The following is a 144179-nucleotide window of genomic DNA, read 5'->3' as shown; positions in this document are numbered from 1 at the left end:
ATTCCAATTTTCTGTACAGGCTCCGGAACCCTCGGAACCGAGGTGATGCAATCCTTTTTTTGATATGAGTACATTTCTAACCTGTTAAATTTATCCATGGGTGTTTCTTGTGTTCTTATCTTATTTGTGTTATGTTCTCTGACTTGTATCCTATTTGGAGTCCCTATTTCTGTAATATGTTGCCTATTCTGAGAACATTCTTGTTGTTGTAGGTGAGTATTTGCCATTTCGTTTTGTGTGTGTGTTGTTGCTCTGTTGTGTCTTGTGTGTGGTGATTGTTTGTGTTTTGTGTTGTTCTGTTTTGGGTGAGGATTTGTGTGTGTGTGTGTGAGTGTGTGTGTGTGTGTGGTATGTTAATTTTTGTACAGCTTACACCTTTTGATTCAAACTTGTCTACCATCTGGGTATCATCACCATTTTCTACTGCTATTTGTTTTATTGCGTTTAGTTCTTGTGTGTAGTTCTGTTTGTTGATGGGTGTTCTGTTTAATCTATGGAGCACGAGTCTGAAGTTTGTTTGCTTATGTGTCAGCGGGTGGTTTTATAGGTTGTGAATGCTGGTTCTTGAGGTTCTCAGTTTCCTGAATATTGTGAAGTTGTGTGTGTGTTTTATTTTATGTATGGTGAGATGTAGAATATGTAGTGTGTTGTTAGTTTCTGTTTCTAATGTGAAGTTAATTTTTGGGTGTAAGTGGTTTATTTCATTGTGTAGCTGTTCTACACTCCTGGAAATGGAAAAAAGAACACATTGACACGGGTGTGTCAGACCCACCATACTTGCTCCGGACACTGCGAGAGGGCTGTACAAGCAATGATCACACGCACGGCACAGCGGACACACCAGGAACCGCGGTGTTGGCCGTCGAATGGCGCTAGCTGCGCAGCATTTGTGCACCGCCGCCGTCAGTGTCAGCCAGTTTGCCGTGGCATACGGAGCTCCATCGCAGTCTTTAACACTGGTAGCATGCCGCGACAGCGTGGACGTGAACCGTATGTGCAGTTGACGGACTTTGAACGAGGGCGTATAGTGGGCATGCGGGAGGCCGGGTGGACGTACCGCCGAATTGCTCAACACGTGGGGCGTGAGGTCTCCACAGTACATCGATGTTGTCGCCAGTGGTCGGCGGAAGGTGCACGTGCCCGTCGACCTGGGACCGGACCGCAGCGACGCACGGATGCACGCCAAGACCGTAGGATCCTACGCAGTGCCGTAGGGGACCGCACCGCCACTTCCCAGCAAATTAGCGACACTGTTGCTCCTGGGGTATCGGCGAGGACCATTCGCAACCGCCTCCATGAAGCTGGGCTACGGTCTCGCACACCGTTAGGCCGTCTTCCGCTCACGCCCCAACATCGTGCAGCCCGCCTCCAGTGGTGTCGCGACAGGCGTGAATGGAGGGACGAATGGAGACGTGTCGTCTTCAGCGATGAGAGTCGCTTCTGCCTTGGTGCCAATGATGTTCGTATGCGTGTTTGGCGCCGTGCAGGTGAGCGCCACAATCAGGACTGCATACGACCGAGGCACACAGGGCCAACACCCGGCATCATGGTGTGGGGAGCGATCTCCTACACTGGCCGTACACCACTGGTGATCGTCGAGGGGACACTGAATAGTGCACGGTACATCCAAACCGTCATCGAACCCATCGTTCTACCATTCCTAGACCGGCAAGGGAACTTGCTGTTCCAACAGGACAGTGCACGTCCGCATGAATCCCGTGCCACCCAACGTGCTCTAGAAGGTGTAAGTCAACTACCCTGGCCTGCAAGATCTCCGGATCTGTCCCCCATTGAGCATGTTTGGGACTGGATGAAGCGTCGTCTCACGCGGTCTGCACGTCCAGCACGAACGCTGGTCCAACTGAGGCGCCAGGTGGAAATGGCATGGCAAGCCGTTCCACAGGACTACATCCAGCATCTCTACGATCGTCTCCATGGGAGAATAGCAGCCTGCATTGCTGCGAAAGGTGGATATACACTGTACTAGTGCCGACATTGTGCATGCTCTGTTGCCTGTGTCTATGTGCCTGTGGTTCTGTCAGTGTGATCATGTGATGTATCTGACCCCAGGAATGTGTCAATAAAGTTTCCCCTTCCTGGGACAATGAATTCACGGTGTTCTTATTTCAATTTCCAGGAGTGTACTTATCATATATCTGTTTAATCTATGGAGCACGAATCTGAAGTTTGTTTGCTTATGTGTCAGCAGGTGGTTTTATAGATTGCGAATGCTGGTTCTTGAGGTTGTCAGTTTCCTGAATATATACATATATATATATATATATATATATATATATATATATATATATATATATATATATATATATATATATATGAAGGTGACAAAAGTAATGTGATAGCGATATGCAAGTTTACAGATGGTGGTAGTACCGTCTACATAAGGTAAAAAAATGACAGTGCATTTGTGGAGCTGTCATTCGTCATCAGGTGACTCATACTACCATATCCGTGAGTCACCAGTACCGGTGCACACGTCAGACAAAAGGCGAAAAACGATGACGACTCAAAGTTGGAAGATGGCCTGCGGTCGGGACTCAAACTCAACAAGACACAACAAGAGAAGGCAGTGCAATCTAGGCTACAATGAGGTGCGACAAACTTTCGGCGCAACGTGTCAACAGATCAAGTACGAGCCACAACCCAAATCGAGACCAGAGATGAGAACCAGTATGAAGCGAAGTTGTCAGCGAGCAGTCAGGAGCAGGGTTGAGATAGTAACGAACGCTATCAGACCAAGTACATGACTGACAGGGCAAAGTTTGTTTGTCCTTTATTGTAAATCCCTATGATGCAAGGGGAAGGGAGCGGCAGCGGCTTACAGACGCCGTTCTTTGGCCAATAGCATAACAGAAATCGTACAGGAAGACATATATACGGATAGACATGAATGTCAAAAACAGTTGGTATCCATATTCAATGTGATAAAGACGTTCGGTGGAAGGCACATGATACATAAAAAAGGCCGACAGAGCACACAAACGAAGGCAGTCAGTTGTCCACTGAACGAAGGAGCACACCGAAGAGAACACAGACGCATAGTAACGACGAAAAACACTTGCACAAAACACTGCCGACGGTCTTCGGCGCTAAGAACACTGGACACAAGGGGAGGGGGGGTGTCACTGGGGGAGGGGACAGGCAGGAGGGGAAGGAGGGGGGCATGAAGACAATAGGAGAAAGGGAGGGTGAGGGGAGGGGAGAGGGTAGGGTTGGGTGTGGAAGTCGGAAGTCCAGGGATGGAGGAGGGGTAGGGAGTGGGCAAATGGGTGAGGGGAGGGAGAAAGGAAGGTGAGGAAGGAGAGAGGGAGCCCTGGATGAAACGGGGAAGAAAGAGAAGGGGAGGATTAGATCTGATAGGAGGGGTATATCGAGGGATCAAGGACATCATCAGGAAGGGAGAGTTGGCCGAAGCCACCTTGGGCAAGGGTGTGGAGATTGTGAAGATGGAGAGAAGGTGGGACGCAAGAGTGCAGGCATGGCAGCAGTTGGGGTGGGAAAGGATGGGAGAGACAAGTAGGTGGGGAGGATCAAGTTTGTGGGAGGTTTAAAGGATCTGTATTTGTTCAAGGAAAACGAGGAGATGCAGGAAAGGAATTAAGTCATAAAGGATCTGCTTGGGGGATAGGAGATAGGCGAGGCGGAACGCATGTCGATCAAGAATTTGAAGGGACTTATAGTAGGTGGGAGAGGTGGATTTCCAGGCAGGGTGGGCATAACAAAACATGGGGTTGATGCGGGACATATAAGTGTGGAGGATAGTGGACGGTCCAAACCCCATGTTCGGCCAGAGAGGAGTTTGAGGAGGTGGAGACAGGTTCGTGCCTTGGCTTGGACTGTGCAGAGATGGGGGGTCCAGGAAAGGTGGCAGTCGAGGGTGATGCCAAGGTACTTGAGGGTGGGAGTGAAGGCAGTGGGATGGCCGCAGATGGTGATGTAAAAATCCAGAAGACAGAAGGAAGGGGTGATGTTGCCTACATTGATTGCCTGGGTTTTGTAAGGATTGACCTTGAGCAGCCAAAGGTTGCACCATGTGGTGAACAGGTCAAGATGGGATTGAAGAAGGCGTTGGGAACCTTGAAGGGTGGAGGTGAGGGCAAGAAAGGTGGTGTCATTGGCATACTGGAGGAGGTGGATGGAGAGTTGGGGCTACAGCATGTCCACCATAGAGAAGGTACAGAAGAGTGGAGAGGATGGAACCTTGGGGCACACTGCCGGAGGGGTGGAAAGTAAAGGAATCGATATTGTGGACGGTAACATACGAAGGTGATGAGAGAGGAAGAAGGCGATCAGATGGACGTAATTGATAGGAAGGGTGAAGGTTTGGAGCTTGAAGCGGAGACTGGAATGCCATACACAGTCGTAAGCACGCTCGAGGTCGAGAGAGAGGAAGATGGTGGAGTGACGGGAATTGAGTTGGGCAGAGAAGAGGTGAGTGAGATGAATGAGACGGTCATCAGCAGAGAAGGAGGGTCGGAAGCCACATTGGGTGAGAGGGAGGAAGCGGTGCAGGTGAAGGTGAAGTGTTGGCAGAAGAGCCAACACCGTGTTGCCAGAGGAGGCCGAAATGCACGCTTTTAAGCTCACGCAGATTGGCGTGAGGTCTGGAACATTACAAGGAAATGAGAACTTAGAAAAACGAACGCAGTTGCTGTAATACTTAACTTTATTCCATAATTGTAGAACATCTCTCTTGACTGTACATGCTTCAAGATAAATATCAATGGAATACGGCGCCTTGCTAGGTCGTAGCAAATGACGTAGCTGAAAGCTAAGCTAACTATCGTCTCGGCAAATGAGAGCGTAGTTGTCCGTGTAGCTTCGCTAGCAAAGTCTGCTGTACAACTGGGGCGAGTGCCAGGACGTCTCTCTAGACCTGCCGTGTGGTGGCGCTCGGTCTGCAATCACTGACAGTGGCGACACGCGGGTCCGACGTATACTAGCGGACCGCGGCCGATTTAAAGGCTACCACCTAGCAAGTGTGGTGTCAGGCGGTGACACCACAGAAGGTGGTGGGAGATTCGTCGGGTGAGGATGGACTCCAAGACCTTGGTGAAGACCGAGGTGACGCTGATAGGACGGTAGGAGGAGACGCCAGAGGGTGCTGGCCAGTGGAGGCGCGAGGGATACTATTGGCCGATGAATTCAGGTGGCAAGACGGTGGCGCACTCATAGGCGACTATGCCGCTGCGGCGACACTCTATCGGGCATTTGTTCCGGTGTCATTCAACTTCGGCGGTACTCGATACCACTCATTTTAAAAGATTTCCGACGTGATCATGGCCACACGGCGGGAATTAACAGACTCATAACGCAGAGTGATGCAACTAGACGCCTGGGATACTCCATTTCGGAAATCGTTAGGGAATTTAGTGTTCAGAGATCCACGGCGTCAAGAGTGTGCCTTGGCAACATTGCGATAAGGGACGAACGATGGACGCATCCATTAGGAGAGACCGGTAAAAATTGGCATTAATGGGCTATGGCAGCTGAAGAACGATGCGAGTGCCTTTGATAACAGTATGGCATCGCCTGCAGTGGCTCTCCCGGGCTCGTGATCATATCGGTTGGACCCTAGACGACTGGAATACCTTGACGTGATCAGATGATTTCCGATTTCTGTTACTAAGAGATAACGGTAGGGATCCAATGTAGATAGACCACACAAATCCATGGATCCAGTTGTCAAATGTACAAATGTGTGTGAAACCTTATGGGCCTTAACTGCTAAGGTCATCAGTCCCTAAGCTTACACACTATTTAACCTCAATTATCCTAAGGACAAACACACACACCCATGCCCGAGGGAGGACTCGAACCTCCACCGGGACCACCTGCATAGTCCATGACTGCAGCGCCTTAGAGCGATCGTCTAATCCCGCGCGGCTCCAGATTATCAACAAGAGACTGTGCTAGCTGTGGTGTGTCTATAATGGTGTGGGCTGTGTTTCCACGGAACTGATCATTGACTGGAAATGCTTGTTTTCCGCCACTTGGAGACCCCTTGCAGCGGTTCATGGTTTTTTCATGTACCCAAACAACAATGTAATTACTGCATGTCACTGGGCCACAATTGTTTCCGATTGGTTCGAAGAATATTTTGGATAGTTTGAGCGAATGATTTTTCCACCAGATTCAATGATTTGTCCACAAGATCCGACATGAATCCTATCGAACATTACGGAACGTAATCGAGAAGTCAGTTCGTGCTCAACATGCTGCGTATACAACACTTTCTGCAGGGAAATTGCAACGGCTTGTTGAGGTCCGACGTCGTATTAGGTTGTCTCCCATGACTTCTGATATATATATAAAATAATAGGCTTATTTAGTCCACTCACCTGAAATAGTTACATACATAGCGCCAACCTCTTGAAAATATTACTTCTTCAGTGCTCGCCATCAAAAGATCACGATTTGGGGGAAACATAAATGTTGCAATCTTGTAGTAGAACATAAGTTTCACCGTATCATTTCTTCTGCCGTGTAACTTTCGATATTCAGATATTACCGTAGCAGCATTGCTGCACCCAGAAGTTTACAACTACAGAGAAGAAATGGTATGTGGGATGGTTTTCTCGTCACAGATTATTAGTAGTTTCTTTGAATAGCTTGAGGAACATGATAAGCTCGTTTAGGGTGTGCTCATCCATATTGTCAAGTCTACTCAACTACTTAAACTCGATCAGAGTATCGTGTAATGAAACCAGCGTGACTAGCAAACTGTTCCGTCGGACTTTGACCTCTTGTCTGCGTGATTTCGTAGGTCTCTTTGGCAGATCAACTCTCTTAGAATATGACGTTAGTGTTTTAACGAGTTAATTGTCACTTGTACCCGAGATAGTTTTGGCTGTGATACGTGTCTGAGCAAAGTGTTAACACAACGACATGCGCAAGGAAATACAATGAAGTCTTTCAGAGCTGCCACTGTGTTAGAGCCTTGATCTGTTACGAAAGGTGCTGACTTCATTAAATTCACAGAAATATACAAGGTCTCGAAATGGCGAACAAGTTCCGATAAAATGTATTTTAGTGTTTTATCCTCCTCGGGAAATGGGACAAGAATTGCTACTCTGTTCTCCATATACCTCGTTTCACTGACAGTGGATGCAGTCACTTTAGTGTCGGTTATTTTAAGTGCACCATCCATCTACTCGTCAGTTTGCGATGAAGTTCTTTTATCGTTAACAGTAGCAGTAGCTCGTGAAACCAGCAACTTTTTAAGAGCATCTGCAATGAATTTTACTCGATTTTTGACCTTAGTCGGATGAATGATATACAGTATTAGAACCTCCACATTAACTTCACAGCCCCAACAGATGTGAGTACTTGGGCTACCCCTTAGAACCCTGAGAGATGTACCACGCTGAATAGCCTGAGCTCTTCGTAACACATGAGTGTCACACAATGACGAACAACATACATTTAATAAGTGATACTTGTATGTACCGCAGTATTCAACTAAATACAGGATTTTTTTCAGTGGAATACAGGAATTTTTAAGGGCCGCCAATATTGAAAAACAAATCGGTATGAGTTTTCAACAACATAAGTAAAGAAATTGCGCTTTCATTTTTATCGTAAGAATGAGCTTTATCATAAGCTATTGACCTGTCATGTCCTCTGTTGCTTATTTAACAAAAAACTATTCGAGGATTCCATCACAGTTGCAACTGTTTCAGTATGTTACTGAGATAAATTTTGTAAACTGTACTAAGCTTCGACAAAAGGCACAATTTTCAACATGATAACAAGAGAAGTGTATAACTTACTCTAAAATTCTCACTGATAGCATTCCTGCATGTTTTAGCAACGAAACGAGTCGACGAGTAGGCAGCGACCGCAGCGCCATCATTCTCAGATTCGTCATACTCGTGGAACTACAGGGTGTTACAAAAAGGTACAGCCAAACTTTCAGGAAACATTCCCCACACACAAATAAAGAAAAGATGATATGTGGACATGTGTCCGGAAACGCTTAATTTCCATGTTACAGCTCATTTTAGTTGCGTCAGTATGTACTGTACTTCCTCGATTCACCGCCAGTTGGCCCAAATGAAGGAAGGTGCAATCTACGTCTACATCTACATCTACATTCATACTCCGCAAGCCACCTGACGGTGTGTGGCGGAGGGTACCCTGAGTACCTCTATCGGTTCCCCCTTCTATTCCAGTATCGTATTGTTCGTGGAAAGAACGATTGTCGGTATGCTTCTGTGTGGGATCTAATCTCTCTGATTTTATCCTCATGGTCTCTTCGCGAGATATACGTAGGAGGAAGCAATATACTGCTTGAGTCTTCGGTGAAGGTATGTTCTCGAAACCTTAACAAAAGCTCGTACCGAGCTACTGAGCGTCTCTCCTGCAGAGTCTTCCACTGGACTTTATCTACCATATCCGTAACGCTTTCACAATTACTAAATGGTCCTGTAACGAAGCGCGCTGCTCTTCGTTGGATCTTCTCTATCTCTTCTGTCAACCCTATCTGGTACGGATCCCACACTGCTGAGCAGTATTCAAGCAGTGGGCGAACAAACGTACTGTAACCTACTTCCTTTGTTTTCGGATTGCATTTCCTTAGGATTCTTCCATTGAATCTCAGTCTGGCATCTGCTTTACCAACGATCAACCTTATATGATCATTCCATTTTAAATCACTCCTAATGCGTACTCCCAGATAATTTATGGAATTAACTGCTTCCAGTTGCTGACCTGCTATTTTGTAGCTAAATGATAAGGGATCTATCTTTCTATGTATTCGCAGCACATTACACTTGTCTACATTGAGATTCAGTTGCCATTCCCTGCACCATGCGTCAATTTGCTGCAGATCCTCCCGCATTTCAGTACAATTTTCCATTGTTACAACCTCTCGATACACCACACCATCATCTGCAAAAAGCCTCAGTGAACTTCCGATATCATCCACAAGGTCATTTATGTATACTTTGAATAGCAACGGTCCTATGACACTCCCCTGCGGCACACCTGAAATCACTCTTACTTCGGAAGACTTCTCTCCATTGAGAATGACATGCTGCGTTCTTAAAATGCGGTCTTGAGTCTACAGGTACACACAGGAGTCAATTAGTGTTACACTTTCTGGTAGAAATTCTGTCAGCGTTTTGGAATCAAGTCTATCTATTCAACCACAGCAACAGAACGTACCACAGCAATGACGTCATCAACACAGATTTCCTGTGAACGTTTGGGCAGGCATTGTTGGTGATGTCTTGATTGGGTCCCATGTTCTTCCACCTACGCTCAATGGAGCACGTTATCATGATTTCATACGGGATACTCTACCTGTGCTGCTAGAACATGTGCCTTTACAAGTACGACACAACATGTGGTTCATGCACGATAGAGCTCCTGCATATTTCAGTCGAAGTGTTCGTACGCTTCTCAACAACAGATTCGGTGACCGATGGATTGGTAGAGGCGGACCAATTCCATGGCCTCCACGCTCTCCTGACCTCAACCCTCTTGACTCTCATTTATGGGGGCATTTGAGAGCTCTTGTCTACGCACCCCGGTACCAAATGTAGAGACTCTTCGTGCTCGTATCGTGGACGGCTGTGATACAACACGCCATTCTCAAGGGCTGCATCAGCGCATCAGGGATTCCATGCGACGGAGGGTGGATGCATGTATCCTCGCTAACGGAGGACATTTTGGACATTTCCTGTAACAAAGTGTTTTAAGTCAAGCTGGTACGTTCTGTTGCTGTGTGTTTCCATTCCATGATTAATGTGATTTGAAGAGAAGTAATAAAATGAGCTCTAACATGGAAAGTAAGCGTTTCCGGACACATGTCCACATAACACATTTTCTTTCTTTGTGCGTGAGGGATGTTTCCTGAAAGTTTGGCCGTACCTTTTTGTAAGACCCTGTATAACGGGTATGAGGCCTACGAGAAAGACAGATCGAGGGGCGCACGTCACGAAGGCATCCCGAGCTCGCTCGGCTCAGCAGAAAATCTGAGTTTCTACACCTGTTAACTCGTAACTGGGTGTATATGTACAAACGAGAATTCCATCTCCTACTGGATTCCATAATTAAGTAATCTTACTCTTATTAGTCCTACAATGACAGAAAGTACATACACCTAGTAATAATTTCTTATGGCTGTACTAGGGTACAATAAAATTAAAATCATGTCAAAATGATTATCAGTTGCATAAGGCGTCTCATCTTGTATGAAATGTGGACTGTTGCGCAGAAGAGACTAAATGCTAGGAAGAAGCCGTTATACCACTTACTTCGAGAATTGATCTTGTTGTACGAATAGTAATCAGTAAGACTCCATGATACCACAGTCCAGCAGAAGACGGAATTCTCGTTAGTACGAACACGCCCAGTTGCGGGTTAGCAGGTTTAGAAACTCACTTCGTCTGCTGAGATAAGCGAGCGAGCTCAGGCCTACCTTCGTGACGTACGCGCCGCTGCCTGTCTTTATCGTGGGCCTCGCCCATATAGCACTGACGTAAGGGCGGCGACGTAACCTCTACGGTATGCAACCCTCAACACTGGTCGCGCTCTCTCTCCGTTTCTAATCTCCATAAGACTGAAGTGCAATCCACAAGGGGCCAATTCGGGAAGATAATTATGATTACATTCATTCATAATATCATTAATCACAATGTGGTTCATACGCTGCTTGCAGATTTCGCTTGGGGCCTGAAAATGACACTTTTTGGTGTCGAAACTGGTAGCATGTTTTGAATAAATGATGTTGAATTACAATATAGCTGTTGGTTTCAATTATCATTATTCGAGTACTCCATGTCCTCGATGGATTATTAGAGTCCCATCATTAACATCTGTTGGCTCATGAGGAAACTGGCTAGGCTCAATGCTAGATGGGGAAGGCATGCAGTCGTAAATCTATTCTAGTCATTGATAGAACTAATGGTGCACTTCCAGATATAACTCAGCATTTTCCACTGTCCAGACAGCAGAATACTGCCACCACATCCAGAATAATGACATTACCGATAGGTTGTTTTAAAAAATTACTTCACAATATTTTGTGTAAGGCATTGGAACAATGAAATTTAGCAGCTTAGCGACATTAAACGTGTACATACAGACCTACGAAACGAAACAACACGAAGCGGCAGTGTGTAATTTCATAATTGTGCTGTCGGGAAGTTTCGTATATTTCATTAAAAACCAAATCGTTTTTTTATTGTTATTAGACAAGTTCATAGAACTACCAGAAAGAGTCCCTACGCCTTCAATAATTATTTCTATTTGATCAAGTGATTTCTAAGGATCTCCCATCCATATAACAGACACCAAGTGTCTCTCAGATGTCTTCACATTGCAGCGACCACGTATGGTCTACAGAGTTTGACACTGCTCATTATTTTGACGCCTGTATACTTCTCTGCGTAACATTTCCGTGGAGAGAGCCTGTGATGAATCGAGTGACAAACCAGTATTTGAATCCTGTAGCTTCTTCATGAAAGACCTGGACGTTCAATTTTCTTTTTTTTTTCAGTATATCTATAAAGACTAACGACGTAAGTTTTGTACTTAGCTGTTATTCACTGTTGCGATGATAATAATAGCGTATTTCATTTGCAGAAAGGTATTGTCTTGTAATAGGTCTTGAATACTGACAGAACCAGTCTCCTGTAATGTTTGAAATAATATTTCGTCTTCTGTGTGTTCCTAAAACTGAATGGAAAAACCGATAAACTGTATTTCATTCTAGACATAACCGTTCAGATCTTCATTTCCGACTACATTTCTAGCTACCTGTATTTTGTACTGATAAGTGTACCTGCATGGATGATTGTATAACACGTCCGCTGATATGCAGAGAAAGACATTATCTTATTTACGATTTTACCGACAACCTTCGCACTTGATTCAGTCGACCAGAAATGCTCCCTTTGCATTCTTTACAATTTTGCTGATAGCCTTCGCAGAAATGACGTACATTCTAAAAAATTTCCTTCACAAATAACGATCTTTATTTGAAACCAGTTGATTCAATTGATCAGAAATGCTCCCTTTGTCTGCGTTAGTTGCCTTTTTTTATTCTTGCTCGTCCAGTATGTGTTAATTTGCATTCAAGGTAGCAGAATTACTTCACTTCGTCTGCTACATGGTTCTCAATTTTGTTGTTAAGTTTGTCGATAACTATTCCACAATAATTTCGCCTTTCTTTGTTTTACCCTCAGTCTGTATTCTGTGCTCGCTAGACACACTCAACAGGTCCTATAATTTGTCCCCACTCTCACAGTGGACAGCAATGTCATCAGTGAATCTTATCATTGGTATCCTTTCATCCTGAATTTTAATCTCAGTACTGAACCTTCTTTGTACTACCTCCATCGCTTCTCCAATACACAGTTTTAACAGTAAGGAGAGTGTCTGGACCCTGTTTCACACCTTTTGCGTCTCAGCCCATCTTGTTTGGCCATTCTTCTCTTCGTTCTTGTACATAGTGTATGTTACCCCTCTTTCACCATAATGAACACTTACTTTTCTTAGGATTTCCAACATTCGTATCTCTTCACGTTTTTAACTTTTTCTGTGTCGGCATACGTCATAAAATTATTTAAATTTATTTTTAAAGTTTTGCTCTCATTGCCAAGCATAACTCTGCTTTCGCCCAACTCAGTTTTCTTTCCCACTTTACTGTGAAATGTTCTTATGAGGAACTTGGATGTCTAGATGTTCAAGCTGAAAGCACGACAGTTCTTGTATTTATCTACCCTTGCTTTTATCGGGATTTTGTGGTTGATATTCTTCCAAAAGTTCGATATTATGTTTTCGGTCTCTTAAGGTGTACACAAAGCATAATTTATTTAGTAACAAATTCTTCACATAACATTTTAATTTCTTTGGAATTTTATCTATCCCCTCTGCGTTCTTTGATCAAAAGACTTCCAAAGCTTTGTCGAACTCCTGCTGTAACACTGGGTGCTCTGTATCGTCCAAAACCGACCCCTATTTTCTTTTCTATCACGCTGGTAAAAGGTTCCGGGTTTTCGTGGAACCTATGATTGTACCCTTTCAGCTGTATTTTCCACTACGTCATTTCTTTTGCACTCGTGATGCTGTCCGCTTTGCTCTGAAATCGTAAAAAAGATATTCTATCTTTCTGACGCTTATTTCCTTTTCAGTTTTCTCATATTTTTGCCTGCGTTCATTTCGATTTAGCTTTCTTGCACCTCTAACTGATTTTATTTGTAAGTGGCTTACAATGATATGTTTCTTCCGTTTTCTGAACATTTTCTACAGAATTTAGTCTGTCCATAATATCTCTGCAGAACATATGGGCTATTTATTGGGCAAACAGGTACTTACGCTAGAAAATCGAGGTCAGTCAGTAATTTAAAAGCATGTACTGGAGAGGGTTCTATGCTATTTTCATACGTAATTAAGCATACGGTTGCATCACGACACTGTTCCTTTGCCAGACGTTCATTCGCTGTTTGAGGCCGCTTCTTTCAAACAAGTTCAACTTGCCAATCAGAAACCGCGTAAGCAAATAAATGCACTGCAGTGGCACCTTAAGAATTCCCAGGTCGTGAAACGCAGGCGTGTGTGGCGCTCACAATTCATCTCCAACAGTCGCCGAGAGTTCTGTTTTGTTTGAAGTGAGCTGCTCCAAATTATGATCGCCTGTAAAGATACCAAATGAAAGAATGCAAAGTGAACACATTCGACTACATCACTGCTGCAGATTGTGACCTCTTCTCTGACGACCAAGATAGCTTCTGTTGAAAGATTCTGAATATATGCTTTCTTCAAGAGTTTACCATTTGCTATAATCCTGGTAGTGTGGTATCCTTAATCATGCCGCAATTATAAGAGAGTTAAAAGTCAGCTCGAGCATAATTGTGTGCTAGAAAATGGATGTATACTGCGTTGTTGCAATTAGGAGCTAAGCTAATTGTTGTGGGATCAGAGACGCAGAGAGATTGTCTGGGATCGATTTGGGAGGGGGGGGGGGGGGAGGCTACCTGGAAACTCCTCAGCCACCACTAAGGGCTCTCCTCAGGAGTGCCATCAACTGCCAGCAGAGATCACGAGACAGCAGGCCACGTGGCTGCCAAACATTTCCGGCACCTTATGGTACCCAGAATCTCTATTCATTTTAAATATTAATCTTAAACAGTTAGTGTGGAAGAGATTTAATGCTTTGTCACATTTTCTTTTTTTTTTTGTAATAATTCATTTTGTTTAAGATCTTTCTCATTAGACGTCCAGGGTATTGTTGTCCATAATTTAGACACTAACGCGACTCGCTTTGATGGCTGCGATTGTTATAAGAACATGGAAAATAAGTTTCTTATCTGAATAAATCTCCAAAACGTCGACAGATTTTGTAGCTGCCAATTTGCGGATCCCTAAGTTGGCGGGTAGATTTCGCACTGAAGAGTGTTCTAGTCCAGACACAAACGTATGATTTTCTTAAAAATCTGAGTAGCTGCAGCTGTGCTCAAAAGTTTCTACCGTATTTGCACATCAGCTTATTTGGAAGTCGACCCCGACGTCCGCAAAACAGTTATTATTAATCAGACTATTTCATCATTTCTGTGGCATCGTTAGTGGGTATATTTTTACCCCTTATTCTGAAATTAACATTCAGATTAGTTCCAACTTCTGAACTAGTTTATTCACAGTTCTCATTTTTTGTAACTGTATTTACTTGCTGCAACAACATTGTAAGGTGTGGTGGGAGCATCATACAGTTTTTAGTTTTTATCTACAGTACGCCAAATTATATGAACACGTGTATCAAATATATGTAATTTTTGCTGCCATGAAAAGTATCATATACTAATAAAGATTTAATTAAAGGTATATTAGCGTGTACAATGTGCCTACATCACTGGACTGAACAGTATTTTAGCTATTACCGTAAGAGACTCGTCAAACTTCCGGATCCCTGAAACGTACTCTTGATAAATTTAATTTCGTCTTATAGAACTAGGTATTCTACCTACTTAACATCTACTCGACAAATAACAAAGTAGGTAATGAAAATAACTTTGAGATTCGGTCATCGTATAGTGTAAAAGATTTTTACTGCGATATCACAAACGCAAGTGTGCCTGATAAACCGCGTACATGTCTTATACGTGAAATGCTGTAAACAACTACATCTTTCTTTTTCACCATAATTTGATCCACCGTTGGGTAGTCCGTGGTTGGTGGACAGTCCGCAGTCATTGATATAGCATTTGTTTCATTTTAATTCTGGAAGTGGGTACTCAACTTGCCACTGTAATCGTCATCGACCTTAAACGACACTAGCCGTCTGTCTTTGAACCGTGTAAAGTTCGTTCTGCATTCGTTGAACTACTTGACTTTCGCATTTCTCATGTGGACTCGGAAGCAGGTCTGCGCTGACACAGTTGAATCTGAATAGGTACCTGCAAACCAATTCCAGGCTGGCTAATGAAGCAGACTAACAGTTTTAATTGAAACATGCGTTTGATATGTATATACCTCACTTACTTTCCTGACTTGCACGGTAGCGATATGAGAAGGCTGCAGCGAACATAACGTGGAATGTGGAACGTGCTCATTCTACAATGACGTTGTTGTTGTGGTCTTCAGTCCTGAGACTGGTTTGATGCAGCTCTCCATTCTACTCCATACTATGCAAGCTTCTTCATTTCCCAGTACCTACTACAGCCTACATCCTTCTGAATCTGCTTAGTGCATCCATCTCTTGGTCTCCCTCTACGATTTTTACCCTCCATGCTGCCCTCCAATATTAAATCGGTGATCCCTCCTTGTCTCAGAACATGTCCTACCAACTGATCCCTTCTTCTAGTCAAGTTGTGCGACAAACTACTCTTCTCCCCAATTCTATTCAATACCTCCTCATTAGTTATGTGATCTACCTATCTAATCTTCAGCATTCTTCTGCAGCACCACATTTCGAAAGCTTCTATTCTCTTCTTGTCTAAACTATTTATCGTCCACGTTTCACTTCCATACATGGTTACACTCCATACAAATACTTTCACAAAAGACTTCCTGACATTTAAATCTATACTCGATGTTGACAAATTTTTCTTCTTCAGAAACGTTTCCTTGCCATCGCCAGTGTACAATTTAAATCCTCTCTACATCGACCATCATCAGATATTTTGCTCCCCAAATAGCAAAACTCCTTTACTACCTTAAGTCTCCCATTTCCTAATCTAATTCCCTCAGCATCACCCGACTTAATTCGACTACATCCCATTATCCTCGTTTTGCTTTTGTTGATGTTCATCTTATACCCTCCTTTCAAGACACTGTCCATTCCGTTCAACTGCTCTTGCAAGTCCATTGCTGTCTCTGACAGAATTACAATGTCATCGGTGAACCTCAAATTTTTTATTTCTTCTCCATGGATTTTAATACCTACTCCGAACTTTTCTTTTGTTTCCTTTATTGCTTGCTCAATATACAGATTGAATAGCACCGGGGAGAGGCTACAACCCTGTCTCACTCCCTTCCCAACCACTGCTTCCCTTTCATACCCCTCGACACTTATAACTGCCATCTGCTTTCTGTACAAATTGTAAATAGCCTTTCGCTCCCTGTATTTTATCGCTGCCACCTTCAGAATTTGAAAGAAAGTATTCCAATCAACATTGTCAAAAGCTTTCTCTAAGTCCACAAATGCTAGAAACGTAGGTTTGCCTTTCCTTAATCTATTTTCTAAGATAAGTCGTAGGGTCAGTATTGCCTCACGTGGTCCAACATTTCTACGAAATCCAAACTGATCTTCCCCGAGGTCAGCTTCTATCAGTTTTTGCATTCGTGTGTAAATAATTTGCGTTAATATTTTGCAGCTGTGACTTATTAAACTGATAGTTCGGTAATTTTCACATCTGTCAACACCTGCTTTCTTTGGGATTGGAATTATTATATTCTTCTTGAAGTCTGAGGGTATTTTGCCTGTCTCATACATCTTGCTCACCGGATGGTAGAGTTTTGGCAGGACTGGCTCTCCCAAGGCTGTCAGTAGTTCTAATGGAATGTTGTCTACTCCGGGGGCCTTGTTTCGGCTTAGGTCTTTCAGTGTTCTGTCAAACTCTTCACACAGTATCATATCCCCCATTTCATCTTCATCTACATCCTCTTCCATTTCTACAATATTGTCCTCAACTACATCGCCCTTGTATAGACCCTCTATATACTCCTTCCACCTTTCTGCTTTCCCTTCTTTGCTTAGAACTGGGTTTCCATGAAAGCTCTTGATATTCATGCAAGTGGTTCTCCTTTCTCCAAAGGTTTCTTTAATTTTCCTGTAGGCGGTATCTATCTTACCCCTAGTGAGATAAGCCTCTACATCCTTACATTTGTCCTCTGGCCATCCCTGGTTATCCATTTTGCACTTCCTGTCGATATCATTTTTGAGACGTTTGTATTCCATTTTTCCTACTTCATTTACTGCATTTTTATATTTTCTCCTTTCATCAATTAAATTCAATATTTCTTCTGTTACCCAAGGGTTTCTACTAGCCCTCGTCTTTTTACCTATTTGATCCTCTGCTGCCTTCACTATTTCATCCCTCAAAGCTACCCATTCTTCTTCTACTGTATTTCTTTCCCCCATTCCTGTCAATTGTTCCCTTATGCTCTCCCTGAAACTCTAAACAACCTCTGGTTCTTTCAGTTTATCTAGATCCCAACTCCTTAAACTCCCACCTTTTTGCAGTCTCTTCAGTTTTAATCTACAGTTCATAACCAACAGATTGTGGTCAGAGTCCACATCTGCCCTGGAAATGTATTACAATTTAAAACCTGGTTCCTAAATCTCTGTCTTACCATTATATAATCTACCTGAAACTTGTCAGTATCTCCAGGCTTCTTCCATGTGTACAAACTTCTTTTGTGATACTTGAACCAGGTGTTAGCTATGATTAAGTTATGCTCCGTGCAAAATTCTACTACGCGGCTTCCTCTTTCATTTCTTCCCCTCAATCCATAGCCACCTACTACGTTTCCTTCTCTTCCTTTTCCTACTACCGAAGTCCAGTCACCCATGACTATTAAATTTTCGTCTCCCTTCACTATTTGAATAATTTCTTTTATCTCCTCATACATTTCTTCAATTTCTTCGTCATCTGCAGAGCTAGTTGGCATATAAACTTGTACTACTGTAGTAGGCGTGGGCTTCGTGTCTATCTTAGCCACAATAATGCGTTCACTTTGCTGTTTGTAGTAGCTTACCGCTCCTATTTTTTATTAATTATTAAACCTACTCCAGCATTACCCCTATTTGATTTTTTATTTATAACCCTGTATTCGCCTGACCAAAAGTCGTGTTCCTCCTCCCACCGAACTTCACTAATTCCCACTATATCTAACTTTAACCTATCCGTTTCCCTTTATAAATTTTCTAACCTACCTGCCCGATAAAGGGATCTGACATTCCACGCTCTGATCCGTAGAACGCCAGTTTTCTTTCTCCTGGTAACGACGTCCTCCTGAGTAGTCCCCGCCCGGAGATCCGAATGGGTGACTATTTTACCTCCGGAATATTTTACCCAAGAGGACGCCATCATCATTTAATCATACAGTAAAGCTGCATGCCCTCAGGAAAAATTACGGCTGTAGTTTCCCCTTGCTTTCAGCCGTTCGCAGTACCAGAACAGCAAGGCCATTTTGGTCAGTGTTACAAGGCCAGATCAGTCAATCATCCAGACAGTTGCCCCTGCAACTACTGAAAAGGCTGCTGCCCCTCTTCAGGAACCACACGTTTGTCTGGCCTCTCAACAGATACCCTTCCGTTGTGGTTGCACCTACGGTACGGCTATCTGTATCGTTGAGGCACCCAAGCCCCCCCACCAACGGCAAGGTCCATGGTTCACGATAGACTGAAATGATAAAAGTCATGAAATAGCTTTAGGCACATCTACAGATGGCTGTAGTATAACTTGCGCAAGGTATAAGAAGACAGTACATTGCCGGAGCTGTCATTTGTACTCAGTTTATTCATGTGAAATGGTTTCCGACGTGATAATGGCCGCACGACGGAAACTAACAGACTGTGAACGTGAATTTGGTAGTTGGAGCTACACGCATGGGACATTTTATTTCTGAAATCGTTAAGGAATTCAGTATTTCGAGATCCGCTGTGCCAAGATATGCCGAGAATACCAAATTTCAAACATTATCTCGCACCAAGGATAGCGCATTGGACTACGGCCTTCAGTTGATGATCTAGAGCAGCGGTGTCTGCATAGAGTTTTCAGTGCTAACAGACAGGCAATACCTCGTGAAATAACCGCAAAAATCGTTGTGGGTCATACGACGAATGAATCCGCTGGGACATTGCGGCGAAATCTGTTATTAATGCGCTATGGTGGCAGACAACCGACGTGAGGGCCTTCGCTAACAGCACGACATCACTTGCAGCGCCTCTCCTGCGCTCGTGACCACATCAGTTTCATCCTAGACGCCTGAAAAACCGTAACCTCATCAGACACTTTCCGATTTCAGTTGGTAAGAGCTGACAGTAGGATTCGAGTGTGGCGCACACCTCACGAAGCCATGGACTCAAGTTGTCAACAAGGCACCGTACTAGCCGATGATGGTTCCATAAATGCTGTGGGCTGTATTTACATTTAATGGACTGGGTCCTCTGGTCCGACTGAACCGATCATTGAGTGGAAATGGTTAAGTTCCGCTACTTAAAAACTATTTGCAGCCATTCATAGACATCATGCTCCCAAACAATAATGGAATTTTTGTGGATGACAATGCACTATGTCACCGGGTCACAGTTGTTCGCGACTGGTTTGAAGAAGATTCTGGACGGTTCAAGCAAGTGATTGACCGCCCCGATCACCCGACATGATTCCTATCGAATATTTATGGGACATAATCGAGGGGAAGTTCGTGTACAAAATCCTGCACCGGCAGCACTTTCGACATTATGGTCGGCTGTAGAAGCAGCGTGCAAGGGACTTCCATTCCACGTCGAGTTGTTGCAATACGCCGGACAAAAGGAAGTCTGACGCTATATTATGAGGTATTCCATGACTTTAGCCACCTTAGTGTCAAGCCTGTTTTATGCTGTATATACCAAGGGTCTCTGCTAAGAATTGTAAGGCGCATATTCTCGGGTTTGGCAGATATTTCTCAAGAAAATCTACCTTGCAGTTTTCCGAGTGTTGTAAATGACCTAAACTATGGTCGACTTTTTCACAGGCAACGTGGTCGTCTGACAAAATGCTAATCTGCCACATGGAGGGCCCGGTTTCTATTCATGGTTGATGCCAACTTTTTAAAAAAGGTGCATGAAACAAGCATTTCTGCGAAGCATAATGTACTTCAAAACGAAAACATTTCATTTTTTATGTTTTTTGTGTAATTTAAACGATCTTTATTGCGAATCTTTTATAAAATATCGATAATTAAGAAATTATATTTGCAGCGACAACTGGATTTTAATACGTGCATTTTTCCTGGAAATTACTTTTAAATACACACTTAAACGCCGAAGAAACTGGTACAGTATTAATATTCAAATACAGAGATATGTAAACAGGTAAAATACGGCGCTGCTGTCGTCAATGCCTGTATAAGACAAGTGTCTGGCTCAGTTGTTAGATTGGTTAATGCTGCTTCAATGGAAGGTTATCAAGATTAAAGTGAGCTTCAACGTGATGTTATAGTCGACGCACGGGCGATGGGATATAGCTTCTCCGAGGCAGCGATGAAGTGGGGATATTCCCGTACGACCGTTTGACAAGTGTACCGTGAATATCAAGAATCTGGTAAAGCATCAAATCTCTGACATCGCTGCGGCAGGAGAAAGATGCTGGATGAACGGGATAAACGAGGACTGAAGAGAATCTTCCAATGTGGCAGAAGTGCAACCCAATGATCCCTTCAGTGCGCACCAATCTCGAAATATTGCGAGAAACAGCGAGATGCCGCTTGTAATGATGGTAACGAGCAGGGGCACTACATTAGTAGTGTGTGGTGTAAGTTGAGAACTTGGGTATAATTGGAGAAGTGCTAGGGTAGTCCGTTTCGTTATAGAGACTACTGTGTCCGGATGGTATTGTGGTCAACGCATCAGCCTAATAGGCAAGAGAACTGGGTTCGAATACCATTCTGGCAAAAATTTCTAACTTACCCACTGGCAGCCGATGTCTTTAATTTCTTTGTCACTCGACATTTGAAATGATTGCTGTATTCAGCTCCCGCAACCAATGTTGATCTTCGAAGGGAGCGTATGCAGAATGGATTCGACTAAAATGTGTAGTTTTTCAGAACGCACGGGAAAGTGTGGAATGTGCAGGACCTGGGAAAACATGAGAGCAGGCAGTGGTCACTTCGAGCAGTTTATGTAAATGTTTTTCGTAAATGTATCATTTTTGTGCGATGAATAATAAGTCTTTCATACACGTAAATTATTTGTTAAATGTATCTCCTTTGTAGTATGAATGATAAATTTTTTCATAAGTCCCTAACAAAGTATTTTCAGACCCATATTCATTTTTGTACTGATTTGATATTGTAAGTAGGCTGTTTAGGTTTTTATGTTGGTAACGCGACGTAGCGCTCTATATGAAAATCACTGACTGTACTGTGTGAAGTCTGTGGCTGTTTTGCATTGTTGGAATATTTGCTATTGTAGTGTTGGACAGTTGGATGTGAACAGTGCGTAGTGTTGCGCAGTTGGAGGTGAGCCGCCAGCAGTAGTGGATGTGGGGAGAGATATGGCAGAATTTTGAGAGCGGACGATCTGGACGTGTGTCCGTCAGAGAGAGTAAATTTGTAATATTGGATATCATGAACTGATATATATATATATATATATATATATATATATATATATATATATATATATATATATGACGACTTTTGAACACTGTTAAGGTAAATACATTGTTTGCTCTCTATCAAAATCTTCCATTTGCTAACTATGCCTCTCAGTAGTTAGAATCTTTTATTTAGCTGGCTGTATTGGCGCCCGCTGTATTGCAGTAGTTCGAGTAACGAAGATTTTTGTGAGATAAGTGATTCATGAAAGGAATAGATTATTGTTAGTTCAAAAATGGTTCAAATGGCTTTGCGCGCTATGGGACTTAACTTCTGAGTTCATCAGTCCCCTAGAACTTAGAACTACTTAAACCTAACTAACCTAAGGACATCACATACATCCATGCCCGAGACAGGATTCGAACCTGCGGCCGTAGCGGTCGCGCGGTTCCAGACTGCAGCACCTAGAACCGCTCGGCCACCCTGGCCGGCCTATTGTTAGTCAGGGCCATTCTTTTGTAGGGACTATGGAAAGTCAGATAGCTTTGCGCTATAAATATTATTGTCAGTTTAATGTTGATGAGAATAAGTAAAGAGAGAAATGTCAGTACGTTCAGTTCTGCTCAACTGTTTGAAAATCAAATAACGTAAGGCGTTTACCATCACAGTAATTGATGAATTTTTCTAAGGGGATGTTTCAATATGATGAATAAATCACTGAAGTTCCTGACACATGTTTGTGTGCACCATGTAGAAGTAGAGTTTTATCTGCTAGGAAGTTCTGCATTCTGTCTGGCCTGTTACAAGGAAACCTCGTATTCCGTCGGTAGGCAAGGTACCTCCGTCTGCTGCCGTCAAGAAGTGAACGTTGCGCTCTGTGTCACAGGGCGGGTTGGCGGAGGGGGGGGGGGGGGGGGGCGGCGCGCCCAGTGACTGTGATTATCGCCCCCTCAGAGCCCTAGAGGCGGCACTGTCGCTCCCTACCCCCATTGCCGCCCCCTGCCTCACCCACGCGGAGGATCACGGCGGGGCGGCGCAATTGAAACCTGCCTGCCTGGCGCCGACACACAGGACGGCGTGGGCGGCTGGCAGAGGCAACGGTAGCGGCAGTAGCAGTAGGTTCGTCTGGGCTGCTCTGCCCTGTGAGGCCCGCGAGGAACCTTTGCGTTTGCGAGCGAGCGGTTAACTTTGAAGGCTCCGCCCGGGGAATCCGCCCACTCGCACTCAGATGTGGCGGCGCGCAGCAATTAAGGCGCCTGCGAGGGGCGGTCGCGCCGTTTGGGGCTGCAGACGGGCTTCGCCTCTGCAACGTCACATCCGGCTGTCTTTCACCTTCCTCCAAGTTCAAAAGTTATCCTCCGCACGAACAAGATGCTATTTAATGCCAGAAGAGTTGCTGCGTGATAGAGGCGCTGGGACGATCACGAATGGCGGATAGGTTTTGTTACGTTGGTGCCATTTGTTACGTTATATATAAAAAATTTATATATACAGGGTGTTACAAAAAGGTACTGTCAAACGTTCAGGAAACATTCCTCACACACAAAGAAAGAAAATGTTATGTGGACATGTGTCCGGAAACGCTTACTTTCCATGTTAGAGCTCATTTTATTACTTATCTTCAAATCACATTAATTATGGAATCGAAACACACAGCAATAGAACGTACCAGTGTGACTTGAAACACTTTGTTACAGGAAATGTTCAAAATGTCCTCCGTTAGCGAGGATACATGCATCCACCCTCCGTCGCATGGAATCCCTGATGCGCTGATGCAGCCCTGGAGAATGGCATATTGTATCACAGCCGTCCACAATACGAGCACGAAGAGTCTCTACATTTGGTACCGGGGTTGCGTAGATAAGAGCTTTCAAATGCCCCCATAAATGTAAGTCAAAAGGGTTGAGGCCAGGAGAGCGTGGAGGCCATGGAATTGGTCCGCCTCTACCAATCCATCGGTCACCGAATCTGCTGTTGAGAAGCGTACGAACACTTCTACTGAAATGTGCAGGAGCTCCATCGTGCATGAACCACATGTTCTAAAAAATGGTTCAAATGGCTATGAGCACTATGCGACTTAACTTCTGAGGTCATCAGTCGCCTAGAACTTAGAACTAATTAAACCTAACTAACCTAAGGACATCACACACATCCATGCCCGTGGCAGGATTCAAACCTGCGACCGCAGCGGTCGCTCGGTTCCAGACTGTAGCGCCTAGAACCGCACGGCCACTCCGGCCGGCCACATGTCCTAGCAGCCAGGTAGAGTGTCCCCTATGAAATCATGATAACGTGCTCCATTAAGCCTAGGTGAAAGAACATGGGGCCCAATCAAGACATCACGTACTGATGTGCTTGATGCTAGTACTGTAGAGCAATGAGTCGCATGCCAACACAAGCACCGAAGTCAACATTAGCTTCCTTCAATTGGGCCAACTGGTGGTGAATCGAGGAAGTACAGTACATACTGACGAAATTAAAATTAGCTCTAACATGGAAATTATGCGTTTCCGGACACATGTCCACACAACACATTTTCTTTATTTGTGTGTGAGGAATGTTTCCTGAAAGTTTGGCCGTACCTTTTTGTACCACCCTATATATTCTTATCACTTTTACTTACGTGCATAAGTAGATACGAGACGGGTTATTCAAGGGCCGCTATTATTCATGTACCAACTTTAGATTTTGAACGTGATGACTAAAATTTAGTTGCCGTTAACTGAATTGAATGTAATTTTGTTAATTTCTATTTATTGACTGCAAAGCAAGGCTCGAGAGAATTTCGATTGTTGCCGTGGAGCGACCAAGATAAAACATACTGAACTCAGGGAAACTGTATAATTTAAAAAATCAACTTTAACGTAAATTAATTATCTGTTGCAATTTAGAAAGGTTCTCACAACGAAATCTCTCGCATTTACAGTTACTGTTAACTCTTTAAAAAAAATAAATCAATAGTTCGGCGCGTAATGGCCGACCAGAGGCTGCATCAAAAGATGAGATTCCCACAGCACAAATTACTTAAAAAATGCTTATTAAAATTAATTAGCCATTGCGAGCATTTGAGGTGACATCTATTACAAGGAAATTCATTTTGTGTTAAAAATAATTAGTTTATTGTAACAGAATACAGAATAACTTACATAAAATATGTGTAGCCGTTCAATGGCTGCCTTCCGCATCGCAAAACAAAAGTGTGTGTACCATAAAGTACGTCCTTCCTCCTCGGTTGTACAATCGCGTCTCTTTACAATCCTTTTTCATTTTCATAGACATCTTTTAAATAAAGTTGTTACTCTTAAATTAACGCTGCATATCAGTTGTTTCATGAACACTAACTGTATCTTTCATACTAATTATATTCATAAAATACGTTGTAAGGTGTCAGGCAAATCCAACACCTTCCATGAAAACCCTGACATGATAAGCAAATCCAGTAGTATGTCACATAGATCCGAATAAATCGTGACATTAAATGAACCAAAGTAATACGAGTAACGAGTTAGCAAATGGAATACCACAGCCTAACACAAGAATGCCTAAATGCATGTCATACCTTCCCACCGTGAGACAGACGCAGTTCCGAGGGGAGAAACGAGAACAGAAGCCGAGAGCAGAACCGTCTTAAGCTGGAAGGCCCTACGATAAGGGACGGACACCCACGTCGCCAGTTAACTTCTAGGACCACCCCCCAGCTCTTGTTAAAAGCTAGAGCGCTCCAGAAGAACGGTATAGATCTTATGATAACACAAAAAGGGCCACCCCAGCCGCAAGTTTTAGCGTGAGACTTTTCCGCGTGCCTGTTACGTCAGGACCACCCCCCAGCCCATGTTAAAAGATAGACCCCTCTAGAAGAACAGTACAGATCTTGCGATAACACTAAAAGGACCACACCAGCTGCAAGTTTTAGCGTGAGACTTTTTCGCGTTTCTGTTACGTTGCAAACTTTAAAAACATTGCCCCACCACGAAAAGTATAACTTTTCTCATTGGATGGACAGAGTTTTTGTAGGCAGAGCTTAAGGGTAACATTGAGACCCTGATTGGTCAGATGAAAACACAGCCAGATAGTTTTTTAAACAAACTTCCGTAAATTGTGGTAAGGAGAAGTTAGGAGAGAGTTGCTTCCGAGACGGCGAGGTGAGCAGGGCCGTGCTGCCCGCCGCCCCCTGACGAACACTGACAAGGTAATGAACGCACGCGATACTGCATAACAGCGCATAAAGCTTCACTCAGAACTGCAGAAGTCTCATCTGTCACACGCCCTTTTTGTATAATACTAATGTTGACCGTCAATTAAAGCTCATGGTGTTCACATTTACCACTTGAAGTAAAAATCTGAAACGCGATGATTTTTCTGTTATATAGTTATTCAGAAGCCACATCAGCCACTGTAATTTACGACAAGTTAGATAAGTAATTAAAGATAATTGAGGGTCACTGTAGACCATTTTGATAGTTTTCTCTCTTGTGAAACTCAATTTAATCCTAGAATATTGATGTGATATGGCACAGGTCATCCTTCGATCCATTGTAGAACTTGGAAACCCACTCAGGGATTATTCGTTCACATTTTTGTTGAACGCAGTTGGTTTTTATCATCCTGTATTAAAACTTTTCCTTTTATCAATAGTGCAATTTATAAACAATGTTTTGTCAGTAGAATAAAATTTCCAATGGTAAACTTAACTGCTTTTTCGACATTATTTTACCAGCTAAGTAAAAATAGGAAAGCCTTGAACGCCTTCCACTAAATTTAGTTAGTATTAAGATTCTTTTACAGGGAGTGCAGTGGAGCTGACGCTGAAATAATTAAGTATTTGGTTATATCATCGCTAGTCTCACTGAACTCTTCTGAACTCTACATGTCATGTGTGGTCTGGCGTCTCCCTACCAGCAACAGGTCCCAGGTTCAAACTAGTCAATTCCCTAAAAAACACGCTCAGAGCGTTGTTGCGTGAAAGTGGTAGGGAGACACAATTGAGAACATCCAGACACCACGCAGAATGTTATTAAATTGCGACCCTGCCAGGATGGTAAAATACCATGACTGAAGCTCGACCACATGCCTAACTAGGTCAGAAAAATATCCTGTTCAAAATTTTTTATAAAAATAAATTTTTTTTTGGAAGGCATAAATAGTTGAAAACAGTAGCTGCAGCGATAGATAGTGAAACATTCTAGCAGAGACAATAGCATAATTGAGTTATGAATTTTAAAAATTGTTAGAATTAAGTTTTCTCCTCAATGCAAGCGCACAGGTGGCGGATACATCGTTGACAAGTTGGTTGTGACCCAACAAGTAAGTGAATGGATTGTCAGTCTTGAGTATAATAAGTGTCAAGTCGTGTGAACAAAAAGTTTATGAAACGCGTGAGATCGTATGAGCGCATGTTGACTCGAAGTAGGGCGCGTGAATTGCTTTTAAAACAGAAAATAAGGGATTCAGAAAGATTAGCAATGGGAAATCGAGACCTTGACCGAATTTAGGTAGAGACCCAGCATGAAAATGGACAGAGAATAGAGGACAGTACAACAGACGATGCAGTATCGCGAGAAATAGGACATATAACGCACCATAACGAGGATAATGTTCGTCAAGGCATAGAAAACGTAAGTCAGCATACGACAGAGGAGCAGGAAGGTAGAGAGACAGTCAATGAGGATTCTAACTTGCGTCTTGAATACGTAGAACCCATAGTACAAGTAATCCGAGCTCCCTCGCCACAGAGTACAAGGAATGCGAGCAGAAACGTGTCACAGCACAGTTCAATGCAATCGGTTGCGAACCAACACTTGGGCGAAAACAGAGACCGTAGGACGTCGGAAGAAAACGCAATAGGACCCACCAATCTGGCAGAATTATTACAACAAATTACGGAAACCATGACAAGGCAAAATGAAGACATAGCGAACCAAATTGAAATTCAGAATGCAGAAACCACGAGACAAATGCGTGAGATTAAAGAACAAAACAAAAAAATTCAGTTACACCTAAGTCATATTGAAGACGAGGCAAAAGAATCTCGAGAAGTGATAGGAAACTTAATAACAGGTCACAATCAATTGAGAACAGACATTGACAAGGTACAAGTGGACGTACAAACATTGCGTAATGACATTCAGGACGAGATCGAAACATTACGTAACATCACCCAGGGAGAAGTCAAGAAACTAGAGAAACAGATAAACGAAATTACTAGACAAGCAGCAGGTACAGCGCGTGAAATTGTTGAAAACACTGCCTTACACAAACGTATCACAAAAGCAGCGCTGAAAAGATAAGATAACCGCATAGTCAAAATAGAAGCGCAAACGAAGCGACAATTTCAGAAATTGCGAACAGAGTTGTTGCAAACCATATAAGAGCGTAGTGAACAGGACCGAAGAAGCACAGAGTCTGCAACCACATCCGCACCTGTAACAGCACCGGAAAAACAAACAATTAACGAAGATATCATGCATTTTCGATTCCAATCACAGGCGCAAAATAACACACCTGAAATCAGACAGCCTGCACCGCAACAAACACGTTTCGAAATTCTTGATGAACAAACGGCACCACAAACACATGCAGAACCCCATATGTATGTGTCAAGACAGTTTGGATCGTGCAATGAAGCGGCAAGGTTAGCCAGACAAGATACCGAACAAATACTTGACAAGTGTACAGAGTACAGTGCAATGCATTCAGCTACACGTTCACAACCGATGGAAGAAAATTATTGTGTACCACTCCAGCGATACTACGCAAGGGTAGGCGAAAGTTACAGTGGACAATATCCAATGGATCTACCACAACCGAAAAGAACGACGGGAGAAATGATCAGAAACAAAAGTGGGGCAGAATCGCGAATTTCATATGGAACTATGACGAAGTACGACAACGATCATTTCCTCACAGTCAGAAAATTTCAACACTTTCGAGAAGGAAAGTCATTACATCCACGAAGTTTTATTGATCAATTCCGAGTAGGATTACCAGAACACTGGACACTAGCACACAAATTAGACTTTATATGTGCACACGTGTCAGGAACAGTCGCAGAAACCATGCAAAATGTTGCAGCGACATGCCGATCGTACGAAGATTTCAGAGAGAAGTTTCTCTCATGATATTGGTCCAGCGAAACACAGAACAGAGTGAAGTACAAATTATTACAGAACCCATATTTTGAAAATTCAGGAGAGAAGAGTCCCGTGAAATTTTTCAAAATAATGGCAAAGAAAAATCAATGCTTAGATGTACCATACAGTGACGGAGAGTTGATTAAATTATGCGCGATGAAGCTACCATTGAAATACCAGCAAGCATTAGTAGGTCGCGGAGGCAATGACGTCGAAGCATTTAAAGGTATTCTAAGGGAACTAGAGTTCGTATTTTCGGAAGATGACGCAAGAAAAAGACGAAGCGCACATGAAAACGAAAGCAAAAAGCAGTGGAATGCACAAGACACAGTACGAAGAAACAGTAATTACGAACCATGTGATAACTTCGCACCAAGAAACGACAATAGATTTCAACAAAGAACCGGTTATGGATTTCGAAGAGAATATGGCAATAACTATAATTCACCCAGGAACGGCAACAACTATTACAGAGTGAATAACGACAACTGGAACAGAGAACCAATAGACCGACAAATTATCAATAAAGAAACCACTATCAACAAGCTTAACAAGAAAAGAGAATACAGATAGAAGAGGTGGAGGTAAGACCACCAAACCCCGATAAACGTTCGAATTGACAGCTAAGCGCCCAAGCCAAATAGAATGACGCACCGACCCAGGACAATTGCAGCACCTTGAACAGAGAAGTAAAAATCTTATCACGAGAAGAGAAGAAGGAAGAAACAAATCCGCAGGGACCAGATGAAAACGAAGACAAGAAAATAACAATATCGTGTTGGGACGAAATTAATTGGGAGAATACTGACGAGGAAGATGAATTACCAGAGGCATGCACAACGAATGTAGGGGGAAAGGACGAAGTAATGAGTATTGCAGAGCTATTTGAGATGGAAACCAGGGAAAGCGAATTCAATGAGGATAATGCGCAATCGACAGAAGTTGAAAATAAGTTACGAGTGGGCGCACAACCCAACGTATATAATGAAGGAAGTTATGAAGCGATAATTAGAGCATTTAGACGCCATTATGTGAAAGTAGCGATGAAGAAGGAGAAGATAGACGAGGATGAGGAAAAAGTAGAGGATGTTGAAGAAAGCGTAAATGAAGGAAGAAATAGAGAAGAGGAAATAAAAGAGAGAGAAGTAGCAGTCGAAGCTTATCCTACAGAAAGTTCGAATTCACAAGGGAAATTCCTAAAAAGACTCATGTATGAATCAGTGGAGGGTTCGTTGATGCAAGAAGAAGAAGAACAGAAGCAACCCTTTCAAATTCAACCAATTGTGAAGGCCATGGTAAAGCATATCCCAGTCAATATTGTAATTGATAGCGGAAGTGAACTGACTGCGATCTCAGAAAATTTATTCATGCAGTGTAATGCCAATGAGGAATTGCCAGTTCTGAAAACACGTAAGATTGAAGTAAGAGGTCCTATTAGAAACAATGCTGCGGAAGTTACGAGACGAACAAGATTAACTCTTTCGTGTCAAGGTCAAAAGATCGAAGCCAACTTCGTGATTATACCTAAACTAACTGTAGATTTGATTATAGGTACAGATTTTTTAAATGAGAGACGAGCGATAATAGATATGGGGAAAGGAAGCGTAACATTCGAGAATGTCACACTTCTCTTTGAGCAAAAGCTAAAATTAGAAGAAATACCAGTTATAAACAAACAATTAAGAATGACGCAAGATAAAGAGGATGAGGAATTAGAATGGTATGCACAAAAGGGGAAATCGCCTCAACTCATGTTAGAAGTCCATAAAGAAATCGACGAAAAATTGCAAGAAGATCAAGGTATTTCGGAACATAGTAAAAGAGAATAAGAGGGTATTTTACGAGATAAAGAAGAGGTATTTTTACCTAAGACTGGCAGTATTAAACACTTTCAGTACAAGTTTGAAGTAAAACAGCACAAACCACTTAGAGTGCCACCCTATACAATCCCATTAAGCTACAGGAATAAAGTATTCCAGGAGATATCTAAAATGTTAGATGACGATATTATCGAACCAGCTACCTCCACATATAACAGCCCGCTCCATATTGCACAAAAACGAGATGGGAGCATCAGGTTAGTGCTTGATTCCAGACAGATCAACGCAATCATAATCACTGAGACAGATCGCACAGAAAAATTAGAGGAATTGATACAAAACTTCCACGGTGCTAAGATATTTTCATCAATTGATTTACGGAGTAGTTTCTGGCAAATAGAATTGGCCCCAGAATGTAGAAAATTTACAGCATTTATCGTATTCGGTAGATGTTACCAGTTTAAACGATTGCCATTTGGTTTAAACATATCATCAGCAGCGTTTATTAGGGGATTTAATACTATGCTCAGTCCTGAAATTTTACAAAAAAATATTTGCTATGTTGATGATGTGATTATAGCAGAACCCTCTTGGGAACATCACAACGACACAATAAATCAGTTTTTACAGATCATGAAAGAGCATGGGGTCACAGTAAATATAACAAAATCCAAATTTGGAAGGCGAGTGGTCAAATTTCTAGGACACATAATTTCAGAGAAAGGGGTAATGACCGACCCAGAAAAACTAACGGCAATCAAAGAATTCTGTAGTCCATATAATAAGAAAACTCTCAGAGGATTTCTAGGTCTCACCGGATTCTATAAAAAATTTATTTGGATCGACTCTCTCGCAACACCACGCCTATGTGCATTGACTGGAAAAAACATGCCATGGGTATGGAATCAACAAGCCAATGAAGAATTTTTAAAAGTGAAAAACGCACTAACAACAGCACCGATTTTAGCACATCCTGATCTAACACAAAATTTTTGTACGGCCACTGATAGCGCGAAAACAGGTTTAGGGCTTAAATCATATAGAACAATTGCATTTGCCAGTCGGGTACTCACAAAAAGCGAGAAAAACTATTCAGTCACGGAGCTGGAAGCATTGGCCATTGTATGGGGCTTCCAACGTTTTCGATACTTCCTATTCGGAAGCAAAACAAAAGTATGCACTGGCCACAAAGCATTAGAATTTCTGTTATCCGCCAAACTAACTCATGGGAGGTTAGCCAGATGGATGTTAATACTACAAGAATTTCACTTCACTATTACACACATACCAGGACCAGCGAATGTATTAGCAGATGCTTTATCATGATGCCCACAAGGTGCATGCAATAACATAGGTTTGGAAGCAGCAGCAGACCAGTTTACAATGTACTATATGAAACAAGTACATTTCGAAAACTACATTACGACAGCATTGAAAAACATAGGCAAAGAACAGGACAAGGATCCCGAAATACTAGGAATCAAACACAAGTGGAGAAGTAAGGATTTTCCAGACATTCGACAGCACTATCTCGTAAAAAACAATGTTTTATTTCTTAGACGAAATGTTGCAATGAATGAATGGTTGATTTATATCCCAGATGAACTAATTAATAAGTACGTATGGTATACACATTTAAGTAATGGCCACTTTGGACCAAAGAAATGCATTTTAAAAATAAAACAAACAAGCCATTTTCCTAATATGGAAAGACGAATTAGAACAGTATTAGTCAAATGCAAAAAAATGTATGAGGGCTAAACACGTCACTTTCCAAACCAAACCACCTATGTTTTCAATAATCCCTAAAAGATTAAAACAAATAGCTGCAACAGATTTGATGGGGCCCCTCCCATGCACAAAAAATGGATATATTTTCATATTTGTCGTTTTGGAACTTACTTCTAAATATTTTACCTTGACACCATTAAAATGGGCAACAGGTCTTACTATAAGTAAAGCATTTAGACAAGATTTTCTCAGACAAGTAGGTCGAGTGGAACGAATAATTTCGGATAATGGCCCACAATACAAATCAGTGCAATGGCAGAACACGTTAAAACAACATAAAATAAAACCCATCTACATATCTAAGTACAAACCTAGCGTAAATCCAGCAGAACGATCTATGAAGGACATAGGCACTTTATGCCAATTATATGCAGGCAAAAGACACAACACTTGGGATATATACCTTAAAGATTTTCGAGAAGTAATAAATGAAATGCCACATAGCACTACACTACTACCTCCAGTTACTGTACTTAAAAATATTGAACCCCCAAACATAACCAGAGAAAATGATAGATTTCCTATTGTACCATATAGACAGCACAAACAAGTCATAGCAACAGCACTCTCCAACATCAGAAAGGCAGCCATTAAAAGAAAAGAAAGAGGAGATAGAACAGCAATTAAAAGAACATTCTCAGTAGGCCAGAAAGTATTTGTAAAAACACACCATCTCTCCAGCAAACAGAAACACAAAGTACATAAGTTTTACGCTGCATACGAAGGACCTGTCATAATTAGCCAAATTGCTCATGATAATGCTGTGGAACTAATGAGCCCAAAAACAGGCAAAACCTTAGGACTTCACCATGTGAGCCATATCAAAAAGTTTGAAGATTAATTTTATTACTGGTAAATAATCAGCACAATATTTCAAGATTATGTTGCAGATAAGATCGTCAGGAGAAAGAAGAATGAAGAGAGAGGAAGGTGTGAAAAAGAAAGTAGTTTCAATAAAAACAAAAACAAAAATTACACCAATAGTACCATAGATTAAGGTGAAGGGATAAAGCGTAGTTAGTCTAACAGCATGAAATACTAAAATGCTATATGCCACGACACTACACAAAAATAAAAAACGAATTTGAGGATTCTTGTAGACATTAAGACTCAAAATATCTTAGAATTGTAACTTGGAAAGGGCGCCGAAATTTGTAAAGCTTTTAAGAAGGCGTAAAACAATGTAGGTACTAGACATATGTTAGATGATTATAAGTAAAACTTTTTCTAAGAACCATTGTAAAAACTCCAGCAAGGACGAGATGCAATGACCCACAAGTTGCAATGCAAGAAGTATCAAGAAAGGAATGGACGTAATTAGCAAGACACGAATCCTACAAGGCAGAAGTGTCGAGAGAAGGGAAAGGACAGCAAGACCAACAGAAGGCCCTTGTAGCTGAAGTGGGCAGTAAATAAATCTGCTGCCAAGCTGAACCACAGGGTGGCGGAACCCTGCTGGGACAGAACACGGAACCACACAGTGGCAGAACCCTGAAGAGACACGACAGGACACCGAACGCCAGAAGGGTCTCCGAACTCTGACTCAGCGGAGCGAGCAAAAAACGGCCTGACGAGAAGACCGCTTGGGCAAGCCACCACTGGCAAAAAACTATGTGTAAAAGTCACACTACTGCTATTAAAAAGCACGCTGATGCACGAAACGGAAGAAAACTTCCACAAAGTAAAAATGACATGCCCAAACAATTTATCAAACTGTTACTAAGAGGAGAACTTCAAAGCGACTAGTTATCAATAAATATTGCCATATCCTGCCCAGAAAAGAACCAAGAAGCAAGTAAGAAGCAGAGAAAAAGCAGGAAGAACAGAAGTTGAAGATTCGCAAGATTGAGACCAAGAAAGAAGATGGGTGAAGAATAGACGACATACCTTCCCAAATCCCTATCCTATTGTAAACTAGTCATCTGCAAAGTATTACACGAAAAACGACCGCTTTCAGCAACACATAATGATGACTTTCACGCATACAAGGCCAGTAAACCACGAGATTCTGCACTCACAACTCCATTCCATTATGGGACCTCCACAACAGCAACACACACTTACAAAGCCAACAAGGAACGACGAACGAAGCTGTACATCAAATACTTGCCCACATCCATCTTGCTCAAGTCCATCACCTTCGTGCAAAAAACATTCGCCAAACTCATGCTTAAACATTCATAGGATTGCGTGAATGTGTGAAATCAAATTATGTGATGTAGGAATTGCGCAAAAGAAACATGTGAAAAACTAACTAAGTTAAGCACACCAGACAGCTAATAAACTACAAAATAACAGTCATTGACTATGGACTTAAGCAAAAAATAGACTATCGATAAAAATAAGTCATTAGATCTGAAATGGACAGTATATAAAGGATAAAAGTAAGGCTTTTTTTTGTCATCAGTCTACTGACTGGTTTGACGCGGCCCACCACAAATTCCTTTCCTGTGCTAACCTCTTCATCTCAGAGTAGCACTTGCAACCTATGTCCTCAATTAATTGCTTGACGTATTCCAGTCTCTGTCTTCCTCTACAGTTTTTGCCCTCTACAGCTCCCTCTGGTACCATGGAAGTCATTCCCTCATGTCTTAGCAGATGTCCTATCAGCCTGTCCCTTCTCCTTATCAGTGTTTTCCACATATTTCTTTCCTCTCTGATTCTGCATAGAACCTCCTCACTCCTTACCTTATCAGTCCACCTAATTTTCAACATTTGTCTATAGCACCACATCTCAGATGCTTCGAATCTCTTCTGTTCCGGTTTTCCCACAGTCCATGTTTCAAAATGGCTCTGTGCACTATGGGACTTAACATCTATGGTCATCAGTCCCCTAGAACTTAGAACTACTTAAACCTAACTAACCTAAGGACATCACACGACACTCAGTCATCACAAGGCAGAGAAAATCTCTGACCCCACCAGGAATCGAACCCGGGAACCCGGGCGCGGGAAGCGAAAACGCTACCGCACGACCACGAGCAGCGGACAGTCCATGTTTCACTACCATACAATCCTGTACTCCAGATGTACATCCTCAGAAATTTCTTCCTCAAATTAAGGCTGGTATTTGATATTAGTAGAATTCTCTTGGCCAGAAATGCCTTTCTTTGCCATAGCGAGTCTGCTTTTGATGTCCTCCTTGCTCCGTCCGTCATTGGTTATTTTACTGCCTAGGTAGCAGAATTCCTTAACTTCATTGACTTCGTGACCATCAATCCTGATGTTAAGTTTCTCGCTGTTCTCATTTCTACTACTTCTCGTTACCTTCGTCTTTCTCCGATTTACTCTCAAACCATACTGTGTACTCATTAGACTGTTCATTCCGTTCAGCAAATCATTTAATCCTTCTTCACTTTCCCTCAGGATAGCAATGTCATCAGCGAATCATATCATTGCTATCCTTTCACCTTGTATTTTAATTCCACTCGTGAACCTTTCTTGTATTTCCATCATTGCTTCCTCGATGTACAGATTGAAGAGTAGGGGCGAAAGGCTACAGTCTTGTCTTACACTCTTCTTAATACGAGCACTTCGTTCTTGATTGTCCACTCTTATTACTCCCTCTTGCTTGTTGTACATATTGTATATGACCCGTCTCTCCCTATAGCTTACCCCTACTTTTTTCAGAATCTCGAACAGCTTGCACCATTTTATATTGTCGAACGCTTTTTCCAAGTCGACAAATCCTACGAAAGTGTCTTGATTTTTCTTTAGCCTTGCATCCATTACTAGCCCTAACGTCAGAATTGCCTCTATCGTCCCTTTACTTTTCCTAAAGCCAAACTGATCGTCACCTCAATTTTCTTTTCCATTCTTCGGTATATTATTCTTGTAAGCAGCTTCGATGCATGAGCTGTTAAGCTGATTGTGCGATAATTCTCGCACTTGTCAGCTCTTGCTGTCTTCGGAATTGTGTGGATAATGCTTTTCTGAAAGTCAGATGGTATATCGCCAGACTCATATATTCTACACGCCAACGTGAATAGTCGGTTTGTTGCCACTTCCCCCAATGATTTTAGAAATTCTGATGGAATGTTATCTATCCCTTCTGCCTTATTTGACCGTAAGTCCTCCAAAGCTCTTTTAAATTCCGATTCTAGTACTGGATCCCCCATCTCTTCTAAATCGACTCCTGTTTCTTCTTCTATCACATCAGACAAATCTTCACTCTCATAGAGGCTTTCAATGTATTCTTTCCACCTATCTGCTCTCTTCTCTGCATTTAACAGAGGAATTCCCGTTGCACTCCTAATGTTACCACCGTTGCCCTTTTTAGAGATGTCCATTCCTCTTCAACTGTACTGCCTACTGCGCTATTCCTTATTGCTGTATCTATAGCGTTAGAGAACTTCAAACGTATCTCGTCATTCCTTAGTACTTCCGTATCCCACTTCTTTGCGTATTGATTCTTCCTGACTAATGTCTTGAACTTCAGCCTACTCTTCATCACTACTATATTGTGATCTGAGCCTATATCTGCTCCTGGGTACGCCTTACAATCCAGTATCTGATTTCGGAATCTCTGACTGACCATGATGTAATCTAATTGAAATCTTCCCATATCTCCCGGCCTTTTCCAAGTATACCTCCTCCTCTTGTGATTCTTGAACAGGGTATTCGCTATTACTAGCTGAAACTTGTTACAGAACTCAATTAGTCTTTCTCCTCTTTCATTCCTTGTCCCAAACCCATATTCTCCTGTAATCTTTTCTTCTACTGCTTCCCCTACAACTGCATTCTAGTCGCGCATGACTATTAGATTTTCGTCCCCCTTTACATACTGCATTACCCTTTCAATATCCTCATACACTTTCTCTATCTGTTCATCTTCAGCTTGCGACGTTGGCATGTATACCTGAACTATTGTTGTCGGTGTTGGTCTGCTGTCGATTCTGATTAGAACAACCCGGTCACTGAACTGTTCACAGTAACACACCCTCTGCCCTACCTTCCTATTCATAACGGATCCTACACCTGTTATACCATTTTCTGCTGCTGTTGATTTTACCCGATACTCATCTGACCAGAAATCCTTGCCTTCCTTCCACTTCACTTCACTGACCCCTACTATGTCTGAATTGAGCCTTTCCATTTCCCTTTTCAGATTTTCTAGTTTCCCTACCACGTTCAAGCTTCTGACATTCCACGCCCCGACTCGTAGAACGTTATCCTTTCGTTGATTATTCAATCTTTTTCTCATGGTAACCTCCCCCTTGGTAGTCCCCTCCCAGAGATCCGAATGGGGGATTATTCCGGAATCTTTTGCCAATGGAGAGATCATCATGACACTTCTTCAAATACAGGCCACATGGCCTGTGGATACACGTTACGTGTCTTTAATGCAGTGGTTTCCATTGCCTTCTGCATCCTCATGTCGTTGATCATGGCTGATTCTTCCGCCTTTAGGGGCAATTTCCGACCCCTAGGACAAGAAAGTGCCCTGAACCTCTATCCGCTCCTCTGTCCCCTTTGACAAGGCCGTTGGCAGAATGAGGCTGACTTGTTATGCCGGAAGTCTTCGGCCGCCAATTCTGATTATTTATCAAAATTTAGGCAGTGGTGGCGATCGAACCCGGGACCGAAGACGTTTTGATTATGAATCAAAGACGCTACCCCTAGACCACAGGTTCCTACAAGTAAAGCATAATAAACAGTAAAACTATATGCCACTTATTTTCTCCTCATAAAAATAAAAGAATAACTATATTTTACTTATTTTCTCCTTGTAAAAACAAAGAATAAAAAATATCTTGTTGGATGTTTTCCCTTTTTTAAAAAAATTTGTACCATTTGTTAGGATAATATCTCAATACTTGTGTATGTATATTTCTTTGTCAAAGCAATTCTTGGAAATAATTCTTATTTGTTACTGTAACAATGTTGAAATGAGTGTCTAGAAACAAAAACATTTTACTTGTACATGATATTTAGAAAATGCGTTAGGAATAGATTTTACTTAATTACTACATTTATAAAAACAATACTTCTAAGAAAATCGATGTGAAAGACTCCTCACTTTCGATAACAAACTTCTTAAAAAAACAAACTTCACAATTAAATAAAGAAAGAAAATAATTGAAAAATAATAATTATAATAGAATAAAAATATTCTTCCCTTGTCAATATAAACATATTTTTGATAATAATGTGGAAGAATATAAAAATGTAAATTGGTAATACAAACTAGCATAGAACAGAATAACGTGTCTGAACAGTAGGCAACAAAATATAGATAACGGAATAATTTTTGACTGGCTTAGACAATGATTCAATCATTGCCTAACTTCAGTACAAAAATTAAGTTCGAAGTGTGGTGATATGTAAGGTTTCAGGCAAATCCAACACCTTCCATGAAAACCCTGACATGATAAGGAAATCCAGTAGTATGTCACACAGCTCCGAATAAATCGTGACATTAAATTAACCAAAGTAATACGAGTAACGAGTTAGCAAATGGAATACCACAGCCTAACACAAGAATGCCTAAATGCATGTCATACCTTCCCACCGTGAGACAGACGCAGTTCCGAGAGGAGAAACGAGAACAGAAGCCGAGAGCAGAACCGTCTTAAGCCGGAAGGCCCTACGATAAGGGACGGACACCCACGTCACCAGCTAACTTCTAGGACCACCCCCAGCCCCTGTTAAAAGCTAGAGCCCTCCGAAAGAATAGTATAGATCTTACGTTAACACAAAAAGGGCCACCCCAGCCGCAAGTTTTAGCGTGACACTTTTTCGCGTGTCTGTTACGTCAGGATCACCCCCCAGCCCATGTCAAAAGATAGAGCCCTCCAGAAGAACAGTATAGATCTTACGATAACACTAAAAGGACCACACCAGCTGCAAGTTTTAGCGTGAGACTTTTTCGCGTCTCTGTTACGTTGCAAACTTTAAAAACATTGCCCCACCACGAAAAGTATAACTTTTCTCATTAGATAGACAGAATTTTTGTAGGTGGAGCTTAAGGTTAGCATTGAGACCCTGATTGGTCAGATGAAAACACAGCCAGATAGTTTTTTTAAACAAACTTCCGTAAATTGTGGTAAGGAGATGTTAGGAGAGAGTTGCTTCTGAGACGGCGAGGTGAGCAGAGCCGTGCTGCCCGCCGGCCCCTGACGAACACCGACAAGGTAATGAACACACGCGATGCCGCATAACAGCGCATAAAGCTTCACTCAGAACTGCAGAAGTCTCATCTGTTACACCCCCTTTTTGCGTAATACTAGTGTCGATTGTCAATTAAAGCTCATGGTGTTCACATTTGCCACTTGAAGTAAAAATCTGAAACGCTATGCTTTTTCTGTTATGTAGTTACTGAGAAGCCACATCAGCCACTGTAATTTACGACAAGTTAGATAAGTAATTAAAGATAATTGAGGGTCACAGTAGACCATTTTGATAGTTTCCTCTCTTGTGAAACTTAATTTAAACCTAGATTATAGATGTGATATGGCATAGGTCATCCTTTGATCCATTGTAGAACTTGGAAACCCACTCAGGGAATATTCGTTCACATTTTTGTTGAACGCAATTGGTTTTTATCATCCTGTATTAAAACTTTTCCTTTTATCAATAGTGCAATTTATAAACAATGTTTTGTCAGTAGAATAAAATTTCCAATGGTAAACTTAACTGCTTTTTCGACATTATTTTACCAGCTAAGTAAAAATAGGAAAGCCTTGAACGCCTTCCACTAAATTTAGTTAGTATTAAGATTCTTTTACAGGGAGTGCAGTGGAGCTGACGCTGAAATCATTAAGTATTTGGTTATATCATCGCTAGTCTCACTGAACTCTTCTGAACTCTACATGTCATGTGTGGTCTGGCGTCTCCTTACCAGCAATAGGTCCCAGGTTCAAACTAGTCAATTCCCTAAACAACACGCTCAGAGCGTCGTTGCGCAAAAGTGGTAGCGAGACACAATTGAGAACAAACAGACACCACGCAGAATGTTAGAACGTTAACTACGGCTTAAAACCGATAAAAATGTGAATATTTATGTGACGTACCGTCACAGTTTTTTTATTTGTTTGTTATACCTTCTCTGATTAGCGCCTTCAGCCCGTCTCTTGAATCACGCCAGTGTTTTACGCTTAAATGGTTATGGCATAACAGTCACTTAAATAACGGTAATAGTAATCTATAATAGAATATGTGCGCCTCTCAGTGTTACTTGGGTTAAACTGGTGGCTATAAAGAAACGTTAATTCCGAAACTCACTATCCACGTGTATGCGTCATCACAAAACCTGTCTCTTGGAGATATTGAGGGACGAAGTACTTGATACCCAGCAACAAGCGCAACATCAGAAGATAATTACTAAATTTTAAGGCAATGGGAGAAGCTGTCAGAATACATGTTGCACACAACTCGCTCGCTGACTTAAGGGGTGGTAAATGCACGCAACTGAGTAGCGGATTACAAAATGTTCCAGGAAAGGGAGTAAACAGTTTCGCCATTGACTGCGACGTGTCTAGCACGAAAAAGAGCGTAATTATCTTCGTGTGTATGGAGAACCGGAAATTTATCGTAATACGTCCCTGTAAACGACGTTCCGAGACTTCGTGTTCTCTGCGTAGGTATAGAGATACTCGCGCGCAGCCAAAGTGAAGTTATCCGCCCGAAAAACACGGTGTGCCCAGGTTAATAATCGCTGCTATTAACTTTTGTCCTTGACTGTTATTTACAGTGATGCCAATAATATCACAATTCAGTAAATTTCCAAAATGTTCTACGCCCTGCGAAATATTTTCATGCGCCTAAGTTACAGTGTTATGGAGTTTTCTGATGAATTTTTTCCTACAGGAATATTTCTATTGTCAAAACAGTCAAAAAACTACTCTCTAAGCTAAACGTAATGCATTCATTTGATAGCTAACTTTCATGAATGATCCAGAATGAGATTTTCACTCTGCAGCGGAGTGTGCGCTGATATGAAACTTCCTGGCAGATTAAAACTGTGTGCCCGACCGAGACTCGAACTCGGGACCTTTGCCTTCCGCGGGCAAGTGCTCTACCATCTTTTTTTTTTTTACGCTTATTTTTTGTTTAGACGCTACCCCCTTTTTGGACCACTTTTTTCCCTTAAAAAGCCCCTTAGGAAATGGAACTAAAAAAATAAATAAATAAAAAATAAAAAAAACCTAAGTGCCACCGCCACTTGTCATCCTATAACAAAAAAAATCTGATCCACTTCAGGCGTTGGCTCCTGAGTAAACCCATCCCAGAGAGCTGCCTATAGACCAGGGGAAGTATGGGAATCAAGGTTAGGGCTATCCGTTGCCACTTTTCTTTTTTTTATATGATTACATTTAGGGAGCGTGTACAAATGAGAATTCTAGTAACTAAGTGTTACAAGTAAGTGTTACAACAACAAAGGTGGCATAAAAGAGTAATCAAAAAAATAAAAATATAAACCACTGATGTAATTCTAACTAAAAGGTTCTTCAATAATGTAACTGGTTCCACTTGGAGCCTTGCCATCATTATCTGAAATCTCCAATAGCGCCTTTGAAGGGCATCTGCAACGGAGGCATTCTGCTTCGCTAGTGCCTCAAGGAAAACCGTATCCTTGCAGCAGCTTGTCTCTTCCTTTGGTCATGGCTGACAAGGCAGAACGTTGAGCCATTAGTGTGATGCGGCACAGCACATTAACCACAGCCTGGCACTCCCCAGCTGAGTGGGGGGTTAACGAAAAGGCTGCGTAAATAATTTGCGAAGAGCGTACGGTATTTCGGTGTGCGTTCGAGGGCATTGTGAGCATTTTGTAGGAACCACCAGTAATCAAGCTGCTCTTTCTCTCCGTCGCTAAAGATGTAGGCGACGGTAAGTCCTTTGAACCATGTAAGCCCATGATATTTTGCAGCCGGAAAGTAAGTTTCATCGGGACAGAGTAGGGTCTGCGGGTCAATCATATCAGGTGTGACCCGGAGGTAACAAGCCAATATCTTCTGTGTTAGTCGCCAAACTCCGGACGATGATGCGCAAGTAAAACGATGTTCATCGGTATCCAAAAGGTGACAATCTGGGCAATAAGGGAAGTCTGCCAGTCCAATAGTGTGAAGTCGCTGGCGTGTGGCATATTTTTTGTTGGCGATCTGATACCATTTCGAACGCACCGTGGATGACAGAAAGTGGTGGTGTATCGTTTTCCACACTCTTGGCCAGTGAACCGTAGGGTACTTGTTTTCCACCACGTTATGGTGAACAGCCCGCAGAAGGTTGGTATAAAAATCTTTCGCCTTTGGTGGACGTGTGGCGGAGAGGTTCAAGCTGACATAGCTGTAATCAAGAATGAAGGTCGACACATGGTAGAGCTGTGGTGCGACGTGCGCAACCGACACCGGCGGGACGTTAGAGGCTGGCATCAGAACCTATAGTAAACGACCCGTGAGAGAGGTATATTGACTTTTCCATCGTTTCCTCATGTCGCTCATGTAAAGGGCAGCTGCTCTCGCCCTGACGTTGACCAATCCCAGCCCTCCTTTGTGCACTGGGAGGGTAAGAGTGTCGTATCGTACTTTAAAGATATGACCTGCGGAAACGTAGTAACTGAAGGCCGCCTGAAGCCGGCAACCTATCTGCAGCGGTAGTGGGAGGACCTGTGCCACGTGGTTGAGTTTGGATGCTACGTGGAGGTTCAGGTATTCAACACGTTGTAGCTGATTCAAGTCCCGGAGCAGGTTCTGTCGCACCACTGCGCGTATGATCTGTAATAACCGTCGGTAGTTTGCTGTAACTGTTTTACGTACATCTTTCTTGAACGTGATTCCCAAATATCGCAGATCAGAAACTGGTGGGAGGGGAGCGAGGGCTTCCGGTCCGAGACCACGCCCAATGTCCAACGCCGCCGACTTGTTGATGTTCAGAAGACTGCCTGCGGCCTGTCCGTATCGCTCAATCCAGGTTAGTACGCTTTGAACTTCGTCATTGGAACGAACCAGCAGTAGCAGGTCGTCAGCGTATGTTCTATAGCGAAAGGTGGCGTCCCGCAGCGTGATACCAGATAGGCGGTGGTTAAGGCCCCCTAGGAGTGGCTCGAGTGCGATTGCATAAAGGTAGGGAGAAAGGGGACAACCCTGACGTAGAGACCTCTTAATGGGTACTGGTCCTACCGTCCTTCCATTGACCTGGACGTGTGAGCTGGCTGCGGTCCAAAGACGCCGTAGGGTGTCGATGAGGCCCGGGGGGAATCCCATACAGTCCATCACTCGTAGGAGGAATTTGTGGTGCACTCTATCAAAGGCGCGGTTGAAATCGACGGAGACGATCGCCGCTCTCAGACGGCACGCAGAAGCGATCGCTATTAAGTCCCTGCAGTCACCGGTGGCCATGTGTATGTTGGCTTCTCCCCCCTGCGACGTCTGTTCTGGAGCGAGGATCATCGGCAAAGTCGTCTTAATACGGCTCGCCATAATCCTGGTGAAAATCTTGTAATCGGCGTTCAACATTGTAAGCGGCCGATAGTCGTTAATCGATAGCCCTCCACCTGGCTTGTGTACTGGTATGAGGAGACCTTCTACAAACACTGGCGGCACAACACAGTCTGGAGACATAAGTTCGCGGAACATTATAACCCAGCGAGGCATCATGATGTCACGGAAAGTCTGGTAGAATTCGATGGGCAATCCATCAGGTCCAGGAGATTTATTGGCCGCACCTTTGTCCACGGCGTCTTCGACTTCTTCGAGTGAGATTTCCTCTGTTAGTGCATTCACGGTAGCCTCGTCGATAGTACGTGTTATCTGCTGTAACACTTCAGTAGTGGCCTCGTCAATGACGGTTCTTTCCTTGTAAAGATGACGAAAATGATCCTCCACCGCCTTTACTATGGTTGCTTGGGTCGTACATAAGCGACCGTCGTGTGTCCTGAGTTGTGTGATTAAATGTTGACGTTGTCGGCGCTTATCCGCCACAACGTGGTGCATAGTGGGTTCCTCTGCAACCGTTCGGTCGTGCCGTCGCGAGCGGACTACTGCACCTTCTAGTCGACGCTTCGTCAATGATAGTATGTGAGCCTTGATTCTGCTTTGGTCATGTTGTCTCTCCGGGGAAGGGGGTAAGGCGTCGAGGTCCCTGAGTGCCGCGTAGTAAAAATCGAGGGTCTGTCGATGCCACGCAGTCACGTCCTTGCCATATCGCATAAGTGTCCTACGGATTGCTGGTTTGGCACAGAGGAGCCACCACTCCAGGGTCGAGGTGTATCGTGGGCGGCGGCGTTCACAGTCAGTCCACGTTGCTGCAACTTGCCGACGGCAATCCAGGTCCTGGAGATGAGTTATGTTGAGCTTCCAAAAGCCATTACTGCGCCAGACTTGTTGGGGGCGTAGGTGTATAGTGCAGATATAGGCACTGTGATCGGAATAGGCTTGAGGCCATAATTCGGCGTCCACCACACCTTGTGTGAGATCTTGTGACACATATATGCGGTCAAGTCGGCTGGCCGAATGACTGGTAAGATGAGTGTGGCCAGAGCGGTTACCATGGACTTTTTCCCACGTGTCGCACAAGTGAAGTTCTTGGATCATCGCACCCAGTTCCGGACAAGGCATGTAATGTGAGATTTGGTCCTTGGGGTGAAGTACGCAATTAAAATCGCCGGCGAAGACGCTGTGGTCGTATCGTCCAAGGAAAAGGGGAGCGACATCTGTGGAGTAGAATCTGGCGCGGTCGTGACGTCTTGTGGTACCCGACGGCGCGTAAACATTAATGAATCGGGTGTTGAGTGCCGTAAATGCTATTCCTCGCGCGGAGGGAAGAAACGTGAGGTCGGTAACTTCAATACCTTCACGCACTAATATTGCCACTCCGGTGTCTGCAGGGCTGCCGGGCGTCACATGTGTGGCGTAACCGTAAAAGTGCGGGAGTGCAGTCGTTTTCACTTCTTGTAGGAAAACAAAGTCAACTCCCATGGCTCGTATGGTTTCTTTCAAAAGTTGGATCTTGACAGGAGAACTGATCATGTTGATATTCATTGTCGCCAGGCGGTAAACCTGGCAACGCGTTGTTTGGGCGAGGTTATCCATGTTGAAGTTGGAGAGAAGCGAACATCGGAAGTGATGTCACCCCCCGCCAAATGCGGTCCTCCTTGTGCTGCTTATGCTGCATGATCCGGCGGCGCCTCAGCTGGCCGCGGGTCAGGATCTTGTGTCTCGACGTCCTCGGCCCACGAAGCGGGCGCGGATGTCTGTTCATGTTCCATAGCCTCGGAATGTTTGGTAGTAAGGGACCGGGCGACTTCGCTGCCTGCACTGGTACCTTCCCGCTGCTCACTGTTTCTGTCAATGGGCTGATGTTCGAAAGCTGCATGTTTTTCTGTCTGTTCTGCAAGGTTGGAGTCAGTGGAAACAGCCTCAGCTTCGCGGCTGGCTTCTTGAGGGGTCAGTTGTTCTTCCACGGCCGAATGCGAACCGCTGTGTTCCGACACGGTCCGACGACGGTGCTTTCGGCGTTTCGGTGATCGCTGTTTCCGTACATGGCCTTCATTGTCAGAAGACGGCACTGACTCACGCTCCGCCGGAACAAACGCTTCGGTCGGTACAATAAGGGAATCAATTGCCATCTTGCCGGCGTCAATGTCTGTCGCGTTCGGTAGCTCCAGAGTGGTAGTACTATTTTCCACGACTGGCCAGGACGGCGGATCATCCAGGTTTTTGTCCGTGGAAAGTGATTCTTGTACCGCTGAAGCGGTCGGCCGTGTCTGTCGTGTAGAGAACGTCGTGAGCGCCGCCGCGTAAGTCACGGGTAGAACAGTCTTCGCCGCTGGTGGTGCAACGTCCTTCGGTGGGAGTTGTGTGATCCGACGCTGGAGGCACTCGGAACGAAGGTGTCCTTCTTTGCCGCATCCGGAACACGTCTTCGGCTGGCCGTCATAAATAACTATGGCCCGGCATTCTCCTATCTGTAGATAGGATGGCACGTGTCGTTGGAGATCTATGCGCACTTGGCGTACTCCATTGAGTACTGGATACGTCTTAAACTGGGTCCATTCTTCAGCCACGTGTTCGTGTACCGTGCCGTAGGGGCGGAGCGCCGCTACAACTTCTGCCGCCGGGAGTTCAAATGGAAGTTCGAATATGCGGATAGTCCGCAGTCCCATTGCGGCATGGCCGACCTCGACGTTGCCAACATTGCCATCTGCGTGGCAGAAGCGGAGTTCTTGTTTCATCTCACGAAGCACCTTGTCGCATGTAGTTTCGTTTATGAGCTTTACATAGACCGTGTTACTGACGATCGAAAAGTGAATGCCGACAATGTCGGCAGCCGGGATCTTGGCTTCCTCTTTTAAAAAGCGTTCGACTTCGAGCGCCTTTGGTCGGGTAAAGTCGTTCCGAAATGTGAATTTCAAGGTTGATCTTCTGTATTGGTTTGCCATGGTCTTGTAGCGCTACGGCGTCACGTTAGTGTCGGCCGAAGAAAGTAAACAAGGCGCGCGGGCTCTCTCTGACAGCGGAGAGCACACACCGCACGTCTGCTTCGCTCGGCTGCGAGAGCCGCACTGGCCATCTGAGCTACCGAAGCACGACCCACGCCCGCTCCTCAGAGCCTTACTTCTGCCAGTATCTCGTCTCCTACCTTACAAACTTCGCAGGAGAGCTTCTGTAAAGTTTGGATATAGGAGGTGGGATCATGCGCTATAGGCAATAGTGCCCAAACCATCACATTTGGTGTCTGCTCGCTATGCTGCTCAACTGTACAGTATGGCTGACTGCATTCACCACGGTGGCGTCGAGGGCGTATGCGGCCATCACTGCAGGACAAACTCTACACGCCAGTGTCAGCGTTCACTTGTCCAATACTGCCTGGAGCGTTGGTGGGTTCTGGTCAATGGAAGCCGACGCAATGGTGTGCTGACCACCAATCCAAGCAGCACAAGACAGGGTCGAAACGTAAAGGCAGACATATCCCCACCTGCTGCAGTGCTCCAACGACACGCCAACACTGGGAACGAAGCTATTCTGTCCGTTGCAGCCTTCTTGTCTCCACTGGTTCCACACACGCCTCACTGTTGAAGCAGCGTGCCATGTACGAGCCGCAGTGTTACGGAACGACAGGCCTGCGTCCCGGAGACCAGGCATGCTGCCTCGTTCGAACGCACTCACATGCCGCTGTTGGCGAGGCATAGTAGCACGTGTTTACGCGTTTCGGGCTGCGCGCTGCTTGGTCACACAAAAGAGGGCGCTGTTGGACCCAAGTGCACGGCACCTCTCTGGCATTTAAATCAGTTATTACGGTTCCGCTGTTATACAAGTCCTCTTATTGCGGTGTGTTGCAGACAATTGCTTCTGAGTGTGTCACTTCTTTTACAGACACTAGTTTATTAAACAATAAAAGCATTTTCACAATACGAAAACAGCTTATTCTAAGAGTAATTATTGTTACATATTTAGCATTATATTCTTCAAATTAATAAATATCTTGTACTACATACTTAAAATTTCGCCTATGTGTTAATTCAGGGCATAAGATAATTCCATCCCAAATTTTATCCAAATCCGCCCAGCCGTTTCGGCATGAAATAGTAAAAACTTAAACACAAACTTTCGCATTTATGGTATGCATGGGATGGTGTTTTGAAAAGAACTGCTCTCTCTGCAATGTATCTCGACTACTTCCCCTTTTACCAAGGGCCTAAAATCTCTGTTCCCACAATTGTTTTCAAGCGTACTTTCCTTTGGGGTAGTACAGCAATACCAAAATGTTCAAATGTGTGTGAAATCTTATGGGACTTAACTGCTAAGGTCATCAGTCCTTAAGCTTACACACTACTTAACCTAAATTATCCTAAGGACGAACGCACTCATCCATGCCCGAGGGAGGACTCGAACCGCCGCCGGGACCAGCCGCACAGTCCATGACTGCAGCACCTCAGACCGCTCGGCTAATCCCGTGCGGCTCTATGAGCAGTTCCCAAGCTTATTAAATGAAACTTTCCTGACTAGCCAAGCCCTCCGTGATCGCAACCGTACTGCATATTCAGTTGTATCCCAACGTTTCGCGAGTCATATGGGGAACGGGCTAGCACATCACTTACACTCAAATCTCCAGATGTCAGACACTCAGATCTGTACCAAGCGTTGTATGTCGAGGGAGTATGAACCAAAACTCCGATTTAGTTTGTATTGTAAGCTGCTGTACAGCAGAACGAGTCTAAATGTCAATTAAAAGTAACACCATAACTACACAGTACATCATAGGTAAAACTGTGAGCAACTAACTTCCAGTGCTTCTGTGGGGGAGTTAGTGGAACGTCAGATTCTTGTACTAAGGATGCCGGGTTCTAGGCACTACAGTCTGGATCCGCGCGACCGCTACGGTCGCAGGTTCGAATCCTGCCTCTGGCATGGATGTGTGTGTTGTCCATAGGTTAGTTCTAAGTTCTAGGGGACTGATGACCTCAGAAGTTAAGTCCCATTGTGCTCATAGCCATTTGAAACATTTTTGATGCCGGGTTCAATTCCCAATAACAACAAATCTTTTACTGTATTACGCGTGATAGTATTAAATGGAACAACGTTTTTAAGACACTTAAATGGGCGGCTTTTGCGTTTACAGCAATGTTCTCTTGGGATTCTGCTTTCGCTCCGTTTCTTTGAAAGTAGTAAACCTATAGAGTACATTTGTAGTTTCACAGAATATATAATCAGAACAGAAAAATAAAGAAACAATTGCGTGACACATGCGGAAGTAATAGTAATAATAGTAATTAACAATAAACAAAATACAGCAACAGGTGCATAACGTTCATCTAACGAAGTGAAAGCAGACTGCCGAAAGAAAATTGCTAGAAACTGCGAAAAATCCTTTTACATCTAAGGAAAATGTTTTCTGATATAACAGTTTCATGCGTAGTCACAAAAATTCGTTTTCTGTGGTAGTTGAACGCTGGACCTTTCGTACGACGACCGATCATCCTATCATGTCATGGATGCGAGACATTCGATGCGGTTCCTTACAGATATACTCTTCTTGTGCTCTGTAGCGTTGGTGATACTTTTAAGTACCGTTTAAGTGCGTTCTGCTGGACGACAGCACTCCACACGAGCTAAATCAGTGATATGGTTCATACTCTATAGACGTACGTACAACATTTGGTATCGATCTTATGATGTACCACACATGGAGCAGGCAATAATGGGCTACTGCCACCTCCAACAAACTGCGCATCATTAAGGATGTACCTACAGTGTATCGTGCCTTCTTGTGTTTGCCTAGTAAAGAGCCCCATAGCACATACCGGCTTAGCATTGGTCATAACTGTCTCTGCCTCATGGTTTTACTCTGTGACAGCCCCTCTCGTATCATCGCCCTTCTCCCCCCACCCCCCTCTTCAAAATGTCATTGTGACTCCTCATCTTCGTTATAGGCTGATGATGAAGGTACAACCATATCCGTTTTCCTGTAATGCTTCTACCATACTCAGGTGGGGAGTGGGGAAGTTGTGGGAGCAAATGGGCCTCGACATCTTTTGCCCCACTTGCCATGGTGTCATTCCCTTTTACCACGCTTCTAATACATTTCAGTTCTTTCCCTCATATTTTCTACGCTTTTATGTTTCCACTCCTGTTTACTATAATTTCTTATTGTGTCATTGTTTTACTCACGTCTCGTGTTGGTAGGAGTCTTTTGAGTAGGAGGGGAGGGTGGTGATCACTGCTACCCGTCATAGATAAGTCCTCATCTTCCCACTAAACTGTACACCGGCCCTATCTAGCACCCTAATTTTAGCTTTCAGTTAGTATCTTTCATTCTTCCTACTGTCAACGTTATTGACGATTCTGCTCTATTATCGCCGGCCGCTGTAGCCGAGCGGTTCTAGGCGCTTCAGTCCGGAATCGTGCTGCTGCTACGGTCGCAGGTTCGAATCCTGCCTCGGGTATGGATGTGTGTGATGTCCTTAAGTTAGTTAGGCTTAAGCAGTTCTAAGTCTAGGGGACTGATGACCTCAGGGGTCCTATATCACTCCAACTGCAGACGCCCCATACCATTACAGAGCCTCCAACAGCTTGAACAGTCACCTGCTGACATGCAGAGTCCATGGGTTTATGAGGTTATCTTCCTACCCGTACACGTCCATCCGCTCCATACAATTTGAAACAAGACTCGTCCGATTAGGCAACATTTTTCAGTCACAAACAGTCAAATGTCGGTGTTGATGGGACCAGGCGACGCGTACTGCTTTTTGTCGTGCTTGGAGCCATTTTTTGCTGTATTATTTTCCATATGTCATGCTGTGAATATAACGCTTATGCGGTCTTTGCTTCTCGTTACTGTCGAAATTCTCCATGGACTTGTTCAGTGAATGAGGGGTTAGTAACTCGCTGCTTTGGTTCCTTCATCCATCCCTACACTTGTTCTCTTCATCTAAGCTGCAACACTGTCAATTTAGTAATAGAGTAGCGGGTAGCAGGCGTTGTTAAAATACTGTTTAGTTCCCAGAATGAGATTTTCACTCTGCAGCGGAGTGTGCGCTGATATCAGCGCACACTCCGCTGCAGAGTGAAAATCTCATTCTGGAAACATCCCCCAGGCTGTGGCTAAGCCATGTCTCCGCTATATCCTTTCTTTCAGGAGTGCTAGTTCTGCAAGTTTCGCAGGAGAGCTTCTGTAAAGTTTGGAAGGTAGGAGACGAGATACTGGCAGAAGTAAAGCTGTGAGTACCGGGCGTGAGTCGTGCTTCGGTAGCTCAGTTGGTAGAGCACTTTCCCGCGAAAGGCAAAGGTCCCGAGTTCGAGTCTCAGTCGGGCACACAGTTTTAATCTGCCAGGAAGTTTCACTGTTTAGTTATTTACGGTTGTAATAATTGCCAGAGTAGCTCTCGTTCATGAATTTCCATTCAAAGAATTATCCTTACACCGTACACTCTTGTACAATGAAGCGTCAAAGAAACTGGTATGGGCATGCATAATCGAATACAGAGATATGTAAGCAAGTCACTCGGCAATGCCTATAAAAGACAAGTGTCTGGCGCAGTCGTTAGATCAGTTACTGCTGCTACAATGACAGATTCTCAAGAATTAAATGAATTTGAACGTGGTGTTCTAGTCGGTGCACGAGCAATAGGTCAAAGAATCTCCGAGGTTGCGATGAAGTAGGGATTTTCCCGTGCGACCATTTCACGAGTGAACGGTGAATATCAGGAATCCGGTGAAACATCTAATCTCCGACATAGCTGCGGCCGGAAAAAGATCCTGAAAGAATGGGGTCAACAACGACTGCAGAGAATCGTTCAATGTGACAGAAGTGCAACCCTTCCGCAAATTGCTGCAGATTTCAATGCTGGTAAACAAAACATCATCGATATGGGCTTGCGGAACCGAAGGCCCACTCGCGTACCCTTGATAACTGCACGACAAAAAGCTGTACGCGTCGCCTGGTCCCATCAACACTGACATTTGACTGTTGGTGACTGAAAAATGTTGCCTGATCGGACGAGTCTTGTTTAAATTGTATGGAGCGGATGGACGTGTACGGGTAGGAAGACAACCTCATGAATCCATGGACTCTGCATGTCAGCAGGGGAATGTTCAAGCTGTTGGAGGCTCTGTAATGGTATGGGGCGTCTGCAGTTGGAGTGATATAGGACCCCTGATACGTCTGTATACGACTCTGACAGGTGACACGTACGTAACCATCCAATCTGATCACCTGCATCCATTCATGTTCATTGTGCGTTCCGACGGACTTGGGCAATACAGCTGGACAATGCGACACCGCGCACTTCCAGAATTGGTACAGAGTGGCTCCAGGAACACGCTTCTGAGTTTAAACACTTCCACTGGCCACCAAACTCTCTAGACATGAACATTATTGAGAATATCTGTGATGCCTTGCAATGTGCTGTTCAGAAGAGATCTCCACCCTCTCGTATACTTACGGATTTATGGACAGCCCTGCAGGATTCATGGTGCCAATTCCATCCAGCACTGTTTCAGACAATAGTAGAGTCCATGTCACGTCGTGTTGCGACACTTGTGCGGGGACGTTACACGATATTAGACAAGTGTGCCAATTTCTTTGACTCTTCAGTGAAGTTTGTAAAGGTAATTTGGAAGCAGCCTGTGTGTTGACGTTCATAGGGCACCTAATTTTATCGAAAGTAACCTCGCCGTGGCTACTTACAACTATGTTTTAAAGTAAATTCTGTCATTAGAAGCGCGGAAATAAAAATGTAAAGAGTATTAGCAGTATCAACAGTCGGCAGCGAAAGCATTTCTCTTCATTAAAGAGAAGCTAATTTAGGACCTAGAAAAGCATTTAGTAAAAATCAGGTTTTTCATTCCTGGCACATAAGCTGTGCTGCAAACACTTGACGCTCTTATCTTATACTTTAAGTGCTTCTGCTTTATTCAAGTATTGACGGTCGTTGTACACAACTACGCTTACGTGTGCGTGATCAGAGGCTTTCCCGGCGCAATATAAACTTCGAAGATTCCTGATTCCGTTACCAGTCGTAATCGTAAAAGTGGCAGTACATTCAGACCGAGCCCTATACCGCTGTCAACCCGTGCAACTGGCGCTGAGTGCACCGGTTCTATCTGATAGTAGCTGCTGCTGGAAAATTTCGCGAGGTTTACGGTTATATCTTGCAGAACACTCGGCAAACGTTGAGCTGTATCTGCTGTTCGAGTGTTCGAAAACACGTTAACTGAGCTGTATACGGGGTTTTCTGTTCGAGAAGGGGGTGTGCACTGCGCATAACGTGTAGCATGTTCCCGATACAGCCTCAGATGATTCCGCTCAGGTGGCCTCCATTCGATGCATCTGCACTTCTTTCCGAGATGTGCTAACGAGTTTGTCCTACTTCCAATTTCATCGAGTGGAGTGACATACCAGTACAGATACTTGATCCTTCTTTCAAAGGAGTCAGATTCCCCACATAGTCTGTACAGTAACACTTTAACAACGTCACAGCTGATTTCATCCCTCACCCACCTCCAATTGAGCTGATGTTTCATCTGTATTGATCTCGCCAAGGTGCAAATGCTAATCTGCCGGAGGCAATAGGGAATAAAGGCGTGGACCTTGTTACAGGACGCGAACAGTCATGTCCTAGAGGAAGGGCTCGGAAAACCGTTGAACATCACATGTTACTGAGTAGCTCCTCCAAAATTGTATTAACCAACAAGAAATTAATTAATACTTATACTTCAAAAATTGATAAATCATCATTACTTTCACAGGAAATGATTCTTTTTTATTTAAAAATAAAAAAGTATTAAATATCATCCTTAAGAAAAATTATTAAACTCCAAACACCAGATGATAAACAATTTAAACATGCTTCACAATTTTAAAAGGATTACAAAAGATCAAATACGATAAATATTAATGATTTACAATTGACCAGCCGCACGTCAGATGGGGGCAGAAGCTCGCTGGCGGCACAACAGCCCCGATGACAAAAAGGCAAGTGAGAGTAACTTGGCCGCTACAACATATAGTGCCAACACTCTCTTAAACAGTGAAAGTCTAAAACGAAACTGAAGTTTCCGATTCAGCTCTGAAAGATTACATACTTAGAGTGGGTAAAACACGATAGTATGCAAGAATCAAAGCTTATTTATACTTTAAATGTAAAGCAAGTATTTGAGTTTCATATAAAACGTTTCATTTATACTGCTATAGAATTAGAAGGAAGTATACTATGCCGGCCGAAGTGGCCGTGCGCTTAAAGGCGCTGCAGTCTGCAATCGCAAGACCGCTACGGTCGCAGGTTCGAATCCTGCCTCGGGCATGGATGTTTGTGATGTCCTTAGGTTAGTTAGGTTTAACTAGTTCTAAGTTCTAGGGGACTAATGACCTCAGAAGTTGAGTCCCATAGTGCTCAGAGCCATTTGAACCAACCACGCTCACTCATAAACAGAATGAGGCAGGACGTGACTCTGTCCTCATCCGGAAAAGCAAAAGCGCATTGACCCGGTGACAGGCAAAGTCCCACGATGAAGGCATTCCGAGCAACAAGGGCAGCCCGGGGTACGATTCAGAGAGCTCACCGAATCGCGCTGGCTTCTCCAGGAGGAACACCGAAATCACGTGAACTAACACAGCCAGGACAGGGGCAGCCAGGCCAAAGATGACGTCCACAGCTGCACTGTACTGCACAGTAAACCACCACTCACGTTGCTGTCACCGGGAAATCCATGCTCTCGCTACCCTGGCCAATTTCTCCGCAAGAAGCACACACGATCCGCCAGACTCCACCTCGACTGCCAAAGAAAGTATTCAGTTCGCCGGGCACTAGCTATCGACCACGCAGCACGGCTCAGCCTTCCTTCCTGTCACTACTCAAAGTGTTCTCTATGCACACAATAAAGTAAGATGTACCGTGATGACAGCACTCAAGAGACTTGGAAAAGGTCAGAAGCCATTATATAACTAGTACACAGAAAAATTTCCATAAAAGCAGATCGGGCCGCGCGGGGTAGCCGCGCTGTCTAATGCGTCTTGTCACGGCTCCCCCGTCGGAGGTTCGAGTCCTCCCTCGGGCATGGGTATGTGTGTCGTCTTTAGCGTAAGTTAGTTTAAGTTAGATTAAGTAGTGTGTAAGCTTAGGAACCGATGACCTCAGCAGTGTGGTCCCATAAGATCATACCACAAATTTCCAGTTTCCAATAAAAGCAGATCATGCACTGATTTTCTTTTTACCATGACACACTTAACAGCAAAATACCAGAAACATAATATAAATATTTACACGGGCTTTTACTATGAAAAGGATTTTTTTTTTTAGTCATCAGTCTTCCGACTGGTTTGATGTGGCTAGCCACGTATTTCTGTGCCAACCTCTTCGTCTCAGAGTAGCACTTGCGCACTTGCAACCTACGTCCTCAATTATTTGATGGATATATTCCAGTCTCTATCTTCCTCTACAGTTTTAGCCATCTATAACCCCCTCTAGTATCATGGAAGTCATTCCCTGATGTCTTAACAGATGTCCTGTTATCCTGTCCCTTCTCCACGTCAGTATTATCCTCTCCGATTCGGCACAGAACTCCTCATTGTTCACCTTATCAGTGAACGTGATATTCAACATTCGTCTGTAGCACCATATCTCAAATGCCATCTTCCTTTTATTTCCATCATTGCTTCTTCAATGTACAGACTGAACAGTGGGGGCGAAAGATTACATCCCAGTCGTTCAGCCTTTTTAATCCGAGCTCTTCGTTCTTCGCCGTCCACTCTTATTTTTCCCCCTTGACTCTTGTACATGTTCTATGTTACCCGTATGTAATCTCTCACCGTTTTACATCTTCGAACGCTTTTTCCTGGTCGAAATCTTGTGAACGTGTCTTTAGTCTTGCTTCCATCATCAAAAGCAATGTGACAGTTTGCTTCTATGGTGCCTTTACCTTTCTCAAAGCCCAACTGATCATCTAACACAGGCTAAATTTTCTTTTTCATTCTTCTGTATGTTATTCTTGTAAGCAACATTGATGCATGAGATAATAAGTCGCTTGTGCGATAACTCTCGCACTTGTCAGCTGTTGCAAGTCTCCGGAATTGTGTGGACAATATTTTTTCGAAAGTCAAATGGTGTGTCGCCACACTCATACATTCTACAAATCAACGTAAGTAGTCGTTATGTTGCCGCTTCCCTGAAAGAGTATAGAAATTCTGGTGGAATGTTATCTACGCTTTCTGCCTTATTTAATATTAAGTCTTCCAAACTCTCTTAAATTCTGACTCTATTACTGGATCCCCATACCTTCTAAATCTACTCCTGTTTCTACTTCTATCACATCAGACAAATCCTCCCCCTCATAGAGACCTTCAATGTAATCTCCACCAACCCGCTCTCTTCTCTGCGTTTAACAGTGGAATTCCCATTACACGCTTAATGTTACCACCCTTGCTTTTAATTTCACCGAAGTTTATTTCGACTTTGCCGTATGCTGAGTCAGTCCTTCCGACAATCATTTCTTCTTCGATATCTTCACATTTTTCATGCACCCGTTTCGTCTTTGCCTCCCCGCACTTCCTATTTGTTTCATTCCTCATCGACGTGTATTTCTGTATTCCTGATTTTCCTTGAACATTTTTGTAATTCCTTCTTTATCGATCAGCTGAAGTATTTCTTTTGTTACCCATGATTTCTTCGCAGTTACCTTCTTTGTACCTATGTTTTTCTTTGCAGCTTATATGATTGACTTTTTTAGTGATGGTTCAAATGGCTCTAAGCACTATGGGACATAGCATTTGAGGTCATCAGTCCCCTAGACTTAGAACAACTTAAACCTAACTAAGTCTATTCCTCTTCAACTGTACTGCATACTGAGCTATTCCTTATTGCTTCATCTATATAGCCTTAGAGAATTTCAAGCGTATCTCGTTATTCCTTGGTACTTTCTTATCAGACTTCCTTGCGTATTGATTCTTCATGACTAATCTCTTAAACTTCAGCGTACTCTTCATCGCTACGACATTGTGGTCTGAGTCTGTATACAATCCAGTATCTGATTTCGAAATCTCTGTCTGGCCATGATCTAATATAACTGAAATCTTCTCATATCACCTTGCCTTTTCCAAGTGTACCTCCTCCTCTTGTGATTCTTGAACAGAGTATTCGCTATTATTAGCTGAAATTTATTACAGAACTCAGTCTTCCGGCCCTCTCATTCCTTGTTCCAACCCTGTATTTTTCTGTAACCTTTCCTTCTATTCCTTTCCCTACAACTGCATTCCAGTCCCCCATGAGTGTTACATATAAGAAGGTAAAAGATAAAACGTTATTTAAAGTCCTATTTGACAAGGGTCGTATTCGCTATTATTAGCTGAAATTTATTACAGAACTCAGTCTTCCGGCCCTCTCATTCCTTGTTCCAACCCTGTATTTTTCTGTAACCTTTCCTTCTATTCCTTTCCCTACAACTGCATTCCAGTCCCCCATGAGTGTTACATATACGAAAGTAAAAGGTAAAACGTTATTTAAAGTCTTATTTGACAAGGGTCTTTCATAGCAGCCAGTAATGGTAGGGAAAAGTATGAATGATAATTTTTTTTTAATTTTTAATGGAACGACACAAGCTGAAAGTGTGGGGTCCTGCCCACTCGTCTCGTATAGGGTGCCTAAGGATGCTGCGTTCTCGGAATGCTATACAACAACTCAAGCAAATCACATTGACAGTTTTTATTACAAATAAGAAGATGGAAAATACTTAACTTTGAATTTACAACGGTGTCATCAACGATGGGCGACATGCAATTAAGTCAGAGTCCTTTACTAAATACAAGGTCCATGCAAGCAATTGATTTGGATCACACGTCACTGCTGTCGCAGTGCTCTCCAAGTACTGTCTGAATACTGTCCCGGTCTGCGAGTCACGGTCTGGTACTGGTACTGTGCTGGCAGGGGCGCCGCTTGTATTCTCTTCGGCTAGAGGGCGCTCCTGTCGTGGTGCGGTCGTTGTCAGCGGGCTATTGGCCGACGTCGTGTCACCACCTTCTTTGCTCTTGCGATCTTTGTCTTCTTGCCGGTGCTTGGCGATACGCCGGAACAGGAAGAACCCAGAAATTTCGATGAATAGGTTTTGTATCACCTACTCGTTTTAACTTTCGCGTTGGCATTGTCATTTGTAAATGACAAAACGTACTACAAAACCACTTTACAACGACTTTTCTGTCGACCAAGTTATTTTGGTTGGAAAGGCAAATTAATTAGAAAAGGTACTGTAGCTGCTTGTAAATGAAACAATTGAATATACACTGGCACACCGGCCTAATGTCGTGTGGAGTCCCCTCGATCACGTGAAAGTGCCGCAACACGACGTGGAGGAGTGGTGAATAAAGCTGTTGTCCTCTTACCAAAGGGACGCCCACAGAAGGACTGGTGGCTATCCTAATCAAATTGTTTACTGGACTTCTAGAAATTTCGAATACTCTTTAATAATCACGCAATATTTATTATTGTGATATATGTTTTCATTCCACTCGGGAGCTCTGGCTGACCGAGACTCACTGCATACAAGTAATCGCTTGTTTTGAAAACTTCATTCTGATCAGTCCATAGAGAAAGCAGAGAGGGGAACTGAGTACTTGGCGGTTAAACTCTTATAGACATCTATCTACAAAGGTGTCAAAAATTTTCTTTCACGACAACATACGTATCAGGGAGTTACGACTGGTTCACTGTGACGCAATGGCAACATTTGTAGCAGTGCCTTTGCGCCAGCCATCAGGTCCGTCACGTCAGAGACGATTAAACTTATTGTTTAACAACGCGAATTTGTGTGCCATTCCTGTGGAGATAGTCCAATGTAGTGTTAGTCAGGCGTGACGCTCTCTCTTTTATGGCCAGGGATTAGGTGGCTCTGATACACACACACACACACACACACACACACACACACACACACACACAGAGAGAGAGGCACAATATCTCTGACTAGAAGCATCAGAATTTTGCTGTGATGTCAAACGGTCTGGTAATGTGATGGTGACTTAGCAGATGGCTTATGTATCACGATGTGGTGTCTCTTATAAACATAGTATATTTGGTTGGAAATCGTCAGTGCTTCAAAAATTTCCAATGTCGGTATTAATATGACGTGATCTTATTATCTCAACCAATATGTTTGTTTCTGAGACATAAACTATGACATCACAAACACATTAGTAGTTTAGTGGTGCTTTAGCAATGGTAAATAATTCAGGAACATGCTGCACTGTAATTGGCTCAGAGCATCATGACGCCGACAAGACGTCAGATTGGATGAAATGCGTAAAATTGTAAAAAATACGGAAAAATACGAAAATGGTTGAAAATACGTAATATTGTGGAGGAACGAGAGAACTTACATATCTGCGTGGCTGTGGTCTCTGCTAAGCCCTTGAACTGTGTAGACCCTTCTAAAGCCTTACATGGCGTAATAGTAAATTGTTACTAGTATATACATCTTGAGTGATATGACTTAACGTAATTTGTTATTCACAAATAGACGCAGTCTAAACATCTACCGCTTAACCAGCTGCCACAGTTATAAAAGATGACCTTGATGAGGGCTGTTTCAGTCTCGTTGGTCCAGGTGGTTGGGAGGGGAGGAGAGGGGTAGCGGTAGAGGAGCGGAGGGGATTCTCATTTTCCATGGGTTACCTTGATCAGTTTCGAGTGGTTCCCCAGGGTAGGTGAGTGGCGGATGCACTTGAATATAAATCGTCCAAGTACACCAAATGTGTAACCCGTTGCCCCCTTTATCAGTGATAAGAATTAAAAGTGCTGTCTTACTCACGGGTACGTCAACATCACACAGACAGTTCATAGTGACGTTTTTCATTAACAGAAGAGCATTGTAGTGTTGATAAATGGCACGACGATACTGTCGCTTTAGACGTAACACATGAGGACACCATCTGAGTTCCAAAAATCACTAGCAGCTGTGAGCAGAAGTCATACCCGATGGATCCCCACAGCATGACGCGAAGAGTAACATCTCTATGCCCCTTAAAACATTGGAAGAGTGGGACCTCTCCCCAGTTCGCCTCTGTATCCACTGGCGATGGGCATGTGTGGTAGCACGTAACTGCGATTCTTCGACGAACATAATGTGACGGAATTCATTAGCAGTTCATGTCTTCCAGTAACGCCACCATTCCAGACGCAGCAGTTTGTGATGTTGCGTTAACGACAGTCTACACACGGGACAGCAGTTCAATAACCCGACAGCTACTAGTTTACCACCAGTGGGGCGAGATGACAGTCAGTTGACGGGAAGTCCTTGTGAAGCAGTTACGATGTGCTTGGGGCACAGTACGGCAGTCTTTCCATGAGGTGGTCAGACGTGGTTAATCGGAGCCTTGATGACGCCTATGTATGCTCTTACTTTCCCACTCAGTCCAACATCGGGTCACTTTTAGATCCGAATGCCCCACGAATCGGACAGTGCATGATTCGACCAGCCAGCCAACTGGAGACCCACAATGTGCTGATATCGTTGTCTCAGACGAGTACGCAGTATCTCCGCGTCCTTCACATTAAATCACTCAACATCTGACACTTTTAATGCCTGTTGTTTCTTATCTACATCTACATCTACGTCCATACACTGCAAAACGACCGCGAGGTGCATGGGAAAGGGTATGTCCGATTGAATGACTCATTAGGGTTTTTTCTTGTTCCACACACGTATGGGGTACACAGAGGATGATTGTTTGAATGCCTCTGTGCGTGCAGTCATTATTCTAATCTTATCCTCACGACCCCTATGTGAGCGATACGTAGGGGGTTGTAGTATATTCCTAACCATTTGAAGCCGATTCTTGAAACTCTGTTGATAGACTTTCTCAGGATTGTTTACGCCTTTCTTCAAGAGCCTTCCAGTTCAGTTCCTTCAGTATCTCTGTGACGCCCTCCCACAGATGAAACAAACCTATGTCCATCCGTGCTGCCCTTCTCTGTATACTTCCAATATTCCCTATTAGTCCTGTCTGTTAAGGGCCCCACACACTTGAGCAATATTCTAGAACTAGACACACAAGTGATTTGTAAGATATCTCCACTGTAGACTGGTTGCACTTCTCCAGTATTCTACCTATAAACCTGCTTTACCCAAGACTGAACCTATCAGATTGTTCCATTTCATATCCCTACAAAATGTTACACCCAGGTATTTGTATGAGTTGGCCGATTCCAACAATGGCTCATTGATAGTATAGTCGCAGGATACTACTTTTTTTCGTTTCGTGCAGTGCAAAATTTCACATCTGTGAACATTAAGAGTAAATTGCCAATCTCTGCACCCCGTTGAGATCTTATCAAAGTCTCACTGAATATTTATGCAGCTTCTTTCAGATAGCGTTTCACTATAGATTGTTGCATCATCTGCAATAAGCTCGATTTTACTATTGATATTGTCTTCTAGGTCATTACTATACAACATGAACAGCAAGGGTCGCTGTACGCTTCCCTAGGGTACAACCGAATTTACTTCTCCTTCTGTCGATGACTCTCCATCCAAGATAAGATGCAGTTTACCCTACAAGGCCTACTAACACCACCAGATGCGAATGGCACTAATGCACTCCGGTGACCTTTCGACCTGACACAGAGAATTACAACTCTTTGTTCCATTTTCTTTTTCACGCATTGTACTTACACTAACTCTCCTGAGCCACAACACCGAGTCGATTTGTGGCTTCGTCGTATAGGTTCCTCAAAAAACTTTCTGTCTTTAGCATCTTTCTGCTGCAGGTATCTGAGGATTCTTGGCCTTCTTTAGCTTCTTCTTCCCTTGCTGCAAGTATCTGAAGATCCTTGCTCATCTGGTCTCTCCATTTTATTTTCGCTCTGCCTATAGGAGTTTGTCCTCTGTGATACTTCTCTGACACTTTTCTCAACACAGACGTCAACGAGGCCGGCTGATCTCAGTCTCATTGTTTGGTTTCCGTAGCTACCTTCAGTTCGATATACATCTCTTCTTCGTCGTTCTCCTCTCTCTAAAATTGGTGCAAATATCTTCTGCAAGATTTGACTTTCACGAATCTTGATGTTTCTCTCTGTATCTATTATCGACAATTCTGCGACAGATAAGAATGAGTGCTACAATGTAATGCCTCCGATTCTTTTATGTGAAAACTTTTATGACTTTTGAAATAAAACAAAGGACATTAACATTCCACATCTTTATTTTTCATGTCTGCACACATTTTTCTACCAACTGGAGATCAGCTTATTGATATCGTCTATGTAAGCGAAGCCCTCGAGGTGTTCTTTAAGTTTTGGAAACAGATAAAAATCACATGGGGCCAAGTCGGAACTGTACGAGTATGTTCGGTGACAGCGAACCCTAGGCGTCGGATTGTTGCAGATGCCGCAGCGCTCGTGTGTGTGTATGGCATTGTCCTGCTGAAGGAGAGGATACTCCGGGTGCGGACGAACTCATCGAATTCGAAACTCCATTACAGCACGCTTTTCTCAAGCACCTACGTAGTTACTTTCGATACCGCAATGCTACACGCTACGTCTAGCGGTAGAAGGCTGCAAATACGTAGACTTGAAGGAAAAGGTGTATATTGTTAGTACCGTTTCCTTTATTTAAAAAGCTTCAACTGTCTGCACGTAAAAAATTCGGAGGAATTAGTTTTCAGCACTGTCACCAGTCTGGTTATAGTTTTATACATTTTTATTTTTCTTGCTATTGAAAAAAAATTGCTTTGAGGCGGTCACATGGTGGCGAACAAAAAGGGGTGTAGAATGTTGTAAGTTACTTTGATTAATAGACAGTAGTTTCGAAATGCTTCTATGTAACGACATTGTGTTCCGTGTGCTACTTATTGGAGCGAACAAGGCGAAACTAATAATGGAAGCAGTTCGACTTCCCGCACCCCAGTTTCAGAAAGCCATCCCGGCTCCGTCCGTACGTTCCTGCTGGTTACTTATACTTCAGCGCTATTGTGAGGGGGTCTTTCGCAATTGCCCGCAATTCCGTGGGAGAACACCTTAAGCGCTCTCGGGTTTTCCTGTCGGGCCATTTGGAAGCAAATGCTTACGAACGACTCAATTCGAACTTCGTACCATCGCAGTTGTCTCAATAGCGCCCTGAATGTGAAAATGTATGTCGCTAGAAAGAGGCGAAACGGTGAAACGGACCTGCGGAAATAGTATTCCCCAGTTACTGTGTGTTAATTATCGCATTGCGCTCCACCACCTGCGAACTGGGGAAATAACCGACTCGTCCTGAATTCTTTTAGTACTTTCAAGTTTAGTTTCCTATGTAATTGTTTTAAAGCTATTTCAGCGAATTTTAATTTAATGGTCTCTTCCTCGAAGCCTCTGAGGACACGGTGTGGCCACACGCTACACACTCTTAAGTCGTCCTCGCACGAGATGTGTTTCTCACCATGAGGCATACGAGGCGTGGTTTCCATCGTTGTAATAGCGCTCTTAGGAATGTGCTGCTGCACCATACGGAACTTGCTCCTCACCTTGATTTGTGACCTCTAAACTTCTCAGTGGCAGCTGTCGGATGCATTGCTACGTTGCTCTATTAAAACGTGTATTTCCTTATTTCCTACTTTGTCCTTGCGCCAGCCATGTTGTTCTGTTGTACTATACCCAAATAAAAACTTCAATATCCATGAACATCATACAAGGCAATAATGAAAGCTCCCTCTCGAGTTAGTAAGGACACCAACTTTTAAAACTTCCATCACAAGCAGTAAGATACTAATTTACAATAGTCTTCCGCGTAAGATAACAATTATTTCATCATTCTCACTTTTTCCTAAAGCCCTTAGGTCATTCTTAGTAGGTGACTGTTTCCCTTCCGTAGCATAATATTTACAATGTGTGAAATACGAGCCGTTAAACATGGAAGTGCAAAAATCTACTGCATATAGTGCAAGTTCCGTTCTAGATAAATTTAAAACAATAATTTTTTTACTATATTGTAAAGTTTAATAGTTCAACAAAGTATGTGCGTGTTTGCGTTTACGTACATACTGCCATGTGTGTACATTCGTGTTTATGTACACAATCGTACATAATATTTCAAATGGAATTATGTATGCTACAATCCGGAAAGTTTTTTGGATGAATAAATACAGGTAAATACTGAACTGTGATTTAATCCGGCAGAGACATACGAACCAATCTTGCAGTTCGTGGATCCTTGTTCCCCAGTATGTTCACGCTACCAAACTAATGCGCTTCGAGAGAAAGTACTGTTTATATACACATAAGGTGATTCAGTTGCTCGTGGCGATGGGTTTTATACAACATGCAACGCCATCAAATATCAAGTGCAAAGTTTTCAACCTCTCCCGTTCGCTAAACTCACCCTGTTAGTCCTACACAGGAAATGGACAGTACTTTTTTTGTAAGAAATTTAACGTAATTAACTTTTATACGGGGATATGTTTTCCCTAGAGGCAGTGGTTTTCGCTTTATTCAAGTAGAACATACAAAATGGACCGTCAAATGCCGTTTATTGAGTAACATGTGCGAAATTACAAAATTTACTTACATTTGCTACAAAGAGAGACCTTTAGACTTTCTTTGTGATATCTATATATCAAAACTAAAACCTAAGTGTCTATAGGCAAACGCGAAGGTTAACAAAACGCTATTTGGAGAAAGCAAAACGGGAACAACGTAAACTAAGTCCCGCGTCCGTGTTCACTACAATACTTGTGAACAGGCAACTCAGACATCTATGACTTCGATCTTACGATATTCTGATAACTTTAACCACCGATAGGTCATTAACTGACATTTTATTATAACAAATTATACTTAGAACGACGCGTTTTCGTTTGAACAGTTGCCTTCGTACGGCAAACTTTCATAACGCGCCAGTTATAATACGAAAATTCTGTAACCACCACTATGACCTATTCCGTCATTCTATTACTAGAAATCTTACCTAAAGGGTGTTTTTGAGACATCCTCAACTTTCTGATTTTTTGAATCAGCATATATTCGTAGGACGTAAGTAAGCCGGCCGGGGTGGCCGAGCGGTCCTAGGCGCTACAGTCTGGAACCGCGCGACCGCTACGGTCGCAAGTTCGAATCCTGCCTCGGGCGTGGATGTGTGTGGCTGTCCTTAGGTTAGTTAGGTTTAGGTAGTTCTAAGTTCTAGGGGACTGACTACCTCAGAAGTTAAGTCCCATAGTGCTCAGAGCCATTTGAACCATTTGACGTAAGTAATAATATCATTCATTATCTGCAAAACTCATAATGCAGTATGGTGGTTCCAACTTCTGATTTTGACATGGAGCGTTATATTTCACCTCATTGGCCAGCTTCTTTCCCACGAAGCAGATATCTGACCTGTCAGAGTACTGTGGAACGTGAAATTCCATTTTGTGATTTCGCAAACGAGCAGCTCCTCAGCCATGAACCCCTTCACGCACCGTGAGAGGACAGTTTTAGTTACATGATCCTCCCGAGGCAAACTTCATGACGTACTGCTGCACAGATTTACTCGGGAACGCTTACCGGCAGTTTCGGTTTAATCAACTACACAACAAAATTATAAAATCAATCAAAGAAAAGGTCGTTAGCTTCACTATTGCCCGCGAGATGGTTAAAATTAAAACCGCCACGAAAACAGGTATCTGAAATTTTTTCTAAATATTCTTCCGGGAGAAGTGAGTAGTCTTCATTTCGGTGTCTACCATTTGAGATTATTTAACTTTTCTCACACGTTTTCCCATTTATGAATCAGGCCTCAGACTTTTCACCCTTCTCATATTCAATACACTTCACGTCCTGTGATATGGGGACGTGATATGGATCCTGCACACTTGAATGTTATTCTACTATAAGCTGTAACATTTTAGCGTTTCATGGAGTGCACAGCCACACATTGTGTTCTAGCTTAAGAAAAAGTGCCATCCTTTGCGCCAGACAAGATTTGACACAATGTTACAGTTTTTACCTGGTAACACTTCCACATACACAGTCACGACATCTGAAAAAAATCTGGGGTGATATTAACGCTAAACGCTAAGTAATTAACATGTCTGCGAAAAGTAACCCAGAAGAAAAGTTTCTAAGGATAATAAATGATATGTGATCGTTAACTGATTCAAGCTGCAGTTCTTGACTGGTTCCATCATACCTATCAAATAGGGTACAGAGATTAAAGACCATACACGTGTGAGATAAATTATTAACATAACTTACCAGAACAAAATTGCATTTATACTGAATTTCTTCAAGGCGGAATATTAAGACGAATAATGTATCTGACACACAATGACTCACCAAGTGGAGCTAGAGGCAAAAGTTATCTTTGTTAAAGACAGCAACATTACAGAAAAAATAAACAATAAAAACAAAAAATAAAATGCATACGGAACACTCAGGAGATTTTACAACTGGTCAATATGCAATAAAATTACACTGAGTATAAGGAAATCATTGGGCACAGACTGGAGACAAAGAGAAATGGTGGCCGCTTCTAGACAGCTTCAAATGTGACGCCGACTGTTTTGAGAGAATTGGTGTCACTTGTTCCCTTAGCGCACAGGAGCTACAAGAAACTGATAAACTCGCCTTGCCGCACTTACGTGATTTCGGCCCACTTCTAGAAATTTCCTGTCGCTGCATCCTTGCTTTTATAGAAAGAATAGTATTACCTCCGGCGGTCAGTAGTTTTGGTTCTGATAACAATGCCGGAGACTGCTGCTAGAGTTCGAGAATTCTGCTCGAATTAACGGGCCTGTAAATGCAGAAGATTCTACTGGTAAAGAGGAAAAATGACAGGAAATTCAGTTTGATTAGAAAAATTGACACTGATTGAACGTAGAAGACATCTCGACACATAGAGTGCAAAACACAAAATTTCAGGACATGATTACTGATTATCAGTTATAATACTTTCAGCACAAAAAGTAACTAGCAAATAGAATGTCATTATTGAGTGTCAACCAGTGCCTCATTGCAGTACATCAGTCTCAGCTACCGTTTTCTTTGTTTTTTTTTTGTTTTTTGATGGATCGGGGAAAAAATTACAAAATGCGAACACTACAAAAAAGGGCAATTAGAACAATAACCAAAACTGGTAACTGGAGTCATTGAAATGATCTGTTTAAAACAATGGGCATTTTAAGTACTCCATATGAGTACCTTTACCTACCAATTGTTAAAAAAAGGTAACTCTGCCATGAACCAGAAGCTTTGACACTTCCTGACAGATTAAAACTGTGTACCAGACTGAAACTCGGGACATTTGCCTCTCGCGGGCAAGTGTTCTACCAACTGAGCTACCCAAGCACGACTCACGACCTCTCCCCACTGCTTTACTTCCGGCAGTACCTTGTCTCCTACCTTCCGAACCTCAGAGAAGCTCTCCTGCAAATCTTGCAGAACTAAGACTCCTAGAAGAAAATACGCTCCTGGAAATGAAAATAAGAACACCGTGAATTCATTGTCCCAGGAAGGGGAAACTTTATTGACACATTCCTGGGGTCAGATACATCACATGATCACACTGACAGAACCACAGGCACATAGACACAGGCAACAGAGCATGCACAATGTCGGCAATAGTACAGTGTATATCCACCTTTCGCAGCAATGCAGGCTGCTATTCTCCCATGGAGACGATCGTAGAGATGCTGGATGTAGTCCTGTGGAACGGCTTGCCATGCCATTTCCACCTGGCGCCTCAGTTGGACCAGCGTTCGTGCTGGACGTGCAGACCGCGTGAGACGACGCTTCATCCAGTCCCAAACATGCTCAATGGGGGACAGATCCGGAGATCTTGCTGGCCAGGGTAGTTGACTTACACCTTCTAGAGCACGTTGGGTGGCACGGGATACATGCGGACGTGCACTGTCCTGTTGGAACAGCAAGTTCCCTTGCCGGTCTAGGAATGGTAGAACGATGGGTTCGATGACGGTTTGGATGTACCGTGCACTATTCAGTGTCCCCTCGACGATCACCAGTGGTGTACGGCCAGTGTAGGAGATCGCTCCCCACACCATGATGCCGGGTGTTGGCCCTGTGTGCCTCGGTCGTATGCAGTCCTGATTGTGGCGCTCACATGCACGGCGCCAAACACGCATACGACCATCATTGGCACCAAGGCAGAAGCGACTCTCATCGCTGAAGACGACACGTCTCCATTCGTCCCTCCATTCACGCCTGTCGCGGCACCACTGGAGGCGGGCTGCACGAAGTTGGGGCGTGAGCGGAAGACGGCCTAACGGTGTGCGGGACCGTAGCCCAGCTTCATGGAGACGGTTGCGAATGGTCCTCGCCGATACCCCAGGAGCAACAGTGTCCCTAATTTGCTGGGAAGTGGCGGTGCGGTCCCCTACGGCACTGCGTAGGATCCTACGGTCTTGGCGTGCATCCGTGCGTCGCTGCGGTCCGGTCCCAGGTCGACGGGCACGTGCACCTTCCGTCGACCACTGGCGACAACATCGATGTACTGTGGAGACCTCACGCCCCACGTGTTGAGCAATTCGGCGGTACGTCCACCCGGCCTCCCGCATGCCCACTATACTCCCTCGCTCGAAGTCCGTCAACTGCACATACGGTTCACGTCCACGCTGTCGCGGCATGCTACCAGTGTTAAAGGCTGCGATGGAGCTCCGTATGCCACGGCAAACTGGCTGACACTGACGGCGGCGGTGCACAAATGCTGCGCAGCTAGCGCCATTCGACGGCCAACACCGCGGTTCCTGGTGTGTCCGCTGTGCCGTGCATGTGATCATTGCTTGTACAGCCCTCTCGCAGTGTCCGGAGCAAGTATGGTTTGTCTGACACACCGGTGTCAATGTGTTCTTTTTTCCATTTCCAGGAGTGTATATTGCGGAGACATGGCTTAGTCACAACCTGGGTGATGTTTCCAGAGTAAAATTTTTACTCTGCAGCGGAGTGTGCGCGGGTATAAAACTTCCTGGTAGATTAAAACAGTGTGCTGAACCGAGACTCGAACTCAGGACCTTTGCTTCGCGGGGTTTCATATCAGCGCACACTCCACTGTGGAGTGACAATTTCATTCTGGAAGCTGAATCTTTGTTTGAACATTACAGTGGGTTACTAAGTATGGTACTGAAGGACGTGAAATGTCTTTGCCTTTCTTCGCCCTTCGAAGTGACCGACCAGACAGTTATAAGTATTCTACATTTTTACGTTAACTCCGAACCTTGTTCCAATTTCTCATTTTTAACGCTGAAAAACGTTGTCGCGGGTGAAAGAACTGATAAGTCACACGTAAAATTTCTGGGATGAAGGGGAATCGATCCTGAGACCTTGTTATCCAATGTCTGACAGTAGTAATTTATGTAAAAGACGTGGCAAATACTGCAAACATATCTCTATCCATAGCTCTGCGACACGATCCCTACTGAACATTTACCAAAAACGATAAATACAAAACAAAACAGCACTTTCTGTCTGGCGATTAAATTATACAATAAATTTCCTAAGGAGATCGATTAAATTGATAAAAGGCGGATAAAGTACCAGTAAATGAGTAAATTCTACACAGTGAAGGCTAACTTAAATAACATAGGGTAGTGATTTGGTAAAACACGCAACACTAATAAATAATAATGAAACATGTATATCATTTCAAAGAACACGTTTTTTTTCTGGAAGAAATTATATGAAACCTCCATCAAGCATATTATTAATATCTCGTTCTCCTTCTGGTTTCATGTCACTCGTTATGGAGGGATTGTGGATCAGTGTTTCAGGAAAACAAATGGGAAGCTGCAATGCGCAAATTAAAACTAAATATCGTCGCCTTGGTTCTGATTTCATTCATGTGGTGTATGCAGTAGCTGGTGTCGAGAAATGGATGAATAGTGTAACATTAGCTTTCTGCATAATAAAATAACTTCTTTGCAAGAATGTTTATACAAAACGGGATACGTCGAATGGGGTTGCACTGTTGTTTATAGATTGACCTTGTACGCGGGAACATTGAGGCTCTAGTTCTACCTAGACATAGTAATTTAGGTTTTACGTGATTTTGCTAAATTGTTTCATGCAGAAGCTGTGATGGTTCCCGCTACAGGACGTTACGGAAGTTGTCTTGCAGTTACAACATATGTTGAAGATTATGTCCACGAGCGGCTGAACAAGTCTGAACCCTCTTAATTTGTTTGGAAAACGCTTTCTTTAGCTTTGATTTTGATATACAGTGGTGTCCAAAATTAAAGCAACAAAAGGAAATTTTGCAAGGTTGCGTTTATTTTGACACAAAACAGTAAAAAAAAGGAGATAGTAAGGCATACACGATGTAAAGAGTACAGAACGCAAACGACTGTAACATGCATAGCGGTAGACAAAAGTGTTCTTCGGTTTTTCCGATTTAATGGATTTGTGCACGCATTCCGACAACTGGTTAATGTGCTCAATATGTGACCACCTCAGGCAGCAATTCGGGCGTGACCACGACGAGGCATGCTGTGAATGATGTCATCAGTCTCATGTTGAGGCAGCAACGCCAATTCTTCCCGCAGAGCTGCTCGCAGTCTTGGAGAATAGTTGGTGGATGTTGACGTGATGTAAGTCGTCTCCCTAGTGCATCCCAGACATTCTCTATGGGATTCAAATCGGGAGAGGGATCAGGCCACGAAATGCATGCAGTATCTTCCGTTTCCAAGAAAACATTAACCACCCGTGCTCTGTGAGGTCTAGTATTATCGTCCATCAATACGACGTCTGGGCCCGCAGCACCTCGCAAAAACCGCAGATGAGCTCCGAAGATCTCGTCACGATACCTGTCAGCAATTAAACCTTGCCAGTTCACCCGTACAATTTCATGAGGCGAGGTTCGAGTAGTAAACATAATCCCTGCCCACACCGTTAGGTATCTTCCTCGATCTCGGTATCTTTCCACAATGTTTGAACTACACTCCTGGAAATTGAAATAAGAACACCGTGAATTCATTGTCCCAGGAAGGGGAAACTTTATTGACACATTCCTGGGGTCAGATACATCACATGATCACACTGACAGAACCACAGGCACATAGATACAGGCAACAGAGCATGCACAATGTCGGCACTAGTACAGTGTATATCCACCTTTCGCAGCAATGCAGGCTGCTATTCTCCCATGGAGACGATCGTAGAGATGCTGGATGTAGTCCTGTGGAACGGCTTGCCATGCCATTTCCACCTGGCGCCTCAGTTGGACCAGCGTTCGTGCTGGACGTGCAGACCGCGTGAGACGACGCTTCATCCAGTCCCAAACATGCTCAATGGGGGACAGATCCGGAGATCTTGCTGGCCAGGGTAGTTGACTTACACCTTCTACAGCACGTTGGGTGGCACGGGATACATGCGGACGTGCATTGTCCTGTTGGAACAGCAAGTTTCCTTGCCGGTCTAGGAATGGTAGAACGATGGGTTCGATGACGGTTTGGATGTACCGTGCACTATTCAGTGTCCCCTCGACGATCACCAGTGGTGTACGGCCAGTGTAGGAGATCGCTCCCCACACCATGATGCCGGGTGTTGGCCCTGTGTGCCTCGGTCGTATGCAGTCCTGATTGTGGCGCTCACCTGCACGGCGCCAAACACGCATACGACCATCATTGGCACCAAGGCAGAAGCGACTCTCATCGCTGAAGACGACACGTCTCCATTCGTCCCTCCATTCACGCCTGTCGCGACACCACTGGAGGCGGGCTGCACGATGTTGGGACGTGAGCGGAAGACGGCCTAACGGTGTGCGGGACCGTAGCCCAGCTTCATGGAGACGGTTGCGAATGGTCCTCGCCGATACCCCAGGAGCAACAGTATCCCTAATTTGCTGGGAAGTGGCGGTGCGGTCCCCTACGGCACTGCGTAGGATCCTACGGTCTTGGCGTGCATCCGTGCGTCGCTGCGGTCCGGTCCCAGGTCGACGGGCACGTGCACCTTCCGCCGACCACTGGCGACAACATCGATGTACTGTGGAGACCTCACGCCCCACGTGTTGAGCAATTCGGCGGTACGTCCACCCGGCCTCCCGCATGCCCACTATACGCCCTCGCTCAAAGTCCGTCAACTGCACATACGGTTCACGTCCACGCTGTCGCGGCATGCTACCAGTGTTAAAGACTGGGATGGAGCTCCGTATGCCACGGCAAACTGGCTGGCACTGACGGCGGCGGTGCACAAATGCTGCGCAGCTAACGCCATTCGACGGCCAACACCGCGGTTCCTGGTGTGTCCGCTGTGCCGTGCATGTGATCATTGCTTGTACAGCCCTCTCGCAGTGTCCGGAGCAAGTATGGTGGGTCTGACACACCGGTGTCAATGTGTTCTTTTTCCATTTCCAGGAGTGTAAATCGGGACTCATGTATGGAATAAACGTTGTTCCACTGTTCGACCGTCCAAGTGGCATGTTATCAGAGGTAGATACACAGCGTGTCTCTGACAATAAAGTCCAATCTACCGAAGCCTTCTGCACACCGTTTGAGTCGATGCAACACATCCAGTGGATGCTGCGAGCTCACGTACTGCCCTTACAGCCAAATAACGATCCTCTCTTATGAAGTCACACGCGTTCAGCCCTTTCCCGGTCTTCGGGACACGGTTTCGGTCTCCATAAACCGCCGCCACATCCGAGAAACGACAGAACGATTCTCATTGAGCTATCGGGCCAAATCAGTTTGCGACCGTCTTGCTTCCTTCCTTACTATAGCTTTCCACCACAGAGAGTCTGGTAGGCATCTTCTCTGTGCTGTACTGCACCGTCTGTGACTGTGTACACTGCGATTGTCTTTGTGGGGCTACCCGGTAAACAGTGCCTCGTTTCATAGGTGCCCTGACGTCATCGTTGGCGGGGTGGTCCGTTGACCAGAATGCCGTCTTCTATGCAGAACATGATCGTATGGATATCCGGTTGACAGTTAGTATGATTGTCGTGAATTAGCCACAGGAAGGGGACATAGCGGTTTTTTGCTTTAAATTTAGACACCAGTGTATTTCTGACGCATACAGTTATTTCGACTCTTAAGTCACAAAGTGTGAGTGGACGATTGTAATACATTACAGATACTCCTGCTTCCAATAAAAAAAAAAGTCTGTTGATGTAAGGTCCCGCGAGTGAGGGGATCATAGGTTTTTTGAGACAATACGTTCCCCAAACGACTCTTCCAGAAGACTCACAGCGTTGTTAGCTGTGTGTCCTGTACCACCGTCACGTTGAAACCATGAGTACATGATTTCGTCTTCCTTTAGCTGGCCAGTAAAATCATGGATCATTAAACTGTTCTCGGTTTCTTCAAAAAATAAAAGTCCATCAAGGAGCTCTCTATACATTGCTACCACAGCAGGAGGATTCTCCGTTGTCGATATTCTTGTGTTTCTTGTGTTAACAGGACGAAAGAAGTGGAGCCAGACCTCGTTTGTACAGAAGTTGATATCAAGAATATCAGCCATATTCCTCTCAATAACAGATGCAAGCCATATGCAGTAACGGATTTGCTTTTTAGGATCTGCTTCTTTCAGTTCTTACCACTGCTGTCACTTTATACGAGAACAACTTCAATGTTTGTCTAATCGCTTTATACGCCGTTACCAGCCAATTGCCCTTTTCTTGTGCCACTTCGCCAATTATTTTTTTGAGCTCTGCTGCATAGAGCCAGAAGTATCTAATAACTCCGTTCGTTTAGTTAAAGTGTTCTTCCAGTTCGTTCAGCGTTCGTTCGCTCGAAATTTACCAGTAATTCGACGAACCACAATGCAGTTAGGTACAACTGTTTCTGGGGACTTTCCAGAAAATGCCTCCTGTACTAAATTCGTGTATTTATCGTCTTTTTGAAACACAAGGTCAACAATAAAAATACGTTGCTCAGCTGATACCACCGTAATTTCAAAACAAATCATCTGAATACTTCAAATAGCATTCAATAAATTTCATCGGTTGAGTTAGACCTTTAAACCTTTCAATACAACGAATTAAAGAACAATCGCGTATCTGTGTGAAAACAGATCTTCCAACTTGTGTTCTGCCAGCTTTGTTTCGAACTTCCAACGCAATCTACATATGTAGTCCATAGCTCAGCGCACAGCGACTTACTACCATTCCATATCAAGACTGCGGTTATGAAAATCGCCGTATATGTAAAACAATTACTTTTTTCTCAATCTATAATGTCCCAAAACGTCCAGCCTCCTTCTAAACGTAATGTACGATGAATATAAAAAGCAACTACTATACAGGTATAACCGTAATTATTTCTGCGTCCTTCTAGGTCACTCTACATATATCGTGCTCTATTCCACAAATAAAGTAGTTTGCAACTGAATTAAAAACCATATTGGATATTCTGTAAGACCGCATTTTCTTCGACACACGAACAAGCAACAATAATTTGAGACCCTTTGAAAGCGGATCGAAAAGCAATAGAACGCAGAGCAGTGTAGGACAAACTGGGGAGCAAAGTATGGCAAAGGAAAAATCATCCATCACGTTGGTTTTAATATCGGAGCTATAGGAAGCCCATCTGCACTCGACGGCGATCGCCAAAATTTCGCCCATTTGTTTTCGACTTCTCGTTGCAAGGACAGCGATGTCATTAGCGGTGTAATGCGTTTTCGCTTGTCCCTCATAAATCCTGTCTGCAATCTGTTGATGGCAAGCGAAAACTAAAAGACCGATGTGCATACAAATCCACAGCCTGCCAGAGATTTATGTGTTCTACTTCTTTCGTAATTACAGTAAAATCTGCGATCGACTGACAACTTTGTGTCACGAACTTGTAACTGTTCAAAACTGTTGGCTCAAAACGTATCTCAGAAACCCGTCTGTCTTCCTTGCTTCACTTTGCTTTACATTATCTTTTTATAATGATTGGTATTATTTGTTAATGCTTAAAACCATGGCTCCGCAGCGACTATAAGCTTTCGCCAAATTTTTAAAATTTATTTACCCTTAACGGATGGCTAGTTTTGTCAAGTGCCGCCAGAAAGCAGCCTAATATGTAACTGTGACGAAGGTCCATATGTCAGATAACTAGGGGATTGATGACCACAGAAGTTAAGTCCCTTAGTGCTCAGAACCATTTGAACCATTTTTGTCAGATAACGGATAGTCGACATACGTAATTATATTTTAATTTTTGACAGAAGCTCACAGTTGCGGCGGAAGCCTAGTTTTAACTTTCAGTTTCGTACAAACTGTGAAACCGAAACTATTCTGGAAGTGAACCAAAGAAATAAAGAAAGCTGGCATTAAATATCTTTCAACGATTTCCACCATCATCATCGTCAAGAGCAAGTGACTGTTAAAATAGCTGTTGCGGTGGCCTTATTACCCCAAAGATGGTTTCTCATTGGTCAGCAGCTATTTTCTCAGATGGTCTCAGCGTCTGCGCTGCTATTGCCACAGCTCACGCCGTAGCGCAAACATTGCGACGAATGTCTCTGGCTCTTCACTCGCTTCCATGCACTGTTAAGATTATATCCGCCATCCCGGTTGAAGGTTTTCTAACAGATTCTTGTTTCTACAGCTTCTTCACTTAATGTGGGAGCCTGGAAAAAACTTTTGTTTTGTCAAATAGTACTTTGTGTTTGTGAGGCCGTGCTCAGCAACTGCGGGAATCTCCAGGTCACAATTTTTAATATGTCGTTAATGATTTGCACAGCGGCCGGAAACGGTGCGGTTGGACTGACCGATGTAATTGCTTCCGCATTCATATTGTATGTTGCAAATCACAGGAATTCTGAGACCGAGACTGTCCTTAACAGGGAGCAGCGTCTGCTATGACTTCTTAGGAGGTCGGAAAACGGATGTGATAACTCGTTTTCCCCAAGACTCTACCTATTTTGCTGGCTGTAGAGCTGCTGAAGGGAAGCAATGTAATCGGTGGCTCGTCAACGTAAATGTTTAACATTTTCACGTTTCTTGTTCTTAGTGAACGCTGACTTGACATCACGTGATCCAGAGCCTCCCAAGAAGATAAAGCAATTGCTACGCCCTGTTAAGGCCAGTCTCGGCCTTAGATTCCTGGAATTTACAACATCCCATGTGAATGCCGAACCAGTTACATCGGTCAGTCCATCCGCACCGTTCCCGACCGCTGTGTAGATCATTAACGGAATATTAAAAATCGTGAGCTGGAGAAATACGTAGTTGCTGAGCAGCCTCACAAACAAACATAAAATACTGTTTGACGAAACAAAAGTTTTGTCCCAGGCTCCAACATTAATTAAAGGGGCTGTAGAAATAAGAATCTGTGAGAAAACCTTCAACCGTGACGGCGGATGTAATCTTAGTAGTACATGACAGAGAGCTTTCGACGCAGAGAAGAGCCATAGATATTCGGCGGAATGTTTTCGCTAGGCAGGAGCTGCGGTGACACCAACTGCGCCAGCATAACGTAACTACCGACCAATCAGAACCCGTCTTTTGGCTGTATAAAGCCACCACAGCAGCGATTTTGTGAGTCAGTTGCTCCTGACGATGACGATGGTGAAAATGGTCGAAAGCTCGACGTTATACCCCGAATTGACGCCGCAAGAAGTCCGAGAATGTTTTATATATCAGTGCCGTCGCGAAAGACTTCGTTCTCATATATATAAACTTACTGAACATTCCAAATTATTGGTACTATGATTTCTATGATTTTCGGCATTTGGTAGCACTCAAAAGAGTAAGATTTTCTTCGGAATAGTTAATATACACTATGTGATCAAAAGTATCCGCACACATGGCTGAAAATGACTTACAAGTTCGTGGTACCCTCCATTGGTAATACTGCAGTATGGTGCTGGGCCACCCTTAGCCTTGATGACAGCTTCCACTCTCGCAGGCATACGTTCAATCAGGTGCTGGAAGGTTTCTTGGGGAATGGCAGCATATTCTGCATGGAGTGCTGCACTGAGGGGAGGTATCGATGTCGGTCGGTGATGTCTGGCACGAAGTCAGCGTTCCAAAACATCGCAAAGGTGTTTTATAGGATTCAGGTCAGGACTCTGTGTAGGCCAGTCCATTACACGGATGTTATTGCCGTGTAACCACTCCACCACCGGCCGTGCGTTATGAACAGGTACTCGATCGTGTTGAAAGATGCAATCGCCATCCAGGAATTGCTCTTCAACAGTGGAAAGCAAGAAGGTGCTTAAAACATCAATGTAGGCCCGTGCTGTGATAGTGCCACGCAAAACAACAAGAGGTGCAAGCCCCATCCATGAAACACACGACCACACCATAACACCACCACCTCCGAATTTTAACGTTGGCGCTACACACGCTGGCAGATGACGTTCACCGGGCATTCGCCATACCCACATCCTGCCATCAGGTCGCCACATTGGGTACCGTGATTCTTCCCTCCATACAACGTTTTAATACGGTTCAACCGTCCAATGTTTACACTTCCTACACCGTGCGATGCGTCGTTTGGCGTTTACCGGTGTGATGTGTGGCTTATGACCAGCCCACTCGACCGTGAAATCCAAGGTTTCTTACCTCCCGCCTAACTGTCGTGGTACATGCTGTGGATCCTGATGCAGTTTGGAATTCTGTGTGATGTCTGGATAGATTTATGCTTATTACATATTACGACCCTCTTCAGCTGTAGGCGGTCTCTGTCAGTCAACAGACGAGGTCGGCCTGTACGCTTTTGTGCTGTACGTGTCCCTTCATGTTTCCACTTCGCAATCACATCGGAAACAGTGGACCTAGGGATGTTTAGGAGTGTGGAAATCTCGCGTACAGATGTATGACACAAGTGACACCCAATCACCTGACCACGTTCGAAGCCCGTGTGTTCCGCCGAGCGTCCCATTCTGCTCTCTAACGATGTTTAATGACTACTGAGGTCGCTGATATGGAGTACCTGGCAGTAGGTGGCAGCACAATGCACCTAATATGAAAAACGTATGTTCTTGAAGATGTTCGTATACATTTGATCACATAATGTATCAACGTTTTAAATCCAACTACGCCATTTGTTCTCTAGACATCACATTACGTTTACTACTCGAGATATCATTTTAAAGTGTCTTATATTGTGGTATCCCATTCATGGATATAGCGACTGAGGCTTAACTGTGCACGCAGTATTGAGGTGTGGCCTCCAGTTAGTTTAATTTTCTCTTCACGGTCGCCAAGACATCGATACGGTTTGGCATATAAAGTATAAAATAGAACTCAACCGGACACCTTCCAGAGTTCGTTCAAGGATATTTTCTGACTATTTTGGTCCAGGTGATCTATGGTCTCCATCGGCTGTTTAGAGAGCTATTGCACGTCTTTTGGTTTCGTACTCCAGTCAGCTTTTGTGTCCTTATTGCAGTGAAGATAGTGCACATAAGTGCAAATGTTGAGGGTATGCGCCGTGGGTCATGCTTCCATCCGCTCTCACTACCTGCTGTTGACAACAATATTAAACAGGGGTGCCGCACCCATTCAGAATTGTTTTGGGATGCTCAACACCTATTTTGATAGGGAGGGACAATAAAATAGAATAAATAAAAAAGTAGAAAAATTGGGAAAAATTCAAAACTGTCAAATATTACAGTTTGTACGTCGCGCTATCGCGTTGGCCCATGCAAGTGTTTCTCAGCCCTCCAGAAACAGCTGACAAGTGCTCAGCTCTACTGTCTCGTGGGAACGCCACTAAAGTTTTTGAACACTCCACCCAACGGGCAACGTCTGACAGAGATTTTCATCGACAGATATTCATTCACTCAGTACCGTTCTTTCTGGAGCAGGAGGTTTTAGCTTACATCTTTTATTGCCTGATACAATATCATTTATAATTACTTACTTTTGCAGTTTCTTTTATTTCCCTGTTGTAATTGATTTTTGCAATCTATATATTCATTGTTCACTCGTCAATGTATCGAATGAAACTAAGAAAATTGAGCATGTTAGTGGTGACCGCTCTTTTAAAACAGTAGAAAGACAAATATAAGCAGATATTACACGACGATAAGTGTGGTAATGTATTTATTTCTGTATGTGAGGAAATGAGTTCCTGTAATGGGCGTTTTACGAAAACAACTAAACAAGACGAAGATGTCATAAAAGTATTCGTTGAAGTTGGGTTATCTTCTTGGAACTACGCGTTAGAATGATTTTCTTGTTATGAAAAGTAGAATTATCATATACATTACTGTGGCAGGAAAAGTGCAACTGATAAACGCGTGAACGTGTAGTGTTTAGTGTGTAAGGGTAGGAGGGAAAAATAAAGACGGCAACAGAAGCTCTGTTGAGAATGTTATCCTCATTGAGTCATGTCATTGCGCGGGGGTTAGCAGTTCGTGGTCAAACAGATGAAATTTCTAATTTATAATGAATTTTTAGTATTAGTTCCTGTAGATAAGTCGTATTTGCGCTCTTGACTTCGGCTTACAGTATACAGATGGCTTTCACACGACACAACAAATTGAGTGAGTTCTCTTGTGGCTAACGAAGTCTTGCACAATTTGATAGAGTCCAAAATATTCCCCATATTATTCGATAATCGTGGATTATACTAGCGACTTATAACACGAGCAAGCATTGATTCGCTTTCGATATGTTGGTGTTTATAGTTTTGAAATTAATGATTTGTTTTCTGGTTTCTATAACACTGAATCTACTACAGCTGAGGTATTGTTTCATGGATTTTGATGGATGTTCTCATTCGTTTTTCTCTTCATATCAAGTCATACAGAGGTCTTGCTACTGACGGAGTGACAAATACGACAAGCGCTCTCTCTGGGTTGCAAGCAATAGCATAGGAAGTGAGTCGCCAGCTCTGCGTGTTCACTGTTTGGCCAATTCTTTGAACCTTGTGACCCAAGAGGCAATGTAAAATGAGACCATGGTAAGAAACTACCTTTTAAATGTGAAAATAATTACCATTTTTAGTCTCTGCAAGATGCCCAAGGTGTTAGCTTTGTTCTTCTTGCAGGTCTTCGGCTATTATGCCCTATCAGGCAGTGTTGTAGAATAATTTCGTTGAACACTCTTTTGCAGAGTAACGAACAGTTAATTTCGTTCTTCGAGGAACCTGAGCTCGAAAACTCCGATGCCGGTGCTAAAGCTAAAGGCTTCATAAATTTTCTGTGTCCTTTTGAAGTTTTCTTCGGCACTAGACTTCTTATCAAAATTTTAGAACCAACTGAATGTTTTCTGCAAAATCCCTCTCTACAGGTCCAAAAAGCCATATTAATAGCGCCCGGGATGTTGTGAAGCTATCTCGAACAGTTGAAAATGTAAATGAAGTACAGAGCTCTTGTTTGGCACTGTCCAACAAATTTTTGTGGAAGATCCTAAACTTACATAAGTTTGAAAGATTTCTCAAGAACGGGACGAATGATCTCTACCCTACGCTTTTAGCAAGGTTATTGCCGAAGATTTTATTTTGAGGTTTTAGATATCGTGATCAATGTTTCGAGGAAAGATTTTCTAGAGTGGCCATTATTTACTTCAAAGAAATAAGCATTTCTTCTTTCAAAAACTAAAGAACTAAAGAAGGCAGCTATGTAATACGACTTCATAAGGATGACTTTGAGAAAGATTATCTTTGCACAGAAATATGGTGATATATGTGTATAAATCTAGAAATTATTTCGCAGGATGTACTGAAGACTTAAGGCGCATAATGCGCTTCTTCTCCATCTTCTTTTTCTTCTTCGGCACTCCATGTATTACGTAGGCAATGTTGCCCGTTCCGGCTTCGAAACATATATGAACATAATTTCCTTGTCTTCCCGTATGTCTTGATCCGTTAGGTCTGTAGTGCAACACTCCTCTTCGAATCCTCATCTTCGATATTCTATCGACACGCTTTCTCCAATCATTTCTACAGTTTAAAATTCTTTCTTCCAAAGAGTTACTTCCTATACTTTTCCTTATTATTTCATTTGAAATTTTATCTGAAAGTTTAAATCCTTTTACTGTGCTTAACAAACTGATTCCGGCAACCCGTGTCCTGTTTCTATCAGGTTTCGTCAGCGTCCAGGCCCGCAAGGAAAAGCAGGCATAGCCATTACTTCACCGAACTTCATGAGTCTTTCTTATCCGGTTTTAGTTTTAAGTATTGTATTTATAGCACCGCAAGTTTGCTGGAACATGGGTAATTTGTTATTAAAATCATTTTCATATTTATAACTGATACATGTTAGTAAGTCATTAACACGTGTTCTAATATTGTGCCGCTGACTACAATGTTGCTCGCATAGTATGGTTGCCTTTGAAGGGCATCGACTTTGTCCTCTGTACTGAAATTTTAAAATGATAATTCTCGCATAATTTCTGTAACGTATATACTCGTCTTTGCAGCTCGTCTTCAGTTTTGCTTACAATAATCTGATCGACAGAATATAAGTATCGTCTCATGCGTAAAATTTGGTGCAATACAAATGCCTCGGTCAATTTTATATGTCTATTTTCTAATAGGATAGTGTGCACAGTCCCGGCGCTGCAGTTCAGCTTGTTCGATCAGACGGCTGGCTGCACTCTGTAATAAAAAATGTTAGTGAAGTATTCAGCGATGAACTTGAAGGTGTGTCACATGACTTCCACCCAGAACAAATGATTACAACAATTACGAACAAAAGAAAGAAACGAAAAAGCGGTCAGCGTGCGTGACTGCCATGCAGCGGGCCCAGGTAGCAGATTTTGTCCGCTCGGGGAATGAGTGATCTGTTGTCTTCATAATCCTCGAGCCAAAAATCACGCAATGTGGCGTCAACTGGAAAGACTTGCAGCTCGGCGGCTGAACTTCCCCAAGCGGGGACTCCGGTCATCAATGCCATTCAGTAATTTCCTTTCATTTTTTTTCATCGTATATATAAATTATAAACAAAATAGAAGGCACAGCCCTTGCTTACACTTTTGTTTATATGTATCCTTTTACTATACCTTGTGTTTCCGACAGGTATGCTGATTGTTGTATCTTTATACATGCGTGTTAATACTTCAATTGGGCCATTCGGATGTTCTCTTTGAGTCATTATTTCCCATAATTTTCCCCCCACATATTCGGTCGAACGCTTTTATGTAATCAATAAAAACTATATGAGTTTCAAGGGACCTACGGCGGTAAACGAAGATATCAAAATATCTGTGGACGGCAGGGACATTATTACGGATGACCGGCTTTCCTTTATGTTCGATGTTTCCTTCATGGTGATGGCATTTTCCAGTACGGCAACTGTTAGTGTCACAAGATCAAAATCGTGCTACAGTGACTTCAGCAGCATCACACTGAAATGACTCTGATGTCTTGGCCACCTGGTTCGCCTGCTCTGAGCTCTGTGGGACACATCTGTTACACCGTCTGGCGCCAGCTCCACGCTCATAAGCCACCGGTTCGTAATTCGCGGGAAGAGCGTGATATGTATTCAGACATCTGGTCCCACCACCGCCGGAAAGCTAACAGTACCTTGTCGAACCTGTGCCACCTTGAACTGGTGCTGTATTTCGTTCCTGATTTCACCAACGTGCTATTAATCTGACGGTCAAAATGTTTCAGCTCAACATGAACGTATGATAAGATTGTTTGCAAATATCTCTCGCCATAACTGTAGTGAATGGTTGTTATTGTTGTTACTGATTTTCTCTTCAGCCTGAAAACTGGTTTGGTGTAGGTCTCCATGCCGTCTCCTGCTGCAGTCGACGAGCCTTTGTCTTCCTCTACAATCTCCCTCTATCCCCCCACCCCTTTCCCCTCCTCCACATGCACACACTTTCCTCAATTAAAAAATTAACTCTTTCTTAATGTCTCAAGGTGTGTTCCATTAATCTGTCCCTATCTTCAGTCAAGTTTTTCCAGAAAGCTCTTTTCTCCACTGTTCGATTCAATAGCTTTCCATTATACACGCATCAAAAAAAGCTTTGCCTCACCCCAGTTCCTAGAACTCCTGAAGATAGACGTTGACTGTGGCTATTGTATCACAGACATAGTCCCTTTGACTGTTCACAGATGTCGCTAAAAGCAGCCCAAAAATGTAAACAACCATGCATGAGCAGGGCCTATTAGAGGGAGGGGGTTCGACAGCCGATCAGTGCCAGTCATTCCACCAGGAAGGAGGTACACGGCTCGTGTTGTCTGTAGTTCGACCACGCCTACAAGATCAATACCGCGGTTCGATCGCGTCTGCATTGTTACTGTGTGCCAGGAAGGGCTCTCAACAAGGGAAGGGTCCAGGTGTCTCGGAGTCAGCCAAAGCGATCTTGTTCGGATATGGAGGAGATACAGAGAGACAGGAACTGTCGGTGACATGCCTCGCTTACTCCACCCAAGTACTACTACTGCAGTGGATGACCGCTACCTACGGATTATGGCTCGGAGGAACCCTGACAACAACGCCACCATGTTGAATAATGCTTTTCGTGCAGCCACAGATTGTCGTGTTACGACTCAAACTGTGCACAATAGGCTGCATGATACCAAACTTTACTCCCGACGTTCATGGCGAGGTCTACTTTTGCAACCACAACACCATTCAGCGCGGTAAAGATGGACCCAACAACATGTCGAATGGACCGCTCAGGATTGGCATCACGTTCTCTTCACAGATTAGTATCGCATATGCCTTCAACCAGACAATCGTCGGAGACGTGTTTGGAGCCGGCCTGGTCAGGCCGTACGCTTTAGACACACTGTCCAGCGAGTGCAGCAAGGTCGACGTTCCCCGCTGTTTTGGAGTGACATTACCAGCAGCCGACGTACGCCGCTGGTGGTCACGAAAGGTACCGTAACGGCTGTAAGATATGTGAATGCCATCCTCCGATCGATACTGCAACCATATCGGCAGCATATTGGCTCTTCATGGACGAAACTTTGCACCCCCATCGTGCACATCATGTGAACGACTTCCTTCAGGATAACGACATCGCTCGACCAGAGTGGTCAACATGTTCTCCAGACATGAACTCTGTCGAACATGCCTGGGTTAGTTTGAAAAAGGCTGATTATGGACGACCTGACCGACCAACAACTCTGAGGGATCTACGCCGAATCGCCGTTGAGGAGTTGGACAATCTTGACCAACATTGCCTTGATGAACTTATGGACAGTATGCCACGATGAATACAGGCATGCATCAATGCAAGAGGACGTGCTATTGGTTATTAGAGGAACCGCTGCGTACAGCAATCTGGACCATCATCTCTGAAGGTCTCGCTGTATGGTTTACAACATGCAATGTGTGGATTTGATGAGCTATAAAAAGGGCCGAAATGATGTTTATGTTGATCTCTATTCCAATTTTCTGTACAGGTTCCGGAACTCTCGGAACAGGGGTGATTTAAAACTTTTTTTGGTGTGCGTATAATCTTCAGCATTCTTGTGTAACAACACAGTTGAGAAGCGTCTAATCTTTTCGTAATAACTTCTAAGGGTCGGAGTTCGCGCATTCATGTAGAATTTTTTAAAGGACATCATATCCGCCATTGGCTGCAGAAATTATTTATTTCACAACTACAAAGTCGGCTTATTATGGCCCAAATGCTGAAATTACAATTGTGAAATAAACAATTTATACATTCAACGGAGAATGTGATCTACTTTAGAAAATAATCTCTTCTTATATGCAATGTTTATCATCCAGATTTGATTGTCATGTCGGAGTACAGCCCAGATTAATGCTTTCAGGAAAGGCTTTCTAACACCTCACTTCGGCTTTCATGATAAATGAAATGACAATTTTTTGCGAAGCGCTTTTCTTTCACGTGCCAGTTTACATTTATATCTTCCTTACTTAGACCATTGTCAGTTAATGTGTTGTCAAAATAATAAAACTCATCATCTAATTACTTTTAGTTTCTCAACGTCCATTTTAATTTCCTCAGCTTCCCGTGATTTAATACTCCTGCACGCGATTATTATTCTTCGACTGTTGTTGTCTATGTTCGTCTTATAATCTGTTCTTAAGATAACGATAATTCAGTTCGACTGATCTTCCGACACTTACCGTATCTAACAGACATACAGTATCATCGACTAAGGTTAAAGATTTTATTTCTTCTCACTGAACTTGAATTCGTACGCCAAGTTTCTCCCTAGTTTCCTTTACTGTTCGCTCTACGTACGATTCCAGTAACAGTTACAGGGCGGATAGGCTACAACGCTGTCTCACACCCTTCGCAGTTACTCCCTCTCTTTCTTGTTGGGAAGACTACTGTCGATGGACTGGCTCCAAAGATGAAAACAGGAAATGGGCCAAGGAGCAGGAAAATGGGAGTTGAGAAATATTTCGGCAGGAGCATGTGACAACAGAACAAAAAATCTCACAACGATTTCGAGCTATGTTATTTGTTTTAAAGCAATAATGCGTTAGCGAAAGTCGTTCGATTAAACGGATTTCTATAAGAGAGATAGCCGGCCGAAGTGGCCGTGCGGTTAAAGGCGCTGCAGTCTGGAACCGCAAGACCGCTACGGTCGCAGGTTCGAATCCTGCCTCGGGCATGGATGTTTGTGATGTCCTTAGGTTAGTTAGGTTTAAGTAGTTCTAAGTTCTAGGGGACTAATGACCTCAGCAGTTGAGTCCCATAGTGCTCAGAGCCATTTGAACCATTTCTATAAGAGAGATAGTTGCACTGTGTTGTTTGAACAAGAGTTTTTCGATTCTCAGCTCGAATTATTTGATCTTTATGTATTTGGCACTTTTTCAATATTCAGGGGGTGCATGGCTGCCATGAATGACAGTTTTTCTATAGCAAACTGAAGAGCGAGTAGGATGGTCTCCACTCCCTCTACACAGTTATGTTACAAGCAGCACTAACGGGTTGTTTTACAACGTTGTACCCGGCCTATCGCAATGTGCTGTCGCGGTGCAGAGCAAAGACACGCCTGAAAGTGTTTCTTTCTCGCTAATTGCGATAATCTTATGAGAAATGTGAAATTGATTACTACCGCTAACACAAGGAAAGGACACGTAGGAACCGTGATATTTTTCATGGATAACAATCAACCGTTATTCTGATTTCTTCTTAATTCTTTCCCATTCCAAAGCCATTGATAATTTATCGTTGTTTCTCTATCAGCTCCCATGTGCTGATTTATTGAGTGCCGAAAGCCATAACCGACGTGGGAACACTTAAATGAATATGTACTTACTTCTATGAAACGTTGCTTGTACACACTACCATCGGCAACTAAATGGTTATTTCTTTTCACGCATATTTTAGCAATAATAAGTGAAGTCTGAGAACTTCGAGACACATCCAGATCCTGAATATGCTAGGAATGACTACTGTGGTTAAAGTGTATTGCGAATACGCTGCGCAAAAATGTATCACATTTTCAAAACCCAGTAATTGTCTTCCACTGGGACGCATAACTTTGAAATCTTATTCAAAGGTGCTTCCAACCTTTCTCTCCAACAGTGCAAAATCGTTGCGTCCTTCAACGTCACCCTCGTCGTCGGCGGCGCATGAGACAGAAAGACCTCAGTTCAGAAGTTCATGTGAGGCGTAAAGTGAGTTAATGATGTCACATCGACACCAAATTTCACCACCGTTCTGCCCAACATCATCGTGGACGTGTCACGTGATGAGAAGGTCGTTACACCTCCTATCACCAAGATTTCACTTCTTTTTATGAGGTTTCTGCGATGGAGGTAAGAACCACGACAGCAATCGCTGAAATTACGCGATTTTCTTACGAGCGGCCGAGGAAAATATTTTAGACATACCGTCGCTCATAATCGACATGAAAAGCCGTCAGCACGCGACGTAAAGGGCGTCAATGAAATCAGCCCGCTGGCCGGGGTGGCCGAGCGGTTCTAGGCGCTACAGTCTGGAACCGCGAACCCGCTACGGTCGCAGGTTCGAATCCTGCCTCGGGCATGAATGTGTGTGATGTCCTTAGGTTAGTTAGGTTTAAGTATTCTAGGATCTAGGGGACTGATGACCACAGTAGTTAAGTCCCATAGTGCTCAGAGCCATTTGAACCATTTTTGAAATCAGCGTCTCCCTCTGGGCGTTAACCCCACACATTTTGCGGTTGGAAACGACAGCTCTCAGTGCGATGAGCAGCAGGACGACGGTCTTGACAACGATCAACACTACTGACACCTCCTGAACGATTCACCCCTATACTAAGGACTTTCTTGAGGTGCGACTACACTGAACGTAATGTGACCCCCTTGAGTGTAGTGCGACCGCAATTTTCGCTCTGGTATACAGGGTAGAGCCACTAGGCACCATTCAAAACCATTACACGAAATTTGAACGTGATTCGAAGCAGCAAACGGTGTTTACGCTTTTTCAGCCCTCCTTTACCACGCCGTGCTATATCCTGATCACGGGTGAGGGGCGGGGTGGCTAACAAGGACATGTCTGTAAATAAAACGGCAAAAGGCCATGCAGTCAGGCAGACGGTACCTGTCAGAGACTTCGATGCCAATTCAGTTGAGTGGGCTCTCACGGCTGCTCTGGCGCCTGTGGGCAGGCAGCCTCCTTCGACACTTCTTCAGTGGGGTTGCCCGGGTGGTCTAGATGTTAGTGTCTATCACACGCATGCTACACACTTTCATATCGCGTTACTAAGTTCTGAATACATTGCATGTAGTTTCACATTGCTGAAGGGGAGACGGAAGGCAAGTGGGCTTCAAAAATTCGATTTTTAGGTTTTAGCATATTTGAAATGCCTGGTATTTCCTGCGTGAAACAGTTTTTGTTTTATATAAATACGACAATATTTTCGTGAGATGTGATGGTTTTCCTGACACTCTATGCAATGTGGCATTTAAATGCCACTCCTTCCTTTTTGCGCCATGCAGAGATAATGCAAAACATTTACTTAAATGAAATGAAATTAAACCCATATTTAGCGGCCTTTGTAAAGATACCTTGTTGAAGAAATGTCTTCATGGGAAAACCCAAAATTTAAATGCATGTGTGAATTCTGTCATTTGGAACCGGTTACCGAAAACTGTATTTGTTCATCTTACAATCCTCGAATTTTGTGTTTTGGATGCTATTTTATGTTTCAGTGGCGGTGTAATTAGAGAACTGGATGTTTTGGAATTATTGGGCATAAAATCTAGTGGAAATACTGCAAAATCATTGGTGCAAATAGATTGAGAGAGAATCTGCAAAGCAGATATTCCTAATTAAAAATGCACGAAAGAAGTCAGACAGAAAAGAAGACGGACAAAGAGAAGAGGAGATCAGTATCATTCAGATGATGCTCAGTATGGTCCAGGAAAATATTATTGGTAAGTAATTCTCATCAATAACTATACTAGAATTGCAATATTAAATTTCAAATGGATTTTTCTAAAAACTACATTTTTTTTTACTTTCAGGTACCATTATTTCATAAACTAATGGGGTTAGAGACATGAAATTTGGTCAATTTGTACTGCAGATGGTAATACGTTATTACAAGTAAATTGAGAACCACCAAAAATCAGAAACTGTTTAAAATAATTAATGTACAAAAAAAGTTAAATTTTACTAGTGAAAGAATAAATTTTTTTTCTTCAAAACCATAAGAGGAATTATGTTCATTTTACTTGTAAATTGAGGCATATATGTTATATATATGCAGTAAAAATTTCATTATTTTGTCACTTATAGTTCCTTTGAAAAGTGTACCCATTCAAAGTGTAAAATAGCACTGGCAGAATAGGGATAAAAATTGACTTCCGTCTCGCCATAAGCATATTTTCAGGTGCCTTATATCTACTGATGCTCTAAGTAAGTCATTACCCTCTCCAAATATAGAAAATCAGATCATGTAGATATTCATTTTTGGGTCAAAATTCTGTATAGGAGGTGAATATTTTCAGGACATTGATACTGAAATCGAAACAGTTATGTACTGAGATGAAATTAATAGAAAAGTAGTAGGAGGCTTACAACCTTCTCATTTCTTATCCTATTAGTCCACTTAATTTTCAACGTCCTCTCTTAACACCACATATGATACACTTCAACTCTTTTCTTTTCCGTTTTTCCCACAGCCTATGATTCACTGCCATCCATTGTTGTGCTTCAGACGCAAATTCTCGGAAATGTCTTCTTAAAATTAAGCCGTATTTTTGAAATTAATATGCTTCTTTTAGCGAGGGATACCGTCTTGGTTTCTTATACACCTTTGCTCGGTTCGTCATGTCTTATCATCATCGAATCCTGCCATTGACGTCCTTTCGTCCTAAATTTTATTCCCAATCTTGAACCTCTATTTTATTTATGCCTTTGCTTCTTCTGCGTGCAAATTGAACCGTAGAGGTGGAAGACTCTCTGTCTTCCTCTTTTTTATCCAAGCGCTTTGTTCTTCGTCTTCCTTCCTTTTTTGATGTTCCCTCTCGGACCTTGTTCATATTGTATATGCCTATTATCCGCGTGTCACTATAGCTTACTGCTATTTTTCTCAGAATTTCGAACATTTTACATTGTTCAACTCTTTTTATAGGTCAACAGTTCTTATGAATTGTCCTTGATTTTTCTTAAGTCTTGCTTCTATCATCAACTGCAACGTCAGAACTGTCCCTTTGATGCCTTTACTATTCCGAAAGCCAAACTGATCGTCATTTAAACCACCCAATTTTCGTTCCATTCTTCTGTTTATTACTCTTATCAATAACTTGGGTATATGACCTGTTCAATTCGCACATTTTTTTCCGAAAGTTTAATGGTTTGTCTCCAGACTCACGGAATCCACACATCAACTCGAACAGTCGTTTGATTGCTACTAACTCGAATGATTGTAGAAATCCAGACTGAATGTTACCTATCCCTTCTGTTTTATTTGGTCGCATCTCATCCAAAGCTCTGAGTAATTCTAATATTGGCTCCCCCGTTTTCTCAATATCGACTGCCATTTCCTCTTCTATTACGTTACCAGAGAATTCATCCCACTCGTAAAGACGTTCATTGCATTCTTATCGTCTATCCATTCTCTCTTCTGCATTTAATAGTGTAAATTGCATTTCACACTTAAAGTTACCGCTCTTGCTTTTAATTTCAACGGAGACTATTTTGACTTCCCTATATGGTAGATCTGTCCTTCCGACGAGTGTTAATTTTTCGATTTCTTCACGTTTTTCTTGTCTATATTTCCCATTGTCTTCCCTACCATTCCCATTTATTTTATTCCTTAGCAATAATGCTGTATAGCTGTCTTTCCTTAAACATATTTGTACATTCTTTGTTCGATCAATTAGAGCATTTATCGTGTTACCAAGGTTTCTTTGCAGGTGCCTTCCTTGTACCTAAGTTTACCAACTTTCGTGATTGCTATTTTTAGAGATGCCCAATTATCTTCAAATGAGCTGCTTACTGTTACAGCAGTACCTAGAGCTTTAGAGAACATCAAAAACATCTTTTCTTTCCTCAGTAGTTCAACGTTTCACATCTTTCCACATTCTGTCTCCAGCGGTTGAAGTCGATAAGACGTTTAAATCCTAATCTTCCTCCCTACAGAAGTAGATGCTCCCTGATGAAACAAATTGGTCAAAGATCCTCATATCCAAGTTAATGGTGCTCCACTATAAATAATCATTTGCTTGTAACGATCATTAGCTTTCTGCTTTTATTTACAGATAGTAAGTTTTACTGAAAGCCATTTGTTGTCAGAACGTTTTAATACTCCTTCTGTGTTATTAATGACAAACCACAGGTATACAGGTATTGCTTGATAAAGTATACTAATGTCTCGTGATCTAACGCAAAAATAGTATCAAGAAGCGTAGATACCTAGAGTTAACGTTTCTTTGGAACAGTGCTTAACACTTTGACCAACTTTGCCTAATTAGGCTGGCGATTATTTCCTTGTACGCAACTGCAGTTTACTTGATTACTAATAGAAACTTATTCCGATTCCCGTATGTTCCGCCATTACTTCTTTCGACAGAGATCTTCACACATACGTAAACTAGTCTGATACCATAAACATTAGTACACAGTCACGGTCAGATCTAATTCCTTTCACAGTATTAACATTAACAGCGTACTTCTAATTTAACAGTAGCAGGTAGTGTTATATCCTGACAACTTTTGCGTCCACCATTACTCTTTAACAGTTGGTGTTGCTGGTCGCCAACTGCAAGGTGCCATGCGAAGGCACTCTCGTGGGCTCTCACCCATGGTTTCCAGTTTCCGCCACCCAGACGTGTGTCATGAACTTATGTTGCCGTCGTGCTTGTGGTCAATGGAAAGCAAAATATTCGGTAATAGTGTCTGGACCAGTGCTGACATCACCATACAATTCAGTGAGTGGGGACTCCTCAGTGTCCTAGCCCTTTGCCCTCACACGACTCCAGGGTTTGACCACATCCACAGCCAGATGCTCAAACACTTAACAGTGCAAGCATGTCCGAAGGACCATTGCATCGTTCTTATGAACAACAGAGGCACTGTAATACTATATTTATCTGCCGATACCGAGCAGTGACTTTCAACTAAAATGTCCTCTCCTGCACGGGAATTACATAATATGTCTGCGAGTACAAGTTGTGAATCGGTAATGACGACGCATGAAAGATGTGTTTGGGCGTAGGTAGTGCATGAAGAGGCAAAGCGGCTAAGGGGACCGCCAAAGCCACCTTCTCTATTGCCGCGATGCACGTTTCGGTGCAAACAGATTTACCTCGACTTTTTACGTGATTACAAACGTAAGTACCCTATTCATAAACCAGTATTACAAGTAAAATTTTAACATTTCCATTCTATTACAGAACAAACCTCGTAAGCTTACATCCCTATATTAACTACATTGACATAAGTGAACATAAATAATGAACAAAACGTTTACATAGATGTTAAATCAAATATTATAGTGATACAGAGGTTACATTGAAAATAAGCAGACAAAGGAGCTATGTGACATATCTATAAGTAATATCGATACTGAGGTTACAAGCATTCAGGTGCAGCTAGACCATTGATAGCCACTAGAAAAAGGGGCGCACTCAATACAGAGCCCTTCGGAATCCCATTCTCTCGTATATGGGAAGTATTGCAGAAAGCAGGAACTTGAACCCAGAATGTAAGGCGAGATAAGAAATTCCGGACAAAAATAAGGGAGCTAGCCCTGGTGACCTGGCTCATGGAAACAGTGATGCCATGTGCTGGCATAAGCCCTATGCAAGTTGAAGAAGACAGCGATAAGATGACGCCGGGCAAAAGCTGACCGAGTAGCAAACTCCAAGCTGACCAAACTGCCAGCAGTAGAACGGCTTTAGCGACATCCTTCCCGGGATAGAGACAAAAGGTCCTGGGACTCAAGATACTACTGTTAAGTGTTTGAGCATTTGGCTGTGGATGCGGTTAGGCCCTGGAGCCGTGTCAGGGCAACGGGCTAGGACGCTGAGGAATTCCCACTCACTGAACTCCATGGTGCTGCCAACATTGTTCCACTCACTGTTGCCGAATATTTTACTTTTCATTACGCCAAGCCTCTGCATCTGAGAATTATCAGCCTGTATTTACTGTCCCCATTCGAAATAAAATTAAAAATCTATCAGTTTGGCAGTCGGCCTCAGAATAACAAGTAACATTTTCGAACTGTTCATTCAAGTACATTTTTGCGTAACATTGAATTCAAAGTAAGAGTTTCGCCTCTGGGTATATTACAAATAGCTTTCTTCTACTTTTCGCTACGGTGTTGCTTTCCAATCTTCGTTCATCTTACAGTCTTGTTGTCGATGTGGTTTTGGTAACTTGAAACACTGGGGTTGAAACATTCCTGAAGGAAGCTCAATGACAAGAGCTTTAATTGCATCTTGTACTTCACTATGAAGACCGTTGATACTTCTAGGTGTTTCCTCCACTTACCTTTGCTGAGTCCAAACGCCAGCTCAGTTATGAAGAGTTTCTGTCAGCTCTGATTACCCTCCTGTCACTCACGAAATCTTCGTGTATAGAGAAAACATGCATTCAGTACTGAAATACCTACCATGCCCTGAAGAGTCTTTGTGGCCACCGTCTCGCTGCTCTAAGACAGTTATGTTCTCTTGCCAGTCTGTATCTGTTATCTACAGCGCCTTTGGTTTTGTTGTAATGGAGCACGGTTTTGGGTTTGCATTCATTTCCGTCATCACTCGCTTGCCTAACAAGATGCTGAGTAGAGAGAAAGTTTGCTGACTACCTTTGTTTTGAAACATAAGAAACTACAGTCAAGTCACTTGTGATATTAAAGATAGAAAAATTAACTTCTTTCTGTCTGGCAAAAATTCATTCGGAATGTCTCTCTCGTTGGAACGGAGGGTATCAACCAGCGTTTTGTTTTAGTAGTTCAGAAACCAATGAAAAACTGGTGTAAAAATTGTCAGTTGTCACAGCACGATCTCCAAACAGAAATGATTCCATCAGATCCAAAACAACTATCTGTCCGTGATCCACTTCTCGAGAAATGCTCACAATCCCCAGTACTTGGGGTCACAGTAAGTATAATAGCTTCACATCGGCACAAACCAAAATTTTCATGCCCTTCTTGCAGGCTTACTCTCCATATAAACCCTAAAAGTTCGGTTTCCTCGGTATGTTGCTAATTGTTCATCAGTAGTAACATACACATGAGGATACAAGTTCTTCCACAAGTTAATTTGAAATATGTGAGACACTCCTTGTGATCTTATATCTCTGTTGTCAAATCACAAGAATTTCAGTATGGATGAAACTTTGTTTCTTGCCATGGCAGCAGAAAGGAACGATTCTGAATGACTACATTATCTCGCCCCAGATCTGAAGCACTTGCACGATGTCCACGAGTTCGACGAGCAGCTCTAAGAAATGCTAATGTCGCATACGAGTCTTTTTGTTGGACGAATTAGCTGCATTCCACATAGAAATTACCCATTAAGCTTCCTTGTTCGTTCCCTTCACAATACTTCTCACGATTTCTGGTGAAATAAATAACAGAAATAACTCTGTTATTGTTCTGATTGTTTTCCTGTCATTCATTGAGCCTGGTATTATCTTCAAAACGTGATGTCACCTCGCTCAATTATTGGTGGTTCACTAGAAAATTCTAGCACAATCCTAGAAACAAACACATCTCCAGTATCTTTTACTCCGCTAGCTCAAGTCAGTGTGTGTTATCTTCATCATCAGCTTCATCTGATGCTGTGATATGGTCTTTGTCGAGAAGTTCCATATTTTCATTCAATTCACTGTCAACGTCCCACCCATTTTCATTCTCACTGATATCGAAATTGTCTAGAATTTCCAGTATCTCCTTTTTCGAGTGTCCCTTGGATATTCTAACTTGCAGATGAAATCTGGACTCGTTTAATTTCATCACAACAGTGAATGTCTAACTCAACTTAAAATTAGTAATGTGAAACTATAGAAGAAAATAAATGATGTTTTAGCTAAACAAGGGATGTACAGTAAATCTCAACAACTATGATGAATGAGATAAATATTTTATGAAACTTTTATTTTTAACTTTTTCTTGTTCGTCTTCTTCTTTGGCGCTTCAAGGCTTAGGAACATGAGATATTTCCTTCTTCACTTTTCACTGGCACTTCATTTTGAGCCTTCCTGCATCCCTTCTTCCAATTGGCTTGTACATCATGTGCAGATGTGGGATTCTCTCTGTACTCATTCTTTGTATCTGATGTTTTGATAAAGTCTTATTTTCTTCTGTCTTTTCAATAATATTATAAATATCTACTTCATTCCAAATATCTACGTCTCACATAAGATCTTCTTTGGTAAGACCACTCACTTTCTTAATAAAATCCATTTCTGCTGATTGTAATATATTTTACCCCTTTTTAGGGATCCATCATTCACTACCTCAAGGCATCAAACGTGTAGCCAGTTTTGTAAAATTTATGTATTTTGTTGTGGAATGTTTGCTTTATCATTTTACATATTGATTAACTTTTGTTAATTTTATTTTCTGTATCCTTGTTTATGTCATAGCATAAACCACATACTGAAAAATTAAAGCTGGAGGCTTCCTCAAGTCGTGTATTATCTGTTGTTATTTGTGATCTTGTGAGGTACTTCCCTTGATGAACTACGATTTTAGTTTTCTTCATTGATATTCGATGATTATATCATCTTTTCCCTAAATGATGTAATTTATACACTGCTTTTTGTAGGTTATATACACTTTCTTCCAAAATGTCTGCATACATACGGATATCAACGTATTTAACTAAATCTTCTGTCCGTTCTTTGTAGAACAAAATTACAATAAATGAAAAGCGATAGTTTCCTTTTGTTCTACAGTATTACTTTTATTGTGTTAACCAGTTTTTCGCTTACAAGGTCATCTTCAGACATTTACTGACTGTTGTCATCAAAGACATTATAATGTTTGTAAACAATATAGGAAGAGAAGTTACACATCTAAATTGAAGCAGAAATGTACAGTAAATAACATCTTTGACATTGCAGTGACAATGCAATGTAAAAAGTAAAATGGTGAACAGTAAATAAGTAAAAACGCAGTAAGCAGGAAGAAACGTCAACACAAACCACGAACAGGAAGATTACATAACAGTTCACATTAACAAACAAAACAATACAAATAAAATAAAATAAAATTAGTAATTAGCAGTGCTACTTCTGGAGGTATAAAACATGGAAGTGATACACAAAACAATTAAAAGAAGAAAGAATTACCACTGTAACTACAGAATTATAAGGTACTTAAGCAATATCAATAAGATAAACAGAAATGAATAATAGCAGGAAAATGGAGGAGTGTGTGGGAATATACAGTAAATGCCATCTTTGAGTGTGTGATAGTATTGCATTTTAAAAAGTAAAGAAGCTGAACAATACACATATATAAAAGGAACAAACATGAAAAAATTAAAACTAGGTATGGTAAAGTACACTATTTCTTGCAGACAGTGGAAAGGGCAGCAGATGGGGCATAGGGGAGGGATACAATTTTCCGTTTTTGTTTTCTACGCAAGATGTGGTCAATCAGGACTGGTCTGTAGCCATTGGTTAAGGCAATAAATTTTATCATATATAACTCTGCTTTAAAAGCATCTGTGGTCTTGGGAACAGATACAAGACGGTGTACCACTGAGTGGAAAGCTACATGTTTGTGAGCTATGGTATGTTTGAGCAAGCATGTATTAATGTGCCTGTAGTTGTAATTTTTCTGTAAATTTTGAAATAATTTGTCTGTGTAATGACGTCAATGGTGAGCTCTAAGAATTATGGATTAGTTACCAATCTCCAATGTGAACTGAATATTTTTATGTGGTCTGTTTAGGTTTTACAAAAATGTGTTGACCTGTCTTGTAGTGCCAGTCCACATACACAGGAAATCATCTACATATGTAAACCAGTATTTGAGGTTTGCACTCAAAGGTTCTTTTTTTTCAGAAAATGTTGTTCAAATTGATCCATAAATACTTCAGTCAACAGTGGATTAAGTGGGGAACCCATAGCTATGCCATCTAATTGTTTATAAAGACTCCATTGAAACTGCAAATATCTGTGCCAAGCAAGTCTGAGGGGCCAATCCCACGTCATTCAGTTCAAAGGGCTGACATTAGACTTGTACATCAACTCAGTCAGAATATCAAAGAATTCCACTAATGCTATGTCAGAAAACAAACTGCAAACATCAAAGGATTCTAATTTATCACTGTGTGAGACAAATATTCTTTTATTGTTTTTAGAGGTCCACAGAGATAGAAATTGGTTGAAATTAATTTTTCTCTTAAATAAAGTGTCCAGTTTACTAGCTAGTTTGTAAGTTGGAGCAGTGAATGATGATACAACTGGACGAATAAATACACTTTGTTTATGCAGTTTACGAAGCCCATACATTCTAGGAGGCACTGGGTTTATATTAGTTAGCAGTTAACTTCAGTATCAGAGAATATGCTTTTGCATGAATTGATTTCATATTTAACACCCTCTTTCAAAAATTTAATAAGATCGTGTGGTATTCAGGTAATCATTTACTTTATCAACATAATCACATTTGTTGAAGAGTACAATACTGTTGCCTTTATCAGATTTTGTGACAGTGATATCTTGTTGTAATTTCTGTTTGATGGACTTGAGGGTGTGAAAATCAATAGTCTGTCGGATGTTACAATCAAATCTGGTTTCTATATTGACAGCATTGGCAACTAAATATTTTGCAGTGGTATCTTCCATTAGAGTATATTCAATATGTACATTCATAACATATTGTTATTTTTCTGATTGAGGGTGAGAAGGAGTACATGTTAAACCTTTCTCAAGCACTTTTTGTTATTTGGTGACATAAATAATAATTATATGTTGCAAAAACTTTGGTTTGCAATTTGGGATTAGAGGTGCACTCACATTCATAATCATAGATGACTTCTTGTTCTGCAGCAAAAAACCATCATGAATGAGATATATTACACTTTGACGAACATCACGATCAAAAACGTTAAACTCACAGAGGTGTAACTTCGAAATGATAGCCGTATGTATCACTTTTAGATGAGTACACACGTTGTCCAAACATGATACCATTTCTTCATTTTCTCCTTCATCCACGTGTATCTTGCGACCACAATGGCCTTATTTGTAGGGGCAGATGTCCACTTGACATTATGTAGATGAACTTTAGAGTAATTTTTCGCTGAAAACACTGTTTGTGAAACCAAATGTGCAGTGTTGACTTTCATTTTGTCTCACTAATCCGCTATAAAAGAAGGATAAGTGTGTTTCTGTGGCACAACTTGTCATGTTAACTGAATCTTCCGTCATATAGCACTTTTCATCCTATCTGTGATACTTGGAGCATAATCCTTAGCTTACCTAGGTTGTCTCCATAACCATCCTGAGTCTAGGAAATATGAAGGCAACCAGCGTATATAAAATCACTTGGCTTTGTTATGAGCACGACTTAGGTTAAACTTATACTAACAAATAAGAAAATAACACGTTTCATACCAAGCGTTGTAGTTTCGTAACATCACCAATACCTTGTCAACAATTACTATAAAAACAAAACTAAAACATAGTGCGAATACAGTTTCAATCATTGTATCATTAAAACCACAACCATGCACCTCTTAAAACAAAATTATTATAGGGAAAAAGTCAACCTGTGACAGCCGGAATAAGTGGCTTGGTAGTGTGAGCGTAAATTTGTTACCAACATTTTATGATTATTTATCGTATTACGGTTGTATTTTTTGGGTAACTATGAATTAAAAAGTACTGCGTTTATAAAACCCTGGTGCAATGTAAGACATGACCCTAATCTGCTGAAGTTAGATAAAAAAATATGTATTAGACAAGGATCTGAAAGCAATAATTCGTGCACTGACAATCCTTTATGAGCTACAGTGCCCGGCGTGAATATTCCCAGTTTGGAATCTCGTTGATGCGTTCTGCAAACGATGACGTACTAAACACGTGCCTACCTCAGATGAATGGGAGCGGTATAGAGCAGCAACTAGGGCGCATATTGCCGTAATACTAGAACGGCTGCGACAGCTGCAGCTTCCGATATCTGCTCGCAGCCGGTGCCGTATTCCACGGTCAGCGCGCAGCGAGCATTTAAATTGGCCAACTGCGGACCTCTGGGCCTGCAATCGAATTTGCATGTGAGTGGTTGCGCAACGACATTAGGCAAATCATTTGGAATCTCGGTGGCTTACGCGAGTCGATAAAAATTCAAATAGAGAGAGTGAGCCAAAAGCTGAAGTTCAGTTCAGTAATACAGGTCCAATGGCAACTGATATACCATTTCAGTACCGGGATACCAGCTGCGTACAATGAAAAAGGAGAAAAAGGAAAAAGAGACATTAAAGTGGGATCATTAACTGTACAGTGCTTTCAGTCTCATAGCGCACGTTCGACTACATTTACACTATTTTATGACTCTCATATCTGAACGTTGGTGACTTACTATGTCATCATTTTACTCCGTTACATATAACACTAGATAAACTTTTCTATCTTTGTTAATATTATACACTATTTTCAAAGACCTGAATTAATTTTAAACAATTCATTTTTTCTTTTTTCATGTAATGTCTTGGGAACTATAATCATCTACACACTTACTCCGCAACCTGTGCTTTACTGAGTCACTTATCTCAAAACGTTCTACAGGGTTTGTATGTTAATAAGATAAATACTTGTATATATGTTCTACACGACCAACAAGTTTTAGCAGTAAGATCCTATAAGAAGACATATGTACCTATAGAGGATCCCATATTAACAACCAGGCGTGATGGAGATGAGAATAAAATATTTATCAGTATTATTTGTGAACATCCTTTTAATACAGTTTCGTAACTATACTGTAATTCTTGAAAGTATTGCCACAGGCTAAAACCAAACAGAAGTGCATATATACTTTTTTGTCACCTAAATCTAACAGACAATACTGTCGAACGATCTGAAGACGATCGGAATAGCACACCTAGATAAGGAATAAGGAATTTCAAACATCAGTTGTGGCGGATAAGAGATTTTGTATTTTACACACTGTATACGAAAAAGTGTTGAATCTTAGCCCTTGTTCTGAGAAATATGAAGTCAAGCAGTTAACACGTCTATAAAATAACGCAAGATTTTCTACGTCAGTAATTAAAAATTCAGTTGTTTACTTTGTTCATCACTTTGTTTTAGATCATTGTTAAGTCTGATTACAACAAAGTACTCATTTTCACACATCGTTTCTCGCTGTAGGACATTACGAGCGCAAGGAACTTCCTTCACAGCGTAAAATAGTCAACTTCGAACACACAGCATAAGCCAAGTGTAATTTTAAACGTTAACAACCATTTGAAAATCAATCTTGCGGCTCTAAAGAGGCAAGGCCACTATTTGTTTAAATAAATAAAATTATTAACAGAGATTAGCTGTTGTTGCTGGTTTTTGTAAGAATAAAGAAGAATGCCGAAGTGTAGATCCGTGAACCGAATGGATATGACGAGATATTGAATTGAACTGGGGAAAAGAAATTTGTGGCACAAATTGACCAAAAGTTAGGTCGGCTGATAGAACACATTTTGAGGTATGAGGGAACCATCAGTTTATTAGTGGAAGGAACATTAAGAAAAAAGAATTATTTTGGGAGGGGGGAGGCATGATAAGGTAGAAGGGGGAGGCCAAAGTTGCAATACAGTAAGGTCGGCCGGTCGGGGTGGCCGAGCGGTTCTAGGTGCTTCATCCGGTACCACGTGACTGCTATGGTCGCAGGTTCGAATCATGCCTCGTGTATAGACGTGCGTGATGTTCTTAGGTTTGTTAGGTTTACGTAGTTCTACGTTATAGGGGACTGATGACCTCAGATGTTAAGTCCCACAGTGCTCAGAGCCATTTGAACCATTTGAACAGTAAGGATGTTCATATGGCGATAGGTCGCAGTACTTACGAAGACGTGATATTTCTTGTAAAGAATAGAATAGCGTGCAAAGCCGCATCAAATCTGTCTTCATACTGAAGACCACTGAAAAAGAATTAACCGCTTTCAACATCCATGACAAAGGAGTGAGTATCTGGAAAGAGATTATAAGAAACAGCTAAAGCGGAACCCAAGTCCTCGTTGCTACCATGTCTGTTTCAGCTACTGCATCTTGTTATTTTGTATAGATAATTTACGAAGCGCAGTGAGGATGCATTATCACCAGCAGCAGCATTGTATACATGTTTCGAATGGCACTCGATGTGTTTTCACCGCTGTTTCTGATGCTGCTGCTGTTGCTCTAGATACGACTTGCTCTTTCGTAGCTGGATGTTTCATTGGGGATGTAGCAGACGCAATCACAATGCTGGTGTTGTCATTTTGTAGGAATTACACTAATGCGGAGGAAAGTCGAGGCAGCTGTGAAATTAGGGGAGGGAGGAAATGCAGGGAATTACGGAAAATGTTATTCGACAGGAGACTTTGTCTTGGTTGAAACAGAGATATGTGAGATAGAGATAGTCTTTGTGAATGGTGCTGGTGTAGGCTGGAAGACATTTTTTGAGGTGGTCACCGCAACGACTGGCGATTAGGGGTATATACTAAAATGCGCCATCATGTTAGTTAAAATTACATAAAAGGAAAAATCCTCCAGTAATGTGACACTTAAAGATACGAGTAGCAGGAAAGTTTCGCATATACATTTTTCCACGTCATGAAAGTTCATTTCAACAGCTATGGGACTGATTCTCATTATAATTATTACGGTCTTAAATAATTCCATTCCTTTTCTCCCATCGCTGGATGTTCAGACCATTGAGTTGTGTATGGCTTCAGTCACTGTTCTGACTTTTTCGACAGTGAAATTTCAATCCAATTCCCTCACCGCGAAAGTTTATAAAAAGAAAGAAAATTAAATTATTACACTACGTGTATACAAAAACAGTTTCTTTCTTTGATGCGAGGTGTTCAACGAATGAGACATCAAGAAGCTCACGTCGTTTCGTCATTGAACAATGGCGATTGCAATTCTATTGAAATCGGCCTGCTACGAAATAATAACTTACGGTTTTCATTAGTTAAGGATATACGAGGGCTATCTACAAAGTAACACCACAGGTTTAGACCGGTATGCAGTTCAGCGTCAGTATCAAAGTGTTGTGTAGCTAGCCATGTGTTCATTGCTGGGAAGAGGTGGTGGTCGCTCGTCACCAAATCTAGGCAGTACGGTGGATGATAGAACACCTCCCATCCAAAATCCCAATTGGTTTGCGGCTTTTTGTCAAAAAAAAAAAAAAAACCATAATCACAGAACGCACCTTACAGGCTGCGGGATTTTGTATTGCAGTGCAGCTTTTAACACGTTACAGAAAGAAAAGTAGTAGACAGACAAACCACACGCTACCGTTGCTGGATAGGCACTGTGTGTAAGAACGTTGCGCCACCAAGACGGCGGATGTAGCCGCACCATCCGTCGCGATAGACAAAAAACGTCCAGTACATGTGCTTATAAAACACCTCTACCCAATTAATTAAGTAATTATTCAAAACGTTTTTTGCCATGAGCGTCACTTGGAACATAGTACCAACCAAGACAGAGAGTCAAGAGAGAGAAATCTTTTCGTGACAGAAGAATTACAGAGCCTTTTTTTTTGTTTTACAAGACCTAAAATAAAGACAAGGAAGCAGCGTCTAAGAACGTAGAAACCAATCTCTGCTTTACACTGTCTGTAGTGTTGGCAGAAGAGCTAACACCATGTTACTAGAGGAGGCCGAAATGCACGCGTTTTAGCTCACGCAGGCAGGCGTGAGGAGGGAAGAACTATACTGACGTGAGGTCTAAAACATGACAAGGAATTAGAATTTAGAAAGCGGACGTAGCTAGTTTGATACTTAACTTTAATCCATTAATGATGAACGTCACTCTTGACGGTACATGATTCACAGTATCAATATCAATAGTAACTGAATATGGCGCCCTGCTAGGTTGTAGCAAATGACGTAGCTGAAGGCTATGCTAAACTGTCGTCTCTGCAAATGAGAGCGGATGCAGGCAGTGAACCATCGCTAGCAAAGTCGGCTGCACAACTCGGCGAATGCTTCGAAGTCTCTCTAGACCTGCCGTGTGGCGGCGCTTGGTCTGCAATCACTGATAGTGGCGACACGCGGGTCCGACGTATACTAACGGACCGCGGCCGATTTAAAGGCTAACACCTACCAAGTGTGATGTCTGGCGGTGACACCACACTTTCTCTCTATATCTTTCATAAATTAAGGAAAAGGCATTGGGGGTGAGATAAAAGATTCAGATCGAGAAGCCATGTCGCAAGGGTGAACTGGCGACTCGAAGAGGCGATATCGTTTATGCAGAAGACACAATTGTTGTAGTCGCGAGCAACATGGAGCACAAACAATGATACGCGACGTAGGTTATTTCTACGCAAAAGAACTTGACTAGACAATTTATTCAGCTCAGAGAGTATCCCTGGTAAATGTAGGACAAATGTTCTCACACATTTTTTCTACTGTATTGTTCCTCATGTTTGTCGCTTCTCAGCCAATCCTATCTTACGATGACAAACATTTCTTACCGTTGAGATTTTCATACAGTTGTCAGAATGGCGGCCAAAATATCCACATACCAGTCTTAATTTACGCTAAATTACGACTAACTTTTACCATAATTGAAACAGGTTGACCAGTAAAGACTCTATGATAAGCGAAAACCAAGAAATATCCGATATGTTCAAATATCTGAGATCCAAAATATCCAAATTTAAAATTACCCTATTAGTTGCGACGGCGGTGCTCTCTGTTAGTGTATTCCTCCTGAAAATTTTAATCATGGCGCTTATTGTTTATTATTTGTTATGCGACAATGAGAGTGCATTCACACTTATCGAGGCAGAGGGAGTTGATTCATCTATGGGCCTGACCCGTTTGACAGGCGTGGACACTAGAAATGGAATGTCAGTGAATGTGCCCATTCAGCGTTTATCTTGCATTCCAGTTGAAGCGCCATAGCACAGACGCTGAAAGGCACACTCAAGGCGTGTAATTGCCGGCAGTTCAGCGCTCGCTGGAAACCTCGTCACGAAGAATGTCCTTCCAGACACAACGAACGCTAATTTTCGTCCTTCCAGACACAACGAACGCTAATTTTCGTCCGCTACGAATTACAACTGCAGTAAGAGACTGAAAAAGACTGGCAGAGCAGAAGAAATACATTCCTAAGAAACTGGAGTAAATTGAGTTCGCTGAAACTACGCGGTTCGAAGGCTAAGCGGTTGGGATCGAATGGACTAATCTCTTTCTAAGAGACGTCTCCGCTGCTTCCAGTCTCAGACCAGATGGGGTTTAAATTCAAAGAAATAGTATCGACGGCAGTTGACAGAAGAAAATACACAAATAAGAGCTGACAATGATTCCCCAAGGTATACAAAACAGGTCAGAACACTGTTGGAGAAGAAACGAAAAAAACACGCCACATTAAAAAGAACGCAAAATAACCAGCGTTGGTGAAGTTCCTCAGCTAAAGAATGGAAAGGTGCAGAAGTCAGACACAATACCCAAGAAAGTAAGTAGACGTAATCCGCTGAATTACTGACCCATATTACTGTAGTCGATTTGCAGTAGGGTCTTGGAACATAAACCGTGCTCGGACTTTACGAATTACGTCGAAGAAAACGATATAATGAGAAACAGCTAACACGGATTGAAAATAAGGCGTTCTTATGAAACATAACCTGTTCTTTATTCTCACGAGGTACTGACCGATATCGACAGGGGACGTTGATTCAATGTTTTTAGATTTCCATAAGGCTTTTGATACCATTCCTCACAAACTACTGTATTCAAATTGCGTACCTATGGGGTACTGTCTGTTGTGTGACTGGATTCGCGATTTCCTGTCAGAAAGGTCATAGTTCGTATAGTTGACGTAAAGTCATCGACTAAAAAAGAAGTAATATCTGGCGTTCCCCAAGGAAGTTTTATAGACCCCCTGCTGTTCCTAATCTACATAAACGATTTGGAGACAATCTCAGCAGCCCACTTAGATTGTTACCGTCTTGTAAAGTGGTAAGATGATCAAAACAAATTCTACAATGATTTAGACATCTCTACGGTGCGAAAAGTGGCAGCTCACACCAAATGGTGAAAAGTGTGATGTCATCCTCATGAGTATTAAGAGGAAACCACTAAAGTTTGGTTGCATGATAAATAGCACGCCTCTAAAAGCTGTCAATCAAACAAAATGCCAAGGGATTCCAATTAAGAATAACTTAAACTGGAATGATCACATAGATAATGTTGAGGGGAAGGCAAACCAAAGATTCCGAATTATTGACAGAACACTCAGAAAATGCAACAGGTGCAATGAAGAGACTGCTTACACTATTCTTGTACGCCTTCTTCTGGAGTACTGCTGTGCTGTGTGGGATCCGCACCGGTTAGTATTGACGAGAGACATCAAAAAATTCCAGAGAAGGGCAGTTCGTTTTGTTTTATCGCGAAGTAGTAGAGACAGTGCTACGGATGAGATATGTGAACTGGGGTGGCGATCATTAAAACAAAGGCGTTTTTCGTTGCGGCAGTACCTTCTAATGAAATTTCAGTCACCAAATTTCTCCTGTGAGTGCGAAGATGTTTTGTTGGCATCCACTTACATACGTAAAAATCATGATCACAATAAAGTAAGAGAAATCAGAGCTGACACGGAAAGGGTTAAGCGTTCGTTTTTCCTGTGCGCCGTTCAATAGTAGGGAGAGATATAGCTTGAAGACCGTTCGATGAACCCTCCGTCAGACACTTCATTCTGAATTTCAGAGTAACCATGTAAATGTAGAAAAGGCTAAACTAAGGTTACGTTTACTTCGATCTTTTTGCCGTGGTCAATTTAAAGGGCGGCCGGATGCCTTTCCTGTCGCCACCCCGTTACCCTCAGTTTCTAAATGGTTGCAAATCGAGTGACTGAGGCGTGACTTGGCTGCCAGCCCAGTATTCATGTAGTGGGATGTGGGAAACGTGAAGTTTCTTGCGATGCCTTAAAGAAATCGAGATCCATCTAAGGCATAGTTCCTAGTTGGAGAACTGCCCTAGAATATAGTCATCATCACGTTGCTGTCCTGGGCTAGTTTCTCATCTCTAAAACGCGATAGCCTTACCATATCCTTTTCATAAACGCATACGAGGTAGTGTCCAGAGAGGCCGTTACCTGTGTACCCATGAGTTGCTTGAATCGCCACTCACCGAGCTTCTTCGGAAAACCGCTTGAATATCGAATTTTATAGGGTGCTGAAGTCTGACTATTTGAATGAAATGTGAACAGTGGCTGGATATTCTCACAGATCGATGATGATATTTAAAAGAAACATTTCTAAAATTGACTACGATGTCAGTAATAGTTTGGAAGTAGTAATCGTAGCAAGCAGTGTTTGTAATGATGGAATGTAACAGATAGATGTAGCTATTACACAAGTAATTATTATACAGAAATAATGGGGCTCGACTGCCCATTCTATTTATCAAGATAACAAGCTGTAATATTGAGAAAATGAATAAATGAATCAGAAAAATATTCCCAGACGACCTATCAACCGAACCTCCCCTAGTCATGCGGAAGACGCATCCAAGACAAAAGTCCAAAAAGTAACTCTTCCGTACCTCTGTTGGAAAGCTCGTTTACAGAGTATTAAAAAATTCGCGGAAAAATTTGAGAGTAAGGTTCTCCTATTAAAAGAAAGGAAAAAAGTTCATTTGATCATATATGTTTATTGTTTGAGCTTCGGGTAAAAATATGTTTGCAATTATAGCTTCACAACAGTTTTTCAGAAGGTTATCAATTCATAGACAATAGTGGAAAACGCCAGTAGACCTCCTCTTATTTCTACACATGCACTGATTCAGGGAATTTCATGCTGTAGTTCACTTTAAGAGGTTCTCTTGTAGTGTCGTATGGTTTCAAGCACCCGTGACTCCTTGATACACTACTGGCCATTAACATTGCTACACCACGAAGGGTGCTACAGACGCGTAATTTAACCGACAGGAAGAAGATGCTGTGATACGCAAATGATTAGCTTTTCAGAGCATTCACACAAGGTTGGCGCCGGTGGCGACACCTAGAACGTGCTGACATGAGGAAAGTTTCCAACTGATTTCTCATACACAAACAGCATTTGATCGGCGTTGCCTGGTGAAACGTTGTTGTGATGCTTCGTATAAGGAGGAGAAACGCGTACCATCACGTTTCCGACTTGGATAAAGGTCGGATTATAGCCTATCGCGATTGCGGTTTATCGTATCGCGACATTGCTACTCGCGTTGGTCGAGATCCAATGACTGTTAGCAGAATATGGAATCGATGGGTTCAGGAGGGTAATACGGAACGCCATGCTGGATCCCAACGGCCTCCTATCACTAGCAGTCGAGATGACAGGCATCTTATCCGCATGGCTATAACGGTTCGTGCAGCCACATCTCGATCCCTGAGTCAACAGATGGGGACGTTTGCAAGACAACAACCATCTGCACGAACAGTTAGACGACGTTTGCAGCAGCATGGACTATCAGCTCGGAGACCATGGCTGCGGTTACCCTTGACTCTGCATCACAGACAGGAGCGCCTGCGGTGGTGTACTCAACAATGAACCTGGGTGCACGAATGGCAAAACGTCATTTTTTCGGATGAATCCTGGTCCTGTTTACAGCATCATAATGGTCGCATCAGTGTTTGGCGACATCGCTGTGAACGCACATTGAAAGCGTGTTTTCGTCATTGCCATACTGGTGTATCACCCGGTGTGATGGTATGGGGTGCAATTGGTTACACGTCTCGGTCACTTCTTGTTCGCATTGACGGCACTTTGAACAATGGACGTTACATTTCAGATGTGTTCCGACCCGTGGCTCTACCCTTCATTCGATCCCTGCGAAACCCCACATTTCAGCAGGATAATGCACGACAGCATGTTGCAGATCCTGTACGCGCCTTTCTGGATACAGAAAGTGTTCGACTGCTGCTCTGGCCAGCACATTCTCCAGATCTCTCACCAATTGAAAACGTCTGGTCAATGGTGGCCGAGAAACTGGCTCGTCACAATACGCCAGTCACTACCCTTGATGAACTGTGGTATCGTGTTGAAGCTGCATGGGCAGCTGTACCTGTACACGCCATCCAAGCTCTGTTTGACTGAATGCCGAGGCGTATCAAGGCCGTTATTACGGCCAGTGGTGGTTGTTCTGGGTACTGATTTCTCAGGATCTATGCACCCAAATTGCGTGAAAATGTAATCACATGTCAGTTCTAGTATATTTGTCCAATGAATACCCGTTTATCATCTGCATTTCTTCTTGGTGTAGCAATTTTAATGGCCAGTAATGTAAAACATCTCTGTATCAGTAATGTTTATGTGCATATACAAATTTTTCTAATTATCTCCATACTTAAAAGTGTGAAGTACTGATGTTGAGCTTTCCTCTGCCATCTATTCATATATCATGATAGACTGAATCTCAAACAACGCCATTAGAATATAGTTTGAGCATGCATAAGATATGTGAACGAATCTTCATTACACGTAAAATATAATGATTTCACCAGCGGTTTGACTTGCACGTATTGGTGCAATATTCTTTCAAGGATACCTGAAGTAAAGATATTTTTTGGCTTTCTTTGACTTTATAAAGTTCGCTTGTTTCCTGTGCGTACCTTCACCCCAAAGTATGGTCTGAGTAGTTTTCCTACGATTTTTAAAGTTTTGCCGGCGGACAGAATATTCGTCGATACTTCGGACGGTTGTCCAGGAAAGACTTCTTCCGATCTTCTGGATGCTATTTTCAAGGGGAGACTATGACACAGTTCTGAACTTCCAAAGATGCCTGCTGATTTCAGAGTAGACACACCCGACTGATAACGCACTAGTTTTGTTACGTTCTCTGTATGTTTGACAATCCACAAATGAATGCAAATCCGAATGTGACTACCATGAAAAATTCAGTCATACTCTCAGCATACGCTACTGAGACGTCTTAAAAGTTCTCACCGACCGCAATAGAATTTTCGAAAAAAGTCCGAGAAATCATGAAATAGCGTAAAAATCACTATTCAGTTCCTAAACTTTTACAAATATTGTGGGCATGCACCTAAAAAACCCGTAAGTTCAAAGCGAAATGTGCTGCTGATTTGCCACGAGGACTATGACAGCGAGCTGCTCCGTCGGCCCGCCGAACTTTGTTTGTCGTCGGCCTGTATATTTTCATTTACAACAAGAATTTTAAAAAAGTTTATATAAAAGATACATGGGGTCAGCTAATGGCGTCCCCAAAATTAGTCAGCAGTTAATTTAATTGTAAGAAATGAAATTGTAGCAGTAGCCTTCCGTAGCAAAACAATCTGCGAATGGTTAGTGCCATAATGCAATGGGGCTGTGATTGCTAATTGGAGGAATTAACTATCTATTTCAATAAAATCAGTACAAGTAAGGTAGCTTATTAATTTCTAAATCACTAAAAGACAGCTTTAAAAGACCTTTTAAAGAAACATATGAAAACAAAAATCCCTGTCTTTCAAGTGCACTTAGCACATCGGCTGATAAAGATAACAATTCAAATTCACTTAAAAGTAAGACTTTGGGATATGGAGTATTTTTAAAATTTTGAAAGACAAATGCTGACTTGTAAGTGGTCATAAAAAGCTCTAGTTTCGACCCTGTTAAAAGCTTGCGTGTACCAGCTTTTAAATAATTTTCTTGAAAGAAAAACACCTGAGTACATTATATTTTTACCTTTCTCTGAGAGCCAGGAGGGTGCCCTTGCCACATCTCCAGAATTAAAGTGCACTTCGGCCTTCCGTAAAACGAATTTCGAGAGGAGCAAAGGAAACCGCTCTAAATGTCAACTGTCACATTTAGCCGACCATGCCACAACTGTCCACTGCCAGTCTGCCTTTAACTCCTTAAGGATTCGGCGCTCCATGCCGAAAGAAACTCTCTCTGGAATCGACTGCGGATTTTCTAATCATAATTAAGATAATCATTTAACTTCCAGAATTTTGTTATGTTTTTAATAATGCCTACATTTGTTATTAACAAAAATAATGTTCCACTTTGTTATTAACAAAGTGGCCAATTAATCTTTCTGCGCTACAATCAGTGTTTTCATAACTTTAATAGTTTTTCAATTACGTGTGATTTTAACTACGAAAACATTTCACAGCTCAAAACAATCATGGTGTATGATGTGTACGAAAGTTCCCTAACACCTACCGCATTTATATTGGGTATAGCTGTCTTGTTTTCTTAATTAAACTGACTTTTGATCACATTTGCATAACGCTACCTTTTATTGGCGAAGTAAGACCTTGGTGACCGTCTTTATCACTTTCGTTTATACACCTATTAATTTTAGCTTTTTCTTTATCCTATTCCTTCTCATTAAACTTACTTAAGATAAATACAAAAGGGTTCACTTATTGTTCAGTGCGTCGTCGCTTTCTGTATCTCATGAGGTCGCTATCGTGTGCACATATACTGATATTACTAAGGATTGGCGGCCACGCGCATAGCCCATGACTTTCGGTAGCGGACAGCACTGATGCAGCAATTACGAAAGCGGCACTCACCATGGACGTCCAGCCGGAGCTTTTTGTCGCACAGCAAACCACGCCCACCCTATGTGTGCATTTCTTTTGTTGCGCAATAAACCCTCCCCCTCCCAAACAACCGGAAAACAGTTTGAGAAAAATCCAGAATTGTGTGACTAGTCCACATGTTACATGCACAACCGAACTCTCTCTTTGTAAAACAACTGCTGGTTGCTCACAGTACTCAGTTATAACGATGTCACAGTCTATATGGGTTAGGTCTCCTTCCCAATGTACCTCATTCATCAGTATTTTCCATTTCTACACTCCAGTTCTTATTCTCTGCATTCGGAACAAGTTCGATGCAGTCTAATAGACCACTTACACTCCGAAAATCCCTCTTGTACCGTTTGAGCCACAGCACCCAACAACAGGGTTTCCTTCAGCGGTGCTAAGCGTTCGCGATCTCTAGGTGACATTTGTTTCGTCAAATCTGCAGACTATGGGATTTTGGGATTTGCCAAGTTAGCACAAGTGTAGCAAGCTACATTTTATATCACTGTATCCATATAGTTTCAGACATTGTTATTTCTAAAAAAGATTCTTTAATATGTTTCGCTAAATACCACCCATTTTCGTATATACAACTGTGTTATCATTTTCAGTTCATTTGTTTTCAGAGTTAGTAAATACGACGAAATTCTATGAATTAAATTGAGCAACATACTTAAAGACGTACTTAATGGCGAATTTCGATTTGTAAACTGAAGCCGGCCGGTGTGGCCGTGCGGTTCTAGGCGCTTCAGTCTGGAACCGCGTGACCGCTACGGTCGCAGGTTCAAATCCAGCCTCGGGCATGGATGTGTGTGATGTCCTTAGGTTAGTTAGGTTTAAGTAGTTCTAAGTTCTAGGGGACTGATGACCACAGGTGTTAAGTCCCATAGTGCTCAGAGCCATTTGAACCATATGTAAACTGAAACAACATTTTTAAGTGTTTTATTGCTGGTGACAATATGTTAGTCTTTTGTCAATAGTTCACAATGTGCCTTGCGGTTCGAATTTTCACGCTTCGTGTGTAAGTGCTCTTCGGTGTTTCTCGGATTACAACCGTACGTTTTGCAGAGCCTCACAGAATATGTCTCAACTATTCATTAACCATCTAAATTTACTTCAAAAATTGCTGAAGCAGCGCTATTATGTAATCACCTACGATGACTATTTACTTCTGCTTTGATAATTGTATACGTTTTGGGCTTGAATTACTGGCGGTTTACTTTTGAAAAGCTTCAATACAATGAATGTCGCTCAAAATAACGATTTAATTCAATGAGTGTGTACTATCAGGCAGTGTAATATAAAAGTGGTTCAGCTGTTTGCGCACCTTAAATATTTCCAGGACCTTTTACGATATCTTAATTCTGTTTCCACTCCAAATTAATTAGGAGAAAATCCTTACTAAATGACATGTAGCATCTTTTCAAAGCTATATTAAATATTATTAATCGAACTGTCTTAATTTTTGGTGTTAAATCGAAACAGTACAACGCCGTTTCATTCTTGAAAATCCGATTACCCGTTTCGGAGTAGTTGAAATATTTATAACTTGTGATTTATCTGTTTCTAAGATGAAACACTTGATGGAAATTCGTGATTTCATATCAGTAACAGTGAACTATCACGTCGGATAAGATGAAATGAGAGATGCGCCACCACGATTCCAGTGTATGAAAAGGCAGAGAGGAAATGTGGATTTCATTCTGTCTGAGTAGTTTACGTGAGCCGCTGCTGATAAGTCTGAAAAAATAAATGTCTTTCAAAGAGAGACTAGAACTGTTACTTTTTCTCTGAGAATGCAGAAGGAACGCGAAGAGAAGAGCTGAGGTGTTCAAGAAAATGTAACCCAACACACGGAGCGCAACAAGAATGATGGTTCAGTGAATGTGCAAAAAATTGCTATCTCAATGACGCTGGAAGACTACGGAGATGGTAAGGAAGAACGGAGCAGAGCGAACGAAGTACGAGTAGATGTTCTCGCATGTCTTTTTCATAACCCACATTTTAGCTCCAGACACCATAGGAGTGCCCGTCGTCTACGTCAGTCCAGATTTATCCATATTTTCACACGCCAGCAGCTTCCCTCCACATCACGTCTCACTTTACGTCGCAAGGAGGTGTTGCAAGAAGGTCCTAGTCGCTACAGAGGAAGCAGCTGCAAGCGATCTAGGAACCATTCCCCGACTCAGTCCATACTAGACGCCGGTCTGTCAACCTGCTGGTACCACAGATGATCTGGTGAGCAGGCTAAAATATACACCAACCCCCAGAGTGCTACTGCGCTGTTGAAGATCATCCACTGCATTTAGTTTGTCCACCGGAAATAATTCAGCAATTGCGACGTACGGCACGCGACATGAAGAATTGAATTTAGTACTCCGCCGTCAATTCACATGGGATTTTGCTGTAGCGGACATGCCCGAAGTAATCATAGGAGCCGATTTCGTAGAACATTACCAGCTCCTGACGGACTTAGCAAATGCCCGCCTAGTAGACGATATAACCGGGCTTACGGCCACTGGGTACCATCGTGATGCCAGAACGTACATTAAGGTCATACAGAATGCGGACGAGGAGTACCGCCGACTCCTGCGTGAATTCCTAACCTTAATGAGACTTCCACGTGCGCCACAGCATATTTTGCATGACTCGGTCCACTACATAAAAACCAAAGTCTGTGTCTTGCCGGCAGAGAAGATTAGCTTCAGGACGGCTCGCCATTGCTACGGTGGAATTCGACGATATGTTGGGAGGAGGCATCATCCCATCTTTCAGCAGCGCATCGGCATCCACACTGTATTTAGTACCCAAAAAGTGAGGAGCCTGGAGTACGTGAGGCAATTAGAAGGCGTTCAACTCACGATCAGTGCCTGATCGCTACCCAATACCACTATTAAGAGATTTTAACCAGGCTCTGCACGGAGTCACTATATTCATTGTTACAGACTGCGCACAGGCGTATACCCAGTTTCCCGTGGCAATAGAGGAAAGCCCGAAGACCACGATTATTACGCCTTTTGGCTCGTATGAGACCAAGTCTTACGTCAGCTGACATTTGTTTGGCCTATTTGGACAACATGTTAGTGTATTCATCGTCTAAGATCAACATCACCAGCGCCAGAGAGAAGTTCTTCAGTGTTTCAAAAAGTACATATTAGTGCTGAACGTAGCGACGTGTGTGTTTGGAAAACCTGAAGTTCCTGGGTCATCAAATATTTCAATACGCTCATTACCATTGACTGAGAAGGCTGAAGCCATACTGCAGTTACCTAATCCTTATGCAATGAAAGAGCTATGTAGATTCCTAGAAATGTTCAGTTTTTTCGCCGTGATTTACCACTCACTGCAAAACAACAGGCGGCACTGAACACAGCAGTGGCTGTGTCCCAAAGTTAAGAACAGTTCGCCGCTCGGGATTAGCCGAGCGATCTTAGGCGGAGGTTCAAGTCCTCCCTCGGGCATGGGTGTGTGTGTTTGTCCTTAGGTTAATTTAGGTTAAGTAGTGTGTAAGATTAGGGACTGATGACCTTAGCAGTTAAATCCTATAAGATTTCACACACATTTGAACATTTAAGAACAGTTCCTCTGTGCTGTGGACCGTGGAGATGAATGCAGCTTTTAAAGCGACCAAAAAGAGTCTAACATAAGGAGCCCTGTTGGCGCACACCACATTCAAAACTTCATTGGCATTAGCAGTGGATGCCAGTATGTTAGCCATTGGTACGGCCCTACAGCAATGGGAGGACAACGCGTGGCCGCGGCCGCAGGTTGAGGAGAGACAGCTCGTGGTATACAATTACCACAAGCTTTCAAGGAAAACTCCAACACTTGCTTCCTGTAGCAGTACAACAAACTGGAATTCATAAACCAATTTATTACGGACATTCGCTAATGTGGTTGTGGACTGTCTCTAAAAAATTATCAGTGTCTCTCGGCCTGTAGACATTATGGGCCTTGCCGAGGCACAACAAGAAGATCCCAAGCTGCACATCATACTGTATGATGGCACTGCAGCACTCAAGTTATAGCTAGTCGACACGCCAGGCAAGGACATGAAGTAGTATTGTGACATGTCACTTGGTAGATTACGCCCTTTGGTCCCCATTGCATGTCGCATTGTTCGAGGCCTTAAATAATCTTTGTCAACCACGAGGTCAATCGACATTCAAGCTAGTATCTCATTGGGTCGTGTTGCCAGGGATAGAAAGAGGTTGCCACAGGTGGACAAGAAATTGTCAGTGTTGCCAGCTTTTCAAAATCACTCTCCATGTTCATCTCCCAATCGGACACTTCTTCATGCTTCGTCCACATACACCTTGACGTGATGGTACGACTTCCTCCATAGAACAGCCCACGTTTTATATTTACAGTTATATACAATAGCCAGAGGTATTACCTACAGACAACATCTCTGCAGAAAGACTAGAAGCCGCTTTCACGTCAACTTTTCTGGCGGGTTTTGGCTGTCCACTCCATATCACTATTTACGGGGGCCAATAGTTTGAATCAGACTTGTTCGTGCAGCTGACGAAGTTCTGTGGCTACATCCATCATTACTCGGCCAGAAATGGCATGGTGAAATGTTGATAATGAGCCATGAGAAATCTTAGACATCTGCACTGCCCATAGTCCTGCTGGGGCTATGAGCAACGTACAAGCCTGATATAGAGTCCTCAGCAGCAGGATTAGATTATGGTGAGGCTTTGCGCCTGCTAATGGAGTTAGTCGATGCCAGTTTACTGTCTGTAATGGACGGTGAGCTTGAGGTCCTTCGCAAGTTTCAGGAACATGTAAACCACATCAAACCTACTAAGACCTCCATGCATAGTTTTCCAACAACTTTTGTACACAATGACCTCGACAGCTATTCATACGTGATGTTACATACAGGATGCGTTAAGCCATCACTGCAGCAATCATACACTGGACCCCACCGTGTCCTGCACAGACACACACACACACACACACTATGGTCATCAAAGTGAAAGCAAAACAGACCACCATGTCTCTTAGCAGAGGTAAGGCCGCTTACATTTTCAAGGATACATCACCTACCTTGTGGTCGAGAGCTGTACGCGATATAGAAGCTACACCCGACTCCCATCCCCAACGCCTACACTGACCATCCACCCCGGACGAGACGGCAATTTCCCGGTCGGTTCAGAGAAGACGTTCCACGTTCCGTTTTCACCAAGGTCGCTCCTGTAGCGACCGCTACGAGCGTCGACTGCTGCGGTCCCACGTATTAGCTCTATTCGTGCCATTCAGAGCCGCAGTTGTGGCGCGGGTTGAGTGACCGTACACTGACAAATTAACTACATCAGCCGCCAAGTTTGTATCCATCACTTGGAACGCTGTGTTAATGTGTATTTATTACACCTTGGAGTTGTAATTATTTGGCTTTACGTTTATTTTGTGCTCTTCTTGCTCTATATTGACAAGTGGTTTAAAGCAACTGATTCATTCTGTTTTGTTGCTTCGAGTTAATAAAACTTTGAAGCCTCTTCTCAGCATGTGATTGAACATATATTAAGTATGGGCGGCACTACATACGTACTAGAATGCCTATCACATACACTACATAACTGTTGCGTTAAATTAAAAACTATTTTTCATTAAATGTACAGCACTAAATCCAGATAGATAAACATAGAAAATGGGATTATGTGAATTACAGCGTTAAAACCTATTTTACAAAATGACAGAGAAACAATTGTGGACAAGAAAATATGTGAAATCCTTACACACTATTTGAATTGTGATTACGATAGTCCATTAAAATTTATTAATATTGAGCGGCACGAATAATATTGACTATTTAAATACATAAAATATTATCAAATTAGTTACTTGATCTGCAGAGAGGTATATAAACATCGTATACTGTATACTGGAGTGTGGAAAGTACTCCCTAAAAGACTTCCAGGAGAGGAGTGTTAACCAACTCAGTCTGTTCATTAATTATCAAGGGACCTGTTTGTGTGTGTGTGTGTAAGTCTGCTTCCTCTTTTTTAGTCATCGGTTTTCTGACCTCTTCATCTCAGGTTAGCACTTGTAACCAACGTACTCAGTTAAAACTGGACCCTTTACATCTCCCTCTAGTACCATGGAAATTATTCCTGACGTTTTAACAGATGTCTTATTATCCTACCCTTCTTCTTGTCAGTGTTCCCTATATACTCCTTTCCTCTGTGATTCTGCACAGAAACTTTTCATTCCCTACCTCATCAGTCCACCTAATTTTGAATGTTCATGCGTAGCACCACATCTCAAATGCTTCGATTCTTTTCCGTTGCGGTTTTCTCACAGTCCATGTTTCACTCTGTTCCGGTTTTCCCACAGTCCATGCTTCACTATCTCTCTCAAAAATTTCTTCCTCTAATTAAGGTCTATGTTTGAGGCAGGTAGATTTCTTCGAGTCAAGAATGACCTTTTTGCTAGTGCTAGTCTACTTTTGATGTCCTTCTTGCTCCGTCCGTCATTGGTTATTCATTAATGCCGTAACTTTATCTACTTCGTGGGCGTCAGTCTGATGTTACGTACCTCGCTGCTTTCATTTCTGGTGTCCGATTCATACTGTCTCCTTTTTCTAATAAATGTAATATTTTCTTGTTAACGGACTCTTCCGTTGGTCCTTGGTAGAACAACATTGTAATAAATGAAAAGCACCAGTTTGCTTTTGTTCTACAATATATTGTAGAACAAAAGCAAACTGGAGCTTTTCCATTATTGTAATGTTTTCATGTTGCTCGCAGTGTTTCTCACTGGATGGCATTATTCTGCAATGTGGGCTGCAAATCTAGATTTGTTCAATTTTCCAAGCCTGTTCTTTGCACCTAATCTCGAAATTTTCACTAGTTCGACCAATGTAGAATTTTGGTTAAAAGTCACAGTGGAGTTTTTATGTACCTGATTTACCAAAGGAGGGGGTTGGAAATATTTACATCATTGATCACTTTGCGTTGTAATTTGCTATTAGTGGAGAAAGTGCTATTAATATTTTTCTTTTGAAATAAGTTTACAATTTGGTTGGATGGTGAGCCTGTCTATGGGATAACAGTATATTTAGGTTTGGCTTCTGCGGGCAACTGATTTGTTTTGGGTTTAATGTTGTTGGAACTGCTAGTCTGTGGTATCCATTAATGCGAGCAACTGTTTCAATTACACAGAATTCATTCTATTGATCTATGTGACCCATAGGTCCTTTTTGCATTCAGTGTACCACTGCTCTTAAAATATAACATTTTGTGTTCGCTGGGATATCGTGATGAATTGTGTCAGTGCTGACGTCTGTGGTGGTGGGTTTCCTGTAGATCTTAAGTTTATGTTTGTAGTTACTATTACAAAATTTCTGCTCTGATTTGTTTCTCACTCAACTGTGAATTTAAAATTTTTGTAGATTTTGCTGAGATCTGTTGCCAATGCACCCATTGCCAAGCCATCATTTTGTTGGTCAAATTTGTCGTTGAAGCTAAAATAATTCTACTCCAGGATGAGTGTGAATATTTCTATGAGTTAACAGGTCTCTGCAATACAAATTTTCTTATACCTAAATGGAATTTTTTCTTGTAGTAGTAATAGTCTCTTTAACAGGGCTGATTATATGTAGATTAACTATGTTCAGTGATGCAAATTTAGCTGTGGGATGTATTTAATAGAGGCATGTATGTTGTGTATAGTGCAGCTATTTCAGAAGTATAGTATTTGGCAATGAGGTCTTTCGGCTTCCGGATTATAAAGTATGCAGGGCTATTTTTAGTGTAAAATACCTTTACAGTTTAACACAATAGTAATTTACACATGCTTTCCGGAAAATGTCATGTCTTTGTATCATAATAACGCGGCATTTTGACACTCATCTACTTTGTAAATTCCGTATTTGTTTTCGTATGCTGTGAGTCAAAGCATGTGGTACACATGAGAAGTTCGTTTTGTGGCCAAACGAAAGTGGTTAATTATGCAGACGACGTAGGCAATGATAAAAATGCAAACATATTTACGAATACAATTGTTTAGAAGCAAACTGCAGAAACATATGCTTTAGACCTACATTTAACGTAACGTACATTCTAACTCAAATCTGTTGGGGAACCATCCTTGTTAAACGTTTGTAACTGCGAATTAATATTTTTCGTAGCGCAAATCCCCAGTAAACCATTGTACGAGTATCATACAAGTATGTTTTGTCCAAAGCATGAAACTCTGATAACGAATTTTATAAATTCGAAACTGGTAACGGTACTTTTTGAATAACGTAACGTAAAACCAACTTGTGGCTGGTTGCTGTGCATCATTAATAAATGACTCATATTTAGTACAGATATTGTAAATTTGTGGTAGGCATGTAACATGAACAGTTGCAAGTTTATTGTGAGCAGCTGAGTGCGTATTACGCATTTCAAGAAGTTTTTAATCTGACAAATAAATGAAAATAATGGCTGTAAGCGTTTATTTTCCAACCATACGGAATATAACTTTTATTTATACGATTCTGTTTGATTCATCGATGTTTTTGCCACCATTTGAAATTATGACCTTTCCTGTTGAGCATACAATATAGATCAGACCGTTAGCCTTTTATTAGTTTCTAATTATTCACAATTAAGCCGCTAGTGCACGAGTTGATTTTTTTTTATACAGTCGTTAGTGACAGGTATACTTGGTGCTGGGCAGACCATTCCCTCCATTTCAACAGTAATTGACGGCGTATGGTTCTTCTTTAAGCAACGCCATTCACGCTAGATTACTAGTTTTGTCGAACTCTTCGTTTGCTTCCAAATTGTCTCCATTATGGGTCGTCGGATACGGCTTTCAGTGTCAGCGACGAGTCGGCTCATCGGAAAAGCAATTAATAGCCGAGCGATTCGGGCCGGCAGCGCGGAGCGTGGTGCGTGGCGCCTCTCAACAATAGCTCGGCTCACCCCTCGCTGCCACCCCCACTGCTCTTCCACACCAGTGGGACGTGCCACTAGAGAGAGTGAGAGGGGGAGGGAGTGGTAGGGGGAGGGGGCGCACGGAGAGCCCTCAGGTGGAGCTCCCTGCCGGTCTTATCAGCGCCGAGTGCCGGCCGCTGACTGAAAAGGAAAGAGGGACAGCCACTGAACGCCACAATTTTATTCACTCCTTTTTTTTATCACACGGATCTCTGCATCACTCACACGTTATTACAGGACCACTTTTCACGCACTCAAACTTTTTTCACCAAATACCACAAAAATCGAAATGTTGAGCTATAATGTTCTGAATGAAGAACGTAATACTTTTTCAGCTTCTCTATCGTATCTGCGATGGACGTTCAATAAATAATGTATTACTTTTTTATTGGTCAGTTTCGTTTCAAAAATGCTGAATTTGTATTGGTTCATTGTGGAATATTGCCCCAATAGTTTCACGAAGTCCCGACAGGTGGTGGCGCTATACATAGCCTTCAAAATGGCGTCTGTAACGGAGGTTCGTTCCAAGCAGACAGCAGTCATCAAGTATCATTTCGGCGCAAACCAGAGAACTGAAAATATTCAAAGGCGCTTTCGTATTGCTGGCAGTAAACAAACGCACGCCGAGTCGTTGGGCGAAGCATCTGTCACCATCGTAATCCTGCCCGTTCTCCGGCATGCCAGCCAGCCGTACACAGTTGTCACTCTCGAAATGTTGGAACCAGCGGGTACTCTGATTCGAAGCTATCGATGAATCACAATCAGACACATCGATCCTCAACTACACGTCTCTGTTGGTGGTGCTAGTAGCGCTACTCAAAGGTGTGTGGCCGCTGGATTCCTCACCGATATATTTTGGTAATTTTCGCCTCACATACATTAGTATACCCTCAATAGGAAACGCCTGATGGACTGAAGTTATCAAACAATTATAATGTAAAAGAAATGAACCGTCGCATCGCAGCGACATAATAGACTACTGCCCATTAAAATTGCTGCAACACGAAGATGACGTGCCACAGACGCGAAATTTAAGCGACAGGAAGCAGATTCTGTGATATGCAAATGATTAGCTTTTCAAAGCATTCACACAATGTTGGCGCCGGTGGCGACACCTACAACGTGCTCACATGAGGAAAGTTTCCAACCGATTTCTCATACACAAACAGCAGTTGATCGGCGTTGCCTGGTGAAACGTTGTTGTGATGCCTCGTGTAAGGAGGAGAAATGCGTACCGTCACGTTTCCGACTTTGATAAAGGTCGGATTGCAGCCTATCGCGATTGCGGTTTATGGTATCGCGACATTGCTGCTCGCGTTGGTCGAGATCCAATGACTGTTAGCAGAATATGGAATCGGTGGATTCAGGAGGGTAATACGGATCGCCGTGCTGGATCTCAACGGCCTCGTATCACTAGCAGTCGAGATGACAGGCATCTTATCCGCATGGCTGTGACGAATCGTGCAGCCACGTCTCGATCCCTGAGTCAACAGATGGGGACGTTTGCAAGACAACAACCATCTGCACGAACAGTTAGACGACGTTTGCAGCAGTATGGACTATCAGCTAGGAGACCATGCCTGCGGTTACCCTTGACACTGCACTACAGACAGGAGCGCCTGCGATGATGTACTGCCGGCCGCGGTGCTCGAGCGGTTCTAGGCGTGGAGTCCGGAACCGCGCGACTGCTACGGTCGCAGGTTCGAATCCTGCCTCAGGCATGAATGTGTGTGCTGTCTTCAGGTTAATTAGGTTTAAGTAGTTCTAAGTTCTAGGGGACTGATGACCACAGCTGTTAAGTCCCATCGTGCTCAGAGCCATTTTGATGAACCTGGGTGCACAAATGGCAAAACATTATTTCTTCGGATGAATCCAGGTTCTGTTTAGAGCATCATGATGGTCGCATCCGTGTTTGGCGACATCGCGGTGAACGAACATTGGAAGCGTGTATTTGTCATCGCCATACTGGGGTACTGGGGTATCACCCGGCGTGATGGTATGGGGTGCCGTTGGTTACACGTCTCGGTCACCTCTTGTTCGCATTTACAGTACTTTGAACAGTGGACGTTACATTTCAGTTGTGTTACGACCCGTGGCTCCGCCCTTCATTCGATTCCTGCGAAACCCAACATTTCAGCAGGATAATGCACAACCGCATGTTGCAGGTCCTGTACGCGCCTTTCTGGATACAGAAAGTGTTCGACTGCTGCTCTGACCAGCACATTTTCCAGATCTCTGACCAATTGAAAACGTATAGACAATGGTGCCCGAGTAACTGGCTCGTCACAATATGCCAATCACTACTGTTGATGAACTGTGGTATGGTGTTGAAGTTGCATGGGCAGCTGTACCTGTACACGCCATCCAAGCTCTGTTTGGTTCAAATGGTTCAAATGGCTCTGAGCACTATGGGACTTAACTTCTAAGGTCATCAGTCCCCTAGAACTTTGAACTACTTAAACCAAACTACCTAAGGACAGCACACACATCCATGCCCGAGGCAGGATTCGAACCTGCGACGGTAGCGGCCAGACTGAAGCGCCTAGAACCTCTCGGCCACTCCGGGCGGCCAAGCTCTGTTTGACTCAATGCCTAGGCGTATCAAGGCCGTTATTACGCCCAGAGGTGGTTGTTCTGGGTACTGATTTCTCAGGATCTATGCACCCAAATTGCGTGAAAATTTAATCACATGTCAGTTCTAGTATTATATATTTGTCCAATGAATACCCCTTTATCATCTGCATTTCTTCTTGGTGTATAAGTTTTAATGGCCAGTAGTGTATATTATTCTTTATCTTTGCCGCTCCTGTGCAGCGGCTGTAAATCTCTATGATTAATGATATGAAAAGAATTCTGTTTTTTCAAGACCAGTGAGGCCTTGAGCGCTTCACCTTTTACTGTTTCTATTCCATGAAAGGCGGAGGCGGAACTGCTGCGTTCCGCAATCTGTATTTTATAATTTATGCAAAATAGTCTGTAATTGTGCTAGTTGTCTTCTCAACCAGAAATCATATAGTTTTATGTAATTAAATAAGATCAGGCACCATGAAGAGGACATTAATCTTAAGCATGGCCTGTGACGTGCAAAGCTTCTGTTAATGCGCACCAGCTATTGTAACTGTAATAGAAAAAGGTACGTAGCATTGAAAAACGTGTGTTATATGCGCTTATTTTGACAAATTATCCGTAAGTATCCGCATCTCCTCATTACTTGAATGTCAATCATTTTCTGTTATTTTATTTCCAGATATTACGATCACACTAATGGACCGAACGTAGCATTGAAGCAGAACCAACATTATCGTTTTCCGATCATTTCTGAAACAATCCTTTTCAATTGTGTAGTGTTGATTCCTTTTAAAGCCAGTAAATCTTTTGGTCCCTTAGTGTCGATCCGGGTCTGACTGCATCGCGGTCATGAAAACGCACGGAAATGATAATCCTACCAACCTCAAATAAAGTAATCTTCTGATCCATGTCCAAGGAATGTCAGGTATTTAATGACTTGTTACTATAAGATAATTCAATCAATCTCTGATTCTGTCGCGAAGTTACTGAGTGTAACGGTGTTTTTAGGTCATTTATCCCTGTTTTAAGGCCTGCTTTTACTGAAGTTATGTCTGTTTTTACTGAATTTATCTTTTCATTAAGATTTGAGAGGACCTGGTCTTTATTACGCCGTCTTTCGGCCTTCTCATTTTCTTCTCGGGCCTCTATATCCATTTTTCCTGCTTTTCAAGTTCCTTTCTTTGTGTTTCTTTCTGTCTTTGACTTTCGAACTTGCTTTCCATTATTGATTCGATCATTGCAGCCAGGTCACTTTTTTAAAAAACGGGAATAGTTTGCGCACTAGGACCAACTTCTAAAACGTCGGTCGCGGCTGCTTCTGCCTCAGCACGTGTACCTATCGGAAGATCATAAAGAGCAACGAAGGACCGTCTGTTCGGAATTGCTTGCTCGTTACGAGAATGACTGTGGCAATTTTTTGTCGAACATCGTCACAGGCGATGAAGTATTGGCTCATCACTTCGAACCGGAAACATGGAGCGGCGCCACACCACCACTCTTCCGAAGGAAAAGTTCACAGCCACACACTCGGATGGTAATGTCATGGGACGGCCTTCTGGAACACTGAAGGGCTTACTAAACGTTGGCTCCGACGTCGAGCGGTAGAGTGGGACCATGGGGACACACATACATACATACATACAGGCCTTCCCAGTCATTTGACGTAAGGCCGTCACATTGGACGGAAATTATGTTGTGAAATAGATTTTTGCACCCGAAAGAGAGGGGAATAATTTGCTGTATTGGAATGCTAAATAAAATCTGCCTGCATTGAGAAAAACAAGTGTTGTATTACTTATTGAATGCCCTCGTATTACAGTATCTACTGGCACGATACGTCCTGGCAGCATGCTGTCATCATCAAGTGCCCAAATGTTACTTACTGTCTATATCTACTACAATATTATGCATTCCTTGTAACATACGGAAGTTTTGCTGGCTATGCTAGTTAGGCTATGTCCTGAAATATTGTTACCCTGTACAAAAAATTAACTTACATTTGTGTGCTCCATTCAGTGTGTTGTATTATTTAAGTGATTTCAACGATATTTCTCTTAAATGTAAGGTTAGTCTTAGAGTATGCCAAAGATACTTCAACTGCTAAGGTAATACGTAGGAAGTGGATAAATATATTTTCATATAAACATATTTACATCGAGGTACATCGTAAACAGTGTAATTTTCAGTGCCTATTTAGCAAAAACATTTTATCATCATATCTTTTACTGTTTTATCAAAGAGAAAAGTTTCCGACATACCAAAAATTTATAATGATATTTCATCGTTATTTCTAACGTATTCTTGAATTTGCTTCCATATCAGTATTCTTAAGGGCCTGCAGCGCGATATATCTCTTGCACAAACATTATACTACACTTACGCATAAGTTCGTAGTGCTTTTGTTTTGCATGTTACTATGGGATTATTTCTCAATTGTCATTTTTCAGTTGTAATTCACTGTTGCTATTTGAATTTGTATATTGTCACTGTGTCACTGTGGCGCCGTGGAGGCTAGAGAATGGAGAGCCAAGTGGAGGTTGGGGTCTTTTCCGACATATTCTACTGTCTGAGTTCAGTAGAGGGATGACAGCAGCGGTGGCATCCAGAAACATTTTCACTGTGCATTAGAATATACTATTGGACAAAACGTAGTAAGGAAATGGTTTTCTCGGCTGAAGGAAGATCGTTTTGACATTAGTGATTCTCCACGTTCAGGAAGACCTTCGTGGTTTGATAATGATCCTTCAAACGTATTAATCCGTAATGATCTACACCACTGTACTCGAGAACTGGCAAATGTGATGAACTGTGATCATTCCACCGTCGTGCGACATTTAAATGCAGGGGTGGAAGATTCAGAAATCAGTTTATGGATACCGAATGCTCTAAGCCAAAGTCAGAACAATCAGTAGGTGGCCATATGTACGTCTCTGCTTATTTGTCATCAGTTCGCTCCTCAACAAGAAGGACCATTCCTATCGTGTAGCGCTATTGATGACGAGAAATGCTGTCTTTATGCCAACATAAGGAAAAGTAAGGAATGGTTGAGCCCAAACAAAGCAGTAACTCCCCGTACTAAGACTTACGCGCGTCCGCATAAGATAATGTTATGCATCTGGTAGAACAGCGATAGTGTGACGCACTATGAATTTCTTCGCCGAGGTGTAACCATCACTGCTGATATTGTCTACAATTGAGACGTCTTTCAGACGAGGTGAAAGGTGGCTACACTGAGTCACAGCGCCAGAGATTGCGCCAAAGAGTATTATTCGGCCGCCTCCACTGGCAGTTCTTGTCGAGAAGTCGTCGTGGAGAGTGCATATTGAGAAGTGGGCAGTAGGAGTTCCGATGTAGCCGTGACTAGTTGTGAGCATGTTGTATGCAGTTGTTCTGATGGGCTAGACAGCCGATGCTGTTCGACTGCGGATGTTGTAATGATCAGAGTGTATGTTTCGTCAATATATATGAAGGTAATAATTTTTTTTAATATTATTTCAAATGTCCTAACTAACAATGTCTCTTGGTCACAGGTTCAGTCAACAAAGCATCTGGCTTGTGTTCATGTATTAGAGTGTAATTCTGGTTTTTATGTGCAATTATAGTATTTTTTTAACTACTTCATTGTAGATGGCGTTTAAAGCATCTTGTCATATTGAGGAAGAACCGTGCCAGATGTGTACGTTGAGTCACACAGAACAGTTACATTTGAGTTTTGTTGTTTCGTAGGTTTTATGGTTGCTGGGGACTTAATTAATTAATTGTGTTAAAAGAAGTTTAGTTTCATTCTTTGTTGTTATTGTATGCAGTCAGATTGCGTACTAATACTGGTCAGGGCCAACCAGTTACGAGACTGCATAACCGGACAGACAGCAACTAAAATTAAAATTATTTGCATAATATTTAATTAAGCCCCCATGCACATGGCGACCCTGCCAGGATCGTCCCTTGGAATCTTCTGATAGTAAAAATAGCAGACAGTAGTATTGTTGAAGTAATTTGTAGTTTAGTAACTGTAGTTTATATTGTATGTGTAGATTTGGTAATTGAACATTTGTAGTTGTCTTGTCATTCTTCTAATGGTATTTTTGCAGAATTTAATTTTTGATGTATTGTACATGGGTTTGACAATTTTGTGCAATTATGAAGATTTCAATTGTTCGTTAATCATGTTTGCCGGAAAGATTTTTGTGTGAATGATATTGTTGGAGATAAAGTGTCATTGTGTGTAACTTTCGTATAGGGACGAGTTTTGTATATTTTGTAAATGATTACGCGATCGATGAAAAAGGCAAAAATGATGGATAGTCAGAATGACGAAATTGTTGACATGGCGAACTCGCCAACACAGGACAACAGTATGATGAATAATGAAGTTGAAAACAATTTAATAAGTCTGGAAAATAGGCCGGAACCAGTTCAAAATTTTTCACAATCAAAAAATTTTCAGAATACGAGATTACCGACAGAAGATTCTGGAATAGTATCGAACACAGATAGCTTTACAGCTTTGACGGAAGAAGTTGGTTTTGCGGGAAATGTTAGGGGTGAAAGGAATTTCGAACCAGTTAATATGGAGCAGTTGATGAGTGCAATATTTAATTTGGGATCTGAATTAAAAACAGTGGGGTCACAGTTACGATCTGAAATTAAAACTGATATGGGAACAATGGAAACACGGTTAGACTCACTGGGATCACAAATAGGAACAATTAAAACAGAGATAGGAACGATTAAAACTGATATGGGAACAATTAAAACAGAGATGGAAACAATGGAAACACGGTTAGACTCACGAATAGGGACATGTTTCAAAAACATGAAAGATGAATTAAAGAAAGAAATTAGAGAAGAAGTACAACCGATTTTGAATGCTCACAATAACAGATTAATTTCAATAGAAATCAGACAAAAGGAACAGGATAGAGAACAGGAAAAAAGAGATCGCGTGACAGTACAAAAATTTTCAGAGTTAAATTTACAACGTGCACACGATAAGGAAGAAATATTTGAAAGAATCGAGGAATCCGTACCAAATGACAGAATAAATAACCTAACACAACAGTATGGACAGTTAACTACTAAATGTGTCAATACTGAAACCCGAGTCGCGACACTTACGGAAGACGTAAATAAACAGAAAGAACAAATAGATGACTTATCGGAAAGAGTTGAGGAGATTGCAGATAAATTGACAAGTCTTAGTTTAAATGGGGACAGAGATTCGGATGATACAGCTCCATTGCCATTTGCAGAAACCGAAGAGTACCAGAACATAAATAAACATGTTGAAAATCAGGGAAAATTTAATGAACGCGTTAAAAGGGAATTTGAGGCATTACAAAAGCAAGTCAAACAAATTGAAGGCGAAATTGTAGGAAAAGACAGCAGAAGAAATTTAGAATCACAGATAGCAGAAGGGTTTGAAGAAAGTAATTTATTTCATTTACGAGAAGCAACAAGAGAGCGCCAGGCGCGCGAACTTGACAATAATAGACATTGGGACTGGTAGAGACGCGGTAGGTCTCTGTCGCCACGAGGCGAAAACTTTGACTATAAACACTTCTTAACTGTTCGGAAATTTAAGATCTTTCGCAATTCTAAGAACGACATACATCCATGTTCATGGTTAGATCAATTTATGTACGCACTTCCACCAAATTGGCCACTAAGTCACAAACTGGAATTTATGTGTGGATATTTAGAAAACGAACCGGCGACGCGCATGCGCGCACTTATTAGAGATTGTAATAATCTAAATGATTTTTATCATGCATTTCTATCGGCATATTGGTCCGAAAACACACAAGACAGAGTTAAACATAGTCTTATTATGCAGCGTAATTTTAAACAGTCTGAGTTCCGCACACCGGCAGAATACTTTGAAGACATGATTCGAAAGAATCAATTCCTGTCCAACCCTTATAGCCCGACTGAATTAATTCGCATTTGTTTAACTAAGCTGCCACAATCGATAAGACAAATTGCTTTAGCCGGAAGATGTAAAGACGACATTGAGACTTTTAAGACGTTGCTACAAGAACTTGAGTATGACAACGACGACGGGACTTCTTGCAATTTTTTCAGTAACAGTAATTACAATAGATTTTCAGAGAAAAAGGATAATGATCGGAACGGACGTTATATGAGTAATTTTGAGAATGACAGACAAAACAGACAGGATAATAGATACCAGCCTTATGACAATAACAGACGGTCTAACAGAAATTACACAGACAATTATAATAACGGAAACTCCTACCGGAATGATCAATCATACGGAAACACTAATCGGTATCATCAAGACAGAAATTATTCATACAATAATAGGAATTCTTACTATAGAAATAACCAGGGTAGTAGATATAACAATAATTTCAGAAGTGACAGTCGAAATTACACAAGAAGTAGTCGTGCAGATAGCCCGGAAAACAGAAATTTTAATAACAGACAGAACCAAGAATTTACATGTAACAGACAGGAGGGACCTAATTGGTATCCTCCGCGTGACAGAAATTCAGAGAGACAAGTGCAAATAGTAGAAATTGGTCCGAGAAATGACGGGAATAATCAAAGACGTGACGCGAACAATCGACAATGACTTGTAGCTTCGGCTTCTGGCAGCAATATAGACGGTTCAGAAAGTAATGACACTACGACTTTATACTACGTACGCCTGGAAGACGTGAGAGACATTTTGCTAGACGAAAAGGAAAATAATGTAGACGCATTTTACATCCTGTTATTGAAGTATGTGTGGGTAAGAATAAGTTCACTGCAGTTTTAGATTCTGGGAGCCCATTGAATGTCATTACTGAATCAGTTTTTCGTATATGTGTAAGAACTATTGCCTGTCCTGTGTTACCTGTTTCGAAAACTACAATTTGAGGCGCTATTTCTGGAAAAAGTGTGGAAGGCAAACAACAGACCAACTTAAATTTCATTTGTCAAGGATACGAATTTTCTGCTAATTTTATTATTGTTCCATTACTCAGTACACAAATTATATTAGGTATGGAGTTTCTTAACGGACATAAGGCAATTTTAAACTTGAAAGAAGGAAGTGTGAATTTTACTGTTGCCGGAATGCCGAAACGTTTGAAATTTTTCGAGTGTTTAACAAAATCTGAATCAGACACAAAATGTTTAAGGTTTCTTACATCTGATGTTTTCGCTGAGCATTATGACGACAATGTGTTCATTCATGACAATGACAATGGATATAGAGACGGGATGGATTATATAATTAATAGCGAAGAACTAATTAATGAAAAGGTTAAGAAAGCTGAAGTGCCAGATGACGTTGCAAGAGAAGAACTGCACCAAATTTTGACTTCACATGCTACAGTATTTAGTCAACACACAGGAACTATACAAGGCTTACAATATTTATTTAAAGTAAAAGAACACACACCATTTCGGGGGAAAACGTACGCAATTCCTTTGGCTTACAGAGACAAGGTTAAGAGTGAACTTCAATACATGTTAGATCAAGGCATTATTGAGCCAGCAGTCAGTCCTTATACCAGCCCATTACACGTCGTTCTTAAAAAGGATGGGTCAATTCGTTTGGTTCTGGAGTTCAGACAGATAAATAATATCATCATTCCTGAAACTGACTGTCCACAAAATTTAGATGAACTTCTTAAACATTTCCATGGAATTAAAGTTTTATCCACGATTGATATGCGCGTAAGTTTTTGGCAAATAGAACTCCACCCTGATTGTAGAAAATACACTGACTTTTTAGCCTTTGGTAACTGTTATCAATTTCGGAAATTACCGTTTGGACTTACTGTATCTTCAGCAGCATTCACTCGTAGTTTAAACGAAATTTTACCTGTTTATCTTCGTGACAATATTACTTCTTATGTTGACGATATTCTTATTGCTAAACGTTCTTGGAGCGAGCATAACAAAATTTTCGATTCATTATAACGTATTTTTGCAAGAGTAGGCATTACAGTGAACTTGGAAAAATCAGAATTTGGTCGTTCTCAGGTGAAATTTCTTGGTCATATTATTTTTACAGACGGTATTCTTCCTGATCCAGAGAAACTAGACGCTATTCGTAATTATACTGTTCCTACCACAAAACGTGATGTTCGTAGTTTCCTTGGTGCCTGTAATTTTCTTAGACGCTTTGTTAGATTGGACAATTTGGCCACACCTCGTTTATGTGAACTGTCTGGAAAGAATTCTAATTGGTGTTGGGATGAGGAAGCTCAATCAGAATTTGAACAACTTCGTGATGCTTTAGTTGCTGCTCCACTTCTTTCACACCCGGATTTATCTAAGGATTTTTGTTTGGCGACGGACTCATCATATAAAGGCCTAGGTGCACACTTATTTCAAGAGATAGAAGAAGTCGGCGTTGTAGTACAGAAAACTATTGCATTTGGAAGTCGTGTTCTCTCTAAATCAGAAAAGAATTATTCGATTACGGAACTTGAAGCCTTGGCTGTTGTATGGGCTTTCACAAAATTTCGGACATTTTTGTATGGCAGGCATACTAGGGTTTACACCGATCATCGAGCTCTGGAATTTCTTATGTCAACAAAATTAACACATGGAAGATTGTCACGATGGGCGCTGTATCTACAGGAATTTGACTTTAGTATTGTTTACATACAGGGTTCTTCAAATAATATTGCTGATGCTTTATCACGGGGACCTATGGGTTTGAAACAAAGTGCTGAAGAGGATTGCAAAGAAAACAATTATTGTTTGATGTATATTCAAGTTGTTGCGTTCGAAAATTTTATTTCGTCTTCGCTCCAGGACATCGCTAAGGAGCAAATTAAGGACTCAATCTGGAAGGACATTAAGGAGAAGTGGAGAAGAAAGGAAAGCGCAGCGATCAGACAGTATTATTTAGTTCGCAATGATATTCTTTTTAAACGAAAATCGGTCGACAACTCTGTTTGGTTAGTTTGTATTCCTGATGGGTGGGTTAATAAATTGATTTGGTACACACATTTCAGTTAAGCACACTTTGGTCCCAGAAAATGCTTTCATAAATTACGAGAAAATTGCTACTTCAGTAATATGGAAAAACGTATTCGATCTGTTCTTGCCAAATGCAAATTATGTCAAAAGGCTAAGCCGCCAACTATTTCTCGCAGAGCACCGTTCTTACCTATCATTCCAGCGAAATTAAAGGACATGGCTGTAGTCGATTTGTTCGGTCCAGTGGTTCGTTCTACTAATGGTTTTGCGTACATTTTGGTAGCAGTGGAATTGACATCAAAATATGTGTGTTTTACACCTTTACGCAAAGCAACAGCTCGTTCAGTATCTAATGCTTTCATCAAACATTTTCTTAAAGAAGTGGGTCATGTTGATAAGGTTATATCAGATAATGGATCACAGTTTCGTTCTAAAATTTGGCTTCGTACTCTACGGCGTCGTAAGGTTAAACCAATTTTCATTTCACTTTTTCACCCTCAATCTAACGCTTCAGAGAGATGGATGAAGGAAATCAATAAATTGTGTCGACTATATTGTCATCAGAATCACAGAACGAGGGATCAGTATCTTCATATTTTTCAAAACATTCTGAATGAACTCCCTAATGATTCAACTTCTTTACCGCCTATATTGATATTAAAAAATAAAGCACCGACAAATCGCATTTCTGAAATCGTTCCTTTTCCGCCTTCACGGAAACTGCGGCATTCGGAAGTTGTCAACTTGGCTCTACAAAATATTGCATCTGCGGCTGCCAGAAGAGAGAAATCAGCTAAACGTCCTGGTCGTTTAAAAACCTTGTCAGTTGGTCAAAAGTTGTCAATTAAGTCTCACCGTTTGTCTCACAAAGGAAAAGGCTTGTGTCGCAAATTTTTTCTGCTTTGTAACGGTCCATATAGGGTTCGCAAAATCATTCATGATAACACTGTCGAAGTGGAAACTCTTAAATCTCGACGCTCTGAGGGAATACATCACATATCGAACGTTAAAATTTTTGTGGAATGACATACTTTCGAGAAACCAACAGTTATACGTAAACATGCAGAGAATACAAGGATACCACGCCGCGTTCCGGCGGCGGCACATACTCAAAGCAACAGTCAAGTCTGCGCGGCGCACAAGGCAGTCGTTGACCGCAAACAATTACTTCCTACGTCACGCGTACCTACAGCTGATCGAGTGCTCAGTGCTAATTCACTGACAGCCGTAAACAAATACACAGTGTAATTTCTCCGAATAAATTCAGTATAAAGCTATAGTGACTTGATAAATTATGTTATTAACGTTCAGTATTTTTCAGGATACGGTTGTATAAAATATTTAAGAACTTCAGGTAAATTCTGTGTGCGTCCGACGTTAAGAGGACTTGCTATTGAGAAATTTTCAGGAAGAATGTAATTTCGAAGAAGAAACTAATAAACTAAAAAGGTAACTATTAATTGAGTTTATTTTTCAGGTAACATATTTCTACTTAGGTACGTACTTTAGACGTAATTTGCTGCTCGCGATTACGTGATTTATACTTTGTGCTAGATTTCATGTTCTATGAATTTAATTGTGAAGCGACGTGCTTGCGTACATTTGCTGATTTTGACAGTGTTATATTAATGAACAGGGTTGCTACTTGTGTACATTATGCATCGCTTGGCTGCTATGCTTTTTCACTGATGTCACATTTTCTTTTTTTTTTTTATTATGAGCCTGCTGTGCTTATTTATTTAAATTATAATTGTCACCTGATTAATTGTGCTGATATGGTTGTGTGTAGGTTATACTTTGTGATTTATCTGCTTGCGCCATCATGTTTGCTTATTAAGATTACATATGAACATTTATTTGCTTACGCTGACATGATGCTAATGACCTGTTTATTATGTAAGATACATATTTGCTGCTTTGCGTATGGATTGCATATTTACACATTTCTCTTTTGTTGTCATAACTATTCTTTAATTTGGTATATAGAAATGCTGATATACTGTGTACGAACATGGAGTTTAGGTTACACTATGGTTTTAATTAATGTTCGCTTGACAGAGCCTCGTTGTAGGGATTGTGCTGCATCCACTTGTTGACATTCTGTTCTCTACTGGTATATTTACTCGCTATTGCATGTTTTGCTTACGCTCAGTGCTTTATGTTTTAAGATAAAAAAATGAACTGCTATAATTCGACGAACGACATTAGCACAAGAAACTTCACTGAAGTCACGTGAGCTGGAGGTTTTATGGAAGCTGTATAAATTTATGCTAATAGAAAGGAAACTAACGACATGACATACCAACACTAGGTTTAGACCATTGACAGTCATTACACTGCATTTTTCGTGAGCAATTGAAATAGCACGTGACACTTGACACAAGAAATACTCCACATGTTTGCTTCTGTTTTGCCATGATTCTTGAAGTGGTGTACACACTGTGAAATATTACGATTTATTCACTCAAAGTCTTATGTGATCTTTCACACTACGTACTCGCACCTACTTACTGAAAGTTATTCAAACTGAAGGCTGTTAGAGGGTATGTATGCATTTCTTTTATTTTATGATGGACGAGGTAACCAAAATGTATTTTATAATTCATAATGAGTAGAAGATTTGGTCAGATGGATTACACAGAGGTTGTGTGTGGACATTGTGTCTTCGGATTGCATGGGATGATAAATTGAAGTTTGCACTAGGATTTTGTCTGTACTTGTTCGAGGAGACTGACTAGCGGAAAGAGTTGTTATGGAAGTGAAATGATATTGGTAATAAGGTTTATATGTATAGACGTATTGAAGAGGTATTATTGAGGTATTGAGATTGTGTGAAGTTGATGATTATTGGAGTTTTGATGGACAAGAGGTAAGGTAAATGATATTGATGATAAGATTTATATGTATCGATGTAAGAGGTATTATTGAAGTATTAAGATTATGTGATGATAATGATTATTGGAGTTTTGGTGGATAAGAGGTGAAGTAAGTGAGGAGCATTATTTTTTTCTGTTGTTTTTTTTGTTGGTCTATATGGAACAAGGAGGATGAAGATAGCAGACTAGAACACTCAAGTAGAAGGAAGATTGTCTACATGCACACTTTGTTAAATCAATAAGCAGTAAATATATTTTTTTGGAGAGAGGAAGTAATTGCATATCTTTACACACTGACAGTTGTTCAGCAACCGTACATTCTGATTTGGCTTGGCAAACATAGGTCTTGACATGATGACTACGACATTGACTAACTATTATTGACTGTTATACACTGCTGCCACTACTACTTGATACACATGTTGAACATCAAATCTTTGACAGAATTGCATTTACACAGTTAACATTATTCAATTACACAGTAGTACTTAATGTGGATGAAAGATGAGTGAGTGTGTTTTGGGTGTTTTCCTTTCCTGGTCCTAAATAATTGGTACCGACCTATCTCCTAAATATTATTTTACTTGTTTGTTGTGGCTTGCATTGACACCCATAAATATTATGGGTTTACTGATATTTGTGTATTTGTAATATTTAATATGACAATTATCTGATATCATTTGTGTATTTATTATAATTTGTATGTTTAGTGTAAGAGCATTGATAATAATTTTGTAAAAGCAATTGTATGTTCCTTCAAACTGTTGTTCGTGCTTGCACCTATTCAACATTGCGGGGTGCCACTTGGAAATGTTTAATTTCTGCTGATAAACTCTGATGAACTGTCTAATTAGTGATAGTGAATATTATGGACTGTTACGTGCACTTGTTCAGCATGATGGGTGCCACTAGGAAATGTTTAATTTGTGCTAATAAACTCTGATGAACTGTCTGATTAGTGATAGTGAATATTATGGACTGTTACCTGCACCTGTTCAACATAACTGGGTGCCAATGTTGGAGCTGCTTCTACTGAGATAATGTCACTTGTTGGTGTCTGCACCTGCTCAACATTGCTGGGTGCCACTGATGGAACTGCTTCTACTGAAATATCACTTGTTGGTGTTTGCACCTGTTCAACATTGTTGGGTGCCACTGATGGAACTGCTTCTACTGAAATGATGTCACTTGTTGGTGTCTGCACCTGCTCAACATTACTGGGTGCCACTGATGGACTGCTTCTACTGAAATGATGTCACTTGTTGGTGTCTGCACCTGTCAACATTACTGGGTGCCACTAATGGACTGCTTCTACTGAGATAATGTCACTTGTTGGTGTCTGCACCTGCTCGCCATTTTTGGGTGCCACTGTTGAAGCTGTTTAAATACTGCTGATGAAATGTTATGAGACTGCTATTTGCACCTGTTGATCATTGCTGGGTGCTACTGTTGGAACTGTCAACTACTCTGAGGAGTTCTACTTGTTTATTGACCTATTGAAAGGATTTTATGTGAATATTTGTACAAACTGATTTTTTGTGTGTTTACTGTTTATGAGATGTTATGAGACTCTTATCTGCACCTATTCGTCATTGCTGACGCTATTAATTGAATTGTTTAACCACATGATACCTGTGTAACTGAAGGGTTACTGAAGGTTACTGAAGGGTCAGTGCAAAGCCAAAATTTATTTCGTTATGTGATATTTACTTATTAATATTACTTTTAATTTTTGTCTGTATTTTTTGGACGAATTTGGTGGTATTTTCACCACCAATGCTGGCAAAAATACCATAAAATTCTAGCCCGTGGAGGAGGGGCATATGAAAGGTGGCTACACTGAGTCACAGCGCCAGAGATTGCGCCAAAGAGTATTATTCATCCTCCTCCACTGGCAGTTCTTGTCGAGAAGTCGTCGTGGAGAGTGCATATTGAGAAGTGGGCAGTAGGACTTCCGATGTAGCCGTGACTAGTTGTGAGCATGTTGTATGCAGTTGTTCTGATGGGCTAGACAGCCGATGTTGTTCGATTGCGGATGTTGTAATGATCAGAGTGTATGTTTCGTCAATATATATGAAGCTAATAAATTATTTTCATTATTATTTCAAATGTCCTAACTAACAATGTCTCTTGGTCACAGGTTCAGTCAACAAAGCATCTGGCTTGTGTTCATGTATTAGAATGTAATTCTGGTTTTTATGTGCAATTATAGTATTTTTTAATTACTTCATTGTAGATGGCGTTTAAAGCATCTTGTCGTATTGAGGAAGAACCGTGCCAGATGTGTACGTTGAATCACACTTCCACACATAGAACAGTTACATTTGTGTTTTGTTGTTTCGTAGGTTTTATAGTTGCTGGGGACTTAATTAATTAATTGTGTTAACGGAAGTTTTGTTTCATTCTTTGTTGTTATTGTATGCAATCAGATTGCGTACTAATACTGGTCAGGGCCAACCGGTTACGAGACTGCGTAACCGGACAGACAGCGACTAAAATTAAAATTATTTGCATAATATTTAATTAAGCCCCCATGCAGATGGAGACGGCGCGAAGTATGTTACTCCGCAATAACGCCCATCCGCGTTCTGGTTAACTGACAAAATACACAGTAGGCCTACCGGTGTTGGTTCTGGAAGTCATTCCGCAGCAGCCTTAATCACTCGACTTTGGGCACTCAGATTTTCAGTTATTCCGCTCTCTACCGAACAATCCTCCAGGAACTTTCTTTCCGGACGAAACTGCGCTCCGAACACGGGTCAACTAGTTCTTCGCCTCACAACCACGTGATTTCCACTGTGGCGGAATGGAAGAATTACCACAGATTTGGCAGACTGTTGTAAATAGTGAAGGACAATGTATTACTGATGACTAAAGTTTATGTTATGTGTATCTGCTGTCTTTATTAAACTGATGCAAAAATTCTATTTCCGCACCAACCTAATAAGTAGAGAAATCCAAATCGCAGCTATGTTTAAAGAATGTAGTTCTATATTGGTTTGCTAAAGGCATATTTCGGCTGCAGTGCTGTTTTATAGCTCCCTGAGAATAATGCTTGTATTCGTTAACGTTTTTTTCTATTCTTTTGTGTAATTGTTAACAATATTGGATGACTATACAACAGTACTTACATATAGCTGTCTTTGACATCCATCGAACCCCAACTGATCCTGCTACTGTATAATTTATTTGATTATTATGTCTTATTGGTCGTGTGATTATGAAATTGTGGCAGGTAAACTGCCACATCTCGATCGTACCGTTGTTGTGGACAAGATTTTTGCAGGCTGGCCTTTTTGTTCTGTCGACTAGGTTTTGCACGTTTGACAACTTCATTTGACATAACACCAGTGATGTTATATGGCTGCATTTGTGACTTAATTTATTAATCTATAAGTTTCTATGTGTTAGTGATTTTATTTTTGCTGTTAATTACTTACTTGCCTGTAAAATTTTACTGACTGCATACGTTTATCCGTTAGCTATATTAAGATGTCAATAAAATTTTCAATACATTGTTTGTGTTTAAGATCAGTTTGTTCTTTTAGTATGCTCTGAGAGTAGTTAGGTACATGCATATAAATTTATGTTTCTACCAAGATATTCATGGTTAGTTCTTTCGGAATTGTGTTAAATATTAGCACTGCTTGTTCTGTCAGGTCTGCTTTGTGGTTTTCTGTTTCCATACGACTGATGAATGGGGATGGAGTTGTATCGCTATTTCTGGGGTCTTCTCGATATCTGAATCCGTAATTACTTCGTATTTGTGGTACATAAAGTTTATCGAAATCTTTACACTTGATGTAATATACCTGAATTTGTGTGGGTTGGTAATTTTATTTTCTATGACTGAATTTGTGTACTGAGATTGTGTTCGGTTTGGTAGGCTAGTCTTAATCTTGTGTTTTTCAGTGTCATAGTTTGTGTGATATATTTCCTATGTATGTTGTACATGCATATAAAACTTTCTGTTACAATTGTGATTCTTTTAGTAGTTTTACATCATTATGGATGTCACTGTCTACTGGTGTTTTGTGTTTTTTACAGACTTGAGTTATTATGTTTGGGTTATAGTCACTTTCTTATGAGATATATTGTAGGATTACTAGTTCCTTTTGTTTCGTAGCTTGTTCTAATGGTGTAGCCAGTTTTTCATAGTGAATGTAGTTAGTTCAATGCTTTATGTTTTTTTTCATACCTGTGTTAACTCTGCCTATTAACAGCAAAGTGTCACCAACACGTCTTTAGTAGTATACGATTTTTTTGGCTAGTGGGTTTGTGAGTCTGACAATCTTTCTTCTGGGTTCTTTAAATAGACGTCTGCTATAGTGCCTTCAATGCTGCAACGCGTGGTGACCCTAAACACTTGTGTATTGATTTAGCAGTTAAATTCGAAGTGATTTTGTATCAATATTAATTTTGATGATGATGTTTTGGTTTGTGGGATGCTCAACTAAGCGGTCATGAGGCCCAACTCTATCGAAATGGAATCAACTACGATCAACTGTACCACAACTATGGTCACCTGAGGGCGGGGAGCTGTGATATCATTTAACAACCTTACGCTGGTGCAGCATACTTTACACTTTCACATTGATTCAGGGGGCAACAAAAGATGGCGCGCTGTGGGCGAGGAACAGTCGCTGCAGTAGCTTAACGTTCTGACCCATCCACGAAAATAAGCAGATTAGGCAATCTGGCGTTCCGATCATCATAACTTGAGAAACTTCCCTATCAGAGTCCGAAAATCCCGACAGATTTCAGTGTGAGGTGCCTCTGTCCGCTGGTCTAGTCGAAACAATTTGACTCAGCACAACTGCGTGCCGGAATTATCAAACGTCAGACATCCGACTCAGGTCAAATAAGTTCACCTTCATGACACATGATATGCCCAAGATAATATGCATTTCCACTGTCGGTACAACTGGGAACTGCCACAAGCTCTTAGTCCACCATAAGATACAGACCGCAAGTCTCACCCACTATGGAAATACCTGAAGTTCTCCACCAGGGGACGACCAGCAGATGAAGACCTCAAAGAATCACCATCACTTTCCACCAAGCCTTGGTATGGGAGCCGAATTAGCAAAACAAAACTGCCCCCACATTGCACAAACGAACTGAACTATCCTCTACTCAATGAATATCCCTTCTTGACTGTTCTTTTGGTCTGGTGCCCAATCCAGACACAGCACCTGGGTTTGCACACTAAGGGAGCAAGCCTCCACTTTGTATATCCCGACTCCAAATTTCTCTTGTCTGAAAAATAGATCTTATACTAGGACAGTGTCGTTCTCACGGTAAGCATGGCTATATTTTGGCAAAAAGCGTCTACCAAGATACGACCGCATCACCTCACTTATGGGATGATCTAATATCTCCAAGGTCACCATTTCCAATGTCTGAAAGAAGTCTGTTAAGCTTCCCATTCGTACCAGTCAAATATATATTTTTGCCACTCGCCACCTGGCAACTTCCCGGCATCAGGAGGGAGGGTTACGATCCAACCTTCACTGGACACATACATCGATCTCTCTACCCATATAATTCCAACTTCTACTATGAGAATGTACACAGTTTTATGACCTTCCCACCATCTGCACAAAAGCTCAGTTTACAACAGTCTCTCTCAAATGACTTGTTCCACCCACTTTCGGCCATCTGGCTGTCACGTGCATCAGACTGGCGCATGACCCAGGTAAATTGTTTTGCGAACCAGAGCTCTTTTACTTGATCCTAAGCAGAAGGAGGAGAGTACTTTGGCCGAAGTCCATGTGCAGGTAAGAACCACTAAACACTGTTTCCCAGAATCAGCAACATGGCTAGGTCACTGTGCTCAGCATTTATGCCGCAATATATCTCTTTTACCTTTCTCAGTCTCCACCCCCCCCCCCCTTTCAAGTTCAAGCCCTCACACATGCAGTTACAAGAACATTCTGCCCACAATTTCCTCATGTACAAAAAGTCATGAACCACATAACAAATTCAGTACCGAGGAACACGGAGATCATGTCCTAAATATGAATGTTAATCTGTTTGGCAGTGTTCTTAAAGTGAGAGTGTGTTGTGACACCTCTCAGTATACTGGTAATATATGTTTTTCTGTCTTACAGTATACTGTGATCTATAGTTTTTATGCTTTCTTCCACCAGTAAATTTGTATATAGTTCGTCGGTGGCAAATGATACAAATTTCCCAATTGTTGGTATTTTTATATATTTTATTTTGTTTGCCAGCATTCATGAATTATTGACTGTGAAGATTTTGTTGCATGTGTGATACTTTGTAGGAAGGTTATTCAGTTTTTATTGATAAGGTAGGTGGGGGTGCCTATATGGTTAACTTGTGGATGTACAGGAATAAATTCTTTGCGGATCTTAGGGTGGCCATTTAATTTTGGTATCTTAAGTTTCGTAACTATTTGCTCTTTCTTCATAATCTGTAACTATTATGTTTCAATATTTAATGAGATTTTTTGCCTGTGTTGCAAATTTATTGGTAGTGTTCCTACGGATATTCGTGATTTGTTAGCTGGCCAGAAGTTGTTTGATTATGCAGTAATTTTGACTTATTAGAACCAGACTATAGTCTCTATCCACTTTTGTGGCTATTGCGTTATTACTGACCATTTTGTGGCTTATATTATTTAGTACTGTAAGACCAGTCTTCTTTTGTTGATTATACATACGTTTATGGATTGAGTATATTTTTTTATTATGTTGGATGCTTGTAACGTTATTTCATTGTAGTGGCTTATTGACAATTTCACTGTATCAGTACCAAGTTAAGTTGTCATTATGAGTTTTTTTATTTGTGCAATATGTAGTTTAGTCTGTATATGATATTTTAGGCCTTTGTCTAACAGCTTTCGTTTATCATCTGTGAATACAATATTCGTTAGACGTTTTACTGTATAAAATTGTAACAGGTATGTATATTTCTGTACTGGTTGCATTGTGGTGATCTGTGAGTTTATCAGGAGTTGAATTTTCTTTTTGTGATTTCACTTACTTCCATGTTTGTCTATGAGTCTAGCTGTGTGTACATCTATTTAAGATTAGTACCACTGCTCAGTTTTAAGTGGGGTACCTGTATTTCTTGATAAAATTTGTTTGTGGTTTCATGCTGAACCCATAATTTTGCTCAGAAAATATTGATTCTTCCCATTAGTTTTGGTTCACTGGGATCTTGATGAATATGAGGCTGATATGGATTTACATAGTATACAGAATTTATTGAATTTTATACTTTCTATTAGTTTAACCATTTCAACTAATAGGTGTATGTAATGCAGGGTGCTCCCCATGATGTGGTATTTGGATTCCTTTACTTATAACATCTCTGCAAGACGTTTATCAGGTTGTGAGCACTTAAGAATACAAACTATGATGCTCACATCATATCATATCATGGGGAACATACTGTGTTATATGTGACTAAAAGTGAAAATTTCTGTGTCTGGAAGATAGTAGTATGTGAGCTCAGTATTCTTCCAACGCTCAGGCTTGGAATTTTAGCAACAGTCTCGAAGATGTATAACACCACCCTTGTAGGTTCTGCTGTCGGGGATGACTATCACTCTCGTGTGCTTATTGAATGAACCTATGAAACCCATGAAGAAACTGTAAGGAAATTATTTTCTTTAATACACAGGGGATTTTTGTACACAGTCTAACCGTCCTGCAAAAATGGTTGAAACGTCGGTTGTATAGCTGTTTTACAGCTTTATAATCACCTGTCAGACCCAGCTGGATAGCCTCATGCCTTATCACACTGCTTTCAGGATTTAGGAGACGCTAGCTGGATAGAATCCAGCTACCAGTTTAAAGACGAGGGCCAGTGTGCCGGAAGGTCGGGATGTGGTAGTTACATGGTTTCCCACAATCAACCAGGTGAATGCTGGGCTGATACCCAGGTGTTGCCACATTTACACGATTCACAAACATTTCAAAAATGTTAACACACTTTAACATGAAGGAATACTAGATGCAGACAAATGGGGTACACAAATATCCTCCCAGAGGCAGTGGGGAGGGTGGGGGCGAAAGGAAGGGCTTATGGACACCCTCTACCACTAACACTGCAAAATCCAGATTAACGTGTGATCCTGTGAAGACGAGGAATAAAGCCAGGAAAAAGAAAAATAGTGCTGTAGCCTGACAGCTCAAATTATTTTCATAAAAATTTACACAGGCTACAGAACCCCACTACCTTATACCTTTAATATTCATCATTTGGACTTGCTGCTCCTGTGTTTGCCGTGTTAGCAGTTAAAATTACTTGATACAATGTCTGCGTGTGATCCTGTGAAGACGAGGAATAAAGCCTGGAAAATGAAAGGTAGTGGTGTAGCCTGAAACCTCAAATCATTTTAATAAAAATTTATACAGGCTCCAGAACCCCACTACCTTATACCGTTAATATTCATCATTTGGACTTGCTGCTCTTGTGTTTGCCGTGTTTTCAGTTAAAATTACTCGATATAATGTCTGCCTGTTACGCAAAACATTGTTTTTCACATGGCACTGCCATCATCAGTAGGTTTTATTTATCAAAATCTGTGAAATTCGAACGAATTTTGAGTGACAACTAATCTACGAAAATTAAGTCTAAAGAACTGTTCTTGTTTATTTTGTCATTACCTTAATCATGAATTGTACTCTTTAGCACGACCATTTGTGTATTAAAATGTATTGGTAGCGTGTCGTCTGCAATCAAACGACGTTGATGTAAATTTGGTTGGCGAGTTAACACATCACTTTATACAAGTTGTATAAGTTAATTTCCGTAGTTTTCAACTGTAATGAAACTATTATTAAGACCAGACACACTTCGCTTTAGTCTAAATCGTCTTCAGTGGGAAGGCTTTTTATTGTTAACTTCGTTTTTCTTTTTCTTCCATGTGCATGTTTTGGGTTTTCGCACAGAGCACTTTCACTGCACTTAATAAATTCAGGTTTCTCTGTTGAGAAGTATCACTGTCCTCTCGCCATTTCGTCTGATACTTCTCAACACACAAAAGTGAATATATTTAGGGCATTGAAAGTTATGTGGGCAAACCCAACACATGAATGTGGAAGAAGAAGAAAAATGAAGCAAACAACAAAAAACTTGACCACTGAAGACGCTTTAGAATGAAACTGGTCTTAATAAGAGTTTCATTACAGTTTCAAAAGATGGAAATTAACCTATACAACTTGTATAGCGTAATGTGTTAGCTCGACAATCAAATTCACATCGACACCGTTTGACTCCAGATGACACGCTACCAGTGCATGATAATACACAAGTAGTCCTCCAGAAGCGTATAATGTGTAGTCAAAGTAATGACAAAACAGACATTTTCAGAGATATTATTATATAAAACCCGCTGATAATGGCACAAAGGTTCTGGAACATGCCCGTGTCACATGGAAAAACAGTGCTTTGCATAAAGACAGACCTTATATCCAATAATTATGCAATTTATTTGGTTTTTTGTTTTAGTTGTGAAACTGGGAAACAGCTCTTATTTAACCATATTGAACTACTCTGTTTTGTTGTTCTTAAATTGTAGTACCAGGATATGTACAATGTCCTTGTAAAAGGGATCTATGGATAAACAATACTACTATTACTACTACAACTTCTAGATCAGAAACTAATACACGTAGGCAATCATATACACACAGACTAAACCCAGGCTCAACCGACAAAATTTCTTGGTTGTTCTAGAATATTTTCTGATTATTTTGCTGTACAGGACTCGTGGTTCCTAATGGGTCGTTACAGAATAATCATAATTATAATTTATTCAGATGGTTACGCCAGTTACCTTTGTCTTTGAGAAAGTAGTTTCATAATATGGAAAATCTGTATAATATGCAATCAGCGGTACGTACAACACGGAACACCGAGTAATGCGACAACCCTCAGATGAAACACTTACGCTATAATGAAGTTGCTGTCTCTGCAGGTATCGCTCAGGTTAGCGTCGTCGTGCTGCTCCTTCACTGTATACAGCGAATCCATACATGAGGCCAATTCTTCATCAGTAAAGTATCCACACTGCTGTGTATCACTGTTAAAGCAGAAACAACACCGCCATGGGAACAAACGCTAGACGAGAAAGATTAGCACAAAGTGCGAGATTGAGGACGAAGAGTATAGTGGACATTACAGCTGTCTGGTTCAAATGGCTCTGAGCACTATGGGACTCAACTGCTGTGGTCATTAGTCCCCTAAAACTTAGAACTACTTAAACCTAACTAACCTAAGGACATCACACACATCCATGCCCGAGGCAGGATTCGAACCTGCGACCGTAGCAGTCGCACGGTTCCGGACTGCGCGCCTAGAACCGCGAGACCACCGCGGCCGGCACATTACAGCTGTCTGTAGTAAGTACAGAGAGCGAATGGAAGTAGTTGGTTTCCAGACAAGACACGCAGCACGTACCATCAACATTTCCACTGTTGTCAGACACATTCAGTGCAAAAGAAATATTAAATGCTGTACTCGTTAAATTTAAGTTCAGAAATTTGTTCCAGTTGAAAATGTGTGAGGCGTGTAACATGTCGTTAGCCAAGTATTACTCTCTGTTCGAGCTTTTTGTATTTGTTTTATGAAAGGTGTCATCGAAATATGAACGCCCAACAAATTTCGCAACGGCAACGTGTTGAGGGGATGACGTGCTCATTGAACTGTCATGTCTTCAGCTGTAACAACGGACGCGACATAAATTGTAGCGATATTTGGAATTTTCACGCACGGGGAAGGCGGCCGACATAAATTACCGGCGCGGCCAGCGTGATGCGTGTGGTCACGGACGGGGCTGGCCTGATTTATGGGCGGGGTGGCCGCTGGCGAGCAGCTAACACGGCGCGTCGCAGCTGTGCGCCGTGTCTCTCCCCACTGGCCAGCAGCGCTGCCAACCTACAACCTCTCACAGCTCATGCAGTCTCTTTCAAACTGAGGTCTGTGGTCGGATGGACTAGGACCGTCATAGAATTTGCTATCGTACAAAAGGAAAACAGAATGCACTATGC

This window comes from Schistocerca americana, chromosome 5 (genome assembly GCF_021461395.2).
Source record: "Schistocerca americana isolate TAMUIC-IGC-003095 chromosome 5, iqSchAmer2.1, whole genome shotgun sequence".
NCBI classification, from domain to species: domain Eukaryota; kingdom Metazoa; phylum Arthropoda; class Insecta; order Orthoptera; family Acrididae; genus Schistocerca; species Schistocerca americana.
This window is presented reverse-complemented; position numbering follows the sequence as displayed.